The sequence below is a fragment of the Pimephales promelas genome, chromosome 4 (assembly GCF_988280905.1).
Source record: "Pimephales promelas chromosome 4, fPimPro1.hap1.1, whole genome shotgun sequence".
NCBI lineage: Eukaryota > Metazoa > Chordata > Actinopteri > Cypriniformes > Leuciscidae > Pimephales > Pimephales promelas.
In genome coordinates, this window is record NC_142772.1 from 5,396,199 (window position 1) to 5,518,094 (window position 121,896).

Genomic DNA, 121,896 nt, shown 5'->3' on the forward strand with positions numbered 1-121,896 from the left:
GAACAGGAGTCGATAACACCCCGATCTCATTTTTTCCTTGTCAAAGTGAGACCAAATCCAAAATTTCAAAAAAAAAGACTGGCCTAGTGAACTACAGGACTACTGTGGGTAAGGTTAGTGAGAAAGTTGGTGCGGGCCTAACTATGTCCAAACCACAGGGCTACTGTGGGTAGGTTTAGGGAAAGAGCTGGTATAGGCCTAGAATGCAAAACAAGTACTGCTCGGTGTACAAACTGCTGGTCCACAGGCCTAGCTTATCTACAAGCGACAACCAAACACTACTTGGTGTACAAGCTACAGGGATACTGTGGATAGGTTCAGGGACTAAAATGGCTAATCCGTATAGAAGTACAGTCTTACTCCCTCAGACGATGTATGAGGGAAATATTCAAGACACTCTCATCAGTAGTGTACCTCAGATTCACCGGATGTTTCGATCGCTAGTCGGGATGGACCAGATCCTCAGTAGTCTAAGGTTGTTGGGTTCTGCTTACGGGATTTTTATTGGAATTGATTATTCTGTCGGTTTAATCGAATTCAACTCTTAGAAGGCTACCTCCAAACCAAAAGAGCCTTATGATCCTTGAGGATCCAACTCACAATGGGCAGGTGACAGTACTGGCGGATGAGGAACTATCAGCTCCCAGCATCAAGCTTCTACCAGTACTTCCCCCTCAGAGCCAAAGCAAAACCAAACAGACATCATCCGACTACCGGACAACCGCTGGATGCGTTGACTCCTGTATTGGAGTTTTCACCAAAAGGACCAGACCCAGGGGGGCTGGATACTTACCACCCTTCCAAGCAGCCCTTCGTTAACACCGCAAGGTATCCAGGCTACTCGGAACAGGTCTGCAAGGAATAACCTGCTTCTTTAGGCCCCTTTGTGAGTACCTGATGACTTAGAGAGTGTTGTCTGGGAAGTTCCCAAATGGCAACCTAACATTGTTGCCAATGCACCAACCCTTCCCTTGAGAGTAGAAAAAAAATTAAACAGATTTAATCCTTACCCAGGACAAAATCATCAACAATAGATACCACCAGATGGCGCAGCTCTTATATATGCTTTTTTGATGTGGTTACCTCTACCGCGGTGAGAAAAAATTCTTTCTGAAAGTTGCATTCCCGGCTCGTGCTCAACACGATTTTATCGATTTCTATCGAAACAAGGAACGAAAACTGTCCTTCCCCTCTATTCTACAGCCTATCTACCAAAACTTTAAGAAAACAACGATATTTCAATCAGACCCATTCTTTGTTCTAAAAGGAACTCAGATCAAAAGGATCACTTATCGAAAACTGAGAACCGACAACTGCTCCTCCCATCTCCAAAAAAAAAACATTCCTTTAAAGGGAAATCTCAGTTCTCCCAACTCTTTTAATCAACAACCAATTATCAAAAAGGTCAAACTTCTTGTTCTGAAAGGGGCTCAGAAAAGGACTTAATTCTGGGACAATCTTCCCAAATTCCTCCCCTCATCATGACATGCCCCCTCTGGTTATTTCATAGTTTTATGTTTATGTGGCAGGTTCCTGAAAAAAAAAAAAAAAACAAGTAAACTGAACTCATCTCTCATTCCTCATTCTCAATTGGACGACCTGGGACCCTAGTGTTTCACAAAAACAGCAATGGTCTTTTAAACAGACATTTGGTAAGAAGAAAAAAACAACTACAGTACATCACTCAATGCTAGCTCAACAATGAAAACCCTGAGACAAATTCAGAACCAAAATAAACTATTTATTCATCAAATCCAGTGTACAAACTTAAATTTCCAGCTGGTCCAGCCAATTCTTAAATATTTCCTTTGCCATGTCCGGTGCCCAATGTATCCCATCCTCCAGAATCTCCATCTCCTCTAGGGTCCACTCCGGACTGAGGGCCAGGCCCGGGTCCACATTTAGGGTTAGGGCTAGGGTTAGGTTAGGGTTAGGGTTAGTCCTGAACTTTTCTTTATTTTAGTTGAATCATTTATATAATAAATACACTATATTTTTCCCTTAGGGTGAAAGATAGCTTGAACATTTTCTGACGGTTTTTACTAAGCGAGATGTATGCATGCAAGATGTCTTTGCCGTTTTGCTTTGTAAAAAAAAAAAATGAAAAAGACTGAATGTGCGTAGGTGTTGCATATACAGAATATGAGAAAAAAGATATCAAACAAGGATGACAGAGTTCTCTTGTCTCTAAGGTCTTGTAGTTTCAGTTTGAGGATGGTTGTGGGGGAAGTTTTACAGTTTAAATGATCATTATAGTGCTTTAAATGCCGCTGAAGTTACAAGGACGCAAAGACAAAGACACACTGAAGGAGAGAGAGAGAGAGAGAGATTCTAATATACTTTACTGTAAATTAAATGTTCTTTTATCATTGACGTATCAGATTGATTTATTTGCAGATAAATATTTTTTCTTAATCTGTAATAGGTTTAAAAAGCTTCTGGCATACAAAATATGGTGTTGCCTGATATCCTCTGTAAAAAAGCTGTACTGAGGAAATCTATCCAGTGTGACTGCTGTGAAAGAGCCTTAAAAGATTTAGAGCTGAAACACACTGTATGTCTGTGATCTTGAACGCTTCTCGCTGAGCAAGCTTTTGGAAATCTAAGAACTAAATTCAGGCAACAGTTCATTAATCAGAGCAATATATTACCATCTGCTACAGCTTTGGCCTGTAAATATTTACAGTGAGTTTTTCATTCAGGTCAGCTACCGTCATGGCAGAACAACAGTTCTGTGGGATGTGCAGAATCAGCCACCACACATATGATATCTTCTCTTCTCTTGCTGATTTAATAGCACACAATTGCTGAAAGCTAGTTACATGAATAATGACACATGTGGAAAAGGCGTTTGAACGGACACCCATTTCATGTTTTCTACCACCACAGTAACAGAAAAAAACCTTTTTAAAGGAGTAGTTCACTTTTAAAAAAACGTTTGCCGATAATTTAATCACCCCCATGTCATCCAAGATGTCCACGTCTTTCTTTGTTCAGTCGAAAAGAAATTAAGGTATTTGATAATGGACTTCAATGGGAACCAAACGGTTCAAGGTCCAAATGAGAGTTTCAGTGCAGCTTCAAAGGGCTTTAAACGACACCGGAAAATGAATAAGGGTCTTATCTTGGACCCTTCGAGTCATGACTCGAAAAAAGATTTGTACAATTTGATGAACGAGTTCGAACAGGAGAGTCATGAACGCGCATCACGGAACAGAGCATGGTGAGCATTTTTGATTATAAAACTTAAACTTTTTCATTTATTTTTTTAAATGACCGATCGTTTCGCTAGAGAAGACCCTTATTCATCTTCTGGTGTCGTTTAAAGCCCTTTGAATCTGCACTGAATCTCTCATTTGGACCTTGAACCGTTCGGTTCCCATTGAAGTGCATTATATGGAGAAAATGCTGGAACGTTTTCTTCAAAACCTTAATTTCTTTTCGACTGAAGAAAGAAAGACATGGACATCTTGGATGACATGGGGGTGAGCAAATGATCAGCAAAAGTTTTTTTTTTAAAGTGAACTACTTCTTTAAGGCCATTAAGATTGTTAGATGATCAGCTGCCATTTTGGTTTTGTTGACTGGACCAATAAAGTCTGATTTTTGACTTCAGAGATTATTAAGCAAAGAGAGAAGACCTTTTCCACAATAGCAAACTTGTCCGTCTAGGTCTTGTTTATATTGAAAACAATGGCAAAGTAGCACAGTGGAATGGAAAAAAAAGCATTCTGTCTGAACGGTCCTAAAGTATGCTGCACACTTTCAATGTATTTTGAGAACTTGCATAGAGTATGTTTCTGGCCTTAGATCTCTTCAAGTTTTTCATGTTGCTACTTCGCTTATATTTATTCATTTTGTTATATTTATTGATTTTTCTTTTTTTTTAACTCAGTGTATGTACTCTTCAGTGTATTATTTACCTTATCTTTTCACATAGTGAAAAGCTGTCATCATTAACTCACTTTTATTTTGTTCTAAACCTGTATGACTTTTCTTCGTCATGCAGGAACCAATGATATTTGCCATTTCTGTTGTCAAACTGCAGATTTTCAGTGAATTACAATGCCAATGTCAGCCTGTTCCTCACACAAAGCTATTGAATGACTTCGGTTATGTGGATAATTGATGTTCTTTTGGTGTTTTTTGTCCTTTTTGGTTTGTAACTCAATCCTCATTTACTTCAGAAATATAGAAAATAGCAGTGTGAACATTCTCTAAACATCGTTTTGCGTGTACATAAAGAGGATTGAAGGGTAAATAAGCTAATAGCAAATATTGCACAGATTCACAACAATTAGATTGTTTGTTCAGATTTGTTCCAGTGTCTCCTTAACCTTTTCCTCAGGTTATATGAAATGCCTGGATGATTGGAGACATTTCTCACTTTTGACAATGTCTTTAAAACTGTAGTAATTCACCATGTATGTATCTAAGTTCTTCATTGTCGTATTACTGTGTTGTCTTAACTACTGGCACAGATGGACCAATGTATGAGATTCTTTGCTTGTCTTATGATGCCACTGTGGTGATGATGCATTCTCTGTTTCTGATTGTACCTGCTGAAAACCACTTTCTATTGCCATTTACTGTATTATTGCTTTCTGAAGATTTTTAAATGTTTTATATAATGTGATGGGCACATTTTCACAGCTTTGAAATTCTTTCTGGCTCTCACAATTACACTAAAATGTTATATGTTATATTTTATGTGGATAGTCCCATTGAGAAATAAAATCTCTTGGCTAAAATGGCAGCACAAAAAGTTTCACATAAACAACTTAAAAACACATAACAACAATGCATACATACAATTTTATCCAGCATATGACCACATACTCTCAGAAATTAATGTACACAAAAGCAGTCACTGGGAGTCAAAGGTTATATCTACCATTTTGGTACTGATATGTACACTTTTGGTGCCAGTATGTATTTTTGAGGTACTAACATGCACTCTTTTGGTAAAAAGGTGTATGTTTTGAATACAGCCCCAGTGAAAGCTTTTGTACCTTTTTTATGAGAGTGTAGGTCAAAAATGACTTAAAACATGCAAATGTCCTTTAATTTGGTCTGTAAAAGGAATTATTTTAAATATTTAAAGACAGAAGTGTTTTAAGGATTATGATACTGTGCAGCTCACTTCATAAAAAGATGGTAATTTTGCCAAGCTCCAAATGGACCTTTTAAAGGAATATTTAAAAGAATTCTAGTAGATCTAGTTAATCTAGTACATAAGATAAAAAATACACATATAAGTGGGTAAAAAATACACATAAGTGGGTAGCATGGTGTCACCATTCACTTTTTCATAATTTTTAAAGGTGTGTAAAAGAAAATGTCACGCACATAAATGTGTCCATTTAAAAAGTATTTGTCACATCACATGACTATTTAGTGAAGGCAAAAATGTACAAACCCAAGAAATAACCATGGTACACACTGATTTACTGTACATTATAGCATTACCATAGACTGCTTGAGTTTTCTGTTAATTCAAGTTTTGAGAATTCAAAATGGCAAATTCGTTTAACGGTATGATGTGTGACCAAGAGAGGATGTAATGACTGAAAAAAGTGAAAGTCAAGTCAGAATTTATCCTCTGCATTTAACCCATTCAAGTTAGTGCACTCACATTAAGAGTAGTGAGTAAGAACACACACACACACGGAGCAGTGGCGCTCAGGGAGCGATTGGAATCGTTCATTGGAGCGATTGGGTTAACTATCAGGCCATGACTGCCCCAAATGAGGTAAACTCCAGGCCAATTTTGAAGAACACAAACTTTAAAGCTGTGTTGGATTTTCACATTTTGAATTGATTGGGTGTTTCATCATATCTTTTTGGTTGTGGCATCCGAATACATTTTGTGACCACAGCTTTAGCCCTTCGTTTACTCAGAGAACAGAGCCAGAATCTGCCAAACAGAGGATTCAAACCTGCAGTTTTAAAGGCTTTTAGCTTAATTAAAGTTCACAATGAGGACATTTATCCAGTCTTGCAATAAGTTCAATTATAACTGTTGTTGCTCATTTTATAATGCCCTTTCTTCATGATATTGCAATATCAAGAATATTACAGTGCATTAGAGCCCTGATCGTGGCAGACATTCAAGCCCTAAAAGTCCATACCAACTCTGTCCACAGGGGGTCATGTGTGATTCACAGTTGTGGAGTGAAACTGGGAGTTTCCCACAGGATGACATCTTCACCATTGTGTCTTGTGTTAACTAACAACATACTAATTTAACCACGTAACAGTATACAACAGAGTTATAATGCGATTTGTATTAAAGGATTTCAACACGACACAAAAGAGATATCCTAATAGATATTATTTAGTAGTTTCCAATAGTGATCACTACTGTGATTCCCAATAGGATAAATGCTCTTGTAGGACATCAAAAGAAAGCATATATTTCAGAATTTTAAAACTCTGGCATCTCTGATTCAATTTGATTTCATTAGGCATCCTTTCAGCATTAATAGAAATTTCCGTACAAATATAAAATCCTCTCAAAATATTAGGGCCTTCATACCGCAGGAACTAAACATTTGTGTCACACCGAAACTGCTTCCCACAAGTCTCCCACTACCTCAGGAAATGCTTGATTGTCCCAAATGATATGCTAGTCAAAAGGACTTTGATACAAGGCAAACATAATGTGTACAGGTTATGTTTGAACATAAATGAATGAGCCCAAGAAGTCCTGTACAATTACCCTGCGGTCTTTTTGATCTTGAATGCTTAAACGATGCCACGGACCACAGACACTTTGCTATACTCTGGTTAAGCCTGCATCTATGTCAACTTTTGTTCTGGAGTTCAAAGTTACTCTATGACCAATGTCAGGTTTAGTGTGTCTGAAGTTTCAATGCACAGCGCATGTTTGTGTATGATCAAGTCAGACTGAAGGTTTTGTAAGTGTTCTCTCATGCATTCCGTATGACGTGTGTATTTGTGTCTGTGTGTGTTTACCTGACTTCACACTGAAAATGGGAATTGTCTGATAAGAGCACTTTGAAGTATTTTTTTTTTTTAATGACTTTCTTTTTAATAAAAAAGCATCCGTCTGTATGCACACACACACACACACACACACACACACACACACACACACACACACACACACACACACACACACACACACACACACACACACACACACACACACACACACACACACACAAACAAATGACCATACACAAATGTAGAGGGATCCAGATATTTCCCAAATTAAAAAATATTCAGACTAGCAACAATAGTAATTCATACACTGTAAAAAATTTGGAGTAGGATTTACTTGAAAAAACCTTGCTAAACGATCTCACTCAGAAAATGCTAGTAAATTTATAAAGATTTGCAAAGTAAAAACCTAAACATATTTATCAGTAGCTTTAATTAGAAATCTTTAAGTTAAATTTACTTGGAATGTGGAATTAAGTAAACTTTACAAAAAATACGTAATTTTAACTCGGCTTGTAAAAGGTTGATTAATACCGATTTCCTTTGCCTTTATATTACACTTCACTAAAACAAATATCTTGAATTTTATTAGTCATTTATAGTATGTTCTTTACTTAGATCATCTAAGTAATTTATATATACATCATGTCAGACTTTAAGCCTTATGTGAATGCAAACACCTCAATACTTGGTAGACAATACACAATGGTGGTAACATTTGATGGATCGTTTTTGTGTTTGAATGTGTCGTTTTAAGCAAAAAATTTACTCGAAATGTCACAAAATGGCAATTTACTAATACTGAAAACAAAAATCAATGATAAAACAGTGTAAATACAGCTGGAAACCCAACACTATCTCACGACCAATTCGTACGAATTCGACGCATGATTAAAAAGTGGCTAATTCGTACTAATTCGTACGACCTCACTCGTACTAATTCGTACGATTTGTCTAAACCCACGTGATGGTTAGGTTTAGGGGCGGGGTAAGGGGTAGGTCATTCGTACGAATTCATACGAATTGGCCAATTCGTAAAATATGTACGATTTAGCAAAATCGTATTAATTCGTACGAGTGAGGTCGTATGAATTGTTACGAATTAGCCAATTTTTAATCATTCGTCGTATTCGTACGACTTGGTCGTGAGATCGGGTTGGGAAACCAGTGAAAAATGAACCTCATTAATTATTCCAGGTCCAGTGCATGATGGGAACCCCAGTATCAGAAAAGTTGAGTAATTTTTACTTAATTTTATTGAGTTGATATTACACTTTCATTTATACTTGCTTGAAATAAGTACTGACATGGAATTTTTAAATTCTTGCCTGAACTAACTTTTTCAAGTAAATTACATTTGGTTTTTTCACTAGTATTTACTTAAACAAAAAATCATTTTTTACAGTGTAGATATTTGAACAAACCCCGTTCCCTAAATATTAGACTTGAGACGTTTGACTAAACCTTTGCAGAAATTCCCATAAACATTATTTCTGAACATTCTTTAAATGTTCAAAACATCAAATTTGTTTTTAAAGGTTTTTTTTTTTTTATTATTGTTTGGTTATGCAAATGTTAAGGGAAAATCACATTTGATCATTTTTGCAAACATTATGAGAATGTGACATTTGAATGTTCTCTAAATGTTCTGAAACAAGTTGCATTTAAAAAAAAACAGATGAATTTGCAACTAAAATGTTTCAGAAAATAATTCAATGAATGGTGTATAAATAATGTTTTTGTTCTACATTTTGAAAACGTTAAAAAACAGACAACTCTGATCAAACGTTTTATTAATATTACTGGAAGAATGTTTGCTCATAACTTTCTGAGAACGTTCCCTGTTTGCTGTGTTAGCAACCACACAATACGTCAGGACTCGTATATGCTAATAAAGACCATTTACTTCGTAAAATGTTAAAGATGTAGTTTTTCTTTCTCCGCGGTCTGCACTAGAGCTTGGAATACATCTTGGCTTTATTAGAGAAAATGACAGTAATGGTTTAAACACTATACAGCACTAATAACTACCTAGCATGAAGTTTTAAACACACACCATGTTTTATACTCACACTCTGCATAGGTCTGCTATGGTTTCCCATCTTCTGTCTGAGCTATTTTTTGTCCGGCATGCTAAATCCTTGATGGTTGAACTCTTATTGCACTAATATTTGTGGATGTAAGTTGAGATGAGCTGCCCTAGATTCCCCAAGATTGTGTGTTTATAAAGTCTGTGTGTATCTGAACTGTGCATTAGCATTAGCCCAAAAATATGTTCTGAAATGTGCTGATCTCAGATATTTCACATGCTCTGTGTGTGTGTGTGTGTGTGCCTGATGGCCAGAGCTTAAATAAAGTATATAAGTAGCCTACAACGTTACACTGTAAGTTCAAATAGATAAGGTGCACGGGGTCATACACACGAATACAAAACACCATCATGGTAACACACGTGTCTGTTTTGGTTAAATGTTCAGTTTTCCCTGACCTTGTTTTGCCTTATGGTGCGTTCTATTATTTTTCCGTCGCGGAGATCCGAATCGGAAGACAGACGTTGCCTAGCAACACGCCCCCTTTCTTCGGATTTCTCCTCTCGGACGTCGGACAACCGTGACGACAGCTAGCAAGAATTCCGTTTCGGAATTCAAGATGGCTGCACCCTGTGTGACTTGTATGAATTGTTCATTGTTTTTGAACCGCTTTGGTATTTTAAATGATGATTATAATCACTCGTATTACTGCGTCCCCTGTAGGTATGGGAATGGGTTGTTGTGAGTGCAATTACTAACGTTGCTAGTGTTGCTAACAGAAGATTAACATGAAAAACAGTAAATAAAGTGAACACTTTCAAGTTCAGATGGCTGCGTTTTGATAAGGTGTAGTCATAATATATTTTTAATGTGCCTGGCCAGTGCTACCATTACAACAGCTTTCCGGGTGGCGTCCATTTTTTTCTCCGACTCAGATACGCAAAACATAATAGAACGCACCATTAGTTCCTAGTCAGCGTTATAGTTTCCTTGGTTGTTAATACATTCACACACCTGTTCTGTTTTTAGTTCATTACTCTCTTTTTGTGTTTCAGGGACTGTTTACATGAGAACGCTCGTGGGTGAAAACGTGAAAATATTTTATCGGATATGCCTGTCGTTTACACGGCTATGGTGTTTTTGGGGCTTAAAAATGCAAAAAAGTGAAACCACCCTCCAGAGTGGAAATCTTAAAAACGCTCCACCGCCGCGTTCCCGTCTAAAGGGTAAAAACGCAAAAGTCTGCTAGACAGTGAAGGTTGTACACAGGCGCATGGACTTTGTGTTGTTGTGTGGCAGTGCTCCACATTGCCACCTAGCCGCCTGGAGTGCAAACTACATTGAATTTCACACACGTTTGTCACCACATGGATTTCCCACCCAAAACGCTTGTCTAAAAGCAGAATAAAAAGGGATAATGCAACGCCACTTTTGCGTTTTCTCTTCAGAATCGTTTCTGTGTAAACATAGCCTAAGATCTCTGTTCATTCAGTTTTTTTTGGTTGTCAGTTATTTCATAGTTATCTCTTACGTCTTCTGCAGATTCTCCACATTAAAGAAAGTTTTTCCTTGTATTCGTGCAACCAATCTTGACACCAAATAATGCAATTAACATTAATTTAACAACATAAAATGTAACGTAAAACCCCAATGTACATAACTGACAACAAGGAACTAAGAAGAAACATCATTATTCAAATGAAAAAGTGTCACACAGGGAATTCTGGGAATAGCATAGCTTTTTACTGTAAACGATAAGCTTATCGCACAATGGATAACGCGTCTGACTACGCATCAGAAGATTCTAGGTTCGACTCCTGGCTGGCTCGCTCACTCTCTTGGGGTGGTGATGGCGCAGTGGATAAGACACATGGCTTTGGTGTAAGAGACCCGGGTTCGAATCCACTGTGAGACACCAATGTGTCCTGGAGCAAGACACTTAACCCCTAGTTGCTCCAGAGGTGTGCGACCTCTGATATATATAGCAATTGTAAGTCGCTTTGGATAAAAGCGTCAGCTAAATGAATACAAATGTGACGATAGAAAAAATAGACACAGTGTTATGATTGGTCCAAAGCTCATACCGAGCAACTACAGCGAAGTATAGGCTTTTCTTATACAAGAGAGGGATTAGGCAACAACAGAGCACATATTATTATTAAAGCATATGAATACTTAAAAAAAAAATATGTAATTACCATAACAGGACAATGGTGAAGGCGAGCCAGGCACATAACTGGTCAATTAGAGGTGATATCACTCTGCTAAATTAAAATGACTGATTTGAACAAAATGTAATATTTTGGTAAAACTTTATTTCGACGGTCCACTTTAGACAGTCTAGTAACTTTGCAACTACATGTCAACTAAAGGTCATCATATTTCTGTCTGCTTAATAATGCTTTATTGTGACGCTCCTCAACAGACATTCTATACTATAAGTAACTTTGCAACGACATGTCGACATATTCTACTAACCCGAACCCTAACAGTCTACTATACTCCAATGACTGCTAGCTTACATGTAGTTGCAAAGTTGTAAACTGTATATTAGCATTAGATGATCAAAATAAAGTGTAACCCATATTTCCACATCCAACTTTAGCATAAGAGGCTTTGGAACAAACAGACATGGACTAAAAGCCACAAAACCCAATTACGTGGGGTCTGGTTTCTGTCATTGTCCTTCACCAACCAACCAACCAACCTACTTTTATCCATTTACGACCTCTTATATTTTTAAAAAAATTTTCCAAGCATGTTCAGCAGCAATTAAAACGAAAGCTAAAAGCCGTGCGTGACTATGGTAAACACCTGCTTTAACAATGGCAATGAGTGTTTAAATGAGGGACAGTTTCCTTTGCTGTGTTAATTGCCTTTAATCTCAGAGAGACGCTTTTATTCTTGGCTAAATACAGTCTCTCAGACAGACCTGACATGCTTCAAGAAGGAGGACACACACACACACACACACACACACTAGTTAAGCCTGTGGTAATGCCAGACACACAGCATGGGCACAGCACAGGGTGGGTCGAGTACTTTTCCCTTCAATGCCATCACTGATTATAACATATCAAGGACTCTGGAAAAATAAATCAAGTAACAAAAAAGCACCATGGTTATAGTTAATGCTACAATTTTTTATATAATATATACACGACACATACCATGCTGTACATTAGTGTATCATATTCAAATGGAAAATAGGAAAATAATTTCATAACATGCACATGGAACATATGCTTTGTGTTTCGTCATGTTTTTTCCAGAGATCTCTTATTAAACGGTTGCTCTCTCCTGCAAACCTTCATTCCGATCCACACAAAAGACACTCTGCGTCCCGTAACCATGACAATGGAAGAGCAGATAAAAGAAATCCAGGTCATGTCTTTCAGTTAACCTCCCCCTCCCTGCCTTTAACTCGTTCCTGTTCTCATTTGTCATTATTCCCTGCCAGTCTCTCTGTGAAGTTGCCCACCACACCCCGTCGTTAGTTAATAGTTTGTGGATTTTCATCAGCTTTCATAATCTTTGACCAAAATACATGAATTTGTTTGCCTCTGAAATGACATTTCTTTTAATTTGACATCGCTTAGTCTCATCACCAAACAACTGCCACATATGAGACCACTTTTCATGATTCAAGCAACTCACGACAGATACAAAATTTACAATATTTTCATTCAAAATACACTATTTATTATATATTAAATATAAATAAATATACCTGTGGATATACAATGTACATATTAACACTTAAAATGTACTTATTAGCACCTAAAATGTTCATATTAGTACCTAAAATGTGCATATTAACAATTAAAATGTACTTATTAGCACCTAAAATGTACATATTAACACCTAAACTGTACATATTAACACTTAAAATGTACTTATTAGCACCTAAATGTACATATTAACACCTAAAATGTACATATTAACAATTGAAATGTACTTATTAACACCTAAAATGTACATATTAACACTTAAAATGTACATTTAGCACCTACAATGTACATATCAACATTTAAAATGTACTTATTAGTACCTAAATGTACATATTAGTACCAAAATGAACATATTAACAATTAAAATGTACATATTAGCACCTAAAATGTACATATTAACACCTAAAAATGTACATATTAAGACTTCAAATAGCACCTGAAATGCACTTATTAGCACCTGAAATGGACAAAAGTTTAGCTTTTGAAAAGGTACAGCCCCAGTGACAGCTTTTGTACCCTTTTCTGTTCACACAATAATGTGATGAGACTTTATTACACTTGATCTAACTCAAGTAGACACAGCTGTTTTCCGGTAAGAGTCTCGGACTGGTTGGTATTTTCCCCCTTATCCCATCTATATGAGCTGATCATCCTTTCCAGGAAATATGACTCAGCATCCTCATGTGTGCTTATTTGTGCTCAAATGTGTCTGTCTGTCTGTCTATCTTTTTGTATCGGTGCAATTTGATAATAACGATAGTCTGATGTAGTTTTGTGTTTGCCAAAAATGACAGTCTGGATTTGTTCAAACTGACACTTCACATTAAAACTCACTTCCCTTTGCACCATGTGTGCTGTGAAATGTCCTTGTAACTTTGTAGTATAGTATCTTGCCACCAATATTCCCGAAAGGAAAGGAAAGGAAATCTGTACGTGTGTCGCATGTATTTTGTATGATATTTTTGTAAAGTCTCATGGAGTATGAAATTAATTTTAAGTGCATGACGTGTCCTGTCTGCCATATGGGGGCTCCACAGCTCCTGCAGTGACACTGTGCACACCTGACTGAGCGTCACTGCGTCTGGGTCAGCTGCTTCATGCTGGTGCCCTGTCGCTCTGGATGTCCTCCTGTTTCTCGTTTGCCCCTCCCGGTTCAGCTCTTATTCTCTCTCTCTTTCCTGTCGCCCACACCCCACCGCCCAGACATCTGCTGCCACCTCCTATCATCTGTTTATATCTTCCTTAACCAGACGCCACAGTAACACACATGCACACATACACTACCAGTCTACATACTGGTTCCCCAGAACCATGTTTACAGAAACACCAGCTGTATGTCTGTCCCTTACAGTCATCTTTACGCCTTTTATTGAAACCAAGCTGGCAAAATGACTAGTTTACATTATAGAGATGAATACACTCTAAAAAATGCTGGGTTGTTTTAACCCAACTTTGGGTCAAATATGGACTAACCCAGCTGTTGGGTTAAATTTTTTCATTACATTTTTAACCCAACATTTCGGGTTTGTCCATATTTGACCCAAAATTGGGTTAAAACAACCCAGCATTTTTTAGAGTGTACATAAGACTGCCTGCATAGAATGACATAACTTTAAATAGCATTACCTTCCTTAGTATCCTAATGTTCAAAAAGTTGCAGTTTATTTACATATGTCATAGAGGATTATGCGTTTGGTTCATTTCACTGTGGCTTCTTTGGTAAACCATGCAGGCTTTGCAAAGAGACTTTTCATAGAAAGATATGGACCTGACAGTAATGCTGTAACATGTAACCGTGTTCATTCTAATGCCTAATCTGTGATCAGTGCTTTTAGGGACTCTTGTACAACCACACTGTAAAAATGAATATGCTTTATCTAATAAATATAATTGTGGCAACAGATTACAAGCAATATTATTAATTAAATATAACTAATTAGAATTGAGTAATAATTAATCGAATTTTTCCTTAAAAGTTAACCATTTAAAATGAGTAAAGTTTACACCCAAAAATGTAAAAAAAAAAAAAAAAATCTCACTAACAGACAGACGTCAAAGATAAATTGAGAACTCTTTATTTTATATTGTTCCAACACTGAAGACACCTGATTTTAACAAGCACTGAAGGAGAAAACCGTCATTTTAAAACAAACTTAAAGCAAACACTGATCACCATAATGGTGACTTCAATTTGGTTTTTTTTTGTTTTGTTTTTTTGGTTGTTGTTGCAAGTTTTACTCATTTTAAACGGAATATAAAATACATTTGATTAATTATTACTTCTAATTTGTTAAATTTGATTCATAATATTGCTTGTAATCTGTTGCCACAATTTTTTGATTAGATAAAGCATATTCATTTTTACAGTGCAGATATACTTTCTGCATTTGTGCGCTCAACAGACTGTGATCGACTATAATGCTCAGTGCTGCAACCTTCAATGCAATGGGAGTAGATCTACAGTAAATACAATGCTTCAAACAACACTTTTCACGATTAAATAATCTTGACAGCTATAAAGTTGTCAAAAGAGTTCAATATAGGCTATTTCAAATGCAAAAATGTTACCCAATCATAGCAGTGGGCGTTTACACTTAAGTTGTAAAGGAGGCACGCCCATTAAACAGAACATTAAAATCATTTATGGTAGTTTATGATCTCAAAATCCTATTTTGTTCATGCCCCCTTTAAAGACCATTCTTATGATAAATCCCTAGAAGGTAAATTGTATTGCTTGGTTGCTCTTTCAAAGCTCAAGAGACTTATCTCAAAGGCTGTCCCAAAATTAAATTGGAGAAATAAAAATGACAAACATCAATTAGCTCAGACTAAGAGTTTGATGGGAAATGTCTCATGAGATCTTGATTTTTTGATTGCAGACTGCGGTAACACATCTGAGCACACTTAAGTATGAGGCATTGTTGAGACTAATTTGTGATATCTTTTTAATCTAATTTCTATCTAGGAAATAACTGAGCTTTTAAAGATACCTGATTTGTCATTATATTCCTTCCTATGGGTCATCACAAGAAAAAAAAAATCCAGGCAGCTTAAATGCAACACATCTCGCTTTAGTTTTAACACAATGGTTCATAGGAAGTGCATGGTCTTTAAAGCTCATAGTTGTCATGTTGAATCGGGCTAAGCGGTGAGACTGATGCTAATGGAAACAGACTGTGGAGTGAGATGGGTAACGGCTGTAGTCTAGAAACAGAGGCTTTGAAAGAAGCGTGGCACGTGTTGCGTTTAGGACAAACAGTGAGATGTCCCGACTGCCTGCTGAGACCCTTAGATCCAAATCTCCCCCTCTTTTCCTCTATCCAACCCCCCCAACCCATCGCCTTTGTTCATTTTACAAAGTATTTAAATCCACAATCCTTGTCCTTCTTTTTCTGGTTAAATCTTTTACCCCCAACTGTTCCATATTGTCCAGGTGTGGTGAAAGCATCTTTATTACCATGGTCATATTTTCAAAAAAAAAAAAAAAAAAAAAAGCCATAAGTGAGATTTGCTCAGTTTATTAAATGTTAGTTGTTTGCAGCTATAAACCACACAAAATGCTATGGTTAAAGCATTTATTCAGACCATTTATCTAATTTACAATCATTTATCACTTTATTTAAATTTTAAATATTAAAATATAAATACGTGTGGATCTGCATTAAATCCATTTATTTATTTGAAAGTGTATTGATAGCATGTCATCATCCATCATACAAAATCCTAATCTGCACATTTTTCGTCAAATTTCACAAGTTTCGTCGGTCTGTACTTGATGGCATTGCAGGGCATTGCAGATAAATGAATTTTCTCAGGTAAAGTTAACTTCAACATGCCCTGCTCAGAGAGTAAGAAGCAGTTAATGCTTTGTGGGAACCTTGTGAATCGAAATGCAGCCTAAGAGAGCTTCTACTTTTAGAGCTTAGATCACAATTTTCATCATTAGGGGCCAAGCACCAAAGCTGCAGAGGCACCTATTGTATCTGTCAGTCTTCCTCTTCTTCTTCTTCTTCTTCTTTTTCTGCTCTTGAAGTCTAAAAAACGCTCGCGAGAAAGTTAACAAATGTAGAACATAAATAGAGGACAGTCTGAATATTAACCACAGAATATTTAGTCTTAATTTCCATCCCTCTAGTCAAGTGGACCCCGACTGAGGCCAAACAGCAAGCAAAGTCCGATCTCAAGCCAGGAAAGGAGGACAATGCAGGACAAGTGTAGAAGGGAAGAGGGGGTTTTGGACTTGAGGCAAGTTGAACCACATGGTTCAAGACAACATCCGCCCAGAGAAGAAAGCTAGTTGCCAAGGTTCAGCAGCAAAAGGAGGCAGAGAGATGCACAAAGGCAGTCTCGCAGTCAAAACAGGGACAGTGGACTAACTGGGAAAACCTGGAGAAACGTAAGCTCACCTTGAAGGATCTTGTCGGCTGAAAAAAACATTTTTTTTTCCAAAGCCCCTACACCTGGAGGCACAATCAGGTCCTGAGACAACTGGCGATTGTCCTGGAAGGAACATTCCTCCTCCAAAGCTTGGATTCTAAAAATCCACTGCCTTCATAAGAGCAGTACAACTTCCAGTGAAGCCAACTACAAAAAATGGAAACTACCCTACTGGACGCTGTCTGGGCAGTGGTGGAAAGAGTACTGAAAAAACATACTCAAGTAAAAGTACCATTACATTCCAAAAAATGTAGTGTGAGTAGAGTAAAAAGTACTTGTCTAAAAAAACTACTTGAGTAAGAGTAAAAAAGTAGCTTATTTAAAAGTACTCAAGAGTAGTGAGTGAGTAGTGAGGTGCGGATTCTAAACTTTATAATAAACACTCTGCACTACAATTTATAAATTTAAAAAAATGTGCATACTGTAATTCACATTATATTTTGTTCTTTGTAAGAGAGCTTGAAGAAAATCTATCAATCTTTTTAAAATGCATCAAATCAGTACACTCATCACCATTTAAATCATATTATTTGGGGGGAAAAGCATTTAAAATTAGGCGAAAAACCACTGGGCCTGAGCATGCTATTGTTGCACATAAAATATCAATATTCATAACTGTGCAAAGAATTCAAAAACCTTTAGAAGCTCATATGATAGTTCAGCATCACACACCAAGAGATGGGTTAAATAGAGAGATTAAAAAATACCCAATTTCTCTCCAAAACGGTAGGCTGCCATGTTAGTGTTTTGATAAATGAGAATCACTAATATTATCATATTACCTCAACTAATGCACTGAAAAAGGCTAAGATAGTGAGCTAACACTAATTACACACTTTAATTCCATGCTATTAAATATGTTACAATTTAAACGTAAATACATTTTACACGGCTACATTTACTCACATTGTAATGCTGATAATTTGTAAGGAAAAGTGTGCATTAAATAGGGAAGTTATATCCAGGAAACTTTTACAAAAAAAGAAACAAACAAACAAACAAACACACACACTTTGTCTCTGAAGTCTCGACGAAGCTGTTTTATCAGCAGCATCCGCACAAAAAAAAAATTCAACATGAACAATGTTTTTGCGGAAGTGCACTTGCCAAATGAAGACGGATCATATAATGGATCAATCAAAAAACGTTGTTTATTAACGAGCTGTGCTAATTTCTTATTGAGAAATGCAGTTCAAGTTAACGACATGGTGCACTGATTCTGAATCTGGCGGCATGGCGAGCGCGAGACGCGGCAGTGCACAGATCGTGACGTGCGTCTCTCTATAATGTGATTGTGAAGTAAATGGGAGCGGGAATTCACCGCATTATTAATATGAACTCGTCTCGCAATTCCCTCAACCTCAGACCAAATAGGCAATGTAGACAGGCCAGTCTATATAAATATCATATTAAGCAGAAATGTGAAATGTACCTTAGCATATTAGAGGAAGACGCTGATATCTGGATTGAATTGATGCGTGATGAATGCACTTCCACAGCAGTCACGAGTAACAGCAGGAATAGGCGTTAAAGTTTTCTATGCTGAATTTGAATTGATGACAGTCACGAGACCGATTACTCGATCCAATCACGTTGATGGATAAAAATAAAATTAAAAATTAAAACAAGTAACGGCCACAAACAGAAGGAAAATAGCGGAGAAAAAGTACCGATACATCACTTAAAATGTACTCAAGTAAAAGTAAAATTACACAATTTTAAACTTACACTAAAAAATGCTGGGTTGTTTTAACCCAACTTTGGGTCAAATATGGACTAACCCAGCCGTTGGGTTAAATTTTTACATTACATTTTTAACCCAACATTTCGGGTTTGTCCATATTTGACCCAAAATTGGGTTAAAACAACCCAGCATTTTTTAGAGTGTACTCAAAAAAGTACAATTTCTGAAAAAAACTACTTAATTACAGTAACGTGAGTATTTGTAATTCGTTACTTTACACCCCTGTGTCTGGGACTGAAAAATGCAATTTGATCTAGACCGGAAGCTCAGCTTTCCGCATGAGATAATCTCAACTAACCTCAGGCAGGATCTGATCCTGTGGTCAACCTCGTTGAAGTCCCTGTCCACCGTGGAACTAACTGTGCCATGGGAGGCTAATATTGGTGAAGCGATTGAATGTAAAAGGCTGAAGAACTCAGACCTAGCAGCCAAACCATTTGCTTCCCGTAGAGTTTGGTTGCAGAGGTTTTCTAGCCACAGCAACAACCAGGCTACAGAAGGGGTGAGGAATCAGAGAACAGGCCTTCCGACAAACCGTTAGGTGGCTGTCAGAGGCTGCCAAACGAGGCAGCAACTGGCTGTGGTTAAAACAGAATGATCCCAAATGGGCTGCAAAATGACCAAGAGGAGGAAAAGCAGAGGGGAGCGCATCTGGGATGCCACTGTGGAGATGGCGTGGGCCTATCAACGAAACACCAATGAAGGAGGGTGCCCACCTGATGACCCCAATGATGTGATTACCCATTATCATGTCCTATACTTTTAACAGTGCCACCAACTGTACCCAATTTGTTCTCATGTTTATGCTCTTGAACTCTTGAACCATATGGGCTCGAAACTAAATGGCCATTTTGGGTGTAGGACATTTAAAATTATCCTTATGAAACCCAGTATGTGTTATTGGGACTATGCACTGAAGGAACCCAAGAGGTTTCGGAAGAGCGCTACCTTTTCTCGTCAAAATGTATAATAAACGTTTTTGAAAATGCTAATAGCTTTTGATTAATTTTGTTTAATTTTACAAGAACAATGATAGCACTGATAGCAATATGCTAATGCTACCTTAACTAGCTATCAGAAATTTCCGGCTTCCCACTTCTGAAGTCGTGATTACGAGCTTGTCACGTTCAGCGCAGTCTCATCCCAAGACGTCATACAACTGACGTCTTGGGACGTCTTTTGACCATACGTCAACATCCGCCTTTTTAGGGTACCCTTAAACGTCGGTTAGATGACGTTATCGGATCCTAACCCTACCCCAGACCTAAACCTACCCCGTCACCTAACCGACGTTAAAGGTAAAGCGTCAGTTGTATGACGGCCAGGGATCGTCATGTAACCGACGTTTAAGGGTATACCCTAAAAAGGCGGATGTTGACGTATGGTCAAAAGACGTCCCAAGACGTCAGTTACTGTATATGACTTCTTGGGATGAGACTGTATTAGTGCTTTGTTGGCAGAAAAAACAGGAATCATGCAGGACACCAGATTTATACTTGCCTATCTATTGGATTTTTTTTTTTTTTTTTATTAAAGCCCAAATTATATTTAGTGCCCCATTCATAGACAACTCCAAAAACATCCATCGGTCTATCTAGATAGTCAGCTTGCTGACTATTCCAGAATTTCAGGTCAAATACAGGCTATTTTTGTGGTATATAAATCCTACAATATGCTTCAAATTATTATTCATATTTGTAAATATACAGTACTTTAAAGACAAGACAAGGCGGTGTAGCTGTTGTGGAAAAAGTCATAAAGAATTGCAGTCACAGCAGCAATCGTTCTCCCCTCTGCCAAAGTTTATGGCCCGCCCATCTCGGGAACTTGGGTATCAAAAGTTCCCAAGAACACCCTCAAAAAGCCACTTGTGAACACCTACTCTGAACACCTTAGCAACAGCATAACAACAACCTGCTAATCACGCACAAAATCCTAGACCACTCGCATTGTGTTCAGAAAAAGCTACATTTTAATATTCAATTATTATTTTGTTCCTTGCTGCAGGAAGAAATTTCAGCATTTTCTCTCTCTTTTATTGAGAGGGCAGCAGCTGTGTTGAAGTGTGATAGAGATTGTGGTCAGCTTGCATCAGAGTAATGTGTGATATGAGCTGGGTTCAAGAGGCTGAGAATGCAGAGACAGCTGAAGACTGAAGAGGCAGGGAGAGGCATCCAAAAAAGTATCGCCCCACACGGAAAAACCAAGAGACGTTTTGGAGCAACTAGAAACGAGTTGTAGTTTATGAAAAGGAAAATATTACAATGAAACACCTTTGGATGGCTCGCTTTTGTTGTTTTTAGTCTTAAGGCTCATTCATACAGAATAACTATACAGTTTTAATAATCTTTGTAATTCTTTGAGAATAGGGAGGTCCACACTACACATATAACAATAACAATACAGAGGAATAATCTCATTGGAATTATTTTCAGAACACTGTTTGGTTACACTTTATTTCGATAGTCACTTTAGACATTCTACTAACTATGTCAACTAACTCTCAGTAGGCTGTAGTAGACTGTAAGTAGACTGTTAGGGCAGGGTTAGGTGTTAGGGTTTAGGTTAGGAGAACAAGTTGACTAGTTGCTAAGTTACTTATAGTCAGTAGAATATCTGTATCCAACAAAATAAAGTGTTAGCAGATATTAAGCGGACAGTCTACTAATACTCCAATGATAGTTAGTTGACATATAGCAGCAAAATTAAATTACTTATAGTTAGTTGAATGTCTAAAGTGGACTATCAAAATAAAGTGTAACCCAATGTTTTTCCAGATGAGGAACCATATTTTTAAGAATGTTAAGTAGCCTGTTCTAAGGGCATTTGCCTTTTAAGAGGGTTTTTAGCGAAACTAATATTTTCCCCCTCTCCGTTTTCAAAAATAACATCGTTCACACACCCGCATAAATACGCTGTCGAGCACCATCATATCTATGCCAAACCTACTGGCGGCAGCGTAGGGAGAAGGATAAAGCCATGCAAGCCAATCAGAATACTCAGAATCGACAAGAGAGAACCTAAAACCCTGTTTCTCCCAGTTCACACGACAACATATAACCGACGTTTTCAGAAATCTCCACTTTGGCCGGAGTTTTTAGAAATAACCGCTTTCCGTGATAAAAACGGGGTTTTCGTGTAAACGAGAGGCCAATCCGCAGGGAAATATCTGCGTTTTCCCTTCATGTAAACGGGGCCTCATACAGTTGTTTGAGCCCGTTCTCATCCCAAGGCGTCATATATAACGCTTTTGCCAATGCATAGACATCCAACGCACATGGCATCCTTTAGCGTCAAATGAGACGCAAATATATATGAGGGAGAAGGCGCCTCCTAGTGGTCTAACCCTAACCCATATCTAAACCTACCATAACCGAAGCGTCTCATTTGCCGCTAAAGGGTGCCATGATGACCGTTGGATGTCTACGCTTTGGCAAAAGTGTTGTAGGCTATATAATGCCTTGGGATGAGAATTGCTGTGTCCCAATTTGCATACTATCCGTCCTAAATAGTATTCGAAAATAGAATTAGTGCGTCCCAAATCGTAGTATGTTGAAATGAGTGTTTCAAAGATACCCGGATGGTCTACTTTTTCCGGTCAGAATCCGAAGTGTAGATCGATGCACACTCTAACGGCTGATATTGCCCACAACATTGCGCGTTGGACGAGGATTCGGTTAGAACTACAAACACGAGTAAAAAGTGTTAAAAAACTACAGACACGTAGTCGATATGGAGGTTGTGTAGAGAGGTTTAGATAAAGAGATTTGAGTGATTAATTATCAGTATCTAACCTGACGAAAATGAATTTATTCAATGTTGTCCACATTATATTGCATTTGCAGCAGCATTGTGAACGACACGTTTAGCCTTTACGTTTTAAATGCATCATTGTATTCAAATTGCAAACACACGAGGAGAGCATGAAAGACCCACAACTGGCAGATGAACGTGCTCTCCGAAACGGTAGGAAATAAAATTAGATAGAATGGAGGATTTTAACGGTGACAAGATGACTGACAGGGCAGTTTACAATGACAGGATGCACGCAGCACGCGACAGAGCTGTCCGTTAAAGATGACGTGATAGTACGTCCCAAAGCTTGCATACTCTTTTACTACACGCTCAAAAGTATGTACTTTTTCCTCACAAAAAGAGTACATACTTTTAGGGCGTAGTATAAGTAAGCGAATTTGGACGCAGCATATGCGTTGGTTGTTTTGGACCCCTTTGGCTTTCATTATATGGAAACTGCTTTTATTTAGTTTCTTTTTTTTTTGTTACGCAAGAAAGCCATATAGCTTTAGAACATCATGAGGGTGGAATAAATGATTAATGCTAATTTTAACTAATTTATACACTTTATTATGCCTTTCCCTTGCTAACTTCTCTCCTTCTCGTTCATTTGGATGTACAGTAAGTCATTGCTTTTGTTGCACGAGTGCCAGAACTCTTGCAATGGGTTTAAATGGAATGCCCTTGATCACTTGTGGGTATATTAAGTAAGAGAACTGCGAGTTGCTGCTGGGACGTCACAATCGTGTTGTATTGTGGTCTATGGAGCTGCCTGAAGTGTATGTATGAGTAGACTCGCTCCCTCTGTCATAATCAATGGGTCAAGGGTCTGTACAACAAAAACTTCCCCTGTTGAAGAAGTTTAATCCCCTTCAAAATGGTGGCAGGGATTCCTTTGGGGAAGTTTATGTGTATGTCTAAAAGTGGTGTTAAACGCAGCCCATGTCAAGCCTAAATAAACTACTTTATCTCGTTGTTACATCTGGAATTAAGAGAAAAAGAGAGAATGATTTTATGCAAACCACAAATTTCAAACAATTGTATCTTAACACCGATACAAAAGACATGAGGTAGACATGCCACAGAATAATTAGCACTATTAAATGATTAAAATGTCCAGTGAGTGTGTGTGCATTATTGTGTGTTCTTCTTCGTTGTTTTTATTCTGCCATTACAGAAAAATCAAGAGAAGTTAAGGCCAATTAAACCTCATTAGAAGGGACGGGGATAACAAGCTTTCGTGTGTCAGAATGACTTGGCTGGAATAGGCAAAGCCTCTTCTTTTGGCTATTATTTTCACTGAGGTGTGTTTCAGTATCAAAATTCCTAAGTACAGGTAGGTCAAGAGTCAAAAAGTGATGTGAATGGTCTTTCTCATCCCAAACACACAAGCACAGACACCGTCATCATATATAGAGACATGTAGACACACAAACCTGCCCATGATGCTTTGGAGTTGCTCTAAGTTGTTTGATCATACTCAAACTCGGTGATGTCACATATAGTTTCTGCATTGTCAGTAGACATAAATAATGAGTGATGAGTGTGTCATCCAACTGTGGTTTCTATTGGCAACTGCGCTAACCTTGGCATGAATCCAAATACTGTGCTCACATACTGTTGTTGCCACTAAAAGGGTTGAGTGTGAGTGAGTGTGTTAGACGTAAAAGGTTATAATGTCGCACAGTAATCTTCTTTTATCATCGATTTGACACATCACAGGGCATGTGTTTGCTCAATGATTTGGTCCAAATCTTTGAATCTTTGAAGCGAAGAGGTCATCTGTACAATGAGCAATGAATGACTGTGTCCCTTAACCCGCACATGCAGGTTTTACTGTTATGGACACTTCAAAGAAAAAGAAACGAAAAAAAAAAGTGCTTGCAAGTGCGTGTGTTACTAAAGGATTTTTTTTAAATTAAAAAAATAAAAAATAAAATAAAATGACATTAATATCAAGGTGATGCCAAAGTTACAAACCTAAAGATTATTGTATTTTTACATAATGTAATTTTGTTAAAACTAGATATAGAGTATTGAAAACATTCAGAAAGCTGCTACAACAGTGTAACTGGTCACTAGATTTGAAATTCTCAAACCCAACCAAATGGACAATACAGTGATAGACATTAATTGTCCTTTCAATACTTTCTTAAACATAAAAAATAAACAATTGTTATGCAGCTAATGACATATAAAACATAAGTCACTTCTGTTGTTGTACATTAATATATCATTATTTTTATGCCACTCTCCTGTGCCAGATGCTGCATTTTATGATGTTTAATGCGGTTGAAAATATGTACAAAGTGATATTTTACTGTAAAATTGTTCTTTATAAGTTTTTCAGTTCAAAGTAATGTATATCTAGGCTAGTTTCTCTAGTAAGCAATGGCATTAGTGTCACTGATAAACATCAAATATACAAGTTCTGGTCCTGGATGATTATGAATACAGTTTCTAAAATCTGTGCACAGCCTACCTGTGTGGAAAATAATGAGAAAATATGCTTGGTAAAAAAATCATAGAGCATTGTATTTCTCAAATTCATGTGGCCAACATGCAAACATAGGTCTAAACTAGACCAAGGAATTCAAATTATGCCAGAATTGCTCATGTAAACAAAGGTAAATAGCCACCAATATGCAAACGGGGGATTAAACTAGATCAAGGAATAAAACAAAATGTCTTTTCCCCCTACAATCTTCCTTTGTTTCTTAAAGTGAAAGTGATGTGAAGGCCAAGTATGGTAACCCATACTCGGAAATTGTCCTCTGCACACATATTATGAGTAGTGAGTAGTGAACACAAACCCGGATTACTATTTTCCAATGGCGCCCGGGGAGCGATTGGGGGTTAGGAGCCTTGCTCAAAGGCACTCCAGTCGTTTCCTGCTGATATTGACAATCGAACTCACAACATTCGGGTTACCAGTCTGAGGCCCTGTCCCAAATGGCACCCTAAACACTCTTGGTTTTCCCACGAGTCTGCACTTTCGTGACATAATGCCGCTTTGACTGTTGGGAAGAAGTCTAATGCGGAGCTTCACTAGGGGCTCGGCGAGGGCACATCTCGACTGTAAAGAGAGCGCTCGTGAGCACCCTTCCGACACTTAAAATGACAAATGGGACACCCTACTAGGTCTCATGGACTTAACGGACATGCGCACGTAGCAGCCATTGTAAGTCCACAAGTCTATAAGGGCATGGGAAGTATGCCATTTGGGACAGGGCCTGACTCTCTAAACATTAGGGCACAACTGCCCTTATTTACTTCCACTTTCTTCCATTTCTTTGCAAACAGGAAATTATGTGATGATGTAAATGTTTATAGTAGACTCAAGCGGTCTTTCAAATATTTGGGCCTATATAAGTTCTTTTGTCACTGAAGTCGCTTTGTTAGCGATTTCTTATACCCCTACACAACACAAGAGGAAAAAAATAAAACATATAGGCACACACAGAGCTGGATTATCCATAAGGGCACTTGGGCCAGTGCCCAGGGGCACCAACCATTCACAACCACTAGGGGGGCACCACATGACAAGCTTAAAACATATTTTTCATAAATTGCTATGTTATTAACTTGAAATTTTTGAAGACCACACATAACTCATTAAGTAACACTAATTTAATATTAATAATAATTTATAAATAAATAAAGATTACATGACCACTATCACTCCCTCCCCCTCCCCAATCTGTCGGAGTTGAGTTGGTCCACAACAAGTACGCGCAGAAGTGTCATTAATTTTTTTAAACGGCTACAGAAAATGAATCTGTTCTGACGATTTGTGCTGCCTTGTCAAAAAATGCTACCGTAGCACGAATCGTTTACAGAGAATGTCGAGTAATATTATAAGAAGTGGAGACGATAACAAAGAAAAGGACTTTGGGCATGTAGTTGCTTGTGCGAAATCAAGGAAGAAGCAGTTCTGTTAAACTTAATATGGCCTTCTTAGAGTTAGCCTATATATCGAATTATACCGATCCGATACCAGCTCAATTTCTATAACTCTGTGTTGAACTGATAATCACTATTTGACTCATGGCTGAAATTAAATGAAATTTTCTCCAACGCTCCCCAGGTTGGCAAAAAACGCATCTCAAAATGCATCAGATTGACGCACTAAACATATTTCCTTTCACTAAACATATTTTAGATATATCGAAATCATCTTCCATTGCGATTTCCCGTATATGTAAATATGTTTAGATCTTCACAGTGAAAGGTAAAACTTCCGAAATCTCTGTGTAAACAACGAGTGACGTAGACGCTAAGCGATCACTTCTGGTGGAACGTTGGACATGGTTCAGTTCGGTTCAGTTGGACATCTGATTCAGATCGTTTAACAAGAGGTAAAAACGATATAAATACTGTTCGTTTTCTCACACAAACCGCTCGTTTCTTGTCTTAGGCCATCAATGCATACATTTACGAGCCATTAAATCATGTTTAATTTGGACTTCTCTGTGCATGCTCTTTGATGTGGACTCCCTAAACCTCCATTGTATGACTGACAGACAACAATGGTTTGACCGAAAAATGTCAATATTGAAAATACTACGGAAACAAAGACACCTACATCTTGGATGTCCTTGAGGTAAGCTAAAACATATCAAAAATTAATTTCAAAGTGAACTATCATTTTAATACGGCCTTGGGCACTCAATGTGCCAACTTTCAGAACACGGTAAGCTATTCTATTCTGAACGTTGATTGCAGTGCGTTCCACTACAAGGTTTGGTTCTTTTGACTAGCAGTTTTATTAAAGTGACAGACAAACAAAAAGTAATTATTTACTCACCCGCATGTAATTTCAAACAATGAATGTCAATTAGCCTAAATAACAACTAGGATGATAACTGGATTTTTTTTTTTTTTTTTGATTAAACACAATGTAGTATTCTTGTGAAAGTTTTTCATACTTTTTTCCACAAACTATTGATTGAAAATAGTATCCCTAAGCAGTATTAAGTAGCCTATTGTCAATAATTGTGTAGTCAGTAGTCAATAACATCTTTAACTGCAGCACATTCAGCTTCAAGTTGAGTTATTGACTCGTTAAGGGTGTATTAACACATGAATGCAGATGTTTCTGGACGCAGCCTGCAGTGGGTGTTGACTGTGCTTAGTGGGCGTGTGCGGGGCGGCGCTAGGACCGCGCGGTGTGCCGGTAGAGAGGCATCGCAGGCAGAGCAGCTGAAGCGGCAGACAAAGACACGGAGAGCAGCGCGATCCTGCAGCATCCACGCCCACCCACACACACTCACACAGCAGCAGCAGAGCACTGTACCACTGGTAAGTCAAACGCCGGTACACTTTTACTTTAAAAGGAAAACGTGTTGATCGAAACGTATTTCGTGTAGTTATGCTAATGTCTTGTGAGTTACTTTAATGTCAGATGCATAAAGACAGATTTTTGGGAATGTTAGAGGGTGACCAGTCAGGTGGTTCAAGGTTCGAGGCAGGCAGCATGCCTATATATATATATATATATATATATATATATATATATATATAACCATATGTTTCTACATTTAACACATCAACATAAGTGATAATAAAGTAAAATATAGGCTAATAGTAAAAAAAAGAAACTATATCTCTTTATCTCTATACCAGGAACATTTTGCCCTAATCAAAAAATGCTGAAGGAATGTGCCGCCTACAGGATTTCTAATCTGTAATCCATACTAAAGGGATCAAATAAGAATCCTCAAAAAATCAATTAAGATCTTATGTCCTGGTATATGTTATGTATTTTTATTACAACTGTAATGGAATAACGTCTTGTTACTGGACAGTTAAGAGAAATCACAAACTCATAATTTTTTATTTTTTTTTAATTGACAAGAGATATTTTGTCCTATTGGGAATCCCACAGGAGCTATAGGCTATTGAAAAAATTGAAAAAATATTTTATAATCTTACCAGAAAATTCCTATCAGGGTCATTTCGGGTTAGTTCTTGTCCATTTTAAATTTATTCATATGCGATTTGGTTGCAAATGTGAGTGGAACTTCTTGTCTCTGGGAGACTCAAACTGCAGGATACTCTTCTCTAATACTCAGGAGGTTGCAGTGTGTGTGAGTGTGAAGTATAACACACATCCTGAATTTGCTGTAGTGCAGCATGTGCCAAAGAGACACAATGAAACAGGCTCGCAGAGCACTCTGGGCGGGTGTATGGGGGGAGTGGGGTATACGGACTTGCCCCTGGAGACCATTTGCTTTCACTATGACCAATTTTATCCTTCTCGTTGTGTGATGTGTTACTGGTCTGTATACACTGCAGCACAGTGTGACATCACAATTTATTAACCAACAAAAAAAACTCAATGGGAAAAGTTTGAACCTGTCATAAACGGCAAACAGACATTTGGCTTATGACTACGTTTACTGGAGGTCTCTCCCTTACAAAAGAAGTACCATGGTACAGTGATGGTTTTACATGGTATACCCAGACAGCAAACTGACATTGAATCAACGTGGAAACGACGTCTCTCATGACATTGAAACAACGTTGATTTGCTCATCGAATTAACGTTGAACCAACGTCAGACGCGGCATTCTTCAAAGCTAAATGAAATCGAAAATTGGTTTGCTTTCATAACGTTGAAACAACGCGTTGATTTTAAGTTGATTTTCCATTAGTTTTGAAAGAATGACGCATCTGACGTTGGTTCAACGTTAATTCGATGAGCAAAACAATGTCAGATCAACGTTGTTTCGATGTCATATTTCCACGTTGATTCAATGTCAGTTTGCTATCTGGGTATGGTTCTGTTGACAAAAAATGCTTTCTTTAATAGGGACTGGGGCTTTCAATAAATCACCATAGTTGTCCAAATGACTTTATATATATACTTTATATATACAAATACATTATATTCGAATTCTCCTGAAACCAGACGATAGCTTTGTGTGAAGAACAGATCGAAATGCTTTTGTTTGGACATTCTGCTAAACATCTCATATTGTTTTCCTAGGATAGAAGATTTTGGTTGATTGGTAATGAGATGAGAGTGAGTAAATGATTTCAGAATTAGTTTTTAAGCAGTGGAGGAGCTGTCTGTAATACTGAACCGGTGACACTAGGAATCTTGCTGATTCAGTGCATCTCAGTTGCTGGGTTCTGGTGTATGACTGTGCATTTGAGTCATCTCTGCCCATCATGGGGGGATGTGTAGGAGCCCTTGTGTCAGCTGTGGCCCAGGCCCAATCCCCCTCTGCACCAGTGATGGCCGTATAAAAGCACTCGAGGTGTGTAGTGTGTTTGTGTGACCACAATAAGGATGTAGTCCCTCTTTTTTTAAAATACTGGTATAGAGGGACTCTGTCCATAGGATTAGACAGACTCATAAATCAGCACTAATGCACTACAGGGAGGGGAATATCTGTGGGCCACCTCAGTCATGGGCGTCGCCTCAACATTTTACACAGGCTTTTTGTAATCAAACCTTGAATGTCGCATCACATCTAGTGTGCATGTCGTTTTCAAATTCTCTCGCTTTATACGTTTACTGTGTGCTGTATGTCTTTTGTTTACAGATTTCTCAGCATTATTTTGTGTGTAATCCAAGGTGAGGCGAGAGGGGTAGTAGCCAGGCTTTAATTGGAAAAGCTGCTGCAATCCCTTCTGGCAGTCACACTGGACACAAGCCCAGGTCTAAATGCCACAGACCGCCCTATTGGCGAGACAAACCCCCCATACCATTTGTGCTAACTAATTACCACAAATGCATAATAACAACAGTAGAAATTGCTAATATTAATGATATTTTTAAATCCTATTGGAGAAATCTTGCTCATGCGTATACCTCAAATTGTGTGCAGGGAGCGATAGTTCACCCAAAAATGAAAATGATGTCATTACTCACCCTCATATCATTCCAAACCTGTAAGACTTTCGTTCATCTTCGGAAAACACAGATGAAGAAATTTCTGTCCGTCCATTGACAAGTACCACTTTATCAATTCCAAAAATTCGTAAATCGCGATTTAGTCCAAATTTTCTGAAGAGACTCGATCGCTTTAAATGATGAACAGATTTAATTTAAGCTTTTAAACACAAATATACGTTCATCAGTGTACATAAACCGAGGTTCAATGGTACTGGCTTGACGTGCAAGAACAAACCTCATTGGTTCTTGAGGAATGTGTTGCGTAACACGAGAATGAACCTCATTAGTTCTTGCATGTCAAGTGATCATGCTTGAGCTTCTGTGTGATTTGATGAATGTTTATATGTGAATAAAGGCCTAAATTCAATCTGTTCATTATAAAGTGATCGGGTCTCTTCAGAAAATGTTTGACTAAACCGCTGAATTCATATAGATTCGTTTTACGAATCTTTGTTACAGTTGCGTAGGTTTCAATGTTCGGACAGAAAGCTCTCAGATTTCATCAAAAATATCTTTATTTGTGTTCCGAAGATAAACAAATGTCTTATGAGTTTGGAATGACGTGTAATTAACCAATTTTGGGGTTAATCATGCGTTTTAGCTTGTTCAGAACATCTTAGGAACCACATAACAAATGTCGACCACTCAGAGCATGCTAGCAGTCACCCAGAACCTAGCAACAGCATAACAACCATTCAGACTTAGTCACTGAAAAAAGCCATATTGTCTACTAATCTAGATATCAAAGTGGACGCATCCCCATCAAGGTCTATGGTGGTTAAAACCCCAGAAAATGTAAAAATGTAGTCTGCATAATCACTTTAAATGTTTGGAAATGAACTTCATTACAGAATGAACTCTTTCTTTCGCTCTCTCCGTAATGCCGTGTTTTGATTTTGGATTGGGTGTGAGGAAGTCAAATAAGCTGACATGTAGCAACCTAGCTCTCAGAAATCCCATCATTACAGGCTAAAGATAGTGGAGGTCAGGCTGTGGCTGCTGATTAAGGAGCTAATTGAGGTGTCGTCAAGCTAGGTAGCACTGACAAGCATTTATAGGATTCCTCTGACTAAGTCAATAGAATTGGAAGCACCTTAGCCACTTGACAAGTCCTAAAGGATTTGTCTGAAAGTATTGTGAATCTGTGCTATGAATATAATAACACACATTTTTCCAAAATGCCAATGAGACTACATACAAAGATTAAATGGAGATGTCTGCTTTTGCCTCTTGCTTTATAGTTTTTATCATTCGAGACCACCTCAAACCCCCACCCACCCTAGTGATTTCGCTTATCTCCTCTAAAGCTTCAAAAGCCAACTCAGCGACACCAACAATGCTCAGATTTGTCAAGATGTCCGGAATCTAATTATCTGAGATTTGGTATGCACGTCTTTTTTATTAAATGATTTTTAGGAGAAATACCTGGGAAATCAATTATAGTTAAATTAAACATGACATGAGAATTTTCCTGAGATTTGAAAGAGCGGCCTTCTAATATTTAGATTATTTTAGACAACTGTTCTTAAATGCTGATATGGATTTGTCATTTCATATCAAGCCTTAGATTAATAAACCATGCTCTGTGTTTGCTGCGTGTCAACACTTATGGATGAGTATCGATTTTTAAGCCTAATCTCAGTCGCTGAGAATTGTTTTTTGATTTTTGTATTGTTTCCCTCACTGAAGTCAACATTAAATCAAAATGGACCCTATTGACTTTCTTGAAACAAATTCCTGTGAATGATTCAGTGTATGTTATTCCAAAGGGGAACATTTTTTTGTAATTTTTCATTGAACTGTAAAACTGAAAATGGCTTTTTGGCTAATGTCACCTAGTCAGTGGACACAACTGATTAATGGTGATTAGCTAGGCATTATTTTAGGGTACTGTTGTAGTTATGCAGCCTTTCTAAAATCTTGTCATTGGTTAAGTAATTTAATGCTGGTTAAGTGATAATGCACATCCAGCTGGTTAAAGCGGAGGGGTCTTGTATCACCCTGAAGGGATTTATTTTGCGATAACAACTATCTGGATGTACATTATGCCACTTATTACATGACTACTTGCCACATAAGTCATTTTAATTTAACACAAAATATTGATTTGAGTTGAGGTACTTTACTAGCTCACTGAACTCAAATCTTCCGCGACCACGAGTAAAAACAGTTTTGAGCAGTTTTGAGCCAAGACAAATGAACACGTTCAAACAAGACAGACATTTAATGTACAATTGTACTAGTTTCTGTCAAGACCACTATAGTCAAATACGATTGACAATTAGCATACAGTTAGGGTTAGGTTGGCGGTTTGGCTTGGTTCTGGGCAATAATAACTCCTTGCGCATCCATGCAGCTTAGCATGGATAAGAGCAGGAAGAACAGCGATAACCCCCCCTTAGGGTAAACAGAACAGAACCAACATGAATGTATTGCAGATATCATTAATTCAAGATTTTAATTCAATGGGAATAAGAATGCCATACTGACTGGACGAGAGGAGGAGCTGGGGATGGAGGAGGGTAAGCTCCTGAGAAACACGATAGCTGTTGATAATACTGAAGGAGATTATATATGGATACAATGATAGGTTTCGTATTCCTTTAGGTAGACATGGACCAACTGAGAGTCAGCTGATGCGAGCTTGACTAACGCAACCTGCCAGAATTGAGGCTATGCTTTATTACACAACTTTTCACCACATAAATGATTAAGGGGTGATAATTATCGTTTTGAGAAAAGAAACCGTTTTTAAAATCGGATCTGTTTATTATCTTATAATCCATACATTGTAAAAAACTCATTTTAGCAAACGAGACAATCTTCCACAATCTTCTACTATTCATACTGACATATTCAGGATTTTCAGATGATAATTTCTTTCACAGACATCTTGTACTTTGTAATATGAGCATGCAACTTTACATGTGGACTTTACAACTGGTTACTGATTTGTTACCCAGGTTGTTTTCTGTTGTAAAATATAAAGTAGGTTAATCACTTAAATAGTCTAATACTGCCAGAGCTCTCTCTTTAACTCTGTTGTACTGTTACTTTCTTACTCATGCCAAGCAACTAGATCAAATCAAGGACAGTTGTAGTGTTTGGCATTTCCGGTGGCATGATTGCAAATGATCAAGTCTCACGGCCTCAAGTCTCATGGAGGATCTCCAGGAGGATTAAAGGAGTGACTGGAGTTGTAGATGAGGTCTGGAAGAGTTTGGTTCATGTTGTGGACAAGTCAAGAAGACATTATTTTCTGCGCTGTGAAAGATTTTACACTTTGCATGCACTTCCAAAGGATGGAGACTCAGGCTCAAATTACTATGGTAGAACCATCGGCATCGCTGCTGTTTGTATCACTGTATAAACAAGTGTTGGAGAAGCTTAGTTACTGACACATGCTGTAAGCGGTGGACCAATCACAACAGACTGGACCATCTGACCAATCAGGGCAGAGTAGGTTCATGGAAAGGGTGAAAGAACCTTTAAAATACAGTTCTATGGAATTCTGGAAGTTCTAAAGGCTTTTACTGACAAAAAACACTCAATATATGCAAAGAGTCAGTATATACCATGTTGACCCTTCTTCTTCATAATCTCTGCAATAATCTCTGGTAAAATGCTGGAAATCAGCTCCTGGGCCAAATCCTGATTTACGGCAATCCTTTTTAGTGAGAAAACCTTATTAGTGATCAGAGTTTATCACAATTTGTAAGCTTCTGCTTGTCTACTCGCCTTTTGAGGATTGACCACAGGATCTCAATGGGATTAAGATCAGGGGTGTCGTCTGGCCATGAATCCAAATTATCAATGTAATGATCTACGAGCCACTTCATTATTACTCTTTCTTTGTGACATGGTGCTCCATCATGCTGGAAAATGAACAGATCATCACCAAATTTCTCCTGGGTTGTTGGGACAAGTTGCTTGCAGGACTGCAGCAAAGTTAAGACTCAGGAAAGGAGGCGTGAACTATCGAACATTTTATTTATAAAACAAGTAAAAGAGGCAGCCCCTCACGGACGAAAAAACCCATTAAGTCCCAGGCCTGGTCCTCCTCCTGCAAGTCACTCCTCCTTTAATCATCCTGGAGCTCCTTCGTGAGACTTGAGGCTGTGAGAGTTGCTCATTTGCAATCACGCCACCGTCCTTGCTCCGTTCCACCGGCTCTTGGCCCCGCCCTGTTTGCCACATACCCCCATCACTCCATGCAAACCAGTGTGTACCCTCAAGACTACGCTCTACTACCCACCTCCGGGGAGCCAGTCATGGTGGCCGCAGAACCTGGGGGTAAGGACAGTCCGGAAGGATGAGGAGAGACAGAGGGGAGAGTCCTCCAAACCACCAGCAGACACTCCATTTCCACCGCCTCAAGTGTCCTTAGTGGCAAATGCTGCACTATCCAACTCGATGGCACAGTGACTCTAAATGTTCCGAATCCGATCCAATCTGACTTGTAATGCTGCCCGAATCATACACTGTTCCTTCGTTGGCCAGAGGAGAACTGGCCCCCGACTGAGTCTGGGTTCTCCCAAGGATTTTTTCTCCATTCTGTCACCAGATTTGGTTCCTTGCCACTGTTGCCTTGGCTTTTGGCTTGCTTAGTTGGGGACATTTAATATTCAACTAAATTATTGATCTGCCTTACTTAAGGTGGACGTTGAAACAATTTTCTTCTAGAAACAAACTTTGTTGTATTATTTTCATGTTATCACTGCACAATCTGTATTGTAAAAAGCGCTACATAAATAAAGGTGACTTGACTTCCCCACAGCAGCGAGGGCTCTATGATAGCGGTCCCTCTATCCTCCAAGGTTGCGGCACCAATGTAACAAGGTTTAAAGTTTAGGGAAGAAAGAGGTGGAACCGGTGAGCGTTCAACTTACTACTTAACAATAAAATAAACAAACACAAAACGAAAGTAAATTAGCTGCCCCTCACGGACAACTGCAGCATATAAACATAATAAAAACAATTATGGCCAAAAACAGGACTGGTCCTCTCTCATCCTGCACTGTCATAACTCCTGGAGGTGTTACCTCCGTGAGACTCAGGTGACGCTTCTTTATTCATGGCAGTGTTTCTGAGTAGAACTGTGATGGATTGATGGCCTTAGGATTTTTCACTCTTGGCATGACACAGGACTCTTGGTAGCATTCGCCTTTTCTTCTCTGGACAATCAAATTTCCAGATGTCCTAAACAGTCGGAAGAGGGCTTTATTAGAGAAATTAGCTTTGCACCAGACTCCTGCTGTCCAATCATTGAACTTCCGGCAGAATTTCAGTCTACCCTTATTGTTTTTCTTGGAGAGAAGTGGCTCTTTGACAGTAGGCCTTTGTGCAAAAGTCTTGGCCTCACTGTGCATGCAGATGCATTCACACCTGCCTGCTACCAATATTGAGCAGCTCTGCACTGGTGGTGACATGATTATGTGGCAGACTCCTCAGGAGAAGATGGTCCTGCCACTTGCTGGACACTCTGTGAAGTCCTGAAGCCTTCTTCACTGCAGTTCATCCTCTCTCCTTAAAGGTCTTAAAGGTATGGTAAATGGTTCTTTCAGGGACAAAATCCTTTTGCAGCTATTTCTTTCCGCGTGAAACCATTTTGATGCAAGGCAATGATGGTTGCACATCTGTCTTTTGAGGCAACACAAGAACACAATGATTGGAAGCACTTATTCCCTCCTTTTATTGCAATAAACCTGCTCTTATAATCCAAAGAGAATGATAGTGTGATTTCACCTAGTACTCATTCACACTTTCCAGTGTGCTGATAATATAATAGGTGAAATGATGTTAGCTGGTCATTTTGTACCAGGGTATTGATTTTTGTGTGTGAAGTAATTAACAAAAATTTCTCAATAAATCACATCATTTGATGTATTCATGTCCATGGCACAAACTACGCAAAATATGCATTAAGTTTTATACTTAGCTGTTTGAAGGTGGGTGAAAAACTTGTTTTAGGAAGTATTAAAATGAAAGGGATGGAATCAAACACGGATAGCGATGAGTTAACTCCCAGAATGGCAGTAATCCATTATTAGAGGGGTTGTATTGTTATTTAAGTGACCATCCCTCTCCAGGCGGAATTTAAACAAAACCTTTAATCGACCAAAACCAGGACACGGTGTGATATTTGCCAGACAGGGAATAGGGAGCAGGAGTATTGACAGCAGGCGGTTCTGCAGACAAAAAGAGTTAAAAACATATCAGGACATTGATGAGTAGTTATTGATTTGGCTTTGAATAGGAGTCTCTCTCTCTCTGTAATATGAGGTAGAGTGGTGTAGCTATATTGATCCATTGTTGGTTTATGGGGGTATGGAGGATTATTTTGAGGGAGTGTGTGCTCAGATGGGAGAGTGCGGTCACAGAATGAGAATATTGACCAATTGCTGGGATGGCAGAAGGTGGCTGGGAGGGGCAAGTATAAGTTGTAAAAGTCTTGTTGGGGGCAGGAGACCTCAGTGACAAAGAGATGGACAGATGACCACTGTTTATTGAAATCAGATGGGGCATATGTTAATGTGCAAAGTACACACACACACATCGTGTCTGGTTTACTATCTTTGTGGGGACTCTCCATAGATGTATTATACTGTATTATACAAACTGTATATTCAATGCATTCTCATCCTTTAGCGTCATATACGTAGGTGATAAAACGGCGAAATACTACGCACATAGCACCCATTATCTTTAATATAACGTCAATAACGCTGTGGATAGGTTTAGGTGTTGGGTAGGGTAAGGTAGTCTGAGGCTATGTTTACACGGAAACGATCTGAAGAGAAAACGCAAAAGTGGCATTGTTTTTTCACTTTTTATTCTGCGTTTAGACGAGCGTTTTGGGTGTGAAATCCGCGTGCAGATGGTGACGCAAAAGTCTGTGAAATTCAATGTAGCATGCACTCCAGGCGGCAAAGAGTGCATACTACAACAACACCAAGCCCGCGCGCCTGCGTACAACCTTCACTGTCAAGCAGACTTTTGCGTTTTTACCGTTTACATGGGAACACGGCGGTGGAGCGTTTTGAAGATTTCCACTCTGGAGGGTGGTTTCATTTTTTTGCGTTTTTAAGCCCCCAAAACACCATCGCCGTGTAAACGAAAGGCACATCCGATAAAATATTTTTACGTTTTCACCCGTGAGCGTTCTTGTGTAAACGGGGCCTCATATTCACGCTAAAGGATTTAGGACGCCTTGGGTTCGCGAGTTATATTAACGATAAAGGGTGCCATGTGCATAGTATTTCACCGTTTTGTCATATAGCGTCACCTATATGACGCTAAAGGATGAGAACGGGCTGGTATATTCTATCCACACACTATATAACCCATTATATATCCCTACCCCTAAACCTACCCAGATAGCAAACTGACATTGAATCAACTTGGAAACATGACATTGAAACAACGTTGATCTGACATTGTTTTGCTCATCGAATTAACGTTGAACCAACGTCAGACGCATCATTCTTTCAAAACTAACGGAAAATCAACTTGAAATCAACGTTGTTTCAACGTTATGAAAGCAAACCAATTTTCGATTTTCATTTAGCTTTGAAGAATGCTGCGCCTGACGTTGGTTCAACGTTAATTCGATGAGCAAAATCAACGTTGTTTCGATGTCATGAGAGACGTCGTTTCCACGTTGATTCAATGTCAGTTTGCTGTCTGGGTACCCATCATAGAAAACTTTCTGCTATTTTAGATTTTCCAAAAATATAATTCTGTATAATTTATAAGCTTGTTTCCACATAGGGACCAAAATAAAAAAAAATGTTCCCATAATGTCACAATTTCCTGATATTACCATACTTGTGAAAACATTTGGTCCACATAATGTAGGGAATATCAGCAGCACACATACACAAATGTGTGTGTCTAGGACTTTGAGTGCATTATCAAGCATGCGTGCCGTTAGTGTGTTTATGTGAGTGACTTTTACATTCTTGCGCTTGCTTAATCACTTTATCCTCAAAGAAAGGGTGATGTGAAAAGATACAGTTGGAACTGCAGTAGAGACAACTGTCCTTTTCTAACACTCTCCGTCTTTCACTTTCTTTTATTCCTCATTTCTTTTGTGGAGGGTAGAGAGAGTTTTGTTTAAAGAGAGCAGCTGTGTTTTCAAAGTTCTGGCCCTGGTCCACATGGAGCTCAGTGGCCAGGATCTGCTTTCCTCTCACTCTGGACTTTAATCAGAGAGAGAGAGACATAAACTCTCTTCCAAAAACTTGTGAGCTGCCTATCTAGACATAATATCTGTTACAAAAGCTAGGCAGCAACCTTATGCTACCTTCCAAGATATCAAAATTTTTTTGGGGGGTGGCAACTCAAAGGTTGCCAATAAATATGCTCAATGAGGAAATCCAACCAAGATGGAGTATGAATGTAAACTAAATTAAATAGTGCAATACAAATTAAATGGATAATTTATTTGAATCTGAATGTGCTATGTATTTTAATCCTTAAAGCATTGTGTTGTGCTTAATGTGCTGTTTACGTATAGTACTATTTTGTGTATAGAGAGATCCAGATAAGTCATTAATGAGGTTCTGTTTAGGTTAGGATGCTCCCTTAGAAGATAGATGCTAGGTAGATAAGACAGCAAGACTTGAAACAGACTCAGAGAAGACGAAATATGTTTTAGCCTTCATTAGACTTCATTTAGTCTATTATCACACAAACAATTAGAACTATTAAAACTGTAGATGGTTTCACATGCTTTCTCTGATCCAGACATTTAAGGCCAACAGCAGTCCATGCTGGTCTAGATGGTTTATCAGATGAGCCACATGTTGGTGGAGCTAAAGTTGACCTGTCATCTTGGTCAAGAAAGGTAAAGCTGGTCTGAACAAATGATAGCTGGTTTGAAACAAGAATGCTCCAAAACTAGCTTGACCATCCAATGGTTTGACCTGGTTTTCCCACTCTCACAAAATTAGTTTGTCTCATTGTTTAATTCTTTTTTTATTATTATTATGATTTTTTTTTCATGTATGTTTATTTGTTTTCAGTTCTCCATGCATTTACAGAGAGTTTTTACTCAGCCTATTCTAAAATAATTTTAGAACATCAAATTTACATGTATGTAAAGGTTGCATTGCCACTGGCTTATTTTACAAACCTGACAACTTCTACAATGATCTCTTTCCCCAGCTCACTCCTGAAAGGCTTTTTTTAGGGCCCAAGCCCTGAAGGGGCGAAGGCCCTATTGTTTTCCTTGGGATTATTAGGGCCCAAGCCCTGAAGGGGCGAAGGCCCTATTGTTTTCCTTGGGATTATTTATTATTTAGGGCCCAAGCCCTGAAAGGGCGAAGGCCCTATTGTTTTCCTTGGGATTATTAGGGCCCAAGCCCTGAAAGGGCGAAGGCCCTATTGTTTTCCTTGGGATTATTATTCTTTAGTATTATTATTATTTTGCTACCTTTTGGGCACTTTTGGGGCCCTTAACGTGCTCGAAAACTCTTGAAACTTTGCACACGGGTCAGAACCCGCGGCCATCAGAGCCGGGCTGAAGATGGTACCCGGGCGTGGCAGGGCAGCTCGTCAGCGCCCCCTGGAACGGGGTCCGAACACTTGGTCCATAACTCAAACACGCTTGTATGTAATAATATGAAACTCGGTACACATGTTGATCTCATCGTTTCATCTATACCTCGCGCTCTTACTTTTTACCCCAGCCCAACAGGAATTTGGCTATTGAGGTTTGTTTGTAAAACGCTCGCAATGGAATGTCAAATACTCCTCCTAGAGCTTTGATCCACATTCGACGAAACTCGGTCAGCGTGAAGTCAAGACATTGAGGATGAAAGTTTGCGAGGGGATTTTTTATATCTCGAACGGTTTGTCCGTGGCGAGGAAACGAAATCATGGCGAGAAACGTGAAACAGGAAGTGTGTTATAACTTCAGCATACATTAACTGATCTTGATGAAACTTCAGCAGTGTGTTCGCTGTAAGAGGACGATCACATGGATGTGACTATTGTGAGTCAAAGTTATAGCGCCACCAACTGGCAGCAGGAAGTGTGTCACTTTCAAAATGCTTAGATATCACCCTTTTATTTTTACCCGATTTGCTTCAAACTTCATATGTATAATGTAAACATACGGCAGATGTAGACCTGTGAATGGATTCTTGATATCTTTGAAACTGTTGCCGTGGCGACGCATCAAACTTTACCCTTCTTTTAGGATGCTTTTAGGATGCTTTTGAGACCCTTAGCATGCTTCAAATTGCATGAAACTCGACAGACACATCACATTTATTAGCCAGTAGACATGTGCAAAGTTGCAGAAACGGGCGTGGTGAGGGCTCAGTAGCGCCACCTTTTGACAAAAGTGGGGTGGTTAGTTTTAACTACAGTTACAAAAATTGGTATGTATATTGTACTCCTCGAGCCGGACAACTTTCTAATTGACACTTATTAGCTAGGACCCACAGAAAGTCAGATATTTTTGTTTGAATATGGCCACTCTGAGCCTTTGGCTGGCTGGCTGGCTGGCTGTCTGTGTGTGTGTGTGTGTGTGTGTGCAGGGGGAGGGGGCTTAACCATTTCACTGCTGTGTGTATGACCTGCATAAAGAAAATACATTTCTCAAGCCTGGTATTTTTTAAATAAGTTTTTATTTTTATTTTTTATAAGTAAAGGCATATAACTAGTTTAATTGTAGTGAATTGACAATAGTTTTATATAATTAGTTTATTAATCAGATTAACTTGGTCAATAAACTTGGTCTGAAAATTTGGTCCATAAATCAAACACACTTGCATGTAATAATATGAAACTTGGTACACATATAGATCTCATCGTTTCATATATACTTCACACTCTTACTTTTTACCCCAGCCCAACAGGAAGTTGGCTATTTAGGGTTGTGTTTAAAACACATGCAATGTAATTTAAATTATTGCTCCTAGAGCACTGAACCAAATTCGACGAAACTCGATCAGCGTGAAGTCAAGACATTAAGGATGAAAAAGTGCCACGGGATTTTTGATATCTCGAACGGTTTGGCCGTGGCGAGGAAACGAAATTATGGCGAGAAACATGGAACAGGATGTGTGTTATAACTTCAGAATACATTAACTGATCTTGATGAAACTTCAGCAGTGTTTTCGCTGTAAGAGACCGATCACATGGATGTGACTATTGTGAGTCAAAGTTATAGCGCCACCAACTGGCAGCAGGAAGTGTGTCACTTTCAAAATGCCGTGGCAACGAAACAAACTTTAACATTATTTTTTGATGCTTTTGGGACTCTTAGCTTGCTTGAAATTGCTTGAAACTCAACAGATACATCACATTTATTAGCCAATAGACATGTGCAACTATGGCAAAAGATTAAAGTAATGTCAAAAAAGTAAACACTAAAAGCCTCATATCTTCTAAAAATGTAATTATACATCATTTGTTTCTAAATTAAATTATACAAATATTATAACTTCCCCAATTTTTCCTTTTTTTTCATTTAAGAATTGTGTTTACGTTCAAAAACAGCCAGAATTGTTGTAAAATTCATAAAAAAATAATAATCTGAGTCATACGTAGTGCTATACTGCCCTCTTGTGTTCAATATCAGGTAGGCCTATTGTGTATATTCCCACCGGTTAATCAACGTGTGACTCCGCTGGGACTTGGGAGCTTTTAAATCGCTTACTTAAAACCGAAAGTCAAAATACGGATGTCCGCACAAGACATTAATGGTGTGGAGTAGAGCGAGCATTTTAAATAAATTCCTATTAAGTAGGATTGAACTAAACAGAAAGAATGTTCACTCTGTTCTGCTGGTTCCTAGCTGGTGGATCATATGATTACTTTGTCATAATCTATGACAAAAATGCTATTATAAACCATATTAATAATAGATAATACACATTGCTCTTATTTTTGAAAAATACATTCATGAAAAACAAGATAACAAAAATCATTAAAAAAAAATATAGCCATGGCTGCTATAAAGCAACATATAATTGAAAGGCAATTAATAATCTGTCATTACGTCACTGCATTATGATATTACGGCTCCAATACGGTGCAGCACAAAGCACTTATGTGCATCCCGAGCGGAGAATGATGTGCTTGAAGCCACATGAAGTTACAGCGCATTGAGTCCGTATTGAAAAGTTCAAAGCACAAAGGAAATACATATTTATGAACAGTGTATTATACATTATCTATCTATGCAATAGTTTATTGAGCCTTTTCTTTTAAAGGTTTTAAATTTCAGTTACTGTGTGCGTGAAGAACAATTATAGTGCTCTGACTCTAGTGTTGTGATCTAACCGACAGCGTCCGACACCCGGTAGAAAGTAACACGATTAAGTTACAGCAATAAAGTCCAGCAAGAAAAAGTTTCTTCATTCGAAAATATAGACCTTTAGACCTTTATCTTAAAGATCCAGTATAATAGGATTAACATTGAATCATTGAAGATCGTTTCATCATTGACTGTAACCGAATGTGACGTGCTGTTTGAATGCTGAATGGAGAATGACTGACAGGCGCAGAGAGGGAAAAGTTTGTGTTCTTGAATTTAATGACTTAAATATTAATTTCTATATCACATAATAGCTTCAGAACACTAATAATACAGTACACAAAATCTTTATGGTACTTTAGAAAGTTTTTGTGCCTTTGTGCCTAACAGAATAGTATATGCACAATATAGAATTTGAATCAGCCTCGTCAAAGATGGCAGTGTCAGAGCCGATACCGATCCTGAGTATCTAATCGGCGCACTTCTTTTCAACAGTCAAATTGAAATTGAAATTGCTTGAAACTCAACAGATACATCACATTTATTAGCCAGTAGACGTGCAAAGTTTCAGAAACGGGCAATGTGCAAGGACTAAATAGCGCCACCTTTTGACAAAAGTGGGGTTGTTAGTTTTATCTACAGTTACAAAAATCGGTATATACATTGTACTCCTCAAGCCGGACAACTTTCTAATACATAGTCATTAGCTCGGACCAAGAGGAAGTCAGATATTTTGGTTTGAATATGGTGAGCCTCTCTCTGAGCCTACGTCCCTGTATGGCAAGCCCTTTTAACATTTAAAAGCTAAGTTTGCCTGTCCGGAATTAACATTGTAGATATCAACAACGTCTTTCTGTCTATTCGTAATTACATTTTGGATAGTTTGTATTATCATTTAAGACATCTGTAACATAATTGTGACTAGTCGAAATGACAGAGTATGGCAAGCCGTTTTAACATTTAATCATAAAAGGGCCAAAGCCTTCGGCACCGCTACCCGGGTGCCTTTAGGTAACTAAAGGAACCGGGGTTGCGGTGCCACCGGCTTGGGCCCGCCATCGCTGCTCGCAGCTATATTTATTCTTTAGTATTATTATTATTTTGCTACCTTTTGGGCACTTTTGGGGCCCTTAACGTGCTCGAAAACTCTTGAAACTTTGCACACGGGTCAGAACCCGCGGCCATCAGAGCCGGGCTGAAGATGGTACCCGGGCGTGGCAGGGCAGCTCGTCAGCGCCCCCTGGAACGGGGTCCGAACACTTGGTCCATAACTCAAACACGCTTGTATGTAATAATATGAAACTCGGTACACATGTTGATCTCATCGTTTCATCTATACCTCGCGCTCTTACTTTTTACCCCAGCCCAACAGGAATTTGGCTATTGAGGTTTGTTTGTAAAACGCTCGCAATGGAATGTCAAATACTCCTCCTAGAGCTTTGATCCACATTCGACGAAACTCGGTCAGCGTGAAGTCAAGACATTGAGGATGAAAGTTTGCGAGGGGATTTTTGATATCTCGAACGGTTTGGCCGTGGCGAGGAAACGAAATCATGGCGAGAAACGTGAAACAGGAAGTGTGTTATAACTTCAGCATACATTAACTGATCTTGATGAAACTTCAGCAGTGTGTTCGCTGTAAGAGGACGATCACATGGATGTGACTATTGTGAGTCAAAGTTATAGCGCCACCAACTGGCAGCAGGAAGTGTGTCACTTTCAAAATGCTTAGATATCACCCTTTTATTTTTACCCGATTTGCTTCAAACTTCATATGTATAATGTAAACATACGGCAGATGTAGACCTGTGAATGGATTCTTGATATCTTTGAAACTGTTGCCGTGGCGACGCATCAAACTTTACCCTTCTTTTAGGATGCTTTTAGGATGCTTTTGAGACCCTTAGCATGCTTCAAATTGCATGAAACTCGACAGACACATCACATTTATTAGCCAGTAGACATGTGCAAAGTTGCAGAAACGGGCGTGGTGAGGGCTCAGTAGCGCCACCTTTTGACAAAAGTGGGGTGGTTAGTTTTAACTACAGTTACAAAAATTGGTATGTATATTGTACTCCTCGAGCCGGACAACTTTCTAATTGACACTTATTAGCTAGGACCCACAGAAACTCAGATATTTTTGTTTGAATATGGCCACTCTGAGCCTTTGGCTGGCTGGCTGGCTGTCTGTGTGTGTGTGTGTGTGCAGGGGGAGGGGGCTTAACCATTTCACTGCTGTGTGTATGACCTGCATAAAGAAAATACATTTCTCAAGCCTGGTATTTTTTAAATAAGTTTTTATTTTTATTTTTTATAAGTAAAGGCATATAACTAGTTTAATTGTAGTGAATTGACAATAGTTTTATATAATTAGTTTATTAATCAGATTAACTTGGTCAATAAACTTGGTCTGAAAATTTGGTCCATAAATCAAACACACTTGCATGTAATAATATGAAACTTGGTACACATATAGATCTCATCGTTTCATATATACTTCACACTCTTACTTTTTACCCCAGCCCAACAGGAAGTTGGCTATTTAGGGTTGTGTTTAAAACACATGCAATGTAATTTAAATTATTGCTCCTAGAGCACTGAACCAAATTCGACGAAACTCGATCAGCGTGAAGTCAAGACATTAAGGATGAAAAAGTGCCACGGGATTTTTGATATCTCGAACGGTTTGGCCGTGGCGAGGAAACGAAATTATGGCGAGAAACATGGAACAGGATGTGTGTTATAACTTCAGCATACATTAACTGATCTTGATGAAACTTCAGCAGTGTTTTCGCTGTAAGAGACCGATCACATGGATGTGACTATTGTGAGTCAAAGTTATAGCGCCACCAACTGGCAGCAGGAAGTGTGTCACTTTCAAAATGCCGTGGCAACGAAACAAACTTTAACATTATTTTTTGATGCTTTTGGGACTCTTAGCTTCCTTGAAATTGCTTGAAACTCAACAGATACATCACATTTATTAGCCAATAGACATGTGCAACTATGGCAAAAGATTAAAGTAATGTCAAAAAAGTAAACACTAAAAGCCTCATATCTTCTAAAAATGTAATTATACATCATTTGTTTCTAAATTAAATTATACAAATATTATAACTTCCCCAATTTTTCCTTTTTTTTCATTTAAGAATTGTGTTTACGTTCAAAAACAGCCAGAATTGTTGTAAAATTCATAAAAAAATAATAATCTGAGTCATACGTAGTGCTATACTGCCCTCTTGTGTTCAATATCAGGTAGGCCTATTGTGTATATTCCCACCGGTTAATCAACGTGTGACTCCGCTGGGACTTGGGAGCTTTTAAATCGCTTACTTAAAACCGAAAGTCAAAATACGGATGTCCGCACAAGACATTAATGGTGTGGAGTAGAGCGAGCATTTTAAATAAATTCCTATTAAGTAGGATTGAACTAAACAGAAAGAATGTTCACTCTGTTCTGCTGGTTCCTCGCTGGTGGATCATATGATTACTTTGTCATAATCTATGACAAAAATGCTATTATAAACCATATTAATAATAGATAATACACATTGCTCTTATTTTTGAAAAATACATTCATGAAAAACAAGATAACAAAAATCATTAAAAAAAAATATAGCCATGGCTGCTATAAAGCAACATATAATTGAAAGGCAATTAATAATCTGTCATTACGTCACTGCATTATGATATTACGGCTCCAATACGGTGCAGCACAAAGCACTTATGTGCATCCCGAGCGGAGAATGATGTGCTTGAAGCCACATGAAGTTACAGCGCATTGAGTCCGTATTGAAAAGTTCAAAGCACAAAGGAAATACATATTTATGAACAGTGTATTATACATTATCTATCTATGCAATAGTTTATTGAGCCTTTTCTTTTAAAGGTTTTAAATTTCAGTTACTGTGTGCGTGAAGAACAATTATAGTGCTCTGACTCTAGTGTTGTGATCTAACCGACAGCGTCCGACACCCGGTAGAAAGTAACACGATTAAGTTACAGCAATAAAGTCCAGCAAGAAAAAGTTTCTTCATTCGAAAATATAGACCTTTAGACCTTTATCTTAAAGATCCAGTATAATAGGATTAACATTGAATCATTGAAGATCGTTTCATCATTGACTGTAACCGAATGTGACGTGCTGTTTGAATGCTGAATGGAGAATGACTGACAGGCGCAGAGAGGGAAAAGTTTGTGTTCTTGAATTTAATGACTTAAATATTAATTTCTATATCACATAATAGCTTCAGAACACTAATAATACAGTACACAAAAACTTTATGGTACTTTAGAAAGTTTTTGTGCCTTTGTGCCTAACAGAATAGTATATGCACAATATAGAATTTGAATCAGCCTCGTCAAAGATGGCAGTGTCAGAGCCGATACCGATCCTGAGTATCTAATCGGCGCACTTCTTTTCAACAGTCAAATTGAAATTGAAATTGCTTGAAACTCAACAGATACATCACATTTATTAGCCAGTAGACGTGCAAAGTTTCAGAAACGGGCAATGTGCAAGGACTAAATAGCGCCACCTTTTGACAAAAGTGGGGTTGTTAGTTTTATCTACAGTTACAAAAATCGGTATATACATTGTACTCCTCAAGCCGGACAACTTTCTAATACATAGTCATTAGCTCGGACCAAGAGGAAGTCAGATATTTTGGTTTGAATATGGTGAGCCTCTCTCTGAGCCTACGTCCCTGTATGGCAAGCCCTTTTAACATTTAAAAGCTAAGTTTGCCTGTCCGGAATTAACATTGTAGATATCAACAACGTCTTTCTGTCTATTCGTAATTACATTTTGGATAGTTTGTATTATCATTTAAGACATCTGTAACATAATTGTGACTAGTCGAAATGACAGAGTATGGCAAGCCGTTTTAACATTTAATCATAAAAGGGCCAAAGCCTTCGGCACCGCTACCCGGGTGCCTTTAGGTAACTAAAGGAACCGGGGTTGCGGTGCCACCGGCTTGGGCCCGCCATCGCTGCTCGCAGCTATATTCTTCTTCTTCTTTTTATTTTTCTGCTACCTTTTGGGCATTTTTGGGGCCCTTAACATGCTCGAAAACTCTTGAAACTTTGCACACGGGTCAGAACCCGCGGCCATCAGAGCCGGGCTGAAGATGGTACCCGGGCGTGGCAGGGCGGCTCGTCAGCGCCCCCTGGAACGGGGTCCGAACACTTGGTCCATAACTCAAACACGCTTGTATGTAATAATATGAAACTCGGTACACATGTTGATCTCATCGTTTCATCTATACCTCGCGCTCTTACTTTTTACCCCAGCTCAACAGGAAGTCGGCTATTGAGGTTTGTTTGTAAAACGCTCGCAATGGAATGTCAAATACTCCTCCTAGAGCTTTGATCCAAATTCGACTAAAACTCAGTCAGCGTGAAGTCAAGACATTGAGGATGAAAGTTTGCGAGGGGATTTTTGATATCTCGAACGGTTTGTCCGTGGCGAGGAAACGAAATCATGGCGAGAAACGTGAAACAGGAAGTGTGTTATAACTTCAGCATACATTAACTGATCTTGATGAAACTTCAGCAGTGTGTTCGCTGTAAGAGGACGATCACATGGATGTGACTATTGTGAGTCAAAGTTATAGCGCCACCAACTGGCAGCAGGAAGTGTGTCACTTTCAAAATGCTTTGATATCACCCTTTTATTTTTACCCGATTTGCTTCAAACTTCATCTGTATAATGTAAACATACGATAGATGTAGACCTGTGAATGGATTCTTGATATCTTTGAAACTGTTGCCGTGGCGACGCATCAAACTTTACCCTTCTTTTAGGATGCTTTTAGGATGCTTTTGAGACCCTTAGCATGCTTCAAAATGCATGAAACTCGACAGACACATCACATTTATTAGCCAGTAGACATGTGCAAAGTTTCAGAAACGGGCGTGGTGAGGGCTCAGTAGCGCCACCTTTTGACAAAAGTGGGGTTGTTAGTTTTAACTAGAGTTACAAAAATTGGTATGTATATTGTACTCCTCGAGCCGGACAACTTTCTAATTTACACTTATTAGCTAGGACCCACAGAAACTCAGATATTTTTGTTTGAATATGGTCACTCTGAGCCTACATGTCTCTGTGTCTTTGGCTGGCTGGCTGGCTGTCTGTGTGTGTGTGAGTGTGCAGGGGGAGGGGGCTTAACCATTTCACTGCTGTGTGTATGACCTGCATAAAGAAAATACATTTCTCAAGCCTGGTATTTTTTAAATAAGTTTTTATTTTTATTTTTTATAAGTAAAGACATATAACTAGTTTAATTGTAGTGCATTGACAATAGTTTTATATAATTAGTTTATTAATCAGATTAACTTGGTCAATAAACTTGGTCTGAAAATTTGGTCCATAAATCAAACACACTTGCATGTAATAATATGAAACTTGGTACACATATAGATCTCATCGTTTCATATATAGCCTACTTCACACTCTTACTTTTTACCCCAGCCCAACAGGAAGACGGCTATTTAGGGTTGTGTTTAAAACACATGCAATGGAATTTAAAGTATTGCTCTTAGAGCACTGAACCAAATTCGACAAAACTCGATCAGCGTGAAGTCAAGACATTAAGAATGAAAAGGTGCCACGGGATTTTTGATATCTCGAACGGTTTGGCCGTGGCGAGGAAACGAAATTATGGCGAGAAACATGGAACAGGATGTGTGTTATAACTTCAGCATACATTAACTGATCTTGATGAAACTTCAGCAGTGTTTTCGCTGTAAGAGACCGATCACATGGATGTGACTATTGTGAGTCAAAGTTATAGCGCCACCAACTGGCAGCAGGAAGTGTGTCACTTTCAAAATGCCGTGGCAACGAAACAAACTTTAACATTATTTTTTGATGCTTTTGGGACTCTTAGCTTGCTTGAAATTGCTTGAAACTCAACAGATACATCACATTTATTAGCCAATAGACATGTGCAACTATGGCAAAAGATTAAAGTAATGTCAAAAAAGTAAACACTAAAAGCCTCATATCTTCTAAAAATGTAATTATACATCATTTGTTTCTAAATTAAATTATACAAATATTATAACTTCCCCAATTTTTCCTTTTTTTTCATTTAAGAATTGTGTTTACGTTCAAAAACAGCCAGAATTGTTGTAAAATTCATAAAAAAATAATAATCTGAGTCATACGTAGTGCTATACTGCCCTCTTGTGTTCAATATCAGGTAGGCCTATTGTGTATATTCCCACCGGTTAATCAACGTGTGACTCCGCTGGGACTTGGGAGCTTTTAAATCGCTTACTTAAAACCGAAAGTCAAAATACGGATGTCCGCACAAGACATTAATGGTGTGGAGTAGAGCGAGCATTTTAAATAAATTCCTATTAAGTAGGATTGAACTAAACAGAAAGAATGTTCACTCTGTTCTGCTGGTTCCTCGCTGGTGGATCATATGATTACTTTGTCATAATCTATGACAAAAATGCTATTATAAACCATATTAATAATAGATAATACACATTGCTCTTATTTTTGAAAAATACATTCATGAAAAACAAGATAACAAAAATCATTAAAAAAAAATATAGCCATGGCTGCTATAAAGCAACATATAATTGAAAGGCAATTAATAATCTGTCATTACGTCACTGCATTATGATATTACGGCTCCAATACGGTGCAGCACAAAGCACTTATGTGCATCCCGAGCGGAGAATGATGTGCTTGAAGCCACATGAAGTTACAGCGCATTGAGTCCGTATTGAAAAGTTCAAAGCACAAAGGAAATACATATTTATGAACAGTGTATTATACATTATCTATCTATGCAATAGTTTATTGAGCCTTTTCTTTTAAAGGTTTTAAATTTCAGTTACTGTGTGCGTGAAGAACAATTATAGTGCTCTGACTCTAGTGTTGTGATCTAACCGACAGCGTCCGACACCCGGTAGAAAGTAACACGATTAAGTTACAGCAATAAAGTCCAGCAAGAAAAAGTTTCTTCATTCGAAAATATAGACCTTTAGACCTTTATCTTAAAGATCCAGTATAATAGGATTAACATTGAATCATTGAAGATCGTTTCATCATTGACTGTAACCGAATGTGACGTGCTGTTTGAATGCTGAATGGAGAATGACTGACAGGCGCAGAGAGGGAAAAGTTTGTGTTCTTGAATTTAATGACTTAAATATTAATTTCTATATCACATAATAGCTTCAGAACACTAATAATACAGTACACAAAAACTTTATGGTACTTTAGAAAGTTTTTGTGCCTTTGTGCCTAACAGAATAGTATATGCACAATATAGAATTTGAATCAGCCTCGTCAAAGATGGCAGTGTCAGAGCCGATACCGATCCTGAGTATCTAATCGGCGCACTTCTTTTCAACAGTCAAATTGAAATTGAAATTGCTTGAAACTCAACAGATACATCACATTTATTAGCCAGTAGACGTGCAAAGTTTCAGAAACGGGCAATGTGCAAGGACTAAATAGCGCCACCTTTTGACAAAAGTGGGGTTGTTAGTTTTATCTACAGTTACAAAAATCGGTATATACATTGTACTCCTCAAGCCGGACAACTTTCTAATACATAGTCATTAGCTCGGACCAAGAGGAAGTCAGATATTTTGGTTTGAATATGGTGAGCCTCTCTCTGAGCCTACGTCCCTGTATGGCAAGCCCTTTTAACATTTAAAAGCTAAGTTTGCCTCTCCGGAATTAACATTGTAGATATCAACAACGTCTTTCTGTCTATTCGTAATTACATTTTGGATAGTTTGTATTATCATTTAAGACATCTGTAACATAATTGTGACTAGTCGAAATGACAGAGTATGGCAAGCTGTTTTAACATTTAATCATAAAAGGGCCAAAGCCTTCGGCACCGCTACCCGGGTGCCTTTAGGTAACTAAAGGAACCGGGGTTGCGGTGCCACCGGCTTGGGCCCGCCATCGCTGCTCGCAGCTATATTTTATTATTAGGGCCCAAGCCCTGAAAGGGCGAAGGCCCTATTGTTTTCCTTAGGATTATTAGGGCCCAAGCCCTGAAAGGGCGAAGGCCCTATTGTTTTCCTTGGGATTATTTTTCTTTACTATTATTATTATTATAATAATTATTATTTTACTACCTTTTGGGCACTTTTGGGGCCCTTAACGTGCTCGAAAACTCTTGAAACTTTGCACACGGGTCAGAACCCGCGGCCATCAGAGCCGGGCTGAAGATGGTACCCGGGCGTGGCAGGGCAGCTCGTCAGCGCCCCCTGGAACGGGGTCCGAACACTTGGTCCATAACTCAAACACGCTTGTATGTAATAATATGAAACTCGGTACACACGTTGATCTCATCGTTTCATCTATACCTCGCGCTCTTACTTTTTACCCCAGCCCAACAGGAATTTGGCTATTGAGGTTTGTTTGTAAAACGCTCGCAATGGAATGTCAAATACTCCTCCTAGAGCTTTGATCCACATTCGACGAAACTCGGTCAGCGTGAAGTCAAGACATTGAGGATGAAAGTTTGCGAGGGGATTTTTTATATCTCGAACGGTTTGTCCGTGGCGAGGAAACGAAATCATGGCGAGAAACGTGAAACAGGAAGTGTGTTATAACTTCAGCATACATTAACTGATCTTGATGAAACTTCAGCAGTGTGTTCGCTGTAAGAGGACGATCACATGGATGTGACTATTGTGAGTCAAAGTTATAGCGCCACCAACTGGCAGCAGGAAGTGTGTCACTTTCAAAATGCTTAGATATCACCCTTTTATTTTTACCCGATTTGCTTCAAACTTCATATGTATAATGTAAACATACGGCAGATGTAGACCTGTGAATGGATTCTTGATATCTTTGAAACTGTTGCCGTGGCGACGCATCAAACTTTACCCTTCTTTTAGGATGCTTTTAGGATGCTTTTGAGACCCTTAGCATGCTTCAAATTGCATGAAACTCGACAGACACATCACATTTATTAGCCAGTAGACATGTGCAAAGTTGCAGAAACGGGCGTGGTGAGGGCTCAGTAGCGCCACCTTTTGACAAAAGTGGGGTGGTTAGTTTTAACTAGAGTTACAAAAATTGGTATGTATATTGTACTCCTCGAGCCGGACAACTTTTTAATTGACACTTATTAGCTAGGACCCACAGAAAGTCAGATATTTTTGTTTGAATATGGCCACTCTGAGCCTTTGGCTGGCTGGCTGGCTGTCTGTGTGTGTGTGTGTGTGTGCAGGGGGAGGGGGCTTAACCATTTCACTGCTGTGTGTATGACCTGCATAAAGAAAATACATTTCTCAAGCCTGGTATTTTTTAAATAAGTTTTTATTTTTATTTTTTATAAGTAAAGGCATATAACTAGTTTAATTGTAGTGAATTGACAATAGTTTTATATAATTAGTTTATTAATCAGATTAACTTGGTCAATAAACTTGGTCTGAAAATTTGGTCCATAAATTAAACACACTTGCATGTAATAATATGAAACTTGGTACACATATAGATCTCATCGTTTCATATATACTTCACACTCTTACTTTTTACCCCAGCCCAACAGGAAGTTGGCTATTTAGGGTTGTGTTTAAAACACATGCAATGTAATTTAAATTATTGCTCCTAGAGCACTGAACCAAATTCGACGAAACTCGATCAGCGTGAAGTCAAGACATTAAGGATGAAAAAGTGCCACGGGATTTTTGATATCTCGAACGGTTTGGCCGTGGCGAGGAAACGAAATTATGGCGAGAAACATGGAACAGGATGTGTGTTATAACTTCAGCATACATTAACTGATCTTGATGAAACTTCAGCAGTGTTTTCGCTGTAAGAGACCGATCACATGGATGTGACTATTGTGAGTCAAAGTTATAGCGCCACCAACTGGCAGCAGGAAGTGTGTCACTTTCAAAATGCCGTGGCAACGAAACAAACTTTAACATTATTTTTTGATGCTTTTGGGACTCTTAGCTTGCTTGAAATTGCTTGAAACTCAACAGATACATCACATTTATTAGCCAATAGACATGTGCAACTATGGCAAAAGATTAAAGTAATGTCAAAAAAGTAAACACTAAAAGCCTCATATCTTCTAAAAATGTAATTATACATCATTTGTTTCTAAATTAAATTATACAAATATTATAACTTGGTCTTGCTCAATCTGAGCCTGCTGTCTTTGCCTGTCTGTGTATGTGTGTGTGTTTGTAGGGGGAGGGGTATTAACCATTTCACTCCTGTGTGTATGGCCTGCATAAAAAATAAATGCCTTAAGCCTGGTATTTTTTTAAATAAGTTTTTTATTTTTTTATAAGTAAAGGCATATAACCAGTTTAATTGTAGTGCATTAATAGTTTTATATAATTAGTTTATTAATTAAATTAACTTGGTCCATAAACTTGATCTGAAAATTTGGTCCATAAATCAAACACACTTGCATGTAATAATATGACTTGAGTGTTAATCACATCATGTTTTCAGTTTGAATATAAAATATATAAATTATGTAAAAAAAAATAAAGTTGATCCAGCTGGAGCGCAGGCTGAGAATAGCGCTGTCATGACTGGATCAGAGATCATCAGTCATGCCTTCTCATACCTTACGCGCACACCACGCCCACTTACATCAGATCACATCAACATGTCAGCCGGAGGGATAACGAGGGTCGTCGTCGCTTTTGGATTCAAGAATTTCTTACAACAAGATGGCAAAAGAACAGCGCTTTGCAAGACATGCAACGTTAAGATCGCGGACAGTCAGATGACAACCTCCAATTTCGTCCGTCATTTGAAGAGCCATATTCTGCCCAGTAAGTGCTTGTCAATTTGTTAATGTTATCTGGTTAGCTCGTTCGTAGTTAGCTAGCTAATGTAAGTTAAAGGAGAACTCCGGCGCAAAATTACACATTGTTACCTAGTCAACCGTTATCTGAGATTTGTTTTCATGACTGCCGAATGTAAATAGTTTTATCTATAAAAACAGTTTAGCCTATAAGTGACGTCCGACATTCTGCATATTGTGTTATTTTGTTAAGCCCCACTAAAGGCATAAAAAACTGTAAAGCACAATCAAGTTTTCACACTATATTCCAAGACTTCTAAAGTCATTCAATAGCTTAATGTGTGGTAAAATTAATATTTTAGTCTCTAAGTTAAAGTTAACGGAAAGTCATCTCGCCTCAGTCATTCTCCATGCATCAGCATTAGCGCGTCGCGTTCGGTTGCGACAGTAACACGACGACACTCTCTTCAAGATCAATGTTCCCAATATTATACTTTATTTGTAGATAAGGCATAAAGGTCTATGATTTGCATAAAATGACTATCTTGCTGGAGTGGAGTTTATTGCCCTTTAAAATACACTAAGCATTAGTGCTGCACGATTAATTATATCGCAGTCGTAATAGCGATCTCAAACCTATGCAATTATATAACGCAAAATGCCGCGATTTTAAATGAAATAAACAAAGTAGGGCTATTAGCGCAGCATCTCTTCTTTTTTGTCATCCTTTGACTAGTGTTACAAGATCCCCCTCTTATTGGTTCAAATGCCTTTTCGCATTTTGCACGACAAGAAGTGAAAAGCTGCCTGTGAGTGCCCTAGATTAGAATAGATGAGACTCGCATAATGCGCATGCACTGACCGTGTGCCAGCCCAGAATAAACAGTTCTCTTTCGAGCTTGAACGAACAATAGCACACACAATTATGCCAAAATGTGAGAGTTGTGAGTTGTGCTATGAGGCGCGTGTGAGATCCGCGTCTCGGCAACGGGTGCTCTTAAAGGGCCAGCAGCGAATAAAGCGTTCTTTCAGTAAAGTTAAAAGAACAAAGGGAAATTAGAAAATTACTCACTGATCTTGAGTAAAGAACTTTTGTAGCTTTAATAAGGATTATTATATATATAATTTATGATTCAGGCAGCGCAGACTGTTTGATAACTTTATTCAATTTCTGTACCTGTTAAGACAGGAAGGGCACAGGTAAATATGTTTTTTATTATGGGTTTATGTGGGGATTGTTTGAAGTTCACTTAATTTAAAAGCTGTTATATATTTTTTTTAAGCCTAATAATTTTTTAAAAAGTTGATGGCTTTCAATTGATGGAATCACTGTAATGTTGGTTTGGTTGATGGTTTATTGATCATTATAGGTGTTATCAATCATTTATTGTTGTTGTTGTTTTTAGTTTGAGTTGAGAAATAAACATTAATCTGTGTGTGCATTTTACTTTAGAACCAAGCAAGTTGGACTCATGAAACCATTTTATTATATCGGAGTCGCAAATCGCAATTGCAATATTGGCTCAATAATGGCAATATGACATTTTCCCAAATCGTGCAGCCCTACTAAGCATAGATTATAGATACCATCCCTTCGCTATGTTCTTTTCAATGTGAAGCGTTGCGTGCTGTGACTTGGTGTTGCTTCAAGTGCATCGTTCTGCACACGGGATGCGCATGATTGCTTATAATACTTTGGGGAGACAAGGGGGCGTGGCCTAAGGGAATATCACTCGTGATGTTAAGTGATGTTACCCCGCCATCGCTGATACAACCTTTAGCAGTCATGTTTTTGCTTCTTGAGAGAGAGAGAAAGTGTGTGTGTGTGAGCAGTGGCGGTTCTAGGCGGGGGCCTGGGGGGGCCAGTGCCCCTGCGACAACAAGCTTGGACCCCCTTGTGGCCCCCCTAAATGTGGAGTCAGTGTGAAATATTTTTTTTATAGTGTGTCACGCATTGAGCATGACAGTCACTCGTTTCAGTCTTTTGTCTCACACTCCCGTCACACATTGTATTTCTCATGCGGAAAAACTTAATAATATATTTAATATACGCAATTTCTCTGGCCGCGCCGCTCTCACGTGAGAATCAAGCGCGTCTCGCCTGGAGTTCAGCAGTCGACCCTGCTACGCATCAGCCAATCAAAAAAAGAGAAGTGCTACTTAATAGCCAATCAGAAAAGGGCACTATTGTATCTGGGTAAAATTTAACGCAACAACCAATGAAAAAAAGCATATCCTGGAATTGTTCATATGATTCTGTTACAACATCTTCCGAAAGTTTCTTCACCCGTCCCACAGATGAAACTAATCACTGGAGCTCCGAACATCACTTGGAGCACGGAGTAAGTCATGATCTCCTGTTTTAATGTTACAACAAATTCACAACTTGTTTGACAAAAACTATGACAACTTGACTGATGTAAGATGAATCTTTCCCGTAGCGTAAGCTAGCTTACGCAATGCTCGTTCCCTCATCTAGAGAGAACCGAGGTTACGTTAGGTAATCGATTCGTTTCCCATTTAATTAGTATCAGTCTGTAACTTAGACAACAGTTTTACAGCCTGTTCACTGACAACACCTGCTCAGAACAAGTAGTCTAGGCCTAGTCATCTTATTACACGAATCACGATGACTGACATATTGTCACATTATAAACATCTCTCTCTCCAAATAGGCTTAATAATTTTATTAGCACTAGATAAATTAAAGTGTATTGCATAGTCGATATTATAGGTCACTTTTAAAATCATGTCATATTTTATAATTATATCCTGGCCAAGGATGCATTAATTATTGCTTCTGTCTTTCAAAGATGTCAGGAAAAAAACAATTATAAAAAAGCTCATTCACCCTGAGAGGAAAGCCCCCTAAAAAGGCCAGTTTAGAGGATAATTTGCTGATCTTTTTGAAAAAAAAAAAAAAAAAACCCACAAAAATCGTAGATTAATTTGTAAAAATTATATATATATATATATATATATATATATACATACTGTATATTCAATGTAAAAAAATAAAATGGAAATTCAAATACAGACTGATATATGTAATGCAAATGTAAAAATATAATGCAAATGCAAATTGTTGGATAATTATTAACATGGTATTTTGCTTATTTATGCATTCAGTGCAGTGCAGAAAATGATAAGGTCTAAATGTAACTGGCCCCTCTAACAGTACAACTGGCCCCAGCTTGGCCCCCCCAGTTGAAATGGTCTAGAACCGCCACTGTGTGTGTGTGTGAGAGAGAGAGAGAGAGAGAGAGAGAGAGAGAGAGAGAGAGAGAGAGAGAGAGAGAGAGAAATGTAACAAAGTTTAATATTGTTTGTAAACTGTGTTTGAGAGAGAGGAAGGTGTTCAGAGAGTCTGTAGGATGTTAAGCTGTTATTTGTTTTATGGACTCAATGTTGAAAATTTAAAACATTTCAAACACACTGTTGGCAGAAGTGAAAAATAAATAATTTTATGAAGTTACAATTTAGTTTGATTCCATGGTGTATTTTACTGAACATGAGTATTTACAATGCAAATTATTGTAATTTACTGGCAAATACTTATCTTGTCTTTTCATTTTATTAAGATCAGATTCTGCATGTAAAATTAAAATAATAAGGTGACTTGACTTGCACTTGACTTAACCTACTACAAGACTTGACTTGACTTGACATAGCCTGTGACTTGACTTGACTTGCCCCCCCCCAAAAAAATACTTGGGACTTACTTGAGACTTGACGGTTAAGACTTGAGACTTACTTGAGACTTGCGTGACCTGCGCCCATCTCTGCTCTAAGTTTTAAGACAGTTCAAATGGAAGTTGGGAATTATGTGTTGTTTGAATAAATCTCCTAGGAGAAATACATCAAATTACAACGCATGTGTTTACCAATCACCACCATACTCGGTGTGCATGAAGTCAAGACATTGAGGATGCTCAATTCCGGACGGATTTTTGATATCTCGAACGGTTTGGCCGTGGCGAGGAAAATAATTTTATGACTAAAAAAGGACACATAAAATGTGTTAACTTTGCTCGTTTTACCTACAGTTACAAAACATGCCACGTATATTGTTCTTGTCAAGCCGATCAACTTTCTAATTAATAGTAAGAAGCTCAGACCAAAAGAAAGTCAGATATTGCAGTTTGGATGTGTATCTTGTCTCTATCAGTGTCTGTATGGGGAAGAGGGAGGGGGGGGGGGGGTTGCTGGTGTCTGCGTTTATGTGTGTGTGTGTGTGTGGCTGACTGTAGATTTTTTCTGCAAGTCCTTATCTTTTTGCATAACAATTTTGTATTTTTTTAAATGACAAAATATGCATATAACCCTAATCTTTTAAATGTATAGTTTGCTTTAAATAAAAGTAAGATAAATTGGTAAACTACAAATTGGTAATTGAAGCTGAATGAATTTAAAATTAATGTGCTATATTTCAATACATTTGCTTTCCTTAATATTGTAAAACACTAACCTCATTTATATGTGTGTGTGTGTGTGTGTTTGTATGTATATATATTTTGCAAAGCCCTCACTGATGCAAGCTCTTCTGCACACTTCTCTTCGACAGTCAATGCGGAGGTTAAGTTTTTGCACGTCGTGCAGAATAACCCTCTTTATATATATATATATATATATATATATATATATATATATATATATATATATATATATACTTAAAAAAGCGGGGGTTAAGTTTTTGCACGTCGTGCAGAATAACACTAAAGGCACCATATATATACTTAAAAGTGGGGTTGTTAGTTTTATCTACAGTTACAAAAATCGGTATATACATTGTACTCCTCAAGCCGTACAACTTTCTAATACATAGTCATTAGCTCAGACCAAGAGGAAGTCAGATATTTTGGTCTGAATATGGTGAGCCTCTCTCTGAGCCTACGTCCCTGTATGGCAAGCCCTTTTAACATTTAAAAGCTAAGTTTGCCTGTCCGGAATTAACATTGTAGATATCAACAAAGTCTTTCTGTCTAGTCGTTACACTTTGGATAGTTTGTATTATCATTTAAGATATCTGTAACATAATTGTGACTAGTCGAAATGACAGAGTATGGCAAGCCGTTTTAACATTTAATCATGAAAGGGCCAAAGCCTTCGGCACCGCCACCCGGGTGCCTTTAGGTAACTAAAGGAACCGGGGTTGCGGTGCCTCCGGCTTGGGCCCGCCATCGCTGCTCGCAGCTATATTTATTATTATTAGGGCCCAAGCCCTGAAAGGGCGAAGGCCCTATTGTTTTCCTTAGGATTATTATTATTATTATTATTATTATTTATACGACTATTCGGGCACTTTTGGGGCCCTTAACATGCTCAAAAACTCTTGAAACTTAGCACACGGGTCAGAACCCGCGGCCATCAGGGCCGGGCTGAAGATGGTACCCGGGCGTGGCAGGGGGGCTAGACAGCGCCCCCTGGAACGGGGTCCGAAAACTTGGTCCATAAATCAAACACGCTTGCATGTAATAATATGAAACTCGGAGCACATATAGATCTCATCGTTCATATATACCTCATACTATTACTTTTTACCCCAGCCCAACAGGAAGTCGGTTACTTAGGGTTGTTCATAAAACACTCGCAATGGAATTTGAAGTACTACTCCTAGAGAATTCAAACACACGGCACGAAACTCGGTCAGCATGAAGTCAAGGCATTGACGATGAAAGTTTGCGAGGGGATTTTTGATATCTCGAACGGTTTGGCCGTGGCGAGGAAACGAAATTATGGCGAGAAACGTGAAACAGGAAGTGTGTTATAACTTCAGCATACATTAACTGATCTTGATGAAACTTCAGCAGTATGTTCGCTGTAAGAGGACGATCACATGGATGTGACTATTGTGAGTCAGAGTTATAGCGCCACCAACTGGTAGCAGGAAGTGTGTCACTTTCAAAATGCTTTGAACTCACCCTTTTATTTTTACCCGATGTGCTTCAAACTTAATCTGTATAATGTAAATACATAGCAGAAGAAGACCTGTGAATGGATTCTTGATATCTTTGATACTGTTGCCGTGGCAACGCATCAAACTTTAAAATTCTTTTTTTTTATGATTTTGAGACTCTTAGCGGCTTTTGGGGCCCTTAACGGGTTTGAAAACTCTTGAAACTTTGCACACAGGTCAGATCCCACAGCCATCAGAGCCGGGCTGAAGATGGTACCTGGGTGTGGCAGGGGGGCTAGACAGCGCCCCCTGGAACGGGGTCCGAACACTTGGTCCATAAATCAAACACGCTTGCATGTAATAATATGAAACTCGGTACACATGTTGATCTCATCGTTTCATCTATACCTCACGCTCTTACTTTTTACCCCAGCCAAACAGGAAGTCGGCTATTGAGGTTTGTTTGTAAAACGCTCGCAATGGAATGTGCAATACTCCTCCTAGAGAATTCAAACACACGGCACGAAACTCGGTCAGCATGAAGTCAAGGCATTGAGGATGAAAGTTTGCGAGGGGATTTTTGATATCTCGAACGGTTTGGCCGTGGCGAGGACACAAAATTATGGCGAGAAACGTGAAACAGGAAGTGTGTTATAACTTCAGCATAGATTAACTGATCTTGATGAAACTTCAGCAGTGTGTTCGCTGTAAGAGGACGATCACGTGGATGTGACTATTGTGAGTCAGAGTTATAGCGCCACCAACTGGCAGCAGGAAGTGTGTCACTTTCAAACTGCTTTGATATCACCCTCTTATTTTTAACCGATTTGCTTCAAACTTCATCTGTATAATGTAAAAATACAGCAGATGTAGACCTGTGAATGGATTCTTGATATCTTTGATACTGTTGCTGTGGCAACAAATCAAACTTTAACATTCTTTTTTGATACTTTTGGGACTCTTAGCATGCTTGAAATTGCTTGAAACAGATAGATACAGATAGCTCGACAGATACATCACATTTATTAGCCAGTAGGCATGTGCAACTTTGGCAAAAGATTAAAGTAATGTCAAAAAAGTAAACACTAAAAGCCTCATATCTTCTAAAAATGTAATTATACATCATTTGTTTCTAAATTAAATTATACAAATATTATAATTAAAGCAGTTTTTCCCTTTTTTCATTTAAGAATTATGTTTACGTTCAAAAACAGCCAGGTTGTAAAATTCAGAAGAAGAAAAAATAATCTGAGTCATACGTAGTGCTATACTGCCCTCTTGTGTTCAATATTAGTTAGGCCTATTGTGTATATTCCCACCGGTTAATCAACGTGTGACTCCGCTGGGACTCGGGAACTTTTAAATCGCTTACTTAAAACCGAAAGTCAAAATACAGATATCCGCACAAGACATTGATGTTGTGGAGTAGAGCAAGCATTTTAAATAAATTCCTATTAAGTAGGATTGAACTAAACAGAATGAACGTTCACTCTGTTCTGCTGGTTCCTCGCTGTTGGCGCGCACAGTTATGAATGCTTGTGCAGCCATGAGTTTTAGTTTAATTTTAAAATTAGCGCAATTTCGGGATTTGTATTATTTGAATTTATTTTTAAAAAACACAATGTTGAGTTTTATTGTAACACTGTTTAATCGCGCCCACGGTTATATTTTGTATATTATATATAATTATAATGTATTTCTGTATAAAATAATACTACAATAAAAAACACATTTGTGACCGACCTGATCCAGCAAAATTAGTCACAGTGACCCAAATTTAAAAATTGAGATTTTGATATTAATGGAAAGAGGACACTGTAAGCTTTCAAATGATACCTTGGTCATACCTTGAATGGTTGTAAAGATATACAGATTTGAATTCTGGTCGTCTGCCCTTTTTTTCCAATTGAAAACCTAAGAAAATCGCTTTTAAAGTTTTTTTGCCCGTTTTTTTTTTTTTTTTTTTTTTATATCTTTCAAAATCCATAGCATTTTAAGGGATAAACTATTTATTTTATATAGCTTAATTTGACCAAATAGATTAACATATATAAATGCAATTTAACGAGGCTGAAACTCAACTTATTTTTAATTTTTTTGAAATAAATAATTAAAAGTCACTTTTACAAAAATGTTCTAAAATCAGAAAGATTGAAGAGGAGTCAGAGAGAAATTCAGTTTTCATACGGATTAGCCCACATAAGCAGAGAGCAGTCTGTTTTCTTTCATTTTGAATGGTTGTCTTTAAAAGTAGACATTTCAATATGTCTGTGAGGATACCTTATACGCTGACTTTCGGTTCATGAGACAAGCTTCAGTTCACGTGCCGCGCGTCTCCGCGTCGTGATTAGGCCTAGCCTATTGTCTGCAATTTATTTCTTATTATTAAATCCTAGTAATTGGTTGATGAAACATTGATTTAAATTAAGATAATTATTTTAAAACGAAATTTACTTTAAAGAAAGGCTTGTGCTTGCATGTTTAAGCTATGTGAAAGTTTTAGTGCTGCTTCCAGAGAACGGTCACGTTCGGATTGTTTTTCCTCATAAATGCGAACACGGAAAATAAAATAAAGATTTTATGTTCTGGAGAGAGTCAACCCTTCTTCATCCGGTGAGTATTACTTTTGGTTTGTGCAGTGTGGTTCACATAGGCCAATTTATTAAAATATTTAATTATCTGGGAATTGGATCTCCTCCATAATGCTGAAATTGCCCAATTTTAAAAAATTTAGTAATAATTTAAGTTTTGTGGTGTAAGTCTACGTATTTTATAATGTTAACTTCAAATAATACTAATAGTAATTTAAAGATGTTGTAGCATTGGGTCTGGACGTGAAGGATAACTTCGGGAGTTGAAGGGACGTGTCGGTGTCGTGATTCTGTCTTCTCACACCGCGACACAGGTTCGTGGATCTGAGTGTCGCGATCGTTACAGCCTTAGGCTATATTCTTCTTGCAGATAAATATACTCACGCAGTTTAGGTTAGAAGCCTCCAGTGAGTTCAACGTTTCAGGGGATACCCGGGAAATGCTCAGAGGTGACGAGGGGAGTTGAGAAGAGCAATGTTTATTTCAGCGAATTTAAAGCTTTGACAACTTTAATCGTTATTTAAATACCTTTACTCAATTATCTCGACTACGAAACCCTGTGAGATTATTTTTGAATGTCTGTTCTTTGAAATTAGCAAAAATATATATATATATATATATATTTTTTTTTTTTTGTTATTTCATGGTTTTTCCACATAATCGGCCCATATCTTAAAATGGAAGGTTGCAACTTCCGACTCATTTCGCCAGAGCGGGTCACATTTGATTTTTATTTTTTAGACAATGTAATGTGTAACCTAAAAATAAACAGATTATTTGATAAATGGTATATTTAAATCTGCATATTGTAGCCTAATATCTGCAGGGCAGCCTAGTCTCAATAAATGTATGCTTCATTTTTCATTAGTAAATTTGATCAATAAATTCAATAATTTAGAATAATAAGACACTATAGGGCTGTTACCCTAGGTAAGGCTGATCAAATTAAATCGGTTACCAATAATGTTACGAGATTGGTTTAACAGGAGTCAATTAAAAATCGCTGTAAAGAACGATACTTTTAAACATAACCCTAAATCACCATAAGGTGTCACCAGATGACCGTCTTAATGAACGAGTCATGGATTCAAAATGCTGAATCATTCAGTAATGAGAAAACACATTGCTTTGAGATGCGCGATGGGTCGCTGTGATCTTTGTTTAACTATTTTCTCTGCTGAAACAGAAAAAAGTCAATATTGCATATAAAAAGTCAATATTGCATCTAAAATGTAAGTGACTTGACTTGTGTGTGTGACTATGTTTGTTGTAGTGATAAGAGTTGCACCCTTGTTAAAGTTTAAGGCCTTGTGTTTTTGGATATATATCTTTCTTTCTTTTTTTTTCTTTTTTTTACAAAATATGCATATAACCCATATATTTTAGATTTATTATTTGCTTTAAATTAAATTAAGATTGTATTTTTGGTAATTGAACCTGAATGAATTTAAAAATGAATGTGCTATATTTCAGATCATATATTTGTTTTTCTTAAAATTTGAACTAACTTTATTCTCAGCTGAATTATAAATATTTTATTTCTGTATGAATTAAAAACACATTTGATTTTTCTTTTTTAATCAATGTAGAATGTGTAACTGAAATATAAACAGATTAGGGCTCTGTTCGAGGACAAGTAACTAAAACCAATGCGACATGATGAATGTTTGTTTCCCAAACCATCTCAGAGTAACAGCTTACTTTTCTTTCTTACTATATTCTTTCTTACTATAAACTGTGCTGTAGAGCTTGCATCAGTCAAAGCAGGGTTACATTTTGCATGTCGTGCACAATAAACCTAAAGGCACCAGGGTGGCGGTGCCACCGGCTTCATATATATATGTATATATACAGTATATACATATATATATATATATATATATATATATATATATATATATAGCTGTGATCCGCGATGAAGGGCCAAAGCCAGTGGCATGGCCACCCTGGTGCTTTTAGGTAACTAAGGAACCGGGGTTGCGGTGCCACCGGCTTGGGCCCTTCATCGCTGCTCGCAGCTATATTTATTATTATTATTATTATTTATACGACTATTCGGGCACTTTTGGGGCCCTTAACATGCTCAAAAACTCTTGAAACTTAGCACACGGGTCAGAACCCGCGGCCATCAGGGCCGGGCTGAAGATGGTACCCGGGCGTGGCAGGGGGACTAGACAGCGCCCCCTGGAACGGGGTCCGAAAACTTGGTCCATAAATCAAACACGCTTGCATGTAATAATATGAAACTCGGTGCACATATAGATCTCATCGTTCATATATACCTCATACTATTACTTTTTACCCCAGCCCAACAGGAAGTCGGTTATTTAGGGTTGTTCATAAAACACTCGCAATGGAATTTGAAGTACTACTCCTAGAGAATTCAAACACACGGCACGAAACTCGGTCAGCATGAAGTCAAGGCATTGAGGATGAAAGTTTGCGAGGGGATTTTTGATATCTCGAACGGTTTGGCCATGGCGAGGAAACGAAATTATGGCGAGAAACGTGAAACAGGAAGTGTGTTATAACTTCAGCATACATTAACTGATCTTGATGAAACTTCAGCAGTGTGTTCGCTGTAAGAGGACGATCACATTGATGTGACTATTGTGAGTCAAAGTTATAGCGCCACCAACTGGTAGCAGGAAGTGTGTCACTTTCAAAATGCTTTGAACTCACCCTTTTATTTTTACCCGATGTGTTTCAAACTTAATCTGTATAATGTAAATACACGGCAGATGTAGACCTGTGAATGGATTCTTGATATCTTTGATACTGTTGCCGTGGCAACGCATCAAACTTTAAAATTCTTTTTTTTAATGATTTTGAGTCTCTTAGCGGCTTTTGGGGCCCTTAACGGGTTTGAAAACTCTTGAAACTTTGCACACAGGTCAGATCCCACAGCCATCAGAGCCGGGCTGAAGATGGTACCTGGGTGTGGCAGGGGGGCTAGACAGCGCCCCCTGGAACGGGGTCCGAACACTTGGTCCATAAATCAAACACGCTTGCATGTAATAATATGAAACTCGGTACACATGTTGATCTCATCGTTTCATCTATACCTCACGCTCTTACTTTTTACCCCAGCCAAACAGGAAGTCGGCTATTGAGGTTTGTTTGTAAAACGCTCGCAATGGAATGTGCAATACTCCTCCTAGAGAATTCAAACACACGGCACGAAACTCGGTCAGCATGAAGTCAAGGCATTGAGGATGAAAGTTTGCGAGGGGATTTTTGATATCTTGAACGGTTTGGCCGTGGCGAGGAAACAAAATTATGGCGAGAAACGTGAAACAGGAAGTGTGTTATAACTTCAGCATACATTAACTGATCTTGATGAAACTTCAGCAGTGTGTTCACTGTAAGAGGCTGATTACATGGATGTGACTATTGTGAGTCAAAGTTATAGCGCCACCAACTGGCAGCAGGAAGTGTGTCACTTTCAAAATGCTTTGATATCACCCTCTTATTTTTAACCGATTTGCTTCAAACTTCATCTGTATAATGTAAAAATACAGCAGATGTAGACCTGTGAATGGATTCTTGATATCTTTGATACTGTTGCTGTGGCAACAAATCAAACTTTAACATTCTTTTTTGATACTTTTGGGACTCTTAGCATGCTTGAAATTGCTTGAAACAGATAGATACAGATAGCTCGACAGATACATCACATTTATTAGCCAGTAGGCATGTGCAACTTTGGCAAAAGATTAAAGTAATGTCAAAAAAGTAAACAGTAAACACTAAAAGCCTCATATCTTCTAAAAATGTAATTATACATCATTTGTTTCTAAATTAAATTATACAAATATTATAATTAAACCAGTTTTTCCCTTTTTTCATTTAAGAATTATGTTTACGTTAAAAAACAGCCAGATTGGTTGTAAAATTCAGAAGAAGAAAAAATAATCTGAGTCATACGTAGTGCTATACTGCCCTCTTGTGTTCAATATCAGTTAGGCCTATTGTGTATATTCCCACCGGTTAATCAACGTGTGACTCCGCTGGGACTCGGGAACTTTTAAATCGCTTACTTAAAACTGAAAGTCAAAATACAGATATCCGCACAAGACATTAATGGTGTGGAGTAGAGCAAGCATTTTAAATAAATTCCTATTAAGTAGGATTGAACTAAACAGAATGAACGTTCACTCTGTTCTGCTGGTTCCTCGCTGTTGGCGTGCACAGTTATGAATGCTTGTGCAGCCATGAGTTTTAGTTTAATTTTAAAATTAGCGCAATTTCGGGATTTGTATTATTTGAATTTATTTTTAAAAAACACAATGTTGAGTTTTATTGTAACACTGTTTAATCGCGCCCACGGTTATATTTTGTATATTATATATAATTATAATGTATTTCTGTATAAAATAATACTACAATAAAAAACACATTTGTGACCGACCTGATCCAGCAAAATTAATCACAGTGACCCAAATTTAAAAATTGAGATTTTGATATTAATGGAAAGAGGACACTGTAAGCTTTCAAATGATACCTTGGTCATACCTTGAATGGTTGTAAAGATATACAGATTTGAATTCTGGTCGTCTGCCCTTTTTTTCCAATTGAAAACCTAAGAAAATCGCTTTTAAAGTTTTTTTGCCCGTTTTTTTTTTTTTTTTTTGTTTATCTTTCAAAATCCATAGCATTTTAAGGGATAAACTATTTATTTTATATAGCTTAATTTGACCAAATAGATTAACATATATAAATGCAATTTAATGAGGCTGAAACTCAACTTATTTTTAATTTTTTTGAAATAAATAATTAAAAAGTCACTTTTACAAAAATGTTCTAAAATCAGAAAGATTGAAGAGGAGTCAGAGAGAAATTCAGTTTTCATACGGATTAGCCCACATAAGCAGAGAGCAGTCTGTTTTCTTCCATTTTGAATGGTTGTGTTTAAAAGTAGAAGTAGTGTTTAAAACATTTCAATATATGTCTGTGAGGATACCTTATACGCTGACTTTCGGTTCATGAGACAAGCTTCAGTTCACGTGCCGCGCGTCTCCGCGTCGTGATTAGGCCTAGCCTATTGTCTGCAATTTATTTCTTATTATTAAATCCTAGTAATTGGTTGATGAAACATTGATTTAAATTAAGATAATTATTTTAAAACGAAATTTACTTTAAAGAAAGGCTTTGTGCTTGCATGTTTAAGCTATGTGAAAGTTTTAATGCTGCTTCCAGAGAACGGTCACGTTCGGATTGTTTTTCCTCATAAATGCGAACACGGAAAATAAAATAAAGATTTTATGTTCTGGAGAGAGTCAACCCTTCTTCATCCGGTGAGTATTACTTTTGGTTTGTGCAGTGTGGTTCACATAGGCTAATTTATTAAAATATTTAATTATCTGGGAATTGGATCTCCTCCATAATGCTGAAATTGCCCAATTTTAAAAAAAATTTGTAATAATTTAAGTTTTGTGGTGTAAGTCTACGTATTTTATAATGTTAACTTCAAATAATACTAATAGTAATTTAAAGATGTTGTAGCTAGCATTGGGTCTGGACGTGAAGGATAACTTCGGGAGTTGAAGGGACGTGTCGGTGACGGTGTCGTGATTCTGTCTTCTCACACCGCGACACAGGTTCGTGGATCTGAGTGTCGCGATCATTACAGCCTTACATAGGCTATATTCTTCTTGCAGATAAATATACTCACGCAGTTTAGGTTAGAAGCCTCCAGTGAGTTCAACGTTTCAGGGGATACCCGGGAAATGCTCAGAGGTGACGAGGGGAGTTGAGAAGAGCAATGTTTATTTCAGCGAATTTAAAGCTTTGACAACTTTAATCGTTATTTAAATACCTTTACTCAATTATCTCGACTAGGAAACCCTGTGAGATTATTTTTGAATGTCTGTTCTTTGAAATTAGCAAAAAAAAAAAAAAAAAAAAAATATATATATATATATATATATATATATATATATATATATGTATATATATATATATATATATATATGTATATATATATATATATATATATATATTTTTTTTTTTGTTATTTCATGGTTTTTCCACATAATCGGCCCATATCTTAAAATGGAAGGTTGCAACTTCCGACTCATTTCGCCAGAGCGGGTCACATTTGATTTTTATTTTTTAAACAATGTAATGTGTAACCTAAAAATAAACAGATTATTTGATAAATGGTATATTTAAATCTGCATATTGTAGCCTAATATCTGCAAGGCAGCCTAGTCTTAATAAATGTATGCTTCATTTTTCATTAGTAAATTTGATCAATAAATTCAATAATTTAGAATAATAAGACACTATAGGGCTGTTACCCTAGGTAAGGCTGATCAAATTAAATCGGTTACACAATAATGTTACGAGATTGGTTTAACAGGAGTCAATTAAAAATCGCTGTAAAGAACGATACTTTTAAACATAACCCTAAATCACCATAAGGTGTCGCCAGATGACCGTCTTAATGAACGAGTCATGGATTCAAAATGCTGAATCATTCAGTAATGAGAAAACACATTGCTTTGAGATGCGCGATGGGTCGCTGTGATCTTTGTTTAACTATTTTCTCTGCTGAAACAGAAAAAAGTCAATATTGCATCTAAAAAGTCAATATTGCATCTAAAATGTAAGTGACTTGACTTGTGTGTGTGACTATGTTTGTTGTAGTGATAAGAGTTGCACCCTTGTTAAAGTTTAAGGCCTTGTGTTTTTGGATATATATCTTTCTTTCTTTTTTTTTTCTTTTTTTACAAAATATGCATATAACCCATATATTTTAGATTTATTATTTGCTTTAAATTAAATTAAGATTGTATTTTTGGTAATTGAACCTGAATGAATTTAAAAATGAATGTGCTATATTTCAGATCATATATTTGTTTTTCTTAAAATTTGAACTAACTTTATTCTCAGCTGAATTATAAATATTTTATTTCTGTATGAATTAAAAACACATTTGATTTTTCTTTTTTAATCAATGTAGAATGTATAACTGAAATATAAACAGATTAGGGCTCTGTTCGAGGACAAGTAACTAAAACCAATGCGACATGATGAATGTTTGTTTCCCAAACCATCTCAGAGTAACAGCTTACTTTTCTTTCTTACTATATTCTTTCTTACTGTAAACTGTGCTGTAGAGCTTGCATCAGTCAAAGCAGGGTTACATTTTGCATGTCGTGCACAATAAACCTAAAGGCACCAGGGTGGCGGTGCCACCGGCTTCGTATATATATATATATATACAGTATATATATATATATATATATATATATATATATATATATAGAGCTGTGATCCGCGATGAAGGGCCAAAGCCAGTGGCATGGCCACCCTGGTGCTTTTAGGTAACTAAGGAACCGGGGTTGCGGTGCCACCGGCTTGGGCCCTTCATCGCTGCTCGCAGCTATATTTAGGGCCCAAGCCCTGAAAGGGCGAAGGCCCTATTGTTTTCCTTAGGATTATTATTATTATTATTATTATTATTATTATTTATACGACTATTCGGGCACTTTTGGGGCCCTTAACATGCTCAAAAACTCTTGAAACTTTGCACACGGGTCAGAACCCGCGGCCATCAGGGCCGGGCTGAAGATGGTACCCGGGCGTGGCAGGGGGGCTAGACAGCGCCCCCTGGAACGGGGTCCGAAAACTTGGTCCATAAATCAAACACGCTTGCATGTAATAATATGAAACTCGGTGCACATATAGATCTCATCGTTCATATATACCTCAAACTATTACTTTTTACCCCAGCCCAACAGGAAGTCGGTTATTTAGGGTTGTTCATAAAACACTCGCAATGGAATTTGAAGTACTACTCCTAGAGAATTCAAACTCACGGCACGAAACTCGGTCAGCATGAAGTCAAGGCATTGACGATGAAAGTTTGCGAGGGGATTTTTGATATCTCGAACGGTTTGGCCATGGCGAGGAAACGAAATTATGGCGAGAAACGTGAAACAGGAAGTGTGTTATAACTTCAGCAAACATTAACTGATCTTGATGAAACTTCAGCAGTATGTTCGCTGTAAGAGGACGATCACATGGATGTGACTATTGTGAGTCAGAGTTTTAGCGCCACCAACTGGCAGCAGGAAGTGTGTCACTTTCAAAATGCTTTGAACTCACCCTTTTATTTTTACCCGATGTGCTTCAAACTTAATCTGTATAATGTAAATACATAGCAGATGAAGACCTGTGAATGGATTCTTGATATCTTTGATACTGTTGCCGTGGCAACGAAATCAAACTTTAAAATTCTTTTTTTTTATGATTTTGAGACTCTTAGCGGCTTGTGGGGCCCTTAACGGGTTTGAAAACTCTTGAAACTTTGCACACAGGTCAGATCCCACAGCCATCAGAGCCGGGCTGAAGATGGTACCTGGGTGTGGCAGGGGGGCTAGACAGCGCCCCCTGGAACGGGGTCCGAACACTTGGTCCATAAATCAAACACGCTTGCATGTAATAATATGAAACTCGGTACACATGTTGATCTCATCGTTTCATCTATACCTCACGCTCTTACTTTTTACCCCAGCCAAACAGGAAGTCGGCTATTGAGGTTTGTTTGTAAAACGCTCGCAATGGAATGTGCAATACTAATCCTAGAGAATTCAAACACACGGCACGAAACTCGGTCAGCATGAAGTCAAGGCATTGAGGATGAAAGTTTGCGAGGGGATTTTTGATATCTCGAACGGTTTGGCTGTGGCGAGGAAACAAAATTATGGCGAGAAACGTGAAACAGGAAGTGTGTTATAACTTCAGCATACATTAACTGATCTTGATGAAACTTCAGCAGTGTGTTCACTGTAAGAGGCTGATTACATGGATGTGACTATTGTGAGTCAAAGTTATAGCGCCACCAACTGGCAGCAGGAAGTGTGTCACTTTCAAAATGCTTTGATATCACCCTCTTATTTTTAACCGATTTGCTTCAAACTTCATCTGTATAATGTAAAAATACAGCAGATGTAGACCTGTGAATGGATTCTTGATATCTTTGATACTGTTGCTGTGGCAACAAATCAAACTTTAACATTCTTTTTTGATACTTTTGGGACTCTTAGCATGCTTGAAATTGCTTGAAACAGATAGATACAGATAGCTCGACAGATACATCACATTTATTAGCCAGTAGGCATGTGCAACTTTGGCAAAAGATTAAAGTAATGTCAAAAAAGTAAACAGTAAACACTAAAAGCCTCATATCTTCTAAAAATGTAATTATACATCATTTGTTTCTAAATTAAATTATACAAATATTATAATTAAACCAGTTTTTCCCTTTTTTCATTTAAGAATTATGTTTACGTTCAAAAACAGCCAGAATGGTTTTAAAATTCAGAAGAAGAAAAAATAATCTGAGTCATACGTAGTGCTATACTGCCCTCTTGTGTTCAATATCAGGTAGGCCTATTGTGTATATTCCCACCGGTTAATCAACGTGCGACTCCGCTGGGACTCGGGAACTTAAATCGCTTACTTAAAACCGAAAGTCAAAATACAGATATCCGCACAAGACATTAATGTTGTGGAGTAGAGCAAGCATTTTAAATAAATTCCTATTAAGTAACTAAACAGAATGAACGTTCACTCTGTTCTGCTGGTTCCTCGCTGTTGGCGCGCACAGTTATGAATGCTTGTGCAGCCATGAGTTTTAGTTTAATTTTAAAATTAGCGCAATTTCGGGATTTGTATTATTTGAATTTATTTTAAAAAAACACAATGTTGAGTTTTATTGTAACACTGTTTAATCGCGCCCACGGTTATATTTTGTATATTATATATAATTATAATGTATTTCTGTATAAAATAATACTACAATAAAAAACACATTTGTGACCGACCTGATCCAGCAAAATTAGTCACAGTGACCCAAATTTAAAAATTGAGATTTTGATATTAATGGAAAGAGGACACTGTAAGCTTTCAAATGATACCTTGGTCATACCTTGAATGGTTGTAACGATATACAGATTTGAATTCTGGTCGTCTGCCCTTTTTTTCCAATTGAAAACCTAAGAAAATCGCTTTTAAAGTTTTTTTGCCCGTTTTTTTTTTTTTTTTTTTTTTTGATATCTTTAAAAATCCATAGCATTTTAAGGGATAAACTATTTATTTTATATAGCTTAATTTGACCAAATAGATTAACATATATAAATGCAATTTAACGAGGCTGAAACTCAACTTATTTTTAATTTTTTTGAAATAAATAATTAAAAAGTCACTTTTACAAAAATGTTCTAAAATCAGAAAGATTAAAGAGGAGTCAGAGAGAAATTCAGTTTTCATACGGATTAGCCCACATAAGCAGAGAGCAGTCTGTTTTCTTTCATTTTGAATGGTTGTGTTTAAAAGTAGACATTTCAATATATATATATGTCTGTGAGGATACCTTATACGCTGACTTTCGGTTCATGAGACAAGCTTCAGTTCACGTGCCGCGCGTCTCCGCGTCGTGATTAGGCCTAGCCTATTGTCTGCAATTTATTTCTTATTATTAAATCCTAGTAATTGGTTGATGAAACATTGATTTAAATTAAGATAATTATTTTAAAACGAAATTTACTTTAAAGAAAGGCTTTGTGCTTGCATGTTTAAGCTATGTGAAAGTTTTAGTGCTGCTTCCAGAGAACGGTCACGTTCGGATAGTTTTTCCTCATAAATGCGAACACGGAAAATAAAATAAAGATTTTATGTTCTGGAGAGAGTCAACCCTTCTTCATCGGGTGAGTATTACTTTTGGTTTGTGCAGTGTGGTTCACATAGGCCAATTTATTAAAATATTTAATTATCTGGGAATTGGATCTCCTCCATAATGCTGAAATTGCCCAATTTAAAAAAAAAATAGTAATAATTTAAGTTTTGTGGTGTAAGTCTACGTATTTTATAATGTTAACTTCAAATAATACTAATAGTAATTTAAAGATGTTGTAGCTAGCATTGGGTCTGGATGTGAAGGATAACTTCGGGAGTTGAAGGGACGTGTCGGTGTCGTGATTCTGTCTTCTCACACCGCGACACAGGTTCGTGGATCTGAGTGTCGCGATCGTTACAGCCTTACATAGGCTATATTCTTCTTGCAGATAAATATACTCACGCAGTTTAGGTTAGAAGCCTCCAGTGAGTTCAACGTTTCAGGGGATACCCGGGAAATGCTCAGAGGTGACGAGGGGAGTTGAGAAGAGCAATGTTTATTTCAGCGAATTTAAAGCTTTGACAACTTTAATCGTTATTTAAATACCTTTACTCAATTATCTCGACTACGAAACCCTGTGAGATTATTTTTGAATGTCTGTTCTTTGAAATTAGCAAAAAAAAAAAAAAATTTTTTTTTTTTTTTGTTATTTCATGGTTTTTCCACATAATCGGCCCATATCTTAAAATGGAAGGTTGCAACTTCCGACTCATTTCGCCAGAGCGGGTCACATTTGATTTTTATTTTTTAAACAATGTAATGTGTAACCTAAAAATAAACAGATTATTTGATAAATGGTATATTTAAATCTGCATATTGTAGCCTAATATCTGCAGGGCAGCCTAGTCTTAATAAATGTATGCTTCATTTTTCATTAGTAAATTTGATCAATAAATTCAATAATTTAGAATAATAAGACACTATAGGGCTGTAACCCTAGGTAAGGCTGATCAAATTAAATCGGTTACACAATAATGTTACGAGATTGGTTTAACAGGAGTCAATTAAAAATCGCTGTAAAGAACGATACTTTTAAACATAACCCTAAATCACCATAAGGTGTCGCCAGATGACCGTCTTAATGAACGAGTCATGGATTCAAAATGCTGAATCATTCAGTAATGAGAAAACACATTGCTTTGAGATGCGCGATGGGTCGCTGTGATCTTTGTTTAACTATTTTCTCTGCTGAAACAGAAAAAAAGTCAATATTGCATCTAAAAAGTCAATATTGCATATAAAATGTAAGTGACTTGACTTGTGTGTGTGACTATGTTTGTTGTAGTGATAAGAGTTGCACCCTTGTTAAAGTTTAAGGCCTTGTGTTTTTGGATATATATCTTTCTTTCTTTTTTTTTTCTTTTTTTACAAAATATGCATATAACCCATATATTTTAGATTTATTATTTGCTTTAAATTAAATTAAGATTGTATTTTTGGTAATTGAACCTGAATGAATTTAAAAATGAATGTGCTATATTTCAGATCATATATTTGTTTTTCTTAAAATTTGAACTAACTTTATTCTCAGCTGAATTATAAATATTTTATTTCTGTATGAATTAAAAACACATTTGATTTTTCTTTTTTAATCAATGTAGAATGTGTAACTGAAATATAAACAGATTAGGGCTCTGTTCGAGGACAAGTAACTAAAACCAATACGACATGATGAATGTTTGTTTCCCAAACCATCTCAGAGTAACAGCTTACTTTTCTTTCTTACTATATTCTTTCTTACTATAAACTGTGCTGTAGAGCTTGCATCAGTCAAAGCAGGGTTACATTTTGCATGTCGTGCACAATAAACCTAAAGGCACCAGGGTGGCGGTGCCACCGGCTTCATATATATATGTATATATACAGTATATATATATATATATATATATATATATATATATATAGCTGTGATCTGCGATGAAGGGCCAAAGCCAGTGGCATGGCCACCCTGGTGCTTTTAGGTAACTAAGGAACCGGGGTTGCGGTGCCACCGGCTTGGGCCCTTCATCGCTGCTCGCAGCTATATTTCTTCTTCTTCTTTTTATTTTTCTGCTACCTTTTGGGCATTTTTGGGGCCCTTAACATGCTCGAAAACTCTTGAAACTTTGCACACGGGTCAGAACCCGCGGCCATCAGAGCCGGGCTGAAGATGGTACCCGGGCGTGGCAGGGCGGCTCGTCAGCGCCCCCTGGAACGGGGTCCGAACACTTGGTCCATAACTCAAACACGCTTGTATGTAATAATATGAAACTCGGTACACATGTTGATCTCATCGTTTCATCTATACCTCGCGCTCTTACTTTTTACCCCAGCTCAACAGGAAGTCGGCTATTGAGGTTTGTTTGTAAAACGCTCGCAATGGAATGTCAAATACTCCTCCTAGAGCTTTGATCCAAATTCGACTAAAACTCAGTCAGCGTGAAGTCAAGACATTGAGGATGAAAGTTTGCGAGGGGATTTTTGATATCTCGAACGGTTTGTCCGTGGCGAGGAAACGAAATCATGGCGAGAAACGTGAAACAGGAAGTGTGTTATAACTTCAGCATACATTAACTGATCTTGATGAAACTTCAGCAGTGTGTTCGCTGTAAGAGGACGATCACATGGATGTGACTATTGTGAGCCAAAGTTATAGCGCCACCAACTGGCAGCAGGAAGTGTGTCACTTTCAAAATGCTTTGATATCACCCTTTTATTTTTACCCGATTTGCTTCAAACTTCATTTGTATAATGTAAACATACGATAGATGTAGACCTGTGAATGGATTCTTGATATCTTTGAAACTGTTGCCGTGGCGACGCATCAAACTTTACCCTTCTTTTAGGATGCTTTTAGGATGCTTTTGAGACCCTTAGCATGCTTCAAAATGCATGAAACTCGACAGACACATCACATTTATTAGCCAGTAGACATGTGCAAAGTTTCAGAAACGGGCGTGGTGAGGGCTCAGTAGCGCCACCTTTTGACAAAAGTGGGGTTGTTAGTTTTAACTAGAGTTACAAAAATTGGTATGTATATTGTACTCCTCGAGCCGGACAACTTTCTAATTTACACTTATTAGCTAGGACCCACAGAAACTCAGATATTTTTGTTTGAATATGGTCACTCTGAGCCTACATGTCTCTGTGTCTTTGGCTGGCTGGCTGGCTGTCTGTGTGTGTGTGAGTGTGCAGGGGGAGGGGGCTTAACCATTTCACTGCTGTGTGTATGACCTGCATAAGAAAATACATTTCTCAAGCCTGGTATTTTTTAAATAAGTTTTTATTTTTATTTTTTATAAGTAAAGACATATAACTAGTTTAATTGTAGTGCATTGACAATAGTTTTATATAATTAGTTTATTAATCAGATTAACTTGGTCAATAAACTTGGTCTGAAAATTTGGTCCATAAATCAAACACACTTGCATGTAATAATATGAAACTTGGTACACATATAGATCTCATCGTTTCATATATAGCCTACTTCACACTCTTACTTTTTACCCCAGCCCAACAGGAAGACGGCTATTTAGGGTTGTGTTTAAAACACATGCAATTGAATTTAAAGTATTGCTCCTAGAGCACTGAACCAAATTCGACGAAACTCGATCAGCGTGAAGTCAAGACATTAAGAATGAAAAGCTGCCAAGGAATTTTTTATATCTCGAACGGTTTGGCCGTGGCGAGGAAACGAAATTATGGCGAGAAACATGAAACAGGATGTGTGTTATAACTTCAGCATACATTAACTGATCTTGATGAAACTTCAGCAGTGTTTTCGCTGAGACCGATCACATGGATGTGACTATTGTGAGTCAAAATTATAGCGCCACCAACTGGCAGCAGGAAGTGTGTCACTTTCAAAATGCTTTGAAACCAATCTCTTATTTTTAACCGATTTGCTTCAAACTTCATCTGTATAATGTAAATACACGGCAGATGTAGACCTGTGAATGAATTTTTGATATCTTTGATACTGTTATCGTGGCAACGAATCGAACTTTAACATTCTTTTTTGATGCTTTTGGGACTCTTAGCATGCTTGAAATTGCTTGAAACTCAACAGATACATCACATTTATTAGCCAGTAGACATGTGCAACTATGGCAAAAGATTAAAGTAATGTCAAAAAAGTAAACACTAAAAGCCTCATATCTTCTAAAAATGTAATTATACATCATTTGTTTCTAAATTAAATTATACAAATATTATAACTTCCCCAATTTTTCCTTTTTTTCATTTAAGAATTATGTTTACGTTCAAAAACAGCCATAATTGTTGTAAAATTCATAAAAAAATAATAATCTGAGTCATACGTAGTGCTATACTGCCCTCTTGTGTTCAATATCAGGTAGGCCTATTGTGTATATTCCCACCGGTTAATCAACGTGTGACTCCGCTGGGACTTGGGAGCTTTTAAATCGCTTACTTAAAATCGAAAGTCGAAATACGGATGTCCGCACAAGACATTAATGGTGTGGAGTAGAGCGAGCATTTTAAATAAATTCCTATTAAGTAGGATTGAACTAAACAGAAAGAATGTTCACTCTGTTCTGCTGGTTCCTCGCTGGTGGATCATATGATTACTTTGTCATAATCTATGACAAAAATGCTATTATAAACCATATTAATAATAGATAATACACATTGCTCTTATTTTTGAAAAATACATTCATGAAAAACAAGATAACAAAAATCATAAAAAAAATATAGCCATGGCTGCTATAAATGTTTGAAATGCATAGGACAGATGTTTAATGACGCAGCAACATATAATTGAAAGGCAATTAATAATCTGTCATTACGTCACTGCATTATGATATTACGGCTCCAATACGGTGCAGCACAAAGCACTTATGTGCATCCCGAGCGGAGAATGATGTGCTTGAAGCCACATGAAGTTACAGCGCAGTGAATCCGTATTGAAAAGTTCAAAGCACAAAGGAAATACATATTTATGAACAGTGTATTATACATTATCTATCTATGCAATAGTTTATTGAGCCTTCTCTTTTAAAGGTTTTAAATTTCAGTTACTGTGTGCGTGAAGAACAATTATAGTGCTCTGACTCTAGTGTTGTGATCTAACCGAAAGCGTCCGACACCCGGTAGAAAGTAACACGGTTAAGTTACAGCAATAAAGTCCAGCAAGAAAAAGTTTCTTCCTTCGAAAATATAGACATTTAGACCTTTATCTTAAAGATCCAGTATAATAGGATTAACATTCAATCATCTTGAAGATCGTTTCATCATTGACTGTAACCGAATGTGACGTGCTGTTTGAATGCTGAATGGAGAATGACTGACAGGCGCAGAGAGGGAAAAGTTTGTGTTCTTGAATTTAATGACTTAAATATTAATTTCTATATCACATAATAGCTTCAGAACACTAATAATACAGTACACAAAAACTTTATGGTACTTTAGAAAGTTTTTGTGCCTTTGTGCCTAACATAGAATAGTATATATGCACAATATAGAATTTGAATCAGCCTCGTCAAAGATGGCAGTGTCAGAGCCGATACCGATCCTGAGTATCTAATCGGCGCACTTCTTTTCAACAGTCAAATTGAAATTGAAATTGAAATTGCTTGAAACTCAACAGATACATCACATTTATTAGCCAGTAGACATGTGCAACGTTTCAGAAACGGGCATAGTGCAAGGACTAAATAGCGCCACCTTTTGACAAAAGTGGGGTTGTTAGTTTTATCTACAGTTACAAAAATCGCTATATACATTGTACTCCTCAAGCCGGACAACTTTCTAATACATAGTCATTAGCTCGGACCAAGAGGAAGTCAGATATTTTGGTTTGAATATGGTGAGCCTCTCTCTGAGCCTACATCCCTGTATGGCAAGCCCTTTTAACATTTAAAAGCTAAGTTTGCCTGTCCGGAATTAACATTGTAGATATCAACAACGTCTTTCTGTCTATTCGTAATTACATTTTGGATAGTTTGTATTATCATTTAAGATATCTGTAACATAATTGTGACTAGTCGAAATGACAGAGTATGGCAAGCCGTTTTAACATTTAATCATAAAAGGGCATAAGCCTTCGGCACCGCCACCCGGGTGCATTTAGGTAACTAAAGGAACCGGGGTTGCGGTGCCACCGGCTTGGGCCCGCCATCGCTGCTCGCAGCTATATTTTTTTTTTTTTTTTTTTTTTTTGGAGATAAAAACCCATCCAATGGCAGTTGTGTTGGATTGTTTCTGTGGAAATGGAGGCTAAATATATGTCCGCCTCTCCTCTTTTGTTTTCCTCTCACAGTTCTCGCTAAGGGTGGAGTGGTGGATTGTGGGATGATTTTAGCAGCATGATATTGTAGGTGGAATTCCAATGAAAAGTCAAGAATTTGCATATAAATAAAGACCAATGCCTCTATTTTAAGTTTGAAAATGATGTATAGCCTACTGAAAAAAAAACCTACTCCAAAATTTTTTTTCATACCAAGTAGTAGTAACATATTTACTTACATATCACTTATTAGCATAATAACATAGCACAATAACATTTCCTTAAGTATTTCTTTAGTTGGACCTCAGCACTTGAGGAAGTACAAGATTAGTAGGCTACATAATTAGTAAAATACTTGAAAGGGGGTTATTGTGTATTTGGTTTTAGGTAATAAAAAAGTCATTATTTTACATACTGTGCATTATTGTTGCTCCTCTGCCCCGCCTTTCTGAAACACAGCAATTTTTACAAAACTCATCGTTCTGAAAAGCACGGTGTGCTCTGATTGGCCAGCGATCCTGTGCATTGTGATTGGCCAAAAAAAAACTTAAGCGTGTGGCGGAAATCTCACGCCCCATACCATATTTGGAACATGACAGGTGATAATGCTGTTATCAATAGAGTGCCGAAGTTATGACGTCACTTTGTAGGACAACTCGGAAGTTAGCGGCGCATGGGTTCCCATTTTGCATTTTGGCCTACAAAGTGACATCATAACTTCGAAACTCCATTCGCGCCCAAATTTGATCCAGTAAATGCAGATTTCCCAGCTGATCGATCAATTTTGCCAGCGCGACTGGACGACATCGTATCAGATTGGTAAGGATTTTAACGTGGCGCCATTTTAATGACAAGCAAGCGACTCTATACTGCTCAAAACTCGTGTTTGAATAGTCAGTGCAAATTTTTAAAATATGAAAACATACTTACAGGCTTGGGATTCAGAAGCGCCAGAATGTACATGTAAATATGGAATTGCCTCACTTTTTAGAGCTTAACCTTGTACTCTCGCAGGTTCTGGAAACAGCCCTCCGAAAAATGCGCCTCACATTCGAAATTTTTAGTTGTACTGTACTGGAACACTGTTGTAAATAAAGCTTAAGCACTGTTTTCAAATTGTGTCCTCTTTTGGAAGGCTAAACAAAGTAGTTTGGCTTTCACAACAAAAAATACAGCGTGTTGCTCCACAACATGGCGGCAACAATAATGAATAAAAGAGAATAAAAGTTACGTCTTCTATCTTTGCGTATACATTTGGGCGGTGTTATGAAACTCTGCCCCCACACACTGACGTACAGTAGATTTGTTTGAACGAAGCATTTTAGGAAGGTGTGGCTGAGCCTTAACTTTTATAAAGAAAAAGAAAACAAGAAATTGCATCATATGACCCCTTTAAGTAGGCCTATATTAATTTAGTATTCCAAAACAATTGCAAGGTATTAATATAAGGTACATGAATATGTAGTAGCCTAAATGTTTTTGTAGTATACTTAGTATAAAATAAATGGGTAGCACTTTATTTGGTACCACTTCCTTTTACAGTACAGTACTTACAGTGTACTTACCTAGAAAGTACTGGCTAATATAAGGTAAGTACATGGAACAGGGGTAGGTTTAGGGGTAAGTTCAGGGTTAGTATTAGTTAATTGTAGTTACTAAAATAAGTACATAGTATTTACATGGGTAACTGGACTGTAAAAGGAAGCGTTACCCTTTATTTTACACTACTGTTCCGCATGTACTTTCAATGCAGTTATTACAGTCATTATAATAACTGGGTTATAACCCTGAAGTTACCCCTAAACCTAGTATCACCCACTACTTTCTTAAGTTATTACACTGTTAGTACATGTAAGTGCACGTACTTTAAAATTAAGTGCAACCAATAAATGTTTTTAAAACAAACAAACCGGTCAATATTTGATTTCAGTTCTTCTAAAGGTTTCAGTTAGCCTAATTAATGGAATGTTGTGAATCTGCATTTACAGTTAATGGTCATGTGTGAGGTTCCATGCTTCATCTGTGTATCCTTTTAGAGAACATGGGAAGCTTGTGTTGCTGTTGTCATGGATACTGCCAAGTGAGGAACAGTTGATTGATTTAAAAGTGGAATGTGTCTTGTTATCAATGCTAGTATGTACTGTATAAACTCAGTGAACTTGTGTGCGTATTTCTATGTTCTCAATCTACAGTAAGTGCATTTAAATACTTCCCAATAACTAGTTTAAAGATCACCATACCTTCAGTTTTCTTGCGTTTAGTTTTTCTTTGGGAAACGACCGTCTCCGCAGAGAATTTTTAATAATAGCTCGTGAGTGACATTGAAATGTGTGTGGGTCTGCTGTATGTAGGCCAATCCATGGTGGAGTGCGTGTTACTCAGAGAGCACATGTAGTACTACACGATGGTAGGCGTAGATCGACAAAACACACTTGGCTTCAGTGTTTCAGGTAAAACGTTTTTAGAATGAACTACAGGTTTCTATTTTACGCTCTATTATCGATTGCTCGTATCTTTGGGCTGTGTGTTTGGAGTGACACAGTTGAATTAACACCCCCAAAAAGCATAATGATATTCGTGAATTCGTCATTTGTGACATTTGTATAGATATATAGTCTATTTGATATTTGAAAAACGTTTTTAAAAACCTTTTGAGGAATGATTAAAGGGATACTCCACTTTTTTTTTGAAAGTCAGCTGATTTTCAGAAATTTAGAAGAATATCAGAAACCAGACAGTTTCTGGTCCCATTGACCATAGTAGGAAAAATATATATACTATGGAAGTCAATGGGATGTGTACACTCACAATTAAGTGTTAGTTTACCCAAAAATGACAATTCTTCGGAACACAAATCTGAGAAGAAACGCAAATCTTTTTGTCCTCTATTGACAGCTATGCAACTCCTACTTTGACTCTTCAAAAAGTATGGAAGCTTGTTTCCGCCACTGAATAAAAAAATATAATAAATAATTGTGACTTTTTATCTCACAATTCTGACTTTTTTTCCTCACAATTCTGACTTTTTTTCTCACAATTGCGAGTTTATATCTCACAATTCTGACTTTATTTCTCAGAATTGTGTGATATAAAGTCGCAATTACGAGTTATAAAGTCAGAATTGTGTTATAAAGTCAGAATTGCGAGATATAAAGTCAGAATTGTGTGATATAATAAAGTCGCAATTCTGAGAAAAAAAAACAGAAGTGACTTTTTTTCTCACAATTGCGAGTTTACATCTCGCAATTCTGACTTTATAACACATAATTGCGAGTTTATATGTCGAAATTCTGACATCTTTTCTCAGAATTGTGAGATATAAACTCGCAATTGCGACTTATTAGGCCAATTCTAAGGGGAAAAAAAGACTGACTTTTTTCCCCCTCAGAATAGTTTAAATCTCACAATTCTGACTTTATATCATGCATTTCTGACTTTATAACACGCAATTGCGACTTTATATCTTCTGACTTTATAACTCGCAATTCTGACTTCATATCTCGCAATTCTGACTTTATATCTTGCAATTCTGACTTTATAACTCGCAATTCTGACTTCATATCTCGCAATTCTGACTTTATATTACGCAATTCTGACTTTATAACTCGCACTTGCGACTTTATATCACGCAATTCTGACTTTATATCTCGCAATTGCGACTTTATATCACGCAATTCTGACTTTATATCTCGCAATTCTGACTTTATATCTCACAATTCTGACTTTCCATCTCGCAATTCTGAGAAATAATGTCAGAATTGCGAGAAGTAAACTCACAATTGTGAGAAAAAAAGTCCGAATTGTGAGATAAAAAGTCGCAATTACCTTTTATATTTTTCATTCAGTGGCGGAAACAAGCTTCCATAAAAAAGTTCACAAATCTGAGGAAAAAAAAGTCCCAATTGAATTGTGAGAAAAAAAGAAAAAAGAAAAAAAAACTTTAGCATTTTTTATTCTGTGGTGGAAAAATGCTTTCCTAAGATTGCTTTCCCAGTCAGACCAAAAATAATTCTGTTTGTCTTTTATGTTTTTTTCTCATTCTATTAGATCCATAATTCCTCAGTACAAGACCTCCTTCACCACCACTATGGATGCCCAATCTGAACACGTTGCCATGGAGCTGGACTTCGGCCATTTTGATGAGCGGGACAAGGCGTCTCGGACCTCACGAGGTGGACGGCCCAACGGCCTCCCCAGCCCCACTCACAGCGCTCACTGCAGTTTCTACCGTACACGCACCCTCCAGGCTCTAACCAATGAGAAGAAGGCTAAGAAGGTCCGGTTCTACCGCAACGGCGACCGCTACTTTAAGGGCATCGTGTATGCAGTGGCCAGTGACCGTTTCCGCACATTTGATGCGCTTCTGGCTGACCTGACCCGCTCTCTGTCTGACCACATCAACCTGCCACAGGGGGTCAGATACATCTTCACCATTGATGGATCACTAAAGATCACCAATCTGGATGAGCTCGAGGAAGGTGAGTGTTTTGAGTTAGGCCTTTTTGTATTTATGTTAAAGGTGGATTGCGCAACATTTCATGTTAAAGGTGAACTCTGGTGCAAAATGAACCTTTGGTCTAATTACACATTGTTACCTAGTCAACCGTTCTCTGAGATTTGTTTTCATGATTGCCGAATGTAAATAGTTTTATCTCTAAAAACAGTTTAGCCTATAACGCTTTGAAATACGCTGACGAATAACACATGCTGATATTTGTCCCGGCCTTAACAGTGTTGAACACAGTGCCACTCTTGACTCTGGAGCTCGCAGTGCATATTATTTATCTGTTACTACTGTAAAGCTTTATTAAATAATTATAGGATCTCATTCAATGCTTTCAGAATCTTTACTTTTTAAAATATTTTTGTTTCTGTGTATTAACATATTTTAATGACAGTATATTTATTGGATAAATATTATTTTATTTATTAAAATAAAATCAAAATAGTGAAACATTTTGAACAAATATTAAATTAGAAATTATGAAAAAAAAATATTTTTAAGCTCAAGTTTTTTTTTTTTCAATTGTGTTTTATCCCATGTGTGGAGTAAAAGGCCCACCTTGCCACCTCATACACATTTATACAATTTTTAAACAAACAAACAAACCACTTTTATGATTTGTTTTCACACAAAATCTGTTACTCAATAAAAAACATTTTTTATGCAATCACACATTTTTCAAGGTGTGCCTTTTGCCCCGTTGTACACAATTAGTGTGTGACGAGCACTAAACCAGTTGTTAGTAAAACACACACTGCCCACCTGCACTAAGCTCTCCAAGAGCTAAAAGCAGATTGGTTGGCCTGTCTGGTTGCCATGCCAACAGTAATATGCCCATTAAAGGTTGACACCAGCTTTTAATCCTGAACATTCACACTCACACATGCCTAAGGCTTCTATACCAGTGTAACAATAATAGCTGAAACTGAGGTTGAAAGCAGAAAACACTTTACCGGAAATATGTATAAAACAAAATGTGAAAGTATTTTATGTAGTTCGGATTGAATAAATTGCAGTTATTAGTTTTTGTATTAGAACAAACCGTAACAACTGTTTAAGGAATATTAATACTGTGCCGCCTGTCCAATGTACACATGCAAAGTGGCTTGTTTTCAACATTGCTATTTGGAAAAACTTAAAAGCCACAGAGAAGGCTAGTGTTTTCAAACTGTGTCGATCATGCATGCTAACATTTTAGTCACAGGTCAAAGATCAGAGGGCTTAGCAGTCATTCAGTACGTGTAACATGGTAATTACTTAAATCCAGCTCTTAAGTTGTATGAAGTCAATGCTAGTGCACTTCTCCTGTATAGACAGTTCACATGGGGAAACACAATTTGGATGTACTTTGAGTCGGTTTGTATGATAAATCAGTGGCCGCAGCTTTATCAGCTAATTGTGGCATAAATGATCAGAAACGGAAGTTGTGATAGTCTTTTCTTCCCTATTGTGTGACGTATATCCGAGTGAAACTGCTTCTCAAACAAGAAGAAATGTAGGAAGGGACTTAATTTAGTCCATCAGTAATTGATTGGATAGCTGGATAGTTGTGGTTTGCTATTGGTCAGAGAAGAGATGTCGCTGTAAAAAGGAGGGGAAGTTATTTAGATTAAAGATGACGAAGGCACATCTATCATTTAATCTATACCGTACCCTCAGTTTGTCTTGCATACTGGCACTTCTCATATGTTGTCGCTATTCTCATCCCCAATTCATCCTCTCATCCATCCTCTCAAGCATATAATGATTTTCGGGTAGCACTTTATTTTTCAGTCCTGTTCCCTGTGTACACACCATGTACTTAATAGTAATTACTGAGTAATAACTAGGTAATAACCCTGAACCTACACCTAAACCTAACCTTAACCCATTTACATTATTACCCAGTACTTTCTTATGTAAGAACACTGTTGTAAGAACAACTGATTTTCTTTTATTTATTTAGTTGTTTTGTTTAATTTCTAACCAAACTATTTAAGTGATTGGAAGCAGCAAATGTTTTCCACATGAAAAGACAAGACATTCTTCATCACAGAGCAATTCTGCTTTGTCAGTATATGTTGAATTTGAGATGAATCAAGCTGGGAGCAGACAGCAAATAAAGGAGCCTAGAGGAACATGCTCGAAATGTGTGGCACCCAGACACACACACACACACTCAACCGCTAAACCGTGTGTTTCTGGAGCTCAGCTTTTCTGCGTCGTCTGCTGGTGTGATACATCTGGATGTTAACCGCACTGCCTATGCATTTAAGAGTGTGGTATGCACACACACACACACACACACACACACACATGTACGTTCTTATACAAACCTAATACTATTTTCTACAACCCCTCACAGAAAAAAAGTTTAGAATTTTTTGTATGTTTATTAAGCTGTTTTCATTTGATTGCTCCCCATAGTCACAAATATCCTAAAGGAATGTGTACAGGATTCCTGATGGAATTTATGGCATGATTTGGAGGCAATCTTAAAGGATCCTAATGGAATTGATTGCAAAAGAATTCCCACATTTCCTACAAAGTAAAAGTCCTGCAGGATTTTTAAATTATTTTCTCTTTGGATATTTAATAATAATATTTATCATATTTCATATCATGTTTTGCTCCTGTACAATTAACCCCCCCCCCCCCCCCCAGAGGTTTTACAGGGTCATTTTATCCTATTATCGTAATTATTGGAAATAATTGGGAGTCCTATTGGGAACTATGTTATAAATATGTCATCTATTTTTTGTTTGAATCCGATGAAGTCTATATACTTCTGGCTATTAAAACTAATTAGGTCAGGCATTCTCAAGCCATCATACATTTTATCTTGACAAACCTTTTCATCAAGTTGTTTTTTTTAATCATCACAAGTCATGGTCAAACTTACTGTACATTCACATTCATGCAGTTAGCATATTATTTTATCGTAACTTACAATAGATGAGCATAATCCGTCACAGAGCTAAAGATATTTGCAGCATACAATGCCATGTTTATTAAAAAGCTAAATTAGAGTAGGAAAAGAAGAGAATTTTATTGATTGATTTATTTTAGGGCTGTCAAACGATTCCAAAATAAAAGTTTGTGTTTACATAATATATGTGGGTGCACTGTGTATAATTATATATATATATATATATATATATATATATATATACACACACATGCTTGTATATATTTAAAAATATTTTCATGTATTGAGAATGAGGAGTCACGTGCCTATTTGGGCGGGGTCTGAGCCGGTCGGCCATGATGGTAGGAGACGCTATCGGTTACCAGGGGCAACGCGTTTAGAACCCATAGACGCGACTAATCATTCCAGAGCTCTTAAATTTTCGCGCATTTATTATTTTGGCAGGACAGAGACGGATCTAAGAATACGAGAAAAAAAGGAAGAAAGTAAAGCAATGCTAAAAGATAAGGCGAAAGAAAAGGGACCTTACAGGAACAACTCACACAAAGTGCAAAACAGCTGTATTTGGAGAAGCACCATCAATATATTTGTTCTTTTGCACTAATAACAGTATCATTATTTTATTATTATTACTTATGTTGTCCATGAAACTAATGTTGTCCAAATAGCCTATATATTTCAGTTCTCAATAAATATTGTTAAGCCATATCAAGTTGTTTCAAAAAAGTAATGAACAAGGCACTCAAACAACACTTTTGCATATGTTCGTTAAGGCACAGCAAACAGTGAAAATCGTATACTAAAGGCATCAGCAAACCCAGCAATCCGGCATCTCCTCGTCAGGTCAGACTCTCCCTGCTGTGTCAATTTCGGTAACCCCAAAAACTTAATTCCATTGTTCCTATGTTTTCCAAATGTATCGTGTGAGTTACTGGAGGAGTTTTTTAACGCAGCAGTTACTTCCAGGCATGGTAAAACAGTGCGGTATTGCGAGAAACTCCTCTACTACCGAGCTAAAAACACACGTAATCAATGCTGTTTTGCCGTGGGAATCCAACCAACATGGCGGAAAGGGGAGGGGCTCTGTAAAATGACGTCAACTCCTCATTCTCAATATACTGTATATAGATTTATATATAATTTATATTATATATAAATATCAATATTTTATATATAAATAATATTTGTTTCTTAAATATATATGCATGTGTATGTATTTATATATATAAAATAATTATACACAGTGCACCCACATATATTATAAACACTAAATTTTATTTTGGATGCGATTAATCGCGATTAATCGTTTGACAGCCCTAATTTATTTGCAAGTGAATTGGTTTTGCTTGTATAGTGGTTAAGTGCTGGCGGAGAAGGTGTGTCTTCTTGAAAGATGTGATTATTTCAGCAGTTCAGGTGGAGGCTGCTGCTCATTCCACTAGAGAGAGCAGAAGGTTTTGGAAAGCAATTTCATTCCTCATACATCATAGTAGCAAAACACTACAAATCAGCAATGAAACCAAATGCACTGTAGCAGAAATGTGTTGAGCTGTTCAACCACTCATCTTTCGTTCTCTGTTTCTCTGTTTTCCACCTTTTCAGGTGAGAGCTACGTTTGTGCCTCCGAGAACTACTACAAGAAAGTGGACTACACCAAAAACGTGAACCCCAACTGGTCGGTCAACGTGAAAGCATCAGCCAGCCAGAAGAACATGCTAGCCAACCGCTCCGCCAGCGAGGCGAGGGAGACCAAGGACTTTGTTCGACCCAAGCTGGTGACGGTGATGAGGAGCGGGGTCAAGCCGAGGAAGGCTGTCCGTGTGCTGCTCAATAAGAAAACGGCACACTCTTTCGAGCAGGTGCTCACTGACATCACAGAGGCCATCAAACTCGAGAGCGGAGCCGTGAAAAGGATCTACACGCTGGATGGCAAACAGGTATGGGAGGAGTACACTTATACAGTTTGAATCCTGGGTTTCTTGCTTCAAGTTTCACATTGCTCATAATTCACCCGGGGTTAACAATTAATACACTCTAAACAATGCTGGGTTGTTTGAACCCATATTTGGGTAAAATATGGACAAAAAATATATGATTTCAAACTCCAACCCAACTTCAACTGTACATTTTTTAATTGCATTTAACATTTGGGTTTGTCCATATTTGACCCAAATTTGGGTTGAAACAACCCAACATTTTTTAGAGTGTATACTCTAAAAGTGCTGGGTTGTTTTAACCCAACTTTGGGTCAAATATGGACAAACCCATACATTGGGTTAAAATGTAATTCAAACAAACAATGTAACCCAAACCCAATGGCTGTGTTTGTCCATATCTGACACAAAGCTGGGTTAAAACAACCCAACAATTTTTAGAGTGTAATAAACAGTGTTGTAGTCGAGAGACCACCTCACTCGAGTCCGAGTCGAGACCGAGACCAGAGAGAGTCGAGTCAGAGTCAAGACCGAGTCCATAGAGAGTCGAGTCCAAGTCGAGTCCAAGACCAGAGATGGTCGAGTCCGAGTCGAGACCGAGACCAGTGAGGGTTTATTACCTAATTTACTTTTATTTACTTAGAGAAATCCTTTTTTTTTTTTACTGAATTTACTTAGAGTTTAAAAAATATGATCAGTTTAGGGTAAAAAACGCCACATAGTAGGTGGTGTTAAAAGTAATTTTATTACAATTTGTCATGCGCAGTTGCGCACTAGAAAATCACCAATCACTGGGCGTGTCAATCAATTCAAAGAAATATTTTATTAACATACATTAATAATCATGACAAATATTTTGAGTTGAACTCGAGTGGACTCGGGAATAAGTCCGAGTCCTAAAAAAAAATTTTTTCGAGTACGAGTCAATTCCGAGTCCAAATGCAGACGAGTCCATGACAAGACCAAGACCATTAAAATATGGTCTCGAGACCGAGTCTCGAGTACTACAACACTGGTAATAAATAATAGTGTAAGAATGAGATGTTAATTTTAACCTTTGAAAATAATACCAGCTGACATGTTTCCCTGTACTGTATGTTTACAGCATTAGCTTTTTCCTTGAGTAAAAATGTACATATAGGCACTACTGTACCTGTTAATTAGCCAAATGAATCAATACTGAATCCTGATCAGAGTCAATCTCAAGCTTTTGAATCAAATCACACCCTCCCTCCACCCCACAACCCCCATCCATAATTCTCACTCCAAGCTAAACTCAACAGTTGGCAGCTGGTCTTCATAAGCTGTCTTTTCACACGGTGCATTCCTATCCTTGGGTTTATGTCCTTTTTTGCATATTTGCAGTGTCAGTGTCGTTGATTGGACGAACTACGCGACCAGTTTACATAAAAGCTCTAGCATTTCACATCCTTGGCGGACGGGGGTCTTTTCTTCACTCCAACTGTTGTGTTTTCGGTCACCATTTAACATTTTTCCCATCAAACACTGAAACTATTGTTAATGTGCAGTGTTTCCGTGACTGTCCAAAACATTTGAATATGAGCCACGTGATTGGTTGTCTGTTACTATGCATCTAAACAACATTCTGACACATCATCTTTTCACACTGTACAAGCTTTTTCCATCGTAATGCGGGCTTAACACTTTAAGAGGTCTCCTGAGAAGGGTTTCATAACCCCGGGTAAAACCTCACTTCTAACTATCAAGTGTGAAACGTTCCTTTACAAAACATTAAATGAAGGGTTAAAGGTGTAGTTCGCTTTTTTTGAAAAAAAAAAATTTGCTGATAATTTACTCACCCCCATGTCATCCAAGATGTCCATGTCTTTCTTTCTTCAGTCGAAAAGAAACTAAGGTTTTTGATGAAAGCATTCCAGGATTTTCTCCATATAATGGACTTCATTGGGAACCAAACGGTTCAAGGTCCAAATGAGAGTTTCAGTGCAGCTTCAAAGGGCTTTAAACGACAACAGATGATGATTAAGGGTCTTATCTAGGACCCTTCGAGTCATGACTCGAAAAAAGATTTGTTCATTTTGATGAACGAGTTTGAACAGGAGAGTCACGAACGCACATCACACAACAGAGCAAGGCGAGCATTGGTGCTTATAAAACTTAAACTTTTTAAATTATTTTTTAAATGACCGATCATTTCGCTAGATAAGACCCTTATTCATCGTCTGAAATCGTTTAAAGCCCTTTGAATCTGCACTGAATCTCTCATTTGGTTCCCACTGAAGTCCATTATATGGAGAAAATCCTGGAATGTTTTCATCAAAAACCTTAATTTCTTTAGACTGAAGAAAGAAAGACGTGGACATCTTGGATGACACGGGGGTGAGTAAATTATCAGCAAAAGTTTTTTAAAAGTGAACTACTCCTTTAAGAATGATGATAACGCGGGGTTAAGCGCAGTGTGTAAAGACGTTCTGAGACAATGTCCAGAATCTAATACGTAATCACAATAGAGACAATGATTCAAAAGCTATACCTGTTGACAAATTTCTTCAGGTTTATCACATCTACTAGTACATATGAGTGTGTTCTGTAGCTATAGTAAGTCTACTATGTGTAGTATGCCATTCCAAATGCGAAACATCAGAGTATGTGAACAGGTACTCTTTGTTTAGTTTGATTAGCCTATATTTATGTTGTTTTTTTTAAATGAATTGCCAGTCATTCATAAAAGTAAACCAATGCAACACATACACACACACTGCAATAATCAAATTCCACTCAGCTAGGTTTTATGTTTCCTGTGGGAGTCTGCGTTGCAGGCCAAATATAATTTAGCCATTCATTCAATCTCACTAATGGAAGGTTTTGGTTCACAGTATAAACCACTGCCTTTACCATCATTAAATTATTGTTCTTTAATGCGTCTTAATGTTTGTGTTCCTGTAAATCATTTTTTTCATTGACTCCTGAAATGTTTCCTGTCAGCACCAGTAGCCAAAAATATTGATTTTCTGCTCCAACTAAAACTCCCCCATCCCCCAAAACCCAGCTAAAACCAGCTTCCAATTGTTTAGCTAGTTTCATCATTTATGTTCATTAGCTAAGCTAGATGGTTAATTAGCTGGACTACCAGTAAGTAGATTAGGTTTCAGTTTTAAAAACCTGGAAAACTCAATTAAAACCAATTTAAGGTACAAACTGTGTTCTGGATGGAAGATGGCTGCTAGTTAGGCTACTAGCCGGTCCAAACTGGTCTGGTTTAGGTGGTGGATCAGCTGGTGGGGACCTGAAACCATTTTAGATCAGCAACAAGCCATGTAAAACCAACGTGATTCATTTTAGCTCCATATGTATGAAACACTATCAGCTAACTGTGCTTTACGTATGCTTGCTTTTTGATTTGGCTCATTGGATCTTTAATCCTTCACGTCTGCTTCACTTTGATATCATCATTAATTGCAGCTGTGACATGCATCTGCAGAGCAGCAGGGACGTGACCCTCTTTTAACCTTTTGCTTTTCCCCTTCCTTGTTCTCCTTTTCTACTGCATCCCTCCTTCATTTTATTAACATTTACATAAGCATGTTCTCTTGCCCCCTTTATCTCACTCTGTCCTTCCTGAGTATCCTTTGTATTTGCTCACTCAAGCAAAACTGCTCCCTAATGAGTTCTTACGAACCGGATTCTGAACTGCAAAATTCAGATAAGATGAAAATCCAGACTTCTACCCACAATTCATAGTAACAAGAGAGGTACATCCCACACAAGACTTGTATTTTTTTTTTGAACTCGAATAACTGGAAGATTGGACTGGATAACAGCAATATGCTGAAGTAGGAAATACATTTTAGCATGAACTGCATGCTGGGAATTACATTTCATTGAATGGTGCTCAAAGGGCATTAGATGGTCAACTTTGGCAACAGAAATCTTAGATTTTTTTGGCATATCCAAATCAAATCCAAATCAAATATCAATTTTGATACTTTTATGTCAAACTGTTCTTGCCTGTCAGTCATATAATGCAGGTCTATGGTCACCACCTCAAAGAGCATGCACAGAGAAGTCCAAATTAAACATGATTTAATGACTCGTAAATGTAAGTACACATTGATGGCATAAGACACGAAACGAGCGGTTTGTGTGAGAAAACGAACAGTATTTATATCCTTGTTACCTCTTGTAACCACAGACACGTCCAAGAGATCTGAAGGCACGGGCACTTCGGTATGCACATTCACTGGTGTAGTTGTGAAAAAAAAAAATGTCTGTTGATATATCGAAATCGTCTTCCATTGCGATTTCCTGTATATCTAAATATGTCTAGATCTTCACAGTGAAAGGTAAAACTGTTTAATTTGGACTTCTCTGTGCATGCTCTTTGAGGTGGACCCCATATACCTCCATTATATGACTGACAGACAAGAACGGTTTGACCTAAAAGTATCAAAATTGAAAAAACTGTGTTCCAAAGAACTCCCTTTAAGGTTAGTTTTTACAAACCTGGTCCAAGCCACATTCAATTGAGGTTTGAAATCTAATATGTGATTTTTAAAAATCAGTAATATATCTGTCGTCTTTATCGTTACAAGCTCCGAAATTTTGAGTTTTCCATTCTCTTCCATCATGCATGTTGCTAACACTTATATCATTAGGCTACTATGGCAACTGATATTAGCAATACTGGATTTATCCGATATCAGGCCTAAATTTTGGATTTGAAAAGCAAAGCGGAAATGTTTGCTCTGTGAACAAAGCATGCGCTCACTGAAGCTTTTGTCACATATTTAGACAAGATGTAACAAAGTAATGTCTGGACTTCTTTAGTTGTAGACTCTTAACAGGTCTTTCTGGTTTATTCATACCATCTTTTTTTAGATGTTGCCCAGACTTATTTCAACTGCTCATCTTTGTTTGATTTAGTACTCTAACTGATTGTGTGTAAAGAAAAGAAACCTATTGAAGCCAGGCCAAGCCATTGTACAATGAGATAGATAATCCAGCATCTGATTATAGTGCAGCATGTCCTTCTCAAATAATAATAATACATATAAAAGTCTCATTTATCATCTTGAAGGCCATTTTGAATTGAAATTCCAGGTGAGGTTTGGAGACCTTGCTGGAAAATCCAATTCATGGCAGGTCATTATTTGTTCCTCTCTGGTTTAGGTTATTAGGTGCCTCTGACTAGCAATACATTCACATTCAATTATTGATTATATGCATAAGCTTTTATCCAATATGACCCATTTCTTTCGTATTTCACTCTTTTTCTGTCACTGCCTCTTCCAAGATTAAATTTTACTTTCATTTGTTTAGACCCAAGACAGTCAAGGCCCCCATTATGAAGTCAAAAGGGAGGGAGGGAAAGAGAAAGTCAGATATTGTTCAAGGTCTCTCATTGCCGTGAGGCATACACATTTCAAACTCTCTCTCTCTCTTTTCCTCTAAGGCTTGTGTCTCTAAAGGGTTTGCCAGCTCTGTGCTGTGCGAGTGTGTTTCCATTGTATTAAGTGATGCACCACACACACACACAACCACACATGCTAACAGATGGAGGTTGTAGGATTAGAGTGTTTTACAGAGTTAAAGCCAAGCTGTTTCTATCCCACCCACTCTTCTTAGATATGGGTAATTGCAGCATTTGCTGTGGTCCCACTGGATCTCTTATGTCTCACACACTTAATCGCTGACAACAGCAATCTCTTAGCTTCCGGCTGAGGTATTCACAGTCCAGGTTTGTTAGGATGTCACCCCTCACAGCCTGTTTATGAATGTCTTTGCATTATGTAGGAAAATGTGAAACCAAGTGCCATTTATTTGAAAGATAACACAAACACGCTATTCGTAATCCAGAAAAATATGTTTTTTTTTGGTTTAATCATAAAACAACAGATATACTGTTGAAAATGAAGACTGCTTATGGTTGTCAAAAGTTAATGGATCATGTTTACAGTTAATGTGGTTTAGAGCCCGACCGATAAATAATTTTGAAAGCCGATACCAATACAAATATTTTTGGGTTTTAAAATCCGATATTCCGATATATCGGCCGATATTTTTTTTATTAAATATCGTTGGATTTCACACACGTGTAAAAGAAAAGCTAACTTTTCTGCACAAGATACAATTGATACTTTTTCTCTATGTCTAAATGTTCACTCCTCGCAAGTATAACTTCATTTTACAATGTAGGGATTGTAACTAGAGATATGCTAGCTATAAATACAGTAATCATTACTTTATTTAGGCAGAAAAATTTTATTGTGGTTTCCAAGCTCATTAATGTTAACGTTAGTGGTCTTCCACTGATGATAGCGGCATTAGCTAGCTTTGTGGTTAGCTAGTCTATGATGAGCCATAATTTAGCAATAGATAGCATCATACTACAAATTGTAAAACATACATTTTCAATATAACAGGCCGAGGAGAGATGATTGAAGCGTGTTTCGTCCATTTTTATTTTATTTTTTAAATATTCATTTATCGGCCATTATAACTGCCGATACCGATATTTTGGAAAATGCCTAATATCGGCCGATATATCGGTATGGCTCTAATATGGTTACTCAGATTATTTGGTTAGTTGCAACTTGCGTTTTTGGCATGAAATGCAAGTTGCAATCGTCTTTTCTTCTATACAGTGGCGTAAATCCAAGAACAAAGTGTGAGCTGTCAGTCAAGCGGACTTAACTTGTGTGATACATCTGGTGTCTTGATCTTCTTGATCATGCTTTCACCAAAATGACTTTTGGTCTAATCAAACATTGGTACCTTGTCAACCATTCTCTGAGATTTGTTTTCATAGTAATGTAATGGGGGACATAATAAAAGTAATGGGGGCATATAACAAGTAAAAAGAAAACTGTGTAAGTGTACAGACCGTTTCATAAGAAGATACTATAAAGACAGGCTCCTGCTGAGTATACACGAAGTGGACTCTTTATAAAGTATCTTCTTATTAAACGGTCTGTACACTTACACAGTTCTCAATGCTTCGTATTGCATGCAGTGACACTCATTATGTTACTGTGTTAGTGTGGGGCTATTTTGAGCCTTGTTAGTGGTATTAACTAGCGATTTCTTTTTACTTATTTTATGCCCCCATTACTAGCGTATACGCTAAACAGTTTTTAGAGATTAAACTCTTTACATTTGATTATCATGAAAACAAATCACAGAGAACGGTTGACTAGGTAAGTTTTACTTTTATTAGACCAAAGGTTCATTTTGCGCCAGAGTTCTCCTTTAATAAGTGGCCTTGTTTGGAGATGATCAACAATATTTGCATATGTTTTGGCTCATCAATGTATAGCTCCTAATTTAATAAAAACATGCTGTGTCCCTATAAAGAATTATGTATGCAAGTGTAATGTACTTTATCTTAATGAAAAAAATACATTCACATCCCTCGCTTTTGCTCATGTGCAAACTACTACCCCATTGGTATGTGTGACATAGTTCACTTAGGGTTAGGTTTAATTCGTGTTAATTAATTAGTGTGACAAACTTCCTTTAGCTTGTCGTTTTGAGAAAACTCTTGCCTTTTTGAGCTTATCAAAATGTGGGTGTGGCGTCTGAAGCTTTTTGGGTTTAAGATTGCGAAGACATGTGAATTTGAAAACTTAAAAAAACAGGAATTGTCCATTTTGATTTCATGATGACTTTAAGCTTTATGGAGCGGCCAGTTACTACCAGACAATTTGCATATCATCATGTGCGTGGTGCTGAATATAAAACAAGATGGAAGGAGGACTAGAAACATGCTGTACAACACATGGACAAGGAGTATCCCGTTTTGCTGCCTCTCAAGCTCATAAACTCGGTGTTCTGTGACGCTGTCTGCAGTGATTTTCATGTGGAGGTCAAAGTGGCGCATGATGCTTGTGTTGAGAGGTGCGTCTCCTCTCTTCTCTCTCAGTATCGGCAGCTGCTATGGCTGGTTGCTAAGCAACCACATCTCTGCACAAAGACGGAGCCCAGCTGGGGTGGACTAGTCTGCCAGTCAGCGCGTCCTTCCGGAGGTGTGATTGTGAATGTGTGAGTGTGTGTGGAGGGGTTATTGAGTTTACTGTATATGCATGTATGCGCTGAAAAGCTTACAGCTCCTTGTTGATTCATATGATCAATAAAAATATTTAAAAAAAATAGAAATATTTTTAAAAATATTTCTAGTATAATTTACTAGATTTTCACCTTTTTTTAAAGGTGTAAAAAAATTCCATGCATGTGCACAACTCAATGCTAGAGTGATAAGGTTGGGTTTGTTGGCAGTCAAAACATCTTTCCTTAGAGACAAGTCTTTGATATTTTCATCCATTTTATAGTTCACGAGCCACACACTTTTAGGTATTGTTCATGTCTGTAGCACAAAACGGTGTTGCTCGCCTTAGCAAACACCCTAATAATTATATACTTATGCACAATGGAATATGATAAAACAGAGGAATTTATTAAAGCATACTTTGATTTTTTTGTGCGTGTTTGAGAATCGGATGTTCACCCGTAATTAGAAAGGGGTGCAATTTTGTTGAACAAATTCTGAAAGAGGCATAATTATTCTCCGTCTGATCACGAAAACTGCACCCCTTCATTCCGGTATCTCCTCAGAATGACGCTGGCAGGGCGAGAGAGACAAAGAGAGACGGGGCCATTTTGTTTCTCTTTCCCTGTATTCGGCTGCAATCTTGTGGTTGTGCACTTCACTATAAATCTTAGTCCTACACTCGACAGTATCACAACTTACAGCTGAGACATGATTAGTGTAGCTCATCATTTCTGTATGAAAGGGGTCATGAACTGCATTTTTCTTTTTTCTTTTCTCTTTCCCGGGGTGCACTTATAACATCAGTAGGATTTTTACTCTGGAACCTTAAAGGTCCCCTGACATGAAATTTTCATTTTCGGAGGTTTTTTAACATTAATATGAGTTCCCCTAGACTGTATTTGGTCCCCTCGTGTCTAGAATTTTCAATCAGTGTAAACCGAGCTTTGGCTATTTTTCTCTTCTCTGCATCAGTCTGCATCTCAGACGCGCTGATCTAGAATCTCCCCCTAAATACGTAATATAGTGTGAAAGGTTACTCCCCTTTCTCTGCTTTGCCCGCCCAGAGACGTACGAACACGCGCAGACGCGTTTCTTTGAGATTTGAGTTTTTCCTCGAGAAATATCATGGCTTGCAAACGAGCGAAGCATGGCAGTTGCTCAGTGTTCGGATGTACAAACGAACACAAAAGTATTGCTTTAAACGACACCAGACGATGAATAAGGGTCTTATCTAACGAAACGATCGGTCATTTAAAAAATAAGTTAAAAAGTTGAAGTTTTATAAGCTCAAATGCTCACCTTGCTCTATTCTTGTGACTCTCCTGTTCGAACTCGTTCATCAAAACGAACGAATCTTTTTTAGAGCCATTTGGTTCACGAACGAAACGAAATGAACGAAATTACTTGAAAAAAGATTTGTTCATTTTGAATAACGAGTTCGAACAGGAGAGTCACAAACGCGCATCACATAACAGCAAGGCGACCATTTGTAACTCCAATTGTGTTTGGCTGAAAAAAGAAAGTCATATACACCTAAGATAGCTTGAGGGTGAGTAAATTATGGGATAAATTTCCAGTTTTTAGGTTGAACTAACCATTTAAAATCAGTGTAATTGAAATTCAATTAATATAATTGATAAAGGATTATAAACATACTTAGTTTGGAAAGAAATATGTGATCTAAATTATTCTAAATCATTAAATGTTACCTTAATGTTTATATATCCTAATGTTATTGATAACACATCTGTCGAGTTGCCAGACATGATTGAATATATTGATGTCCTTCTTAAAGAGACAGAGAAAAAAGAGAAAAAAATACATGCCAGTGGACTACATTTTGGCATACTGTACATGACATTTATATTTTGTGTGTTATATTTTTTATTTTAACCAAATGAGGCAAACTATGTTTTTTAAAAAGATGGCTACCAATGTCCAGCGTGGATTGGTTTCTTTGTCCAGCAGGTTATTTGTATTCCATTCGGTAACTAGTGTGTGCAGTACAAAGCTAAGATATCTCTCTCTACATCAACGCTGTACGCGCAGTTCGGGGAGGGGTGTATGCGCTTACCTCCAGAGGAAGATGGACGTCCGGTATTAAAATTCAGCACAGTCTTTGTACCGCCAGAAACAAAACTACGAAATAACCTTCTTAATATGCGGATGATCTCACTCACAGCCAATCAGGTTCTTTCATTCCCTCACACATGCCCTTATCTGTCTAGCCATTCAAGAGAAGGTTTTTTTTTTTTTTTCCTTTTTCTTTTTCTTTTCTGTTTTGCTGAGTGAGCGGGCTATAGACAGCAAGTAATCACAGAGGATGTTGCTATGGCGACAACAAATCTGCAGGGCGAGTGATGGAACAGCAATTGCTATGACAATAGGAATACGCTGAGTGGGCGCTTTACGTTCAGCTTCACAAAACCCAAACACGTGGTGGTAGAAGAAACCATTTAAATCTGTACCACACACCCTCAGATTACATACTGCAGTGCATTTCTCTACTGTATTTAACGCAAGAGCCCCTGACAGCTACACCCAACCTCCTATGCTCTATATGACTGCTAATAACACACTCAGTTTGACTCCTACATCAGTCAGCTATGAAACAGCTGTCCAGACAGTTGTCATGACGGCAGTGTCATATGGGACTTGTGGGCAGTGTATTATAACATCACTTTTGAGAGTGACCTTGCAGATGACTGGAAGGGAAGAAAAGGGGACAAACATAACAGTGTAGAGCTATAATGTAGTATGTCATGTATTGTGGTTGCTATTTGATGACAAACATTTGGTCTTAAGGCTAAAAGAACAAAGAGAACTCACTCTGCTGCCAATAGTTGCTTTTTAAAGGAGTAGTTCACTTTTAAACTTTTGCTGATAATTTACTCACCCCCATGTCATCCAAGATGTCCATGTCATTCTTTCTTCAGTCGGAAAGAAATTAAGGTTTTTGATGAAAACATTCCAGGATTTTTCTCCATATAATGGACTTCAGTGGGAACCAAACGGTTCAAGTTTCAAATGAGAGTTTCAGTGCAGCTTCAAAGGGCTTTAAACGATACCAGACGATGAATAAGGGTCTTATCTATCAGTCATTTCAAAAATAAATAACAAAGTTTAAGTTTTATAAGCTCAAATGCTCACCTTGCTCTGTTCTGTGATGCACATTCGTGACTCTCCTGTTCGAACTCAAAATGAATGATTGAAGTCAATTCATTCACTTCGTTCGTTGAATGAACCAAATGACTCTGAAAAAGATTTGTTAATTTTGATGAACGAGTTCTAACAGTAGAGTCATAAACGTGCGTCACAGAACAGAGCAATGCGAGCATTTGAGCTTATAAAATTTAAACTTTGTTATTTATTTATTAAATGAGTGATCGTTTCGCTTGATAAGTATACTTTTCTTCCAATTGCGGATTCTGGCTGATTTTTATATTTTTATATTTTCACTTTGATATTTTTAGGTCAAACCGTTCTTGTCTGTCAGTCATATAATGCAGGTCTATGGTCACCACCTCAAAGAGCATGCACAGAGAAGTCCAAATTAAACATGATTCAATGACTCGTAAATGTAAGTACACATTGATAGCCTGAGACACGAAACGAGCGGTTTGTGTGAGAAAACGAACAGTATTTATATCGTTTTTACCTCTTGTAACCACAGCCACGTCCAACTGATCTGAAGGCACGGGCGCTTCGGTCCGCGCAAGCGCCGGAAAGAGCCGGAAGTGATCTTGCGTGGTTGCGAAATAAAAATCAACGTTGTCTGTTGATATATCGAAATCGTCTTACATTGCAATTTCCTGTATATCTAAATATGTTTAGAACTTCACAGTGAAGGATAACACTTCTGAAATCTCTGTGTAAAAAATGAGTGACGTACACGCGCAGACCGAAGCACCCGTGTCTTCAGATCACTTGGACGTGGCTGTTGTTACAAGAGGTAAAAACGATATAAATACTGTTCGTTTTCTCACACAAACCGCTCGTTTCGTGTCTTAGGCCATCAATGTGTACTTACATTTATGAGTCATTAAATCATGTTTAATTTGGACTCTCTGTGCATGCTCTTTGAGGTGGTGACCATAGACCTCCATTATATGACTGACAGACAAGAATGGTTTGACCTAAAAATATCAAAATTGAAAATACTGTGGAAACAAAGACACCTACATCTTGGATGCCCTTGAGGTAAACTAAAACATACCATCATTTCAAAGTGAACTATCCCTTCTTCCTATATTAGCATATTGCTGCTCCGGGAAGCTGTGATAAAAGGTTATTCCAGGTGAATAAGGATACTCGTTTTTACCTGTCTTTTGTTAGAACCAGTTTCTCAGCTGATTTTTGGGGTAGGACAGAGCTTAGCACGTATTGGACTTTATGCTACTGATAAATACTTTTTTATTATAGATTCTAATGTACAGTATATGTGTATATATTGATTGATTGATTTACTTGAGCCAGTAAGTCTACAGAAAATGCAAGTTTTAAATGTGATAAATAACTACTAGTTACTACTTTTTTTGTTCTTCATCTTTACCTAGTCCTTTTTTTCACCTTTTGTCCTCTGTCTGTGTCTCTCTCTCCTCTCTCTCCTTTTTGTCTTATTCTCACCTTCTTTGCCTGTGCTGTGTGTATTGTTTTTTGGCTTTGGCATGAGCACGCTTTGCATGTTCTGCTGCTCGCTCACACACACCTTTCTGGGTTTTTGGGTTAGCCATTACGTCCTCTTTATTGTTCTCTTTTAAGTGAGAGCCGACATTAATTAATGTGATTACTTGGGGCGATACCACATCTGAGCGTTTAAAAATCATTTATCGTTCACGTCCTTTGCTAAATGAATAGCAGCATAAATGCAAGCGCAGACAGTCACCGCCCATCCCCAAAACAAACAGAGCTCCCAGAGGAGGGACGAGGGCTGTGTCTTCATTTTTTGTTCTTTTGTTTTGGCTATGTACAGCACATGCCTTTGATATTTTACAAGGTATTTGCGAAACCGTCCTTAAACTAGTGTGATGATCACTTGACTCAGTTTCTTAATGAACCTCATTTACTCTTATTAAATCTACACGCCTCTATTTTTGTAAATGAACAGAATTACATTTCAGACTTATCAGTAATCTGAATAGCTAAATTATAGGATGATATGATCTGCCATTATGAGCCAGCATAATAATTGACTATTACAGATAGGTAATTGACTATTATCGACACAATTTTATTTTGCACGATATTTACACAAAATATGCATTATCACTTGGCTGAGTACTTTGAAAAAGTCACACTTCTGTTACTCGGCCAAGTACTTAAAGTGTGATTATCAGCTTCATCTGAAAATAGCTGAATATAGCAGTCTGGCAGTATTAAAGCACTGAATCACTTATATGGTATGAAGCATTCACTTTGTATATGAATGTGTCATTGATTTGTCTTTCTAACCATTTATTTGCAGTAATAAAGCATACAACCTTCCAAACACATCGTCTAACGTATCTGCGCTGGGTTTATGTTGTGACATGACGCACCGCAGCTGTTTGAGTCTGTCTACACAAGACATTTGTCTTTCTGAATGGGTGTGTGACGATCCTGTATGGTATTGAGGTGTATTGGAGTGTAGCGCGTTGCATCGCAATGTCCCATTCGTTTTGACATGTTCATTACCTGTTTAGACCATCTTTGACTGTCTAAATGCAGTGAATTTGGGCTTTATTGTCTATAACCAAAGATTTTCCTGTGTAATGTGGAAAAAGCTAGAATGAGATTGATGGATCTTTTATGTTTTATGGTGCCTGGGAGGCTCAATGTTTACACTTTTGGTGGAGATAAACCCATGAATACATACTAATAGTAGTCAATGAACAATAAACTGGGTTAAGAGAATGTATTTTAAGAAAAAATACAAAACATAGCCTTCTTGTGCTTTAAATATGAATGTTCATATATGGATATGATTATGAATGATATGAGATCTGATTTAAGTATTATTCCAGAACATCTGGATGGTGTTAAGAATATTATCCAAGCTTTTGCTGTTTTTCCTCCATATAATGGAACTGGCGGGATGTTTTAAGACTAGCAAATATTTTAAGAATGATATGCTATTTTCCAGCTGAATTAGGGGCAACCTGTTTGATTGTTAGAGAACCTGGCACCTGTTGTTCATTTCTAAATCTGAAATTGTGCAGCATTTAAAGCTACACTTGTAACTTTTTAATGTGAGTGCATGAAATCTATCTGTCAAACAACCTCTTAACTTTGATAAACCTATTATACTAATGATTAACACTCACTTAACGGATTATTAGGAACACCATACTAAAACTGTGTTTGACCCCCTTTCACCTTCAGAACTGCCTTAATTCTAAGTGGCATTGATTCAACAAGGTGCTGAAAGCATTCTTTAGAAATGTTGGCCCATATTGATAGGCTAGCATTTTACAGTTGATGGAGATTTGTGGGATGCACATCCAGGGCACGAAGCTCCCGTTCCACCACATCCCAAAGATGCTCTATTGGGTTGAGATCTGGTGACTGTGGGGGCCATTTTAGTACAGTCAACTCATTGTCATGTTCAAGAAACTAATTTGAAATGATTCGAGTTTTGTGACAAAGTGCATTATCCTGCTGGAAGTAGCCATCAGAGGATGGGGACATGGTGGCCATAAAGGGATGGACATAGTCAGAAACAGTACTCATGTAGGCTGTGGCACTTAAATAATGCCCAATTGGCACTAAGAGGCCTAAAGTGTGCCAAGAAGACATCCCCACACCATTACACCACCACCAGCCTGCACAGTGGTAACAAGGCATGATGGATCCATGTTCTCATTCTGTTTACGCCAAATTCTGACTCTACCATCTGAATGTCTCAACAGAAATCGAGACTCATCAGACCAGGCAACATTTTTCCAGTCATCAACTGTCCAATTTTGGTCAGCACTTGCAAATTGTAGCCTCTTTTTCCTACAGTATTTGTAAAGGAAAGGTAAAAAAAAAAGAAAGAAAAAAAGGTAAAAGAGCAAAATAGATGAACTTGGAACCTGTTGTTAGCCCTTTGTATCTGAAAACACAGGCACAATATGCCATTGGAAACAACATTCAAACAATTAAGGACTTTGTTAATAATGGACAGGCTACAGACTAGTGTGTATGGCTTATATGGGGACTCCTGTGTGACCTATGTAAGGGTGTGTTTGGGAGGGGTTATTGACGAATAAGAGGCATGTGGCCCTGGCAGCTGGTTAGGCAAGGATTAGGGGCTAAAGGGGGTGTCATTCTATGTCTTTTATTTGTGTGCGAGAGCCATGAGATGTAGTGATTATTATAGCTGTGAATATAATCAAACAGTCACATGTAAATCTGCATATCAAGTTGACTTTTTGAATACAGAGCCTGGCTTTCAACTAACCGCATAAAGTCTGGTCCGTTTTGAAGATTATTCTGGCCAAGTACAACCCATTTAGATAGGAGGCTATCTGAATGACATGTAAAATGACCAACTACAGCTTGTTTGTATGTGACATTTAGGCAGAAAATGAACATAACCCTAAGAAGCTTATACAGGTTTTTCTGTTTACTTGATGCTAAATATTTGACCAGAAAAATTTGACCAGAAAAAACAAAAAAACAAATCTGGAAACAAAACAAAAATTATTACATTTCATAAACTAACTTTGTCGGGAATGAGTGTCTTCCTGCACACACACCCATATGCCGACATGCACAACCTTTCAAAAGGCAGCAACAAAGCAGAGCTGATTGATTCATTAATATTAATTAACATTAAGCATTGTTTTTTTTATCAGATCACATGCATGATTTATTATGCATGATACATCACTTATAGAGTCTAAAAATCCCTGTATATCTCCGTTTGAGTGACAGACTTATAATCAGCAGTCAGTCCCTGTTGACTCAGGGGTCCGCTGGGAGTCTGGCATTTACCATTTTGCTCTGTCTAATATTTGTTCCTGGATAGAGTATCATTCTCATAAAAATGTAATGTTGATGAGATTGAATGTTACATGTTGTCTTTGAATGAGACACACTCTTAGAAGAAGAAAAAAGGTTCATTGTGGGGTTCTCGATTCATTTTTAAAGAACCCTTTATTCCCTTTAGGTTCTATATAAGGAGAAATGTCTTAAATGACTGCGCAATATTGTTTCATGTTTAACAGGTTAATTTATTTATTTCTTTATTTAAAGAATTGCAACATATTGTAATGTTTAAAGAAAGTATAGTTTCATGTCTGGTAAAAATATTTGAGCTGCATGGAATCATATGACATTCATATGAAGTTCCTTTTAGTGAGTGTGATGGAGACAGGAACAGTGGAGTTGCAAAAAAATACCCAGCATGCATAGATTCACTCTGCACACTCAACACACAAATTTGTATTATTATTTTATTTGTTTACTCGTTGAACCCCCTAATGCCACTAGAACACACAGGGACACATCAAGTGGGCGAATGTTCAAAAGGACAGTGTGTTCAACGGTTGCACGATCAAAGGGATGTGAACACAATGTACCTTTATCTTCATCAGCCATATTCTTCTAAATTCATTTAATAAGGATAGTGTACAATGGGATGTGTTATTTGAATTAGTCTTTTATATTGTACTTTTTAAACCTTTTATCAGTTTTAATGCAATGTGTTGACATTAACATTTTTGTTATACAGGCCAAAGCATTTCTTGGTTGTTCTAAAATTACGTGGTTCCGACATATAAATGATTAGTAAATGTATTACAAGAAACTGTATTTTATATACAGTGGCCCCAAAAATATTTAGACAGACAGATAGATAGATGGATAGATAGATATTAGATGGATGGACAGACGGACGGACGGACGGACGGACGGACGGACGGACGATAGATAGATAGATAGATAGATAGATAGATAGATAGATAGATAGATAGATAGATAGATAGATAGAAAGACGATAGACAGACAGATGATAGATAGACAGACAGATGATAGAAAGACAGACAGACAGACAGACAATAGAGACAGACACACAGACAACAGACAGACAGACGATAGATAGACAGAAAGACAGACAGATAGACAGACAGACAATAGATAGATAGATAGACAGACAGACAGAGAGATGATAGACAGACAGATAGACAGACGATAGACAGACAGACAGACAGACGATAGATAGACAGACAGACAGATAGACAGACGATAGACAGACAGACAGACGATAGATAGACAGACAGATAGACAGACAGACGACAGACAGACGATAGATAGACAGACAGACAGACGATAGACAGACAAAGACAGACAATAGAGAGACAGACGATAGACAGACAGACAGACAGACAGACAGACGACAGAGACGATAGATAGACAGACAGACAGACAGACAGATAGATGTATAGATGGATAGATATTAGATGGATGGATAGACGGACGGACGGACAGACGATAGATAGATAGATAGATAGATAGATAGATAGATAGATAGATAGATAGATAGATAGATAGATAGAAAGATGATAGATAGACAGACAATAGATAGATAGACAGACAGACAGACAGACAGATAGATAGATAGATATATAGATGGATAGATGGATAGATGGATATTAGATGGATGGATAGACGGATGGACGGACAGACAGACGATAGATAGATAGATATATATATATATAAGATAGATAGATAGATAGATAGATAGATAGATAGATAGAAAGACGATAGAACGACAGACAATAGATAGATAGACAGACAGACGACAGATAGACAGACAGACAGAAAGACGATAGATAGACAGAAAGACAGACAGACAGACAGACAGACGACAGAGACGATAGATAGACAGACAGACAGACAGACAGACAGACAGATAGATGTATAGATGGATAGATATTAGATGGATGGATAGACGGACGGACGGACAGACGATAGATAGATAGATAGATAGATAGATAGATAGATAGATAGATAGATAGATAGATAGATAGATAGATAGATAGATAGATAGAAAGATGATAGATAGACAGACAATAGATAGATAGACAGACAGACAGACAGACAGATAGATAGATAGATAGATAGATATATAGATGGATAGATGGATAGATGGATATTAGATGGATGGATAGACGGATGGACGGACAGACAGACGATAGATAGATAGATATATATATATAAGATAGATAGATAGATAGATAGATAGAAAGACGATAGAACGACAGACAATAGATAGATAGACAGACAGACGACAGATAGACAGACAGACAGAAAGACGATAGATAGACAGAAAGACAGACAGACAGACAGACAATAGATAGACAGACAGACAGACAGACAGACAGACAGAGGATAGACAGACAGACAAAAGATAGATAGATAGACAGACAGACAATAGACAGACAGACAGACAGACGATAGACAGACAATAGACAGACAGACAGACAGACAGACAGAAGACAGACAGACAATAGATAGATAGACAGACAGACAGACAGACAGACAGATGATAGACAGACAGACAGGCGACAGACAGACAGACGATAGACACACAGATAGACAGACAGACAGATACACAGACAGCCAGACAGATAGACAGACAGATGACAGACAATAGATAGATGGACAGACAGACAGACGATAGACAGACAGGCAGACAATAGATAGATAGATAGACAGACAGACGACGATAGACAGACAGAAAATAGATAGACAAGACAGACAGATTCACATCGTTTCACTGTTAGTATGAAGATCGCCTCTGTTAGTTTGAGGCACTCTGCCTTAACTTCTTATCATGTCACATGACAAAGCAAATCACCCGTCCCTTACACACACACACGCACACACACACACAGAAGTGATCATGATCACAGCTGCCTGTGAGCTATAAGCAAATAATTTTGTAATGTAGGACCTTCCTAGATGCTGACCTCAGGAAACCCATCATTGTCATTTAAGGGCAACATGGAACATGAATTCCAGCTCAATAATCCCAAAGCTAGATGGTTATAGGGACTGAAAACAGCTCATTTGATTGGTTCATTGATCCAGGGAAGGGCCACGCCCACCAGACCTGCTTATACTTCTTAATTAATTCCCATCACTTCTGGCAATGCAGGCACACACACACACTCAAATGTTTCATGTTTCTCTTGCTGACTGTGATCTGAACTCTGTTAGTTCAGTCTGTCACATTGGCTGCCTGGAACAAACTCAGTTAGTAGTGTCTGGAGGTGACATGAGGTGACAGATGAGGGTCAGACACAGACACACACCCTGAATCTTAGCTTCCAGTTGCACTGCACACACACTAAAATCTCACACGCATAAACAAGTAGCACAGAAATCACTGAGTATCTTGACTAAAGGCCTCTTCCCTTCAGGACATGCTAACACTGATCCAAATTCAGTATTAGAATGACTACAAGACCAACCAGACTCTATTTTAATCTAAATAATTGACTGATGTGAATATTTTGAAAAGCTGCAATCTTCCTTTAGCAATGTTCTTAAAATATAATACAATGTTTTAATTAAATCGACTATTTATTATTATTTTTATGTAGAGGTTACAACATTAATGGGTTACTCCACGTAAATAATTTGGATCCCTAATTTTGGAACTCTCTAAGAGTGTAAATGAAAATAAAAAAATACTTGCAAATTTGCTTGGAACACAAAGGCAGTTTTATTCCGTTTATTTATATGTGCATGAATAATATATCTAGAGAAATTATCCCCCAGCATTGTCCTTTGGGGACATCACTGTTGCCATGGTTTCATCATGCACCTCTTGACCTTTGGCCTCTTTGACCCAGAGCTCATTCAAAAATATTACTGAGATTAAGCATAAAGTTTATCGTTCACTTGAATTTATATTTTGTGCTGGACTGGGTGTATCCGGGAACAATTTGAAGATTGCGTGTCCCGTGAGGCCTTCTTTATTGTCCCATTTTTATGAGCGGTTCTGACACACACACACAGGGGAAGGAGAGGGGGCAGCAGGTGCAGGGGGCTGGACTGACACATGATTGACAGGCGGATTGATTTCTTTTGAATGTCAGCTTGGATAATTATCAGAATCTGTCAGTAAGTGTCACACCGCTAAGGCAGCAAAGTGGTTTAACAAGATATTGTAGTGTTTTTTCTTTCCCTGCTTTCTTTGACACACAGACTTATAACATTTATAACAAGATCGTCATAGAGCCCACGGCTGATCATTACCGTAATCCTCAGACCTGGAGTTATGCGTTTCACTATTAACACCAAAATGAATCTGTAATTCCAGTGATCAAACGAAACGACAAAACCACAATACATCAAACAACAGTCGTTATTCAAATTCCTTATTAACTCGTTCCCTGCCAGTGCCACCGCTAGCATTTTTTTTTTTTCAGTTTCCAGTTTCATAGCCTGCAGAAAATTCATGAATATCTGAACATTATTTATCAAAAGACAGAACAGACCTTATAGAAGCTAAAAAAAAACTGGGTTTCATAAAAAAAAAAAGCTGAGAAAATCACGTTTTGGTCAAAGACTACGTCTGGATCAGATTCAGAAATATGATGGAAACACAGATGGAGTAGATCGAACACCCCAAAGCTTCATAGTCCTATAGCTCGTTGTATATATATATATATATATATATATATATATATATAATACTGATTTGCAAATTAGGACAATCTCAAAAAGAGATTTTGGGAGGTTTTGTCAGATTTTGCTCACTTCTGGGTATCCATTTGTATGTTGGTAGGGGTATGTACTGTATGTATGTATACGTATACACACACACACACACACACACTCACACGCTCGCACATATCCATCTAAGTATGCAGACACACACCCTGCTGGCCAGCTGTTCACGGCAAGGGCGGCATAGATTAGCTTTGTCATATATCACTGTCTCTCTCTCTCTCTCTCTCTCTCTCTCTTTGTGTGTGTGTGTGTGTGTTAGACTAAGTGATAGACTGGGGTGTGACTCTTTACTTGGCTGGTGGTGACCCAATTTTAGCACAGAATGTCAAATAGCCGTCAACAACGTCCAAAACATTTAGCTGCTAGCTTATGAAGGACTGGAGGAAACTCTATGTACAAATGTGAAATGGCAGAGATACATGTCTAAAAAACAACCCAGTTTGAGTACTTTGGCAACCCAGGACTGGGTTAAACAAGCTCAGCACTGGGTGGGTTAAATGTTTGAAAGTGGGGAATAAACCACATGACATGCATGCCTTTTTCACAATATTTCCAACCCAGCACCATTGGGTTACTGATGATGAACAATTATCAACTCAAATTGGATCAGATTAACCCAGCTCCCTTATATATCTTTGTTTCAATATGTTGTTGCTTATATTTTTTGTAGGTGACTTGCTTGCAAGATTTCTTTGGTGATGACGACGTTTTCATTGCCTGTGGACCAGAAAAATTCCGCTATGCACAAGATGACTTCTCTCTGGATGAAAACGGTAGGTTACACTTGTTAATAAATAGGCTTAAGTGAGAAATCTAATATTGGTGATTGAATAAATTGGTTGAATTGGCTCAAACTAAATCTGCCCGTTTTTAATCTCTACATTTATCATTTTAATTGTTGCGTTGCGATCCTCTTGCACGTTCTTACAGCTAAGCCGGTAACATAGTGTCGGCCTAGATCCGGCCCACATCTGGTACACATGGATTCCACATGGCCCAGATGTGGGCCGACACTATGTTGCTGTCTGGGGGTAGAATGAGATGTTAGGTGTCCACCATTTAACATTATTGTCTTGCAACTAACCCAACACTGAACAAAACTAACTTCTTTGAATAAAAAAATCTGTTAGTAAGAACATAAAGAAACTTCTGTGGTTAACATTATTCCCATTTCAGACCAAACGGAGAAAGTTCTCTAAATCAAACAAAAAAAATCTACAGTGGTAAAATTAATTATTCTAGTTTTAGTCCCCTTGTTATCAGTAAAGCCTTCGATTCAGCTCAAGAGCGGAGTTCAAGTGCGTTTTTTTGCCAATCATCCATGATGTTTTTTTTTTTTTTTTACTTGAAGAATAGACTGACATATCTAACAGAATGTTGTACACTAATACCTTTACTATTTTTTCTATTTCCGCAGAAGCAACTCAGTTTAGTCAATTCAATGTGACATCTGTATAATCTCAGTAACACTTTCAGTCTGTGCGTGTTTTAGAGACGGTAAAGAGAGCAGGAGGATGTCATTCATTTAGCCTCTCAGAATCAGGCTTTCAAATGGCTTAATGCATTATTCAGATTCACATTTGCATATGTAAATAGCCAATGTGCGACTCACATGGGTGTAATAAGGTTCTCTGTTTCTCTTGCCGTAGAGTGTCGGGTAATGAAGACCCCTAAAGGACAGAGGGGCTCCAAGAGTCCCGGCCCAATGCGACGCTGCAAGTCTCCGGCTGATTCCAGTGAGCCTATAATTATGTGATTCATGTCAGCTCAACACACCTTTAACTCCACACTGAAGCTTTGCTAACTCTTACACCACATTTTCTTGCATGGATGATTGGCAAGCTTTCTACAATAATACACTTTATTTTCTTCTAAACTGCTTTGTCCATTATATCATATTAACATGTTTATTTTTGCTTACACCGTTAAATTATGCATGATTATGAATTATCTGTTGTTTTGATTTTGATGAGATTTTGAACACCTTGTCACTTTAATTTGGTTTTTGTTAATCTGTCATAATCTCGCAATTGCTCATGTTTGTGTGTGTTCTTGCAAATTAAGGCCTGTGCAATTAACCTTCTGTGTGCATAAATGGTTAATACTGTCAGAATGATTTTAATATATGTGATATGCATAGCTACTAAAGTAGTTAATCAGATTATTGATGGTTAAACCTCAAAGATCCACTGCAACAAAACTGAAACAGCTGTTTAAAGCAGTTCATTAATGAATACCTTTTTTAATTAAATGTACAGTACGTTACACCTACTTACAAAAGCAACTCGCACAGCAGTTTTGAATCCAATTTGATTTCTTTTCACAACGTTCAGTTAAAAATTCACATGTATATATATTTTAAATATTTGTCATCATAGTCTAGTGAAACGTTAAAGAGTGCTCTGAAATGAACCTATTGAAGTTCTAGCTTACTCGGAAGCTCTTTATAAAAGTCAAAGCAACTGCACTGAAGTCCTCTTTTGCTTTTCAGCTATCAGAGAACTGCTCTGAACATATCAGAATTTCAGACTCTTTGCATGCTGGGAAAGACAAAAAAATCACACGAAAAACTAAATATGCACAAACATGCTTCTTATTATGAAGTAAGGAAGGAAGGAGGGAAGGAAGGAAGGAGGGAGGGAGGGTTTGTGTCTCAGGAAGGAAGGAGGGAAGGAAGGGTTTGTGTCTCAGGAAGGATGGACGGAGGGAAGGAAGGGTTTGTGTCTCAGGAAGGATGGACGGAGGGAAGGAAGGGTTTGTGTCTCAGGAAGGAAGGAAGAAAAGAAGGAAGGAAGGTGGGGTTTGTGTCTCAGTAAGGAAGGAAGGAAGAAAAGAAGGAAGGGTTTGTGTCTGAGGAAGGAAGGAAGGAAGGAAGGAAGGAAGGAAGGAAGGAGGGGTTTGTGTCTCAGTAAGGAAGGAAGAAAAGAAGGAAGGAAGGAAGGAAGAGTTTGTCTCAGTCAGGAAGGAAGTGTTTGTTTCTCAGTCAGGAAGAAAGGAAGACAAGAAGGAAGGGTTTGTGTCTCAGTACGGAAGGAAGAAAAGAAGGAAGGAAGGAAGAGTTTGTGTCTCAGTCAGGAAGGAAGGGTTTGTTTTTCAGTCAGGAAGGAAGGAAGAAAAGGAGGATGGAAGGGTTTGTGTCTCAGGAAGGAAGGAAGGAAGAGTTTGTGTCTCAGTCAGGAAGGAAGGAAGAAAAGAAGGAAGGGTTTGTGTCTCAGTACGGAAGGAAGAAAAGAAGGAAGGAAGGAATGAAGAGTTTGTGTCTCAGTCAGGAAGGAAGGAAGGAAGTGTTTGTTTCTCGGTCAGGTAGTAAGGAAGACAAGAAGGAAGGCTTTGTGTCTCAGTAAGGAAGGAAGAAAAGAAGGAAGGAAGGAAGAGTTTGTGTCTCAGTCAGCAAGGAAGGGTTTGTTTTTCAGTCAGGAAGGAAGGAAGAAAAGGAGGATGGAAGGGTTTGTGTCTCAGGAAGGAAGGAAGGAAGGAAGGAAGGAAGAGTTTGTGTCTCAGTCAGGAAGGAAGGAAGTGTTTGTTTCTCAATCAGTAAGGAAGGAAGACAAGAAGGAAGGAAGAGTTTGTCTCAGTCAGGAAGGAAGGAAGAAAAGAAGGAAGGAAGGAAGGAAGAGTTTGTGTCTCAGTCAGGAAGGAAGGAAGAAAAGGAGGAAGGAAGGGTTTGTGTCTCAGTAAGGAAGGAAGGAAGGAAGGAAGAGTTTGTGTCTCAGTCAGGAAGGAAGGAAGTGTTTGTTTCTCAGTCAGGAAGGAAGGAAGACAAGAAGGAAGGAAGAGTTTGTCTCAGTCAGGAAGGAAGGAAGAAAAGAAGGAAGAGTTTGTGTCTCAGTAAGGAAGGAAGAAAAGAAGGAAGGAAGGAATGGCTTGTGTATCAGTCAGGAAGGAATGAATGAAGGAAGGAAGGGTTTGTGTCTCTGAGGATTAAAAGATGAAGAGAGAGGACGCCTGTCACACAAGTTTGAGTTTGATGTAAGCAGATAGATTTGCGCTGTTACATGTTTAATATTTAGATAGGAAGGATCACTCAATCTTCCAAGAGAGACTGAAGTCTGGGGCCACTTTTTAATCTGAGGATGAGGGCAAAAATGCCATGCTTGTTTACTAGAGGATCAAGACTAATAAACAAAAGAGTTTAGGTTATAAGCAGATGTGCCCATCAACAGTGCTGTCGCGTGAGGTTAAATGTAAGCATTATTACTTTGGCTGGGAAAGAGATGAGGTTTTAATGATGGGGGAAAGGAAGCATTAATATGTCCTCGTTGACCTATCCACAGCCAACAGAATCATGATATGACTGCCATCTTGTGGTGGCAGAACCTCATTTAGTTAAACATGGAAATTCTGTCATCATTTACTCACCCTCAAGTTTTCCCAAACCTGTATGAATTTATTTCTTCTGCTCAACATAAACACTTCTTCTTCATACTATGGAAGTTAAGGGTGTTCATCAACGTTTGGTTACCAACGTTCTTCCAAATATATTATTTTGAGTTCAGCAGAAGAAAGAGGTTTAGGACAAAAACATTTATTGCCCCTGCAGACAAAATGTGTGTGTGTTCTGGAAGAAGAAAAATGTATAAATATAGGTCTATTTGCTAACATTATTATTTGTGTTGTTGTTGTTGTTTACACTATTATATACAGTAGATAACCTCAAACCTAAAAGCCAGACATGGACTAAAAGCCATAAAACAAATTTTGATATGAAGAATTATTTGTTTCACACAAAAAGACTAGCTAATTTGTGCATGCTAACTTTTCTTGCATGGCCTGTGTGCTTTAAATCAGTGTATCTGTATCACTGTGCACACTCAGTGGTGGCTGGACTAATGTTTTTTTTAATTATTATTATTCCCTTGCATGTTTCTTTATATCCCCCCCCCCCCCTTGTTTTTTTTTTCTTTAACGCCCACATTGTACGTTTTGTATTTAACTGCTCTCCTTTTGAAATAAATGAACAAGGACATTTTCCAGCATTTTATATTTGTTTTTTGTTTTGTTTTTGTTTACCATCAGTTCTTGATTTATACATCCATTTAGTTCTCTATTAATCAGATTATCTTTCATTCCATATTTTACACCATTATTTGGGTTCAGAGTTTTAAGTTCAGCTTAGCAGTTTACACTGTAACCCCCAAAATTTGGCAAAACTCGAAAAAATGTAGGCAGTCTGTTGCATCACATTTTTTAAGTTAAGAAATTTTTATTTTGTACTGTCCATTTGAATTGCTCTTAACTTGAAATATTTGCATAAGCTAACTCTTAAATTTAACTTTACATGTAATCCCAAGGTAAATATTTTTTTAGAAATGGAAACTTGCTAATTCAGTCAATGCTAACCTGCTTGGTGACACAATGCTTTGAAGGAGTAAGACAATATAGAAAATTTAACATATCCGTTTAGACGATATAGAACATTTAACATTTAACCCCCCCCCCCCCCCAAAAGAAACTCTTTTGAATTAGCATAGCAAAACATTAAACACTACTAATCTTCCACTTAACATTAATCTTGCACACAAACAAAAAAACACGAACTAACAATTAATTTTAGCATTCACTCTCAGAAAAAAAGGCACAAAAGCTGTCACTGGGGCTGTAAACTTTTGTCAATTTTAGGTGCTAATGTGTGCATTTCAGGTGCTAATATGTATATTTTATGTGCTAATATGTACATTTCAGGTGCTAATATATATATTTTAGGTGCTAATAAGTACATTTTAGGTGATAATATGTACATTTTAAGTGGTAATATGTATATTTTATGTGCTGATATGTACATTTCAGGTGATAATATGTACATTTTAGGAGCTAATATGTCCATTTTAAGTGGTAATATGTACATTTCAGGTACTATGTACATTTTAGGTGCTAATATGTACATTTTAGGTGCTATTATGTACATTTCAGGTGCTAATATGTACATTTTAGGTGGTAATATGTATATTTTATGTGCTAATATGTACATTGCAGGTGCTAATATGAACATTGCAGGTGCTAATATGTACAATTCAGGAGCTAATATGTCCATTTCAAGTGGTAATATGTACATTTCAGGTACTAATATGTACATTTTAGGTGCTAATAATTTTAGGTGCTAATATGTACATTTTAGATGCTAATATGTCCATTTCAGGAGCTAATATGTCCATTTTAGGTCCTAATATGTACATTTTAGGTGGTAATATGTCCATTTCAGGAGCTGATATGTCTATTTTAGGTCCTAATATGTACATTTTAGGTGGTAATATGTAAATTTTAGGTGGTAATATGTACATTTTAGGTGCTAATATGTACATTTCAGGTGCTAATATATACATTTCAGGTGCTAATATGTACATTTTAGGTGCTAATATGTACCTCTAAGGTACCAAAATGCAGCCTTTGGGTACAAAAGTGTACAGTACCTTTTGAAAAGGTACAGCCCCAGTGACAGCATTTGTACCTTTTTTTTTCCTGAGAGTGACTCACATTCGAGTGCATGGCAAAGCATGCTGGGAAATAAAAATCCCAGCCCAAATTTGGTTAATTTGAAGTTGTTTAAATGAACAGAAACCATTTAAAACTCAAAACAATGAAGCAATTCATATTACTTAAAATGTGAAACTCAAAAGATAAAGAAAGTTTTACATACTCTTAAAAGTTCATTTGATTGAACTAATTTGTTCAATTTAAGTTTACCCTACACTCCAATTATTCTGAGCATAAGGGTTTACAGTGTTGAAATATATTGTAGGCTCTTCATATTCTTTAATATTTAGCACCAGATGTTTAAGTGATAATGACACAAAAGCCTAGGGCGAGCTATTGTACCTATATAGCGTAAAGTGTGACCCCAAAAAAACTTTTTATGGACCTATTTGCATTTTTAGGGGTGTAAACCAATCATGAAACACACAGCAAGGCTAACTTAGAGAAAATCTGCATTTAATTAGCACATGAAAGGCTAAGATCAGCACTTTTTTTTTACATATCTCCTTATCCAGGTCTTCCAACAGCGCCTGGCTTTTCATCTGAGGTTCTGTTCTCTTTGTTTTATTTGTTCATTAGCTGGAGCGGGTTTTAAGGCCTGGCGTCTGGTCCTTAGGTTTTTGTACTGCTTAAAAGAAAGCCTTTAGTACATTAGTACACACACGATCACACCACTCTCACATATAAACACAGCTCTGGTGTCTCATAGCAACCTGCTCTATTCATAGAAAGATGTGGAAATGAGTTCCAGCAAACAGATACACACACTCGCAGCTGGCTAGACGACAGTTGACAACATGATTACGCAGAAAGGAGGGAAGACACTGTCTAACCCCACAATTTGTCTTTTCTTTTCCCTTAATCTTTCTGTCTGTGGCTCTCCTTCTATCCCTCTCTTTCACATTTGCACTTTGTATTTCGCTCTCTAGCTAACGGAACCGGCTCCAGTAGTCAGCTCTCTACGCCCATCTCTAAGCAGTCGCCCATCTCGACCCCGACTAGCCCTGGCAGCACTCGCAAACAGAAGGTAATGATCTGTCAATTCCTATATCTACCGCCTGAACTATTCCTTCATATCTCTTTTCTGAATATGTTTGGATTGGCATGTTACCATACTATTGTTCATTTTCTTTCAGTATGCAGATTGTTAACTTTAAACAAAAATGAGCACACTGCATGTATTCCACAATGCAATGCATAAAAAAAAAAAAAACTTTTGCTGATAATTTACTCATCCCCATGTCATCCAAGATGTCTATGTCATGCTTTCTTCAGTCGAAAAGAAATTAAGGTTTTTGATGAAAACATTACAGCATTTTTCTCCATATAATGGACTTCAGTGGGAACCAAACGGTTCAAGGTCCAAAAGACAGTTTCAGTGCAAACTGCAAACTGTTCAAAGGGCTTTAAACGATTCCAGACGACGACGAATAAGGGTCTTATCAAGCGAAACGATCGCTCATTTAAAAAATAAATAACAAAGTTTAAGTTTTATAAGCTCAAATGCTCACCTTGCTCTGTTCTGTGACGCACTTTTGTGACTCTCCTGTTCGAACTCGTTCATCAAAATGAATCTTTTTTCGAGTCAATTTGTTCGTTGAATCAACCAAATGACTCGTGAAAAGATTCGAACAGAGTTTCGAACAGGAGAGTCACAAACACGCATCACAGAACTTAGCAAGGCGACCACTTGAGCTTATAAAATTAAAACTTTATTTTTTTTTTAAATGAGCGATCGTTTCGCTTGATAAGACCCTTAATCATCGTCTGAAGTCGTTTAAAGCCCTTTGAACAGTTTGCAGTTTGTACTGAAAGTGTCTTTTGGACCTTGAACTGTTTGGTTCCCATTGAAGTCCATTATATGGAGAAAATCCTGGAATGTTTTCATCAAAAACCTTAATTTCTTTTCGACTGAAGAAAGAATGACATGGACATCTTGGATGACATGGGGGTAAGTAAATCATATTTCTCAAAATTTTCTCTGCTCGTGTTCATTTATTTGGAATGACAGAGGGCAAATGAAAGTTTGCCAACTGCACCTGATTCTCATCGGCTCAGCTGGTTTGCGACCCGCTAATTTGTGTTCTTTAATTTTAATTTATCTGGGCAAATCCCACTCCAATCTGCGCTTTTATAGGATTGCGGTCTCGCGTTAATTTGCTGTTTGGTAAATCTGGCTCTTAATTAGGATGTTAACATAAACTCACCCTGCCCTCTTTTCACTTCTAGGATCTATACTTGCCTCTGTCTCTGGAAGATGAAGATTCACAGGGGGAGTCCATGTAGACCCTTTCCGCCCCGCACGCCAGTAACAGAGGCATCTCCGGTGCTATCTGTCTTGGAAACATCAACATCGCCGCCCTAGTTGCCATGCAGGGTGAATGCACGCATCACCTTTGCAGGCCTCGAAGCTTTTCAGCGATGGTCAGTGCACTATTTGCTGCTTGAGAATTTGTTGCATCCATTTTCTGTGTTTTGATAATAGATTTGTAGTGAGCGATGAAAATGTTAAGTATATGCGGGGCATATGCTGCACTTTTCACTTGTATTATAACAACAAACACCCAAATTTGTACATGTGGTCTGCTGTGGGAATTCATTTTATATATATGAGGAATTTGAGAAACTTAAGTGTTAACACACAGCAGGTCGGTTTAGCTCTTTAAACATCCAACCATCATTTTTTAAACCAATAGTTTTGACTTTTTCATACTGACTTTTTTAAAAGCTTGGTCTTATGAATTTCAAGCAGCAAATAGTCATTTTTACAAGGGTGTAATAGTCTGACTTGTACAAGACAAAAAAAGACAACAAAAAAAAAATCGTAAAAGGGAAAAAAGAGAAAAAAAAACTGGTTGCACCATTAATAATTTTTATTAATCTCTTTTTGTAACCCTCTCTCTCTCTCTCTCTGTGCAATGGTTTAGTGTGTTTTAAAGCCCATGAGGTTGAATAGAGCCCACAGAAAAGTCTCTATTCCTATCACTGTAAATAATGTGTACAGCCTACTCTAAGACACCAAAATCAATGTTTTTACATTGTTGCGATGACTTAAAAACAGATATAATGTTAAATGACAATAGCTCTGAAGGTACTCATTAAAAATTGAGAGGGGGGCCAAAAGCCATATAACAAGGTCTATTTGCTTTCAAAAACAATCACATTAAGTTTAGGTAAAAAGGTAAAAGTGTTTAGGTAATAACAGCAGCAGATTTCTGTTCAAATGGATTGGATTAAAGGAATGGGAAATTAAAACCGGTAGGACTTGGATGTGGGGAACAGACAATTTAAGCCCTTATCCACTGAAACTGCAACTCTTAAATGTCATTCACAAGAAAATACCGATGCAAGATTTCATGCCATTGTTTGCCATTTGTGTTATATCCAGTTGTGACGCATCATGGGAATTTTCAATGAATAATGACTTTTTTCTCACACAAAGCTATTGTAAGTCATACCTGAACCATTTTATGGTGCTTATTTGAAGCTCCAAATAGCCTTGTGGTATGAAAAAGAGAAGCATGAACATTCTTCCAAATGACTACTTTGTCCAAGATAAAATGTCATACAGGTTTAGAGCGACAAAATGATGAGCATTTCCATTTTCGGAAGACTATTCCTTTTGAAATTGAGTTGGAACGTGTCTTTTAAGGTACCGTGTCATTTTTTTTAGAAAGCCAAAGTTATGTTGAAAAGAGGGAAGCTGATGAACCTGAACATTTACATATTAAAAAAACCAAATACATACGATATGATGATGGATTTCAGTGTATGATAGCAAATTGCATTCATTTCTCAATCACAACATGTTGGTCAACTCTTTGACAGACGGAAAAAAACAAAAAAACTAGCACAACAAAACTGCACAAATCAAGCAAACTCTTTGATGATCCTTTTTGAAATATATAATTTCCATTTATGTGTCTCGAGATGATTTTTCACCTTCCATGGTGCCTTTTATACACCATCCTCTATGAAAAACCCGCAAAACAAACAAAAAAAAAAATCTACAAGAAACCGAAACACTCATCTGTCAGTTGTTTACTGTATCTTTATGAAATGTTTGATATGAAGTGGGGCTCAAACACTAACTATAACTGTTACTGTAGTAGTTTATCAGGGTAATTCTTCAGACATGGTGCAGATGCTATCTTTTCTCCTATAGTGCTGTAAACACAGTTGCTTGTGTACTGATATTTTTGGGCTTGGGGACATTACAAAAAAAAAAAAAAAAAACGACTCAGACTTCCTCTCTGATTATCATGTACTTCCTGCTGTATCATCGTGACTTGTTTTGGTGATGTCATTCTGTGTATTAAACTTCTCTCTTTACTATTAAAATGAGACGCTCTTCTGCTCCTGTTTTGACTAATGCTCATGAATGTCTTCATTGTTGGTTTGTTATTGTCTGTCAGTATTTTTTTTTTTGTTCAGTGAGCACATGACCTACATTCATGGCCTAATTTTTTCGCTTGTCCTTGGCTAATAAAAGGGGTCATGAACTGAGAAAACCAATTTCCCCTGTCTTTTGTCATAAAGACATTTCCAGAAACAACTCTTATTGAAACCAAGCTGCCCAAAGAGAATAATACAACGACAGCCTGCAGTCAGACACAGATATAACACCTAGTTCTTCAACATTGCCTCTTAGTGAAGTGATATGGACAGACTGAGAGGCATTAGAATCACTTGACCAAAATTAAATTACCTTGGCTTTTTAGTTTCAAGTATGTGAATGTCTCGGACTGTGCAAAAAGACTTTTAAGGAGAGACTGAAGGCTCTTTATAACATGACGGTTAAAAAAACAATAAGAACAATATGGCAGAAAACTAAATAAAGGAGCCATTTGGCAATTGGTCGTGCCACTGCAGCTGCCATTAGAAGCTCCGGTTACCATAGAAACAGCCCGGTCCTGTCCACAGTGGCTGGACCAACTTACCCATATTTCCTGCTTTTCAACGCATGAAATTCAAGAACTGACTGTTCACTTGTTGCCTAGTATATCACTGTTTTATAGTTCACTTTGAAATCAATTTTTGGTATGTATTTATATTTTTAGGTCAAACCGTTTTTGTCTGTCAGTCATATAATGCAGGTCTATGGTCACCACCTCAAAGAGCATGCACAGAGAAGTCCAAATTAAACAAGATTTAATGACTCGTAAATGTAAGTACACATTGATGGCCTAACACACGAAACAAGCGGTTTGTGTGAGAAAACGAACAGTAGGCTATTTATATCGTTTTTACCTCTTGTAACTATAGCCACGTTCAAGTGATCTGAGGGTGCGGGCGCTTTGTGG

At 37.6% G+C, this 121,896-nt stretch overlaps 1 protein-coding gene across 1 annotated transcript; it reads left to right on the forward strand.

Annotated features, from left to right (window-relative positions):
• Window positions 1-27,870: 27,870 nt before the first annotated feature.
• On the forward strand, window positions 27,871-120,961 carry LOC120472027 (neuronal migration protein doublecortin). The gene is made up of 7 exons (XM_039662016.2): window positions 27,871-28,004; window positions 84,093-84,523; window positions 89,060-89,394; window positions 110,793-110,895; window positions 111,772-111,858; window positions 117,523-117,620; window positions 118,823-120,961. The coding sequence occupies exons 2-7, from the start codon at window positions 84,133-84,135 to the stop codon at window positions 118,877-118,879; spliced, it is 1,071 nt and encodes a 356-aa protein (XP_039517950.1). The 5' UTR covers window positions 27,871-28,004; window positions 84,093-84,132; the 3' UTR covers window positions 118,880-120,961.
• The last annotated feature ends 935 nt before the right edge of the window (window positions 120,962-121,896 follow it).

What these genes read in the sequence shown, in the direction of transcription:
- LOC120472027 (XM_039662016.2), top strand. Translation starts at nt 84,133, where the DNA reads ATGGATGCCCAATCTGAACACGTTGCCATGGAGCTGGACTTCGGCCAT. An exon ending in TCTGGATGAGCTCGAGGAAG is followed by an intron (nt 84,524 to 89,059) that starts GTGAGTGTTTTG and finishes CCACCTTTTCAG; the next exon opens with GTGAGAGCTACGTTTGTGCC. An exon ending in CTTCTCTCTGGATGAAAACG is followed by an intron (nt 110,896 to 111,771) that starts GTAGGTTACACT and finishes CTCTTGCCGTAG; the next exon opens with AGTGTCGGGTAATGAAGACC.